The sequence below is a fragment of the Juglans microcarpa x Juglans regia genome, chromosome 3D, assembly GCF_004785595.1.
Source record: "Juglans microcarpa x Juglans regia isolate MS1-56 chromosome 3D, Jm3101_v1.0, whole genome shotgun sequence".
Taxonomy (NCBI): Eukaryota; Viridiplantae; Streptophyta; class Magnoliopsida; order Fagales; family Juglandaceae; genus Juglans; species Juglans microcarpa x Juglans regia.
The window spans coordinates 38,181,696-38,324,751 of NC_054598.1; the positions used below are offsets into that span (position 1 = coordinate 38,181,696).

At 35.2% G+C, this 143,056-nt stretch overlaps 14 protein-coding genes and 2 pseudogenes across 18 annotated transcripts; 9 read left to right on the forward strand and 7 right to left on the reverse strand.

Moving 5' to 3' along the window:
- Positions 1 to 3,441: 3,441 nt before the first annotated feature.
- On the reverse strand, positions 3,442 to 18,571 carry LOC121253815 (rust resistance kinase Lr10-like). Of its 2 annotated transcripts, XM_041153732.1 has the most exons (4): positions 18,565 to 18,571; positions 16,677 to 16,682; positions 5,167 to 5,210; positions 3,442 to 4,640 (listed from the first exon to the last, which is right to left on the reverse strand). In XM_041153732.1, the coding sequence occupies exons 3-4, from the start codon at positions 5,198 to 5,200 to the stop codon at positions 3,517 to 3,519; spliced, it is 1,158 nt and encodes a 385-aa protein (XP_041009666.1). In that variant the 5' UTR covers positions 5,201 to 5,210; positions 16,677 to 16,682; positions 18,565 to 18,571; the 3' UTR covers positions 3,442 to 3,516. The 2 variants fall into 2 exon arrangements, with proteins under 2 accessions (XP_041009666.1, XP_041009664.1); XM_041153730.1 differs by lacking the exon at positions 18,565 to 18,571 and having other exon boundaries at positions 16,677 to 16,709.
- LOC121255307 lies at positions 6,976 to 9,103 on the forward strand (annotated as a pseudogene).
- On the reverse strand, positions 13,204 to 16,909 carry LOC121253818 (GDSL esterase/lipase At4g10955-like). Of its 2 annotated transcripts, none has more exons than XM_041153736.1 (3): positions 16,805 to 16,909; positions 15,431 to 15,543; positions 13,204 to 14,326 (listed from the first exon to the last, which is right to left on the reverse strand). In XM_041153736.1, exons 2-3 carry the CDS (start codon positions 15,490 to 15,492, stop codon positions 13,342 to 13,344), a joined length of 1,047 nt encoding a protein of 348 aa, XP_041009670.1. In that variant the 5' UTR covers positions 15,493 to 15,543; positions 16,805 to 16,909; the 3' UTR covers positions 13,204 to 13,341. The 2 variants fall into 2 exon arrangements, with proteins under 2 accessions (XP_041009670.1, XP_041009671.1); XM_041153737.1 differs by having other exon boundaries at positions 15,431 to 15,531; positions 16,805 to 16,853.
- Positions 18,572 to 21,113: 2,542 nt separating the features above from the next.
- LOC121255308 (GDSL esterase/lipase At4g10955-like) lies at positions 21,114 to 22,406 on the reverse strand. Its single transcript, XM_041155569.1, has 2 exons — positions 22,173 to 22,406; positions 21,114 to 21,750 (listed from the first exon to the last, which is right to left on the reverse strand). Exons 1-2 carry the CDS (start codon positions 22,226 to 22,228, stop codon positions 21,114 to 21,116), a joined length of 693 nt encoding a protein of 230 aa, XP_041011503.1. The 5' UTR covers positions 22,229 to 22,406.
- A 3,358-nt stretch (positions 22,407 to 25,764) lies between these two features.
- On the forward strand, positions 25,765 to 26,442 carry LOC121255309. The gene has a single exon (XM_041155570.1). The coding sequence runs from the start codon at positions 25,765 to 25,767 to the stop codon at positions 26,440 to 26,442; it is 678 nt and encodes a 225-aa protein (XP_041011504.1).
- A 14,226-nt stretch (positions 26,443 to 40,668) lies between these two features.
- On the reverse strand, positions 40,669 to 69,012 carry LOC121253816 (rust resistance kinase Lr10-like). Its single transcript, XM_041153733.1, has 5 exons — positions 69,007 to 69,012; positions 59,366 to 59,375; positions 57,479 to 57,484; positions 42,393 to 42,436; positions 40,669 to 41,867 (listed from the first exon to the last, which is right to left on the reverse strand). The coding sequence occupies exons 4-5, from the start codon at positions 42,424 to 42,426 to the stop codon at positions 40,744 to 40,746; spliced, it is 1,158 nt and encodes a 385-aa protein (XP_041009667.1). The 5' UTR covers positions 42,427 to 42,436; positions 57,479 to 57,484; positions 59,366 to 59,375; positions 69,007 to 69,012; the 3' UTR covers positions 40,669 to 40,743.
- LOC121253821 (putative RING-H2 finger protein ATL21A) lies at positions 44,202 to 45,050 on the forward strand. The gene has a single exon (XM_041153740.1). It carries the CDS (start codon positions 44,277 to 44,279, stop codon positions 45,033 to 45,035), a length of 759 nt encoding a protein of 252 aa, XP_041009674.1. The 5' UTR covers positions 44,202 to 44,276; the 3' UTR covers positions 45,036 to 45,050.
- On the forward strand, positions 45,160 to 46,341 carry LOC121253819 (annotated as a pseudogene).
- On the reverse strand, positions 53,684 to 57,700 carry LOC121253817 (GDSL esterase/lipase At4g10955-like). Of its 2 annotated transcripts, none has more exons than XM_041153734.1 (3): positions 57,607 to 57,700; positions 55,863 to 55,975; positions 53,684 to 54,700 (listed from the first exon to the last, which is right to left on the reverse strand). In XM_041153734.1, exons 2-3 carry the CDS (start codon positions 55,922 to 55,924, stop codon positions 53,716 to 53,718), a joined length of 1,047 nt encoding a protein of 348 aa, XP_041009668.1. In that variant the 5' UTR covers positions 55,925 to 55,975; positions 57,607 to 57,700; the 3' UTR covers positions 53,684 to 53,715. The 2 variants fall into 2 exon arrangements, with proteins under 2 accessions (XP_041009668.1, XP_041009669.1); XM_041153735.1 differs by having other exon boundaries at positions 55,863 to 55,963; positions 57,607 to 57,655.
- LOC121253820 (protein BOBBER 1) lies at positions 61,967 to 65,508 on the forward strand. Its single transcript, XM_041153738.1, has 6 exons — positions 61,967 to 62,507; positions 62,929 to 63,101; positions 63,221 to 63,269; positions 63,551 to 63,717; positions 65,094 to 65,177; positions 65,272 to 65,508. Exons 1-6 carry the CDS (start codon positions 62,129 to 62,131, stop codon positions 65,308 to 65,310), a joined length of 891 nt encoding a protein of 296 aa, XP_041009672.1. The 5' UTR covers positions 61,967 to 62,128; the 3' UTR covers positions 65,311 to 65,508.
- A 13,327-nt stretch (positions 69,013 to 82,339) lies between the features above and the next one.
- Positions 82,340 to 86,190, forward strand: LOC121255764 (putative zinc finger protein CONSTANS-LIKE 11). The gene is made up of 4 exons (XM_041156259.1): positions 82,340 to 82,604; positions 84,174 to 84,677; positions 85,311 to 85,454; positions 85,670 to 86,190. Exons 1-4 carry the CDS (start codon positions 82,500 to 82,502, stop codon positions 85,778 to 85,780), a joined length of 864 nt encoding a protein of 287 aa, XP_041012193.1. The 5' UTR covers positions 82,340 to 82,499; the 3' UTR covers positions 85,781 to 86,190.
- A 2,869-nt stretch (positions 86,191 to 89,059) lies between these two features.
- Positions 89,060 to 101,639, forward strand: LOC121255699 (histone-lysine N-methyltransferase ATX4-like). 2 transcript variants are annotated; one of them, XM_041156185.1, is made up of 23 exons: positions 89,060 to 90,943; positions 91,057 to 91,112; positions 91,202 to 91,433; positions 91,882 to 92,010; positions 92,135 to 92,203; positions 92,313 to 92,381; positions 92,467 to 92,567; positions 92,900 to 92,992; positions 94,354 to 94,489; positions 95,578 to 95,680; positions 95,787 to 95,886; positions 97,011 to 97,135; positions 97,542 to 97,687; positions 98,102 to 98,206; positions 98,568 to 98,632; positions 98,804 to 99,017; positions 99,442 to 99,528; positions 99,642 to 99,698; positions 99,784 to 99,873; positions 100,586 to 100,672; positions 100,759 to 100,833; positions 101,064 to 101,164; positions 101,266 to 101,639. In XM_041156185.1, the coding sequence occupies exons 1-23, from the start codon at positions 89,975 to 89,977 to the stop codon at positions 101,354 to 101,356; spliced, it is 3,300 nt and encodes a 1,099-aa protein (XP_041012119.1). In that variant the 5' UTR covers positions 89,060 to 89,974; the 3' UTR covers positions 101,357 to 101,639. The 2 variants fall into 2 exon arrangements, with proteins under 2 accessions (XP_041012119.1, XP_041012120.1); XM_041156186.1 differs by having other exon boundaries at positions 89,062 to 90,943; positions 91,202 to 91,418.
- A 2,132-nt stretch (positions 101,640 to 103,771) lies between these two features.
- Positions 103,772 to 114,944, reverse strand: LOC121254293 (zinc finger CCCH domain-containing protein 13-like). The gene is made up of 5 exons (XM_041154276.1): positions 113,883 to 114,944; positions 107,656 to 108,604; positions 105,337 to 106,717; positions 105,161 to 105,244; positions 103,772 to 104,536 (listed from the first exon to the last, which is right to left on the reverse strand). Exons 1-5 carry the CDS (start codon positions 114,454 to 114,456, stop codon positions 103,826 to 103,828), a joined length of 3,699 nt encoding a protein of 1,232 aa, XP_041010210.1. The 5' UTR covers positions 114,457 to 114,944; the 3' UTR covers positions 103,772 to 103,825.
- Positions 114,945 to 119,604: 4,660 nt separating this feature from the next.
- Positions 119,605 to 127,320, forward strand: LOC121254161 (probable plastid-lipid-associated protein 14, chloroplastic). The gene is given in 15 exon segments (XM_041154116.1): positions 119,605 to 119,879; positions 120,669 to 121,061; positions 121,175 to 121,218; positions 121,296 to 121,374; positions 121,462 to 121,578; positions 121,891 to 122,073; positions 122,160 to 122,246; positions 123,003 to 123,109; positions 123,205 to 123,292; positions 124,393 to 124,419; positions 124,421 to 124,474; positions 124,570 to 124,646; positions 125,346 to 125,481; positions 125,955 to 126,017; positions 126,545 to 127,320. Coding segments are annotated over 14 exon segments (2,028 nt in total). The 5' UTR covers positions 119,605 to 119,879; positions 120,669 to 120,746; the 3' UTR covers positions 127,196 to 127,320.
- A 225-nt stretch (positions 127,321 to 127,545) lies between these two features.
- Positions 127,546 to 137,409, reverse strand: LOC121254162 (splicing factor SF3a60 homolog). The gene is made up of 12 exons (XM_041154117.1): positions 137,096 to 137,409; positions 134,964 to 135,077; positions 134,333 to 134,437; positions 133,649 to 133,794; positions 132,964 to 133,060; positions 132,114 to 132,278; positions 131,441 to 131,512; positions 130,611 to 130,769; positions 130,344 to 130,421; positions 129,237 to 129,365; positions 128,397 to 128,543; positions 127,546 to 127,897 (listed from the first exon to the last, which is right to left on the reverse strand). Exons 1-12 carry the CDS (start codon positions 137,267 to 137,269, stop codon positions 127,751 to 127,753), a joined length of 1,533 nt encoding a protein of 510 aa, XP_041010051.1. The 5' UTR covers positions 137,270 to 137,409; the 3' UTR covers positions 127,546 to 127,750.
- A 281-nt stretch (positions 137,410 to 137,690) lies between these two features.
- LOC121254163 (vesicle transport protein SFT2B) lies at positions 137,691 to 142,298 on the forward strand. Its single transcript, XM_041154118.1, has 6 exons — positions 137,691 to 137,890; positions 137,985 to 138,038; positions 140,683 to 140,756; positions 140,917 to 141,034; positions 141,746 to 141,804; positions 142,032 to 142,298. Exons 1-6 carry the CDS (start codon positions 137,789 to 137,791, stop codon positions 142,108 to 142,110), a joined length of 486 nt encoding a protein of 161 aa, XP_041010052.1. The 5' UTR covers positions 137,691 to 137,788; the 3' UTR covers positions 142,111 to 142,298.
- The last annotated feature ends 758 nt before the right edge of the window (positions 142,299 to 143,056 follow it).

Below are 143,056 nucleotides of genomic sequence, written 5' to 3' on the forward strand. Positions count from 1 at the left end.
CCTCAGGAGATCTCAAATAAGTTCCATCATGAAGCCTCATTTCCGTGACTCTTTTTTTCCTTTTAGAAGATAAATACGTATGAAAGAAAGATGAATTTTGATCCCCTTCCGCACGCCATTTAAGCTTAGCCATTTGAGCCAATCTAATTTCTTCCCGGCAGCGCCAACTAGCTAATTCCATATTTTTACTCACAAGATCCTGTTCAAGCCCCGGGTCCCAATGCTGTTGAAGATCGGATTCAAGCTCCTCAATTTTATTTTTAAACCCCTGAATATGAATTTCAGTTCTGCCAAATATACTTTTATTCCATTCACGTAAAGCACCTCTCAATCTTTTAAGCTTAAAAGCCAACTTCAGAAGTCCCATTCCACTCACCCCCTCTTGCCAAATTCTGCTCACAAATTGATGAAAATCTGGATGCTCAATCCACATTTGTTGAAACCGAAATGGAGAAGGCCCATACAAAAAAATATCAGACTGAAATTGAATAAATATAGGCGAATGATATCTCGATAAATAGCAATTAGTCACATTTGGAAATCTGGTCAAGCAACTGGCATTTAATAATCCTCTGTCCAATTTTGCCCAACTACGTGCTAACCCTCTTTGGCCATTACACCAAGAAAACCTTCTTCCCGACGATTTCATGTCCATTAAACCACAATTATCAATCCAATTATTAAATTCCTCCATTGCCATTCTCGGACGAGATCTACCACCTCGACGTTCCGAATCTTCCCTTATAATATTAAAATCCCCTACAACAATACAAGGTTCATTTCCTAGTATTTGACCATTAAGGGACTCCCACACTTCTCTCCTATTAACCATATTACATTTGGCGTACACAAAGCAACAAATGACAGTATTATCACCAACCCCAACACGAATTAAGATATATTGTTCTTTACAAAGAATCGGCTGAACTAAAATATCATCTTGCCAAAGCACCCAAATCTTACCAGACTCCCCATCATTAGTAATAACCTTATCCATATGTAAAAACCGAATGACATCCTGAACGTTATCCGATGAAGCAAAAGGTTCCATTAAAGCAACAATTTTCGGTTTTAATTTCCTAACCAAATTTTTTAATCGATCTCTAGAAGTTCCAATCCCTCTAATATTCCAAGATAAAATAGGGCCAATCATAGAGAAAATATATTAGGCCAAGAACTCACCCGATTCGAACATCTAACCTTTTGAAATATTTTCCGAGCTCCTTTTCGCTTAGCATCCGCACCCTCATTATCCGAGGCATAGTCTTTTTGTTTAGAAAAATGTTCCACATTTAAATCTGTATCTGGTTCAGAAACCGTATCCTCCATACATTCAGGATTCTCCTCTGGTATTCTTTCCAGCTCCGAGTCTGAAACTATCTGCTCTACTCCCTTGTCAAAATTCAAATTACTCTCCAAATTTTCTTTGTTGACAGCCCCAGCAAAACTCTCTACCAGCAAACCCTCCCCTGCCAAATTCTCCATATCATTTATTTGCATGCCCTCTATTTCATCTTCTTCTATCTCCTCTACATGATATTCCTTACCAGATGATACATTTTCTTTAATCAACCTAACTTCCATTTCTTGTCCCTCCAAATTTTCCAGAGGCTCTCCCTCCTTTTCACCCACGTCCTGATGTTGATCTTGTGCACCATAATCCCGTATCTTTTTTTCCGGATCGCCTTTTTCCATTCCTACTTCCGTCATCATCACTCACTTGCCTTTATCCAACTCAACATTTATTTCAGTTTGTGGCTCTGTTTTTTTTCTTCAGCATCTTTTACATTCTTTCGCATCCAAATCTTTTCTCCATCTTTACGATTCTTCAAATTACAGGTATGTGCATTATGCCCTTGAACTTTACAATTTATACAGAACGCTGGAAGTGTCTCATAAAGAATTTCCTGCTTACGTCTCGACCCTGGCATCCCAATCCAAAAATAAGAAATCGGTTTTTTTGAAGCATCCATCTCCAAGCATAAACGTGCTCCATCCGTGCGAGTTGCACATTTTTTTGGATTATCTCTTCTAATGTATCTACCAATCGGAGCAGTGAAAATCTTTAGAAAAGATTCATGATAAAAATTTTGTGGCAGACCCGGCAACACAATCCAAACTGGGACCAACGACGGCTCCTCATCTTCATTAAAATCTGGTTTCCAATGAAAAACTCAATACTGAACCCCATTCACCTCACAAGTTTCCCGAGAAATAGCTTTCAAGAAATCTTGCTCATTTGTCATTCGAATGAAAACATTTCTTGGTCTCCGCATAGCTGTAACCATCGGCATGCAAGATAATCCCCAGCGGATATGTATAAACGACCGAATCACATCCAACGAGGGTCTCTGTCTTAGGAATTTCAATACAATAGAAATACGAAAAGGTTCCGCAGATCGAGCAATTTCCTCAGTGAATTGAAAACATATTTCTCCATCCACGTACTTCGGACCACGATGAGGCACCAATAATTCTGGAAGTGGTTGCGGAACCACAGAGACCAGTTCTGCAAAGGAACGTCGACCTGCCTCGACATTCTTGGCCGCCATGGCCCCCTGAGAGGGCCCGATGCCAAACTCTTGTTTAACTTCCCAGATTCTTGGAGCTTTCTTGGAGCACTATTGTTACAAGCAAATTACTCGTCGCCGGCCAACAAATTCTCCTTTACTTCCATCTCTCCAACTTGCTCAAAATAAAATCTCAAAAAAAATGTTTGCATACAAATATTTTGGAAAAGGAAATGATAAGATATCAGTTTATTCAACTTTTACATGATGTTGTGTGGAAAGAGCTCTCTAATCTTCTAGAAATTGATAATTATAAAAATGATTTTTTCGCAACAAGGATGTATATGTGTTACATATACTAGAGGTAATAATGTTGTTGTGTAGGGTACAAAATTCGAATACAAAATATAATTAACATGGCCAAAAAGAATGAAGTTATATGTGCATCATGAAATTTTCATTAGTTGTAGTGGCTGAGGACAATTTTGAGAATTAATAGGGCATGCAACCTTCACAAAAATGGCTTAATCTTTTTTTTTTTTCCAAGAATTATGCAGAGGAGATTGTATAAAATAAAACTCTGTTTTTTCATTTCTTTTTCTTTTTCATTTTTACTTTTTTGGTAGTTTCAAACTCTTGGTTGTTGTTTTTATAAGGTTATGGAGAACTCTAGAATGTTATCCCCACGGTTTTCTTTTAGGGACTCCAAACAACATAGGGCCTTGCTACCAATACAACGGCCTCGTGACCTTCCGGGAGCTCTTAACAATGAGTTTTATATGTGAAATTCAAGAAGTGGAGATCATGATTACATTCAAATTGAATAATCACACGGTACCTTGCCAAATTGAAATCAAATTCGTCACTGAAGTATGAGAAAATAAAATTTCCAAGTAAAAGATGATGGGAATAAGGAAAGCAATCATATATAGCATGCCAAATATTACAAGATTTTCTTCTTGGTTAGGGCTAATAGGTTCCCCATGTAAAACCAACAATCAACATATCAATTACTTTGGATCGACGATTGAGTATATTGACTTGACAGGAAAGTTTGATTTGAATTGTCTTCAATATCTTCTGGTTGTCTCTCCAGTGATGATAGAAAAGGCTTGGGTGGTATTTGTAACCTTTCAATACCCCCTTCAAGCATTTCTCCAACTTTATTCATTGAAGGACGATTGTTTGGTTTCATCTGTATACACCATAACGCAACTATAATAATCTCTTTGGCTATTTTCTTTTCATGTTCTGTGGCATTTTCTATTTTTATGCCATTTTCATCTTGCACTTCCCCATAGACACAAGTGGGAAAGTATTCACTTGATTGGTCTGCAATTGCATTCATGTTCTTTTGCCTACCCATCATGTCAATCAATAACATTCCAAAACTATAAACATCAGCTTTGTATGAGATGCTTCCAATATCTTTGTAGCACAACTCAGGGGCCATGTATCCTAACGTTCCCCTTACAGCAGTTAAAGAAATAATATTGTCATCCATATGGTACAATTTTGCTAGACCAAAGTCAGAAATCTTAGGAGTAAAGTCTTCGTCGAGCATAATATTGTGAGGCTTGATATCAAAATGTAGAATCTGCATTTGACATCCTCGATGCAAATATTCAATACCATGAGCTACTCCCAAAACAATATCATGCATTTTCTCGTAGCTTAGAAGAATACTTCCTTCTTGTGAAAAAATGTATTTATTGAGAGATCCATTGGGCATGAACTCATATATAAGAGCACGTTTTGATCCCTCAACACATAAGCCAATTAGTTGCACTACATTAATGTGATGGATCCTTCCAATTGTTGCAACTTCACTGATAAACTCTTGTTCGTTAGCTTTAGACTTATCTAACATCTTTATAGCTACACGTCGGCCACTTCGAAGTGTTCCCTTAAAGACAGTGCCATAGCGACCTTCACCTAGTTTATCCTTCAAATTTTTTGTCATTTTTTTAACTTCTGAATATGAATACCTTATTGGTATGAGATTATTGTTATTTTGTAAAAATTCTTCAATAATGTCAAACGCTGATAAATGTCTCTTACGCCATTTATATATCAAGAATGCAAGCACAAATGCTGTCCCCATTATAATTTTTGCTCCATGGTATAGCCCTATGAAAAAGCATCATCAAATGAAATGGATTGTAAGAAAACGTATCTACTTAAGCAAAGTAGTTATTCTTTTTCAGTGTAAATTTCATCAAAATGAAAGGTACATATGATGAATTTCACATACAGCCTCCTAGATATTCGATACCACAAGCTACTATTCCTAGAGCAATAACATCATACACCTTCTCTTTATTTAGAAGGATCAATGCCTCCTTCGTGTGAATAAAAATGTATTTATTAAGAAGTTCTTCATATATAAGAGTACTATTTGATGTTTAAATGCAACAATCAATAACATGCATCGCATTAACATGTTGAATCCTTTCAACCCAGCGGTTGAAAAAAATATGTTGTTGCGCTACTTTCAAAATTCTACTAATTAAGCAAACTACATATGTAATTATTATTTTTTGTAAATTTTATTAATATTATCCATCTTCTTCTTGTTTGTATATCTTCTAAAAGGGGAAATAGAAAATGAAGAAGACAAAGACTGATATATATATATATATATATAGCTTCTTACCGAGGTCAATAATAATGATCATTAGTACTTGCATTAGGGATCCTACAAGAAAGAAATCATATTAATTAATTAATTAACCAAGAAAGTGATGTGAATGAATTAGAAAATTCATGGCCTTAGAAAATGGAATAAACAAGTTTCCAACCATATAAATAAGTTACCATGCTATGTAAAATGAAATGATTGAAATATCGAGTTTGCATTTGAAGTCTACTAAGTTACCATGTCAAAAAACCTAAACAATTAAGTGGTGTGAATTTGATCATATAATTTATATAATTATAACATTTATATCATAGAAACCTCGCCTTTATTATATCCATTTAAATAACCTTCAATACGAGAATCAACTCGACATCTTGCTTTGCAGAAGAAAAGAATAATATCATCATCAACATTTGGAAATTCATAATTAATTAATAAGTAATGCTAAATATAATTTTAAAGTGTGCAAGTCTTGCACATTCTTTTTGAAAAAAAATGGATCCGGCCAGTTAAAAAATAATTTTTTTATATAGGTCCTAGACTTACCCAATTTCTTCAAACGAGTGCACGAAACTTACACATTTTATGACTGCAAATATTATTTATCTTAATTAAAACTCAAAATTTTATCAAAACGAAAATATTATAGTTAATGCTTAGAGCAAATTGCCATCCTACCGATAGTAACAGTACTATTTGTTATATCGTTCAATTAGTAACTGTCCTTAAAGTTTCATCTTGTCCGAGTGCTGAAACTAGTAATTAATAATTTGATGCAATATCGATCAGAGACCAATGAATGATCAGGTAAAGCTGATTTTTATGTGTCACTGTATGCCGTATGGTGTTGCTTGACCTTTATGCCGTATGCCGTATGATTCTCTCTCTAAAAGTGCAGTCTAACGAGTATTGGCCAAGGATATGGAGTATTGGCCAAACTACCATAAAAATCAGGGATGTAGGAGTAATTACCATGGGGAATTCACTCGCTTTTCACAGTTCAACAACGTCATGGTTTCTTCGTACTGCCAAGGATATGGAGTATTGGCCAAACTACCATAAAAATCAGGGATGTAGGAGTAATTACCATTCTGAATACCTGAGTCTACAACTCTGATTGTTTGGAAAGTGTAATTGATTTCCTGTACGTAGTGTTCTACGGATAGCAAGTATAACACAGTTTGGTTGTCCTGATCACATGACAGGGCAAACCTTGGGTTGTCGCAGTTTGGAGGATCGTCTTCCAATCGAAATGGAGAGCTTATGTTGGAGATATTGCCGCAGGAAGAAGGAACACAGTCCTGATTTGAATCCTTAGCACTGCAAGTTTGATAAAAAAGTAGCACAACTAGAACGATAAGGGCCATGAGTTCTGCAGGAAGGGACAGTACACCTGTCTTCATTCTGAGAGAGAGAAAGAGAGAGAGAGTATAGCGCATAGCTTCCACAACTGTGAACAAACAATATTATAGAAGTTGTTTGTTTCAGAAATTAGTTTGGCGTAAGCAGCTACGTCACACGTTGCTAATTAATTATTATGCGTTATTTACACAGTGAGTTGATATGAAATAAAAATTAAATGTTGAAAAGAATATTATTATTATTTGAAAATTTAAAAAATATATTTATGTTTATTATATTTTATGTAAAAATTTAAAAAAATTATAATAATGATATAAAACATTTTTACTATCCTTAATTTTCATTTTTAGGCCAATTTTTATATTTTGAAATTAGTTGGATTACATTTATTTATATTTTGAAATTAGTTAGATTACATTTATTTATATTTTTTCGGATCATTGCGTCAATAAATTTGAGACTGTATGATAGTTTTCCTTTTCATCCCGAGAGGCTGAGAAAACAGATCAGACAAGTATTTGCTCGATCGTAATAAGAATGGCAAAGTCATATTTCTTCTTGTTTGTGGTTTTCATCTTACACCCCGTCCGAGCCCAAAATGATGATTGTGCTGATTCATTTCGGTGTGGCGGTCACGGCCCAGCCATCCGATTTTCTTTCCGACTCAAAGACCGCCACCCGGACTACTGTGGCTTTCCTGGGTTTAATTTGTCCTGCTCCGATACACACGATATAGTGCTCGAGCTGCCAATTTCAATCAAGCTTTTTGTCAAAAAGATTGACTACAAATCTCAGGAAATTCAAGTATATCATCCTGATCGTTGCTTTCAAAAAGGGATCCGGCGACTCAATTTATTTTCCTCACAGGAATATATCAATACCAGCTTGATGACTTTGCCTTTTTCAATTGTTCCCATAGTAGTAAAGGAGAAGAACAGAGTCATCCGCGTGCGATTTCTTGTCTTAATGACCCTAGCTATAGCCACCAAGTTTATGCCTTGCGTACTGATGCCGACATCAACCAGTTGCCCACACTACCTTGTAGAAAGACGTATAGTGTTAGATCAATTTCACATCCTATTGTATATTTTCCTGATCATATCCTTTATTTGAACTGGTCTAGACCAGCTTGCAGAAAATGTGAACTGGAAGGCATGAATTGTAGATCAATGAATATTAATAGCAGTAGTACCGAGTCAAAAACTCAGTGCTTCCCCAAACACAAAAAAGGTATCATCTTCTATACAATTACCACCAATTTCTTAACAATTTTGCAGGCTTAGCTTGTAATAGATGATCTTCTGATGATTATATATGTCAAATTAATATTTTACAAGTGCATCAACCAAATTAGTGACCACTGGTAAGTTAGTTATCCCTTGGCTTTTTATATTAGAAAGTTTTCCGACGTACGTACTAATTAATCGGGGAAGACGTGAGCTCTTGACTTGGTGAATATTTGATATATATGCAGGTGCCATTTTAGGTCCAACTCTTTTACTTATGCTTGCCTTCGCACTTTATCGCGTCTATAGTCATGACAAAGCAGAAAAAGAATATCAGAAGAAGATTGAAAATTTCTTGGACGATTATAGAAGCTACAAGCCCACGAGATACTTGTACGCTGATCTTAAAAGGATTACAAATCAGTTTACCGAGAAATTGGGCGAAGGAGCCTATGGAACAGTGTTCAGAGGAAAATTTTCTAATGAAATCCACGTTGACATGAAGATCTTGAACAGTTCCAAGGGAAATGGAGAAGAATTCATAAATGAAGTTGGAATAATGGGTAAAATCCATCATGTCAATGTGGTTCGCTTGGTTGGATTTTGTGCTGATGGATTTAGAGGAGCACTAGTTTATGAGTTCTTTTCAAATTATTCATTAGAAAAGTTCATATTTTCAGAGAATTCAAAGAGCCATTTTCTTGGTTGGGAGAGACTGCATGATATTTCTCTCGGTGTGGCAAAAGGAATCGAATATCTTCACCAAGGATGTGATCAAAGAATCCTCCATTTTGATATCAAACCTCATAACGTTTTGCTAGACCAAAACTTTATTCCAAAAATTTTTGATTTTGGTCTTGCAAAGTTGTGTTCCAAGGATCAAAGTGCAGTATCTATGACCACAGGCAGGGGGACCATGGGTTACATCGCACCTGAAGTATTCTCTAGAAACTTTGGGACTGTGTCTTATAAAGCAGATGTTTATAGTTTTGGAATGTTGCTGCTTGAAATTGTTGGAGGGAGGAGAAGTGTTGACATGACGGCGGAAAATGCTAGCCAAGTTTACTTTCCAGAATGGTTCTACAATCTCTTAGAACAAAAAGAAGAGTTGCGAGTTTTTATCGAGAATGATGGAGATATGAAAATTGCAAAAAAAACTTGCAATCGTGGGACTTCGGTGCATCCAATGGCACCCAATGGATCGTCCTTCTATGAAACTTGTGGTTCAAATGTTGGAAGAAGAATGAGATAAATTAATTATGCCCCCTAATCCTTTTGCCTCCCCAGGCCCTACGAGAATCCATGCACGGAAACCTATGACTCATTTAGGCCAAGAATTGGACGTTATCCAAGAATTAGATTAAGAATATTGATCAGGAAATTATAAAGTAATGTTTATTTCTATTTCAAGAAATGAATATTAATAGCATCATTGCTAAAAATATATAAATAAATCGATTGGCCAGGTTTAAAAAAATATATTATATGAGCATCATGAAATATTCATACGCAGCAGTGGCCGATGCGGATTTTGACAATTGATAGGATATGTAACCTACACAAAAATAACTTATTATATAGAGAAGATTGTATAAAGTAAAAATTCTTTTTTTTTTTTTTTTTTCTTTTTACTTTTTTGAGGATTTCAAACTCTTGGATGATGTTTTTAATTATAGGGTTATGAATGATATACAGCAGGGATAATGTTACCCCCACGTTACTTTTCTTTTAGGGATTGCAAACAACAAGAAATAATTAACAAAATATTTCTAAATATAAAATGTAACTCGATAGTAAACTCAAGTCGTGTTTGAATAAAATTAAATCATCCACCACTCTTTATAAAGTCTAACTATGTATGAATTCAATTTGTTTACACACCTCTATAAATCGCAACAGTTTTTAAGAGATTTCCTAGATATCGATGGGTCAAGTCAATAGACATCTTCTTCGTGTCTATCTTCTGCTTAATTAATCAGTGCATGACATTTCAAATTTAATGACTTGACCACAACATCATGACTTTTTTTTATAATCTCAATCTACATTATTGGCGAAGATCCTCTCGATCGTGGCGCATGAAATATATTTTTATTTTTTGTCAATAAAAAAAAATTATACGTAATAATGCAGAAATTTAATTGATATAATTGCAAGTGGTAGACATGTTGTAGTAATCCGAGTTGTAGATATTTTACTAATCGGAATATATTTTATATGTTTTCATTTAAATAAGAATCAAAGCAGTGTGAATTTTTTTTCATTTTTTTCTACCCCAATAACGTAGAAATCTGGTAGATAAAATAAATTGTAAGTGATAGACCGCACAATCAATGCCCCGTTGAAGACGGGCTAGACTACCATAAAAGACGGGCCCCTTGATATTGAAAAGACAGCGTCAAGAAAATAAAATTAAACAAATGAAAATTGATTTTCCACGAATTCAATTTACTCTTATAAATTCCTAACATTTTCCCAAGATATGGATGGTTCGTAGAAAACATGCTCTGCTGATTTTTCTAGTCATTGGCATCTTCTTCACGCCCACGGCCTTATAAATTCCTGTTAAGTCAATGCACGACTTGACCGTTGACCTCATGACTTTTATTCAAACTTTTATATATGGTTAATATTACAGAAAGTTCACCATAATTAAATCATAATTAGGAGAGTCTCACAAGGCTCATACACTCACCCACATGAAATCATGATAAAGCGTTTGTGTGCTGCATTAATTTGTATTTGGACTTCTAATTGGGTTTGATTATATAAATATTCTCATTTCCTTATTTTAAAAACTCATTTTTTTTTCTTTTTCTATTATTCTTGTTTTCATGCAAATTTCTAATATTTAGTTTTTTTATTTAAAAGAAATTCCTTTTTAGCGATCATATTTTAGAAAAAATATATATATTGTACTTTCCTAATTGGAGACAAGAAGAGAGGTGTTTGGGAGTAGAATGAATGACAAGACTATTACAAATAATTTTAATGGAAGATTAATATGTTTCATACATATTTTTAAATTTTTTATTTTATTATTCTTTGCTCAATATGGTAAACATATAAAACTGTATTTAAAAACTAAGGTCGGCGTCTATCAGAATTAGGTTTAATCCAAAAAATATTATTAAGTCTATTTAAATAATTAAAAGAGATAACGACAATCATACGGGATTCGGGCCCCTTAACTTTAATACTTTTAAGTAACTAAACCTATCAATTTTTTTCTATAAAGAGTAGTGAAGCCCATTATTGGGGGTTGGGCTTTGAGAGTGAGGGAGAAGCAACATGTTTTGAGGTTTTCCCCGCTCTTTAGGTGGGTGGTCTTAGGCTTGTGATGGGCCATCATCAACTGCTAAGGTACGATCATGGTCACAACTAATCTCTCCAACTTGTCCAAAATAAAATCTCAAAAGAGTAGTTTGCATATAAATATCTTGAAAAAGAAAAGATTAAGGTTTTAGTTCGTTCAATTTTACAGGATGTGTACAAAAAGCTCTCTATCTTTTCGAAATTGACATTTATAGAAAGGATTTGTTTTGCCAAATATAAATATATGTGTGTGTACGAGTTAGATATATATATTTTCCTAAAGTAATTCTACATACAATCGTGAAGTGCGTAAATACCACGTAATTGCTTTGAAAGAGTATGGGATCCATTATTAACAAATTAATTTTTTCATGTGGGAAACCTTATGTGCAGGATGGGAAACCTTATGTGCAGGAAAATCTTGTGGAGACTTGGGATTTAGAGACTTACACAATTTTAATATAGCCCTTTTAACAAAACAGACATAGAGATTGAGAATGTATCTTGATTCATTGCTTAGTAGAATACTTAAAAGTTAAATATTTCCCTCACACATCTCTCTCACATGCTAGGCTAGGTCCAAGGCTTTCGTATTTATGGAGAAGTCTTTTTCAATCTATTTCTCTGGTTGAGGAAGGCTTCATGTGAAAAATTGATGATGGTACCCAGGTCAACATTTGGAAGGACAAATGGTTGAATAGAGCCTTTACATGCTATCAACAAGGAACATAATTGATAAAATCTAAGATGAGGTGTTAATCTATATTGGGCCTTTAACATCTAATGAAATTTATTCTCAAGCTATTTTGACCAATTAAACATTGGGGTTGAAGATAATTATGAAACATTAAATTGTAGTTCTTTGAGTTTCTTTCCAGAGCCACCAACCTAAACTTCATGCAATCCAAAGTTGTTATTAAATTTTTAAAAATTCTATGTGCAATCACTCTTGCGTATTCTTTATGCACTCTACTAATTTAATTGGCTTATCACTTTTTTTTAATATAAAATAACTGATCTGACCAATTCTATTAGTAGAGTGCACAAAAAGTACGTAAAAGTGACTGTATATAGCAAAACTCTATTATTTTACTTCGACTAGGTTGATTCACAAAGTCTAGTAAACTTGTCATCTTTATAATGTTTGTTCCAATTTCGACTTAAACTTTACGGATCACATTTACAACTCAATGAACTAAGTTGTGTATACCAATACATTATTTTTACATTAGTATATGTGACATGTTGTATATTATATTATAGTGTTTTTTTTTTTTTTTATAACAACAAAGTAAGAATAGTACTCCAGGTTTAGCATGTTTGAAGTTATTGAGATAAATCTATCACTATCTCAGAGTTTTGTTTAAACTTATATCATGATCTTAATAATGCAGAAAACAGAAAAGAAAATTCATGACTATGGACTGAAGTTTGAGAGATACAGAGAGATCACTCACGTATGCAGGCTCCAATATTATTCAGATGCATAGGCTTTTTCTTGAAAAAAGAAGACAGACACCTGAGAAATAAACAAGTTTAGAGTGGCATGATTGAAGTTTTTGAAACCTAATGTGTTACCGAATTCCTTTGGATATGAAACAGGGGTCTAGTTGCCACAAGTAGCTGTTAAGCTTTTCTTTAGGTGTAAAGAGCTCTTAAGCTTTTCATAAGCAAGGAAATGGTTATTTTTCTTATTACGAAAGTTTCGTGATTTCCACACTTATGATAGTGGTAATCTTTTAGAGCAAGGGCGAGGCCAACCATTCAAACTCTCCCCAGAAAAGTATCAAAGAAAGCAGCTTTATGCAACAGCCCAACGAATGTAAAATATAAGCTTGTAAGCCACTTTATTATTACATTAGGACTGGGCATTTAAGCCCAGCCGAGATTCTCTCTAGTTTCTACATTTAGGTTGTGGAATATGTGTGTTGTCCTGATTTTTACCACAATATGGCATACTCCAATATCGTCAGGAAATATTTCGGGTCTGTTTACCCACTCGCCAATACAGGCGGCACTGATTGATGATCATGTTTGATTAAGAACTTCACCACCACTTTCCTCTCTGGGGAACCTTTTTCCAAGTCGGTTTTGTCAAAAATGGAGTTGGGAGAGAGAATGGAGAAACTGCCAACAGAGGAGAAAGAAATGGAAGAAAGGAATATCAGATGATATCATTCACTCGACTAGTACATCTATTTAGACAGGTGGTAGAGCTGTAGCAGCTCTTCGCTAACAAACTGACAAACTAACAGTAACAAAATCAGTCAACAATTGATAACACTCTCTAACGATATTGATCATACAGAGTTGATTGGCAACTAACATCAGGACGCCACCACTGGGAAATTTTATGAGCCTCAAGAAAATCTGAACAAGAAGAATTATCAGCAGCTTTTTTGTTTGGGTGACTCTTACTAACAATCAGATGTGCCGAAGGAAGGAGATGCGTTGCATCTTTTAAATCTTTCCGAAATACAACATGACTGACTAGATTCCTCGTACTGTTATTTTCTGCTAGTGTCATGGTTTCTCCGGCTCCAACTTTGCGTTCGAAGTAGGCAATATATTCTGCACAAACAATATCAGCTCGGTTCACAAACAGGTGAGGAGTCCAGCTGGATAACATAGCAAAATGGTCCTCCATTCGAAGCTTACTAGGTTCTGCAGCAAAGTAAGTGAGGCCTGCCTTGACCATACGGTGTACAGAGTGGATTCGTTTCTTCACTTTCTCGTCCTCTAGCAGCCCTATGGGGAAAGATAGGAATGGAGGATTAAAAAGATAAGCTTTAGGAAACCATTCCATCTTGAGAATCATCTTCTTTCCAACAAGCAATGCTATAGCTGACCCCGAAGAATGTCCAGCCAACCATACATTTCGAGCTCCATTCGCCTCAACAAAACGCTCAACATAATTCAGGGCAAGTTTAAAGCGACTGCTCTCTTCAAGTTTGTTAAGGAAGCATTTGACGTATAACGTGAGGTCGTTCATCACTGTCTTTCGCATGCAGAGTGTGCCCCGGAAGGCAATAACATATTCTGGGACGTCTGAATCAGCTGATGCGTATTTGCCATTGTATTTATAAATAGCACCGAATATGCGCTTGTCATCTATGAGAGGTTCATCTAGGTGGAAATTGAAGGAAGTCCACCAAGGTTCAGCATTATCTTCTCGATACCTGCCAGGGTTGTTCGTCTGGCGGTCCCTTTCTAAGGAGTATACTCCTTGAACTAAGCTGGCAACGACGGATCTCTGGTAATCTGTATTTTTCCTGCAACAAGATTAAAACTAGGCATGTTCATTTGAAATCTCCAGCAGTATTTTAAAATCTAGGTGATGCTAATCCTGTGGAAACAGCTGCGAAAGGTTTGCTCGATCGTTAATATTGTAGAATTTCAAGAAGCTACGTATCAACTTGTTGAAACAAGAAAATTACGTCAAAGACCGATAAGATTCATATGGTGGAACTGACCATTACTTACTTACTTTGATATGTTTGTAAAAGAGAGTGTAATCTGTTTTGATCAAGATGTGATTCAAGAGGTAGTGAGGTATAATGTTAAGCTCAAACCTGGCATAGACTTGCGGGTCTGGAAACACGCTATTGAGGGCAGTTTTACAAAAATCTGCTCAGGCCCCATTTTCCAGCTTTCCCTTTTTCCAAGTTTCTATTTGGAATCATACGCTTCCCAAAAAAATTCCTGTCTTTCTTTGGAAGCTATGGAATAATGGGGTAGCCAACTTTGATGAAAATGTTAAAAAAAAAAGTGGCATTCCATTGGCGTCTAAATGTAGGTGCTGCTCATAATTTGGGATTGATTCAGTATCTCATGTCTTTGACGAATGTCCTGCAGCTGTCTCAGTTTGGAGTTTCTTCTATAAGGCTTTTGGTGTCATGCCGATGTGGCACATGGTTGGAAGGAAGGATTGGTTTTTAGTTTTTTGGAGGACCCTCTTCCCTAACTCTGACAAGCTAAACTTATTGGGCATGTATAGAGTTCCAGCGCTTATTATATTGGAGGTGTGGCTCTCTCGCAATGCAGCTAGATATGATGGGGCCCTGCTAGATGTGGGGGAGCACTTGGAGACCAACTTGTCTTCATATTTAGCTTTTCCTAGGAATGGTTTGAGATTTTTGTAACACCAAATTCTTTTTTTTATTTTTTTTATATTAAAAAAATTAATAAAATAAGAATACCGTCTATTTTTATTAAAAATATATATAAATAAATGATATGTTTTTGCCGTAATTTCATAATAATTATAACTCATACTTTAGCCAATTCATACAATTAATCATTGCGATAAAGATAACCTCGAATCAATAGTCTCTAAAAAGATAAAAAGTACTCAAACTTTAAGGATATGGTCTTACCAGTCCATAGCTGTGAGATGTTTTGGTCCTGTCTCGTGGAAAATTTCATTATTAGAGAACATTGTTCCCAGCGTCCCTCAACTTCCTGTCTTTCTGATATCCTCTGAAATAACCTGCCTTGCCGGAGAATCAAAAGACGGATGTTCAACATAATTTAATAAAGAAAATGATACTAGATAGTTTGAGTTTATTCTTTTAATTTGATCGTTTATATATTAATTTTAATAGTTAAGAAAATAATTGTTATTGAATTAATATTTTTTTAAAATAATTAAAAATATTTGAAAAAAAAAGAAAAAAAATATAAATACACTAGAGAACACGGCCAAGTGGCCAACCATACACACTTCACTTGACGGCATATTAGCACCGTCCGTTTGATAAATATGATTGAGAAACTGGATAAAAATATATAAGCATTAATTAAGCAAGTACAAACCACTAGTCTCTAATATAAATCAATATCCTATTCAACCTTGTGATTATTATTTCTCAAAGGAAAAATCTATATTGATGCTCAATAAATAGCGTAGAACTCATTTGTTTACGCATATGTAACTCTGCTACTTAAAACCCTCTTCCTCTTTTGGATTTGTCGAGTTGTTTCCTTTTTTTTTTTTTTTTAAGAAAAATGTTATAGTTATGAAGAGATTTTATAAAAATAAATTTATAAATTAACGTAACTTCATATAATACGTTAGATCTATTTCATAGTAAAAATAATTTAATAATATGACCTATTATATAAAATTACTTCAATTTAAAAATTTACTTTTATAAAATTCATTCTTACCAAGTTATTTTTCTTTACTTCAATAGCGAAGAATGGCCCGAAAATAACGGGTAGAAGGAGGTGGCAATGAATATTTTCTCGTTACAGCCTCATAGAAATTTGAAAAAATTATAATAATATGATGAGATGAGAAGAGTTGTAAAAACAAATGAGGCAAAAGTTTTGTTTCAACTCTAAGACCTAGAACGAAAGAGATAGATTCATAAAATGAGTCTTACATTATTATTGAGCATATAATATTGTCTAAGAAGTTCATTTAAACAGTCATATATGTGGCACCCGAGAAATTCACTTAAACAGCTATAAAATCCGAACAAAAATTCTAGAGAAACTAGATCCCACAAAATACTATCAAGAAAAGGGAATTGCATTCTATAGAATATATGTGAATGAAGAGAACCATTTGGCAACAAAATTGCAGAGCATGATATATACGAGAATAATCAGAATTACTTATAACTTACTCGATACCAAGTATAAATATATGATAAGTAAGATCGAATAAAATCATACAAATAAACTCGAGGGAGCAACAGGAATTAGTCAAATCGGGCAGCAAAGCACTGAGTGACAAAAATTACCTATGTTATTGGATGTTTGGAATGAGCAGAAGAAGATGAAGATGAAGATAACACAAGTAATGCGAATAGTCTTCTTCTTATAAATAGGTACAAAACCATCAAACACGTACGTCGTACGCAACTCCGAGATGATAACGAAATTGCAAGTTGTTAGTTGACTGACCTCGTCAATGGAATATATTCCAATTAAGTTTGAAATTATACCATGAAAAAGAAATTAACAAATTGTTAGTTACTTGACTTATTAAGAAATATTAATTACCAAATTTTTACTAAAATTTGTTGACCAGCTAAAAAATAAAATTCATCCATCACAAAATAAAGATATGCGAATTGAAGACCAACTATTACTAGACTCCAAGCCTATTGACTCAAGACTAGTTGAAACGGTCCCTATTACGTACGAGTAGGAAATAGTGATCCTGTAAATCAAGTATTTGAATTTTTAAATGTTATAGTCATCTTGTGTAAATCAAGTATTTGAATTTTAAATACTTGATAAATAGTCTAACAACAACAGTGAGTTAGTTGTTCTATTTTTACCAGTGATGTATATAAATTCATCTGTGTATACGTTCAAAGCAGTGGAAATACACTTTAGTACAATCTCTCTCATTTTTCTACATGGTATCAGATTTAGCCAACTAACCTACATCTTTCCATGTTCTCTCTTTCCTCAACTATGTTAGACCACTCCTCTTCTGGTATACCCTCTCTTATCACCCCCACCAACTATTTAATGTCACTAAACTTTCCCGTGGCAATTACCATGTCTGGAAAGCTCAACTTATTCCTTTCTTCTGTGGCCATGGTCTCTTCGGATATCTTGATGGCACCACCACAGCCCCTCGTAAATACGTTGATTTTACTAACCCTGAATCTCATGTCAGTTCAATTATCCCGAACCCTCTCTATGAAAATTGGCTTCGACAAGATGCTATTATCCTTACTGTTCTCTTCTCTACCATTACTAAAATAACCTTGGTTCAGGTTGTCTCTCACACTACCTCTACTAGTGTCTGGCAAGCACTTGAAACATCTTTTTCCTCTCAATCACGAGCCCATGTACTTCAGTTATGCACTGATCTTGCTAATGCTTGCAAGGGTGCTCTTTCTGCTACTGACTATTTTATGCAGATTAAAAGATCCGCTGATGAACTCGCTGTTGCAGGGCACTCACTTACATGTGATGAGATCATCACATACCTTCTTACAACGTGTAACGCACCGAATAGCTCAATGGATAGCTTTTCAATAGTTGTAGGGAAGTATTCGACAGCGGGAATGAGGCCCCACAAGGTTTTTCTTTAGTAGAAAATAAGAATGGTTATCGATCTACATAGTTGAGACAACCACCTCCACAAATAATATGGATGTGTTTGGTTTTTTAACTCCTTGACTAATCCCACATCGTAGGAAATGAGAAAGGGCATGATTCAAGGCATATAAAAGGGCACCAAGTCATAAGCTTAGCTAGTGACTTATGACTCTAGTAAAATTATCTTGTTGACCTTTTTTTGTAAAAGGGGAAGAGGTGTGAGTTAAGACTTCGTTTGGTTCCCAAATTCAGCTCAGCTGAATTCAGTCTAATTTTAAACTGAGTCTAACATCTAAATACTCAACTCTCAAATTACTAAACTCATTCCAACTCAAAACTTTATTACACGTGGGACCCACAACCTTTTTCAATTTCCCATAAAAAGTATTAAATTCATCTTAACATCCAAACACACTTTAAACTCAGTTTAGATGGGTCACACATAACTCCATCTACTACTCAACTCACTACTATTCATATAAAACTCAACTCAGCTCAGACCAGCTCAACATCCAAATGCAACCTAAAGTTTGCTAGTAGGGAAGTTTTGTGGGTGTCCTTAGGGTAAGGAGAAAAATTGTGTGATTGTAATATTTTTTCACATAGTGAATTTTCTTCTCTTGGTCTTGTGGTTTTTCTTCTGTTTTGGGAGTTTACCACATAAATTCTTGTGTTGTTATTATTTCTCTGTTTTTCTTGATATTCCTTAAAAAGGTGAATCATGTGGGGTGAATTTGGGAGGTCCAAATTCTCAACAAGTGGTATTAGAGCCACTGGGTTCTTTTGGTGGGATGTAGCTTTGGTGTGGTAGTGTGGATACTTACGGTCTAAGGAGGTTCTATTTAGGAGATTGGAATTTAAGCAGACCATTGTGACCTTCCAATCTTTCCTGGGAACCTTGAAGTTATGTCTAGGAAAAGAGAATCTTTCTTGGGAACTTATTTATTGAGTACTGTTCATTTTTACGGTAAAATTCATCGAGACAATGTCAAAAAGTAGAAGTTCAAATCCGATCAGATTTAAGGTGAAGAAATTTGATGGGAGAATCAATTTTGGCTTGTGGCAAATTCAAGTCAATGATGTTTTGATTCAATCAGGATTGCACATAGGCATTGGTTTGGCATTGATGCAAGGTGTGTGATGGAAATTCATGTTGATGGCTGATGAACTTTCAGGAAAGCCAAACGTAGAAGTTACACCATAATTTTCAACAAAGTTATTTTCGACATGGGTCGAAGTGAAATGTTTGTAATTAGTTTATTCTGAGTGTGTATGCTTTTATGGTGGAGAATGATAATGGAAGTTGTGAAGATCTTTCGAGATGTAGCGTGGTTGTAGGACCAGCCAAAGTCATAAAGTAGAGATTGTTAGATTTTTTTTGCTCCTTGGCTAATCCCACATCGGAGGGAAATGAAAAAGGGACATGGTTCAAGGCTTATAAAAAGGAGGCTTAACCTTCTTGATTAAGTGCACCAAGTCATAAGTTTAGCTAGTAACTTGTAACTCTAGTAAAAATTTTGGCCTTTTTTAGTAAAAGGGGAAGAGGTGTGAGTTTAAGTTTGCTAGTGGGGAAGCTTTGTGAGTGTCCTTGGGGTGAGGAGAAAAATTGTGTAATTGTAATAATTTTCACATAGTAAATTTTCTTCTCTGCGTCTGGCGGTTTTTATTCTATTTTGGAAGTTTTCTACGTAAATTTTTGTGTTGTTATTATTTTTCTATTTTTCTTAATATTTCTCTAAAGGATGAATCCTATAGATGAATTTAAGAGGTCCAAATTCCCAACAGGATGACATACCATTAAAACTAACCATTTTATTATGGCATGACATAATTCATACTCTTGGTTTGATTGGTTTAAATATTCTTGATTTGTGACGATCGATACAAGAGAATTTCAAACTATTTCTAACCTTTAATTCTCTATTCAGCCATTTCTTTCTAAACAATTTGAGAGCCATCCATTCACCAAGTTCTCATTAATCACTGACCTATAAAGAGATGGGGCTTTACAAATTCTTCATAAGTAGTGTTACAATGATTGAAGAAAAAGGTTACCATTTTTTTTTATATATATATAAAGGGGTGGGAGGTTTCAAACCAAGTTTTTTATTTGAGTTTTGTTATGTACAAATAAGTTTGGATACCAATTTGTATATTAATATTGTTGCATTCATATTCTAAATTTAAATTAGCATTTTTATTAGTAAAATCTACTTTATGACCAATAATATTAAATGAGTGCACGTATTAGTGTGCAGAATTACTTATAATTAAATTTTTCCTTTCTTATTTAGATAATTGGGTCATATGCCATCAGGCATCAAGCTCTTGGCAAGAAGATTTTTAAAATATTCGACAATCTTCTTTTATTCAGACAATAATCTTTAGAACCAACTCATGTGAACAGAGATCAGAGAGCTCTATCAATATTATTTTTCATTTGTACACACTCGGGCCAAACACACTCGCCACTTATTTTGGGTAATCTTTTGGGTCCATTAACTGTACACACTCGGACCGCTTTATTCAATACAGGATTACAAAAGACGCTGGGGCATGCAACATGTTTGATTAAGAACTCCATCATCCCCATTACTTGGGATCCTTTGTGGTACGATACACATATCGAGTTGATTGGCAGCGAACTTCACGATCCCACCACTGGCAAAGTCTATGAGCGTTACGAAAAATATTTATTCAATCATTAGCAGTAGGTTCTTCGTGTGGGCGAGATTGATTGACAATTAGAACGGCAGAAGGAAGGAGATGCATTGCATCTTTTAAATCTCCCCGGCCCATTGCATGTTTGAATAGATCTCTCGTAGTACAGCTCTTTGCCAAGCTGGGCGTCTTCGTTTCTGGAGCTGTTTCACGCCTGTCTTTGAAGTGTGCAATATAATCTGAGCAAAAAAAAAAATCATCCGGGTGCACAAACAGGTGAGGAGTCCAGCGTGATAACAAATAAAAAGTCTCAGCCTTCTGCTCCTTCATTTAAGGATTAATTCGAGCTTCTACAGAAATGGCGAGGGCTTTCTTGATTATACCACGTACAGTGCGGACCAGGTGCTTCACGTCTTCATCCATACTAGTACAAAAATTCTCCATGTGGAGAGATGCGTATGGTGGATTAAAAAGATAGGCTTCAAGAGAACAATTCTTCTTTAACATCATGTTCCTTCCAACGATTAATGCTATTGCTGACCCCATAGAGTGTCCAGCCAACCATACATTTGAACTTCCATTCGAGTCAACAGAGTTTTCAACACACCGCATTGCAAGTTGAGAGCGATGGGACTCTTTAAGTTCGTTAATGAAGAATTTCAGGTTTAACTTGAGGTCCCTTAGCCTTAGGATTAATGTGCCCCGAAACGCAATAACATATCTTGGGACGTTTGAATCGGCTGGGGCTGGGCATTTGCCATTAATGTATTCGTAAATGGCACCGAATATGCACCCATCATCTTTTGTTAGATATTTATGTAATTGGAAATTGAAGGAGACCCACCAGGGTTGAGCATAATTTATGGGATTTTTGCTGATTGTCATTTTCCTTTGGCGGTCAGTTTCTAGGACGTATACTCCTTGAACCAAGCTGGCAGTGACAGATCTCCGGTGATCTGCATTTTTCCTACAAAAATGATATTTGGATTAATTAATATTCTACAGAATTCACCAACAGTAGTACTAGTACTGTTTTAAAATCTAGATCGATGATCCTAATCTTTTTGAATTCTCCAGCATGCATTATTGTTTCTACAATATACCGTGCTATCATTAATTTGTAAAATCACTCGATTTTACAATTAAATGATATAAATATATATACACACACACAAGCCTATTATGCACAAACTCTAGCAGTTCATTTCTCTTTGTGCGTTTCAACACAATTAATCATTGAGATAATAAAGATATTAACCATGAATCAGCAGACTCTGGGAAGGAAAAAAAAAAAATTGTACAAGAATTGCATGTTAAAAAAAAAATGGGATCATCGATAAGATCATAAACTATTTTGGAGTTCAGGTTTATAATTGGCTAATGTCTTACCAGTCAACAATACCCTCGAGAAGTTTAGGTCCTGAACTATCGAAAATGTCCTCCATTTTCAAAAGCACCTGAAATGGTATATATATGGAGCAATGATGTAAAACAATATTTGTCAGCAAGGTGATCTAAAACAATGATAGCAAGGAAACTTTCTTTTCTTAAACTTTCTTCACTAACACTAACAAGAAAAGAAGGGAATTCAATTCCATAGAATAGATGTGAAATACGTGCTATGATCTTAATTTGCTGCATGCACCCATTTGAAACTCGTTGTGTATTTATAGATCAGATCTAGAGAGAGATCCACGATGCGGTTTTGCATTGATTTTTGTTTGTGAAATTATCATTTGTTCCAAAAGTTTAAATTGATCAAAAAATCATGTATATTTAATAATTTGTATTGTATTCTTAATACTGATCCTCGCGTGCGGGCTACACTTCCTCTTAATGAGTGTGTCTATATAACACATACTATTTAACTAAATGGGATAAATTAGTGTAGATCATTCAGAATTTGAGCTTTAGACATCTACTTTGATACAATTTAGAGTCACATGCAGTTTATCCCAAAAAATTTAGTTCTTCAGACAAGTGGCGATTTCACAATTTGCATAACAATTATCCAAGATTTATCTTATATATATATATATATATATATATAATATTTATATAGTCTTTTTCCTTTGCGCGCGGTCATAAAGTTGAGGACGGAACTAGCCCCAGCTCCCTTCCCTCTCACCTTTTCATGTGTGCTTGTGAGGGGCCGGATTCGTACCTAATCCAGAATAATAAAATTCCTTAATTCTTTGCTTTCCAAAATCAAATTCCCATGGCTGGACTTTGTTTATAGCACGTGCATGGAGATTTATGGAGATGCTGCATGCACATGCATATCGTTATCATACTTTTCATTGTTTCCCTCAATGTTATTGTGGGTGCATGGTCCAAGCGCAGTCATAAGATCAGAGCCGAATTACCTTAGTTTAGGACGTCAAGCTTCCATCATCTTTCCTGAGCGGCAACGAGACAAAGGGGTGGCCGGCAGTTGCATGCATGCGGCATTGCTGAAGATCATGAGGTGGTATTTGCATCTTGTTGATGCGAATGGACGGGCCGAGAGACAGAGAAGAAATTGGGAGATCAGGGAGACTCTTCATACATGCATGGAATTTATTGACAGAGTTAAAAATTCATACAGTTCAATGAAAACGTCAAGCAAACACCAGAATAGTTTGCAAATAGCAATATATATCTGATCTCTCCCCCAGAAACATATCAGAGAAACATGTATTGTATTTCATGATCAATATGTACAGAGAATTAAAGACCTTAATCATTCGTTATCCACCTCATATATACATATATCAAGCTCACGGCGGCGCTTGATCCTCTCTGATCTTATAACTTCAACTGATCTCTTTATTAGGTTGAAGTAAGCTTTGGGTGATCTCTGGTTCATGTTAAAAAAAAAGAAGTATAAAAGAAAATACCATGATGTATTTGGCAAGCTAGATCGATGTATGTTTTATTGTTATTTGTATTTGGGCATTATTTGCAGGCCTCTTTGTATCTCTCTTTGATTGAGGAAGGGGATCAGGAGCGTGCAAATGGGGAGAATACAATTTTAGTTCTTTAATAATCTTGTCATCCACTTTTTTCCCCCTCAAAAAATAGGTACTTAATCAGTTATGAATATTAGAATTCTAGCCTCCATATTAAGATATAAAATAAAAGAATAAAAATACGATTCTTTCTATCTGTTTAACTTAATTGAAAAGTAATGACTTTGTATAATAGAGGTATTGAGTTTGAATCTAACTTTATAATACTCTACCACATTTAAACAACTTAAATTTTTTAGACAAATGATTTCAAACTCTCTAACCTCTAACAATAATCTTGTCTAGGGGTGTAAAAATTAACCAGGAAACTGGAAAACCGAACCAGTGGAACTAGCCTGGTCCGGGACCAGTTCTCTTAATTCCAAAACCGGCTTGTACCGGTCCGATTCTTGTTCTATGTTTTTTAGGACCGGACCAGACCAGACCAATTCACTATATATATTATATATTTTAAATTAATTTTTTTTAAATATTATATAAAATATATATATATAATATAATTATATAGATTATAATTATATATAAGATAATATTATTATAATTTATAACATAATATTTTAATCTTAAACATTAAAATTTATTTGATCATATGCTTTTAATATAAAATATATATATTAATAACATTTTATAGCAGTTTTTTTTTATTTGTTTTTATAGCAGTTTTTTATAGTAATTTTTTTTTACATAACATTTTTTTTTTATATAAAGTAGATTTTTGTAAATAGTAACAGTTTTTTAATAAAACAGATTTTTTTAAAGCAGTTTTTTTTTAAACGGATTTTTTACGACAAATTGGCACTTTATTAAAATCGGACCGAACCGGACTAGAAAGGGTAAAACCGGAAGTACCGGTTTATGAGGATAACTAATGTATAATCGGTTTTCAAAAATGTAAAACCGGTACATATCGATTCGGTTTTAAATTTTATCTAAAACTAGAACGGATCAAATCAGTTACACCCCTAAATTCTTGTCATCCACTTGGAGTCTTAGAGTAGAAGTAGAGTAATTTAAGCATCAAATTTGAATATAAACCAAACAAATTAGCCGCAACACATCAGAGGTTTGGGGTGAGAAAGACTGATGGCCCCCAAATAATTGTAATCACCCCTGAGCCCCTAAAAGTTTTCTAAACCCTCCCAAAAAATTGTAATTAATATAATCTGATCACTAACCTCCAAAAATCTTTCTTAAAAATGAAAATAGATACCAAAAAGCTGAAATATTTGTATCTCTAGCTTTTTGCTAAAATCCAAAATTTTACCACCCATATCTTTATAAAAATCTAGAATTAAAAATAAAAAAAGATTTGTATAACGAAGTATATAAAGGCCAAAACTCAAACATATATAGTTTTGGGAAATGATACACGCCTACAAAATATTTACAATTCATTCTAAATAATTAATGGTTCCATTTCTTTAAAAAATAATTACAATTTTACATGACTGCCTTTCATCTGGTTGAGGAAGGCCTCATGTGAAAAATTGGTGATGGTATCTAGGTCAGAATTTGGAAGGACAAATGGTTGAATAGAGCCTTTACATGCCAAGTTCAATCTCCTGTGTCCACTCTTCATGAGAATGCAGTGGTTACTGATCTTATTGATGCTCATACGAGATGGTGGAATATAGATCTTCTCTATACAGTTTTTCAAGAAGAAGATATTAAGGAAATACTTAAGTTGCCTGTCAGTTTCCTGCCTACAGTTGATAAACAGATATGGAATGGGACTGTTTCTGGGCATTTCTCAGTGAGAAGTGTTTACCACTTGCATAAACAACTCCAAGTAAGAAAGAATGGTGAATCTTCAACTAATGGAGAACAAGGGTTGTTGTGGAAGAGGATTTGGGCCTAACAACAACAATGATGTTAAACAGTTTATTTGGAGTGCTTGAACAGATTCACTGCCCACTTGAGTTAATTTATGCAAGAGGAAGGTGATTACTGACTCTTGTTGTCCTATTTCCATGCTTGAAGATGAAATACTAGCTCATATTTTATGGTCATGTTCCTCTGCCAAGGATGTATGGCTTCTGTGTTCCAAGTCTATTCAAAAGGCAAACATTCAAGTATCCAGTTTCTTATCTGTTTTTGAGTTCCTGATTGACCGATTATCAAGTCAGAAACTGGTGTTATTTGCCACCCTAACTCGACTAATCTGGTTTAGAAGAAACACTCTTATTCATGATGGCCCTTTTCAATCTCCTAATGTGCTCTTTGATAATGCTGTAAAGGTTGTAGAGGAGTATTGTAATGCAAGAGCCAAGTCAGCAAGGTTTGGAATTCAGAATCTGCTACCTACTACTCGATGGGAAACACCTCCATCATCTTGGGTGAAAGTGAATTGGGATGTGGCAGTAAGATATGATTTCAACAAGATTGGTGTTGGTGTAGTGATAAGAGAGGCTGATGGTTCTGTTTTGGCTAGTTTGATGCAACCAAGATTCTATTGCACTGATCTTGTGTTGGCTAAAGCAAGAGGTTTACTCTCTGCTGTGTTATTTTGCAATGAGTTGGGTCTCGACTCTTTAATCTTTGAAGGTGACTCTAGTCAAGTTGTCCATACAGTCAAGAATTTTGCTTTTTCTGCTGGGAAATTGCAGTGCACTATCTTAGACATCATTGAACTTCTGTGTGGTGCTTAGTGGAAAATATAGCATGTCAAAAGAGAACTGAATGGTGTTGCTCATTGTCTTGCTCAAATGGCAGTGAATTTAGAACATGAGCTAATTGATATTGATTGTATTGTTGAATGTATTAAACCTCTTGTAAGGGCTCAGTGCCATATTTCAGATCAATAAAATTATCTTCTATGTTGATTATCAAAGAAAATATCATGACCTAAAAATAAATGTTGCTTAGAATGAACGAATCGGTCATTTGTGAGTGCATACCACAAATTTGGGAACTATGGCATTGCACTACCAAAAGAGGTGATGTGGGAAGAGGAAAAAATAGATCTTGTTGATGTCGTGTTTCACATCCTGGGCAGCTCCTCCCTGCTAAGTTCAGTTTGGATCCTGTTGAGATAGAGAATGGGAGGCATGGGACGCCGTAATACCTCTGATGCCTAAGTCAGTTGTTGGGAAAGGGTGGCAAAGCGAGTGTAGGAGAAAAACCATTCAATCGAAGAGAGAGCCCCAAAGGGTGTGTGGGGGTATTTATATACCTGATCAATGTGATCTTCTAACGTAGGGATTCAAGAAGGTGTTGTCCATACTTGTCAACTTGGTCGTAGGGGTGTCGCCCACATCCCCTTCTGTCGCGTTCTGTGTAAGCCTTTCGTCAGGTGGCAGGGCCCCACACCTAATCGTGGCGACCAATGACACTTTAGTCCAGGTCGTGTTGTGCTTGGCTTTATCTTCCATTTAATGCAGTGTGGCCATGGTCAGGCGAGCTCGCCGTCAGTACTCGAGTGTAGGGGTTGTCTCTGACACCCTAATTCTGAGTTGTCAACACTTCCGTCTGCGCTGCTTTCAGCGCCTGGGTGTCAAGGTCCTTCCTGACACCTCGATTTGACCCTGGTTCCTTGATCGTGGGTGGTCAGGAGCAATACATACTTTTGACTGGGCCTCACGATCAAGGCACATTTTCTATCTTTTCACGCTATGGTTCTTCTGGGTCGGCCTGACCTTCCTTGGTCTAGTCTCGGCCCATGTTACTCAAGCGACCTGGGCCAAACCCATTCAGTTTAGCCCAGGTCTAGGGATTACTCCCCTCACAGTACCCCATGAATTTCTAGTATATTTGTAGGGTGGGAATTGAAAAGAAAAAGAAAAGTTATGGTTCTCTCATTCCCGCAACCGTTCTTTTACCCTATTAAAGTCTTGGTGGCATAACCATTGCTTCCCGTCCACGCATGGAGTCAGGGTGGAAGTGCGGCATCCACGTGCATGTGCCCCAGCTGTTTGATTTCTTGGGAGCATGTCGACGGTTTGGAGCACCCGAAACAACCTCACAATGTTTTGGTTGCCTTATACAAATTAGGGGTCCTCTTCGTCTCCCTTCTAGCTCTTCCCGCTTTGTTCCACTGAGCTCCTCTCGTGGGGCCCTGGCCAGTTCATCATGTTTGGCCCTGCGGGATCCCTATTTAGTGAATTCGATGTTGCTTCCCGACCAGCTCTGTCGGGCATCCCTTGTAGTACCTCTGGTAGCTCCCTTCGCCAGGTCCCGATAGGGTCCGCTCAGAGTACCTTTGGAAGTACTTCTTCCCCAGCTTCGTTGGGCACCTTCCATCGGGGCTCATCTAGCTCTTCTCGGCAAGTCCCAGTCACCGACACACCTCGACATTCATGCGCACAACCTGTGGTCCCGCCGTCGCTAGCTGCTTTTGGTAATGATGATGAGGAGGACGGTGACCTCACCCTCAATGCCGCCTTTCTCAATGCCTTCATGAATCCCTCTCCTCTCGGGAACTTCCTGGTGGCTGAGTCTTTGCCTTCGTTTGAAGATACACTTGTCGAAGAGAAAGTTGCTCAGGCCGAGCCCTCGGCCAGGGGGATGGCTCCCCCATCTCCCCCAACATCTCCGATCCCTGCTCACCACGTGGAGACTAAGCCAGGGTCCCCCAAGTACCGGAAAGCAGCGACGATCGGGTGTTCATCCCTTCGCCTGCACTGGAGCACTATCCTAAGCCCGACATCAAGTCTTACTTGGTCTCGGACAACTAAGTGCCATAGCCCCCGTACCAGGATCCGGCAAGCCCCCGGGTAGGAGGGGTTGATCCTCCAGTCGACGGAATGCCCATAGTTGTAGAGGTGACCTCCTCCTCGACGTCCGTTGTTCACACTCTATACAATAACCCCGAAGGTGAGGATCGCCATGGGTGGTTCAAAGGATGTCTTGATGGGGAAGTTCTCCCAAGGCGAGCTGGAGTCTGGGGCCTCGGGTCTCATGTTGGTGGAGTCTGGCATAACGTGAAATAGACATATATTTCATGACATGGCATAATGTGAAACAGATAGAAATTTTGTAATATGGCATAACGTGCAATAGATAAACATTATATGACATAATATAATATGAAACATTACATGACAGAATGTATTGTGTGACAAATAATTAATTCATGACAGAATATAATATGTAACAGGCATACACGTAGTGATGTGACATATCATGACATATATGATAACATAAGTAAATATCCACTGGTTTCCTTATCAACATACATACATAATAATTTGACTGTAAGTTAGAAGCTAAGCTACAATGATTGTCGCATTACAGAGTAAAATGCGCGAAACATGATAAATTGTAAGTAAAAATTTCTAAAAGTTAGGAATTTCATCACAAATAGTTTACAACCTGAAAATATTGTCTTAGAGTAAAATTACAATTTTACCCATCTACATGTGAGAAAATGACCATTTCACATCCTAACTCCAAAACTCATTAATAATTACATTTCTCTTGTAAATTTTGTCCTAAATCTAAATATCTAACTAAAAAAAATTAAAACACATCATTACCATATATAACAAACTCATCAAAGCCGAAACACACATAGGGCATTTTTCTTTATTTTTGTTGCAATTCTATAAGACTTCATTTCTCATGCTTAAACCAAAATATTGCAATATATAAAATCATATCCTACGTCCAAAAGTCATACTAAAACAACCAAAAAAAATTCACTCCACAAAATCACAATCTTTTTTTAATAAAAAGCTTCATGCTTTTTAACTTGAAATACAACATTTGATTCTCAAGGTTTTACCTCTTTCTAAAACGTCTCCAAGAACTTCAAAAGTTCAAAACCTTTCTTCCAATATGATCATAACACACTCCTAAGATCTAACATATTTTGAATCATCAAGTAAAAGTCACAAAAGGTACAAAAATCCATTTTGAAGTACTCGGCCTCAACACTTACACCAAAACCGATTTCCTCAAGGTTTGGTTTTTATTAAACAACTTGATCTAAAATATTTCATGAAAATAATCATAAACCAAAAACATCATACGGTTTAAAATCATGTCTTGGAGTAGATCCAAACATTAAACTCAAGATCACACGACCAAAAATTAACCCAAAACATAGATCAATCCAGAAACCTCAAATCTGTGACCCAACCGAACCTTTTCAAGTATAAAAAATCATATCTTCAAAACCAACACAAAGAACCTTAAAATAACAACCTAACATGTAAAACAAAGTCTCAGGAGCAGCATATAAAAACATCAAAGCCATTGGATCAAGTTTTCTCATCAAAGGACTCAAGCTTACATAAAACAGAAACTATTTTACTCCTTCTAGTTTTTAACTTCTTAGGTATAAGCAAAACTTTCATCAAAAGCTTATAACATGCAACAAATCCTCATCAGAATATCATATAAGCATTTTAGCTATACTTCATAAAAAAATAGACCAATAGCTTGCTAGTAACGTGGTCAAAATCATCAAAATATCATACACTATCCAGTTAAGCTTAAACCAACTTTTGACTAATCAAATGACCACGAGAATAAACATAAAATATCTCCACAGAAACTAGATGCAAATAGGAATAACTTTTGTGAAGGTGACTTTGTGAGAAAATGCATGCAACTACTTCAAAAGATCTCACAAATTGAGACAGAAACTCAGCCTAAGAGTCTATCTAGTTTGCTCTCTAAGAAAAGAGTTAGAAAGTGATCAAATGAAGTGGGAAGAGACTTAGACTCCTTTTGAAATTTTGAAGAGTGATGGGAGGTTATGAATGACACTTGGAATGATGGTTATGTCTGCTAAAACAAGGGGCAAAACCAACCCATAGTTTTATGCCTTGGACTGTCGAGTGAGAGAGAGGAGTGAGGTGGCCTTTTGTTTTTACATCATGTGCTATTTGGGGCTGATTTGGATAGTGTTTGGTCAGCCATGGCAGGGGGAAACCTCCTCGACAAGCCATGCCAATGTGGCTCAATTTTGTGGGCCTTAACTGAATGGGCTCCCATTTTGAGTTTCAATAGGGTTTGGTTTGGGTTTGGGTTGCTGTCAAGCCCAAATATAATTTTTCTTAGCCTAATAAAATTTTCTAGGTTTAAAAAAAATAATGATGTCATAACATAAATTTGAGTGGTTAATAGCACCTAAAAGTGATTTAATCAAGTGATTAAATACTAAATTGAAATCAGGTCCATTTAGGGTTTAGAGGCAAACTTTCGGGTTTGGAGAAACCGTTTAGGGTTTCGATTTCAACCAAGTTTTTGAGATTTCAAGTGGATTCTAAGTATTTAGAGTTTCTCTAGGGTTGAAACCCTATTGGGTTTGGCACAAGTTGGAAGGTTGGATTGAATAAGGTTTTGCTTAATTGGCATTATCACAAAACTTGATTTCCTTCACATTTTCATCTCATGGTTCTTTTTGGTGCCAAATGTCTAATAATATTCACCAAGTGTGGCTAAGATCTTGCCAAATGTCTAAATAAAAACTCTCTAGCCTAATTTAGACATTTCACATTGTGATTTTAAAAATAGTGCTCTACGTGCTACTATCGAGGTTACTATTCACTCCGAAAAAGTAAAAAAAGACATTGTACTATAAAATCCTAAATAATCATACTAACCTTAAAGTGCAAATAGTTTATTGAAATTTGACTCTGAAGTGCCTTGAAATAATCAAAACGCATTTTCGAATGAGTGTTTCGTCCAGAAATTGCAAATGATTTTATTGCGCTATAAAATCCTAAATATTTAAAAGAAACTCATGGCTCAGACCGTATCTCATTCGAACACTTCTAGGTACCTTGAATAAATAAAATTGTGCTCCTAACATCAAAGTAAGTGGTAATACTGACTATGTTGACAAACTAAAATCTATGCGATTAAGTCAATTCGTGAAAATTTTTGGATTTTCACGAGATTCTTAAAGCTAAAAAGAATCCATCTCTTGAATTTCTTATAGGTTGTTATAGATACTGCAATCAATTGTTCTAGTGCTTTTGTAGGAGAACTCAACTTCCATAACTTCCATGAACTCATTCCGGAAAAATTGGAACATAATGGGATAACTAGATACGAAAAGCCATGTTATCACTGGCAAAATCAAATGAGGATTCGCCACTATACCAACATGTGGCTATGCATGGCGATGGGAATAGGGTGGGGTCAAACACATTGTAAAAATTTAAGCCCAAGGACTCCACTAATGCTGCTCTGTAGTCATTGTAGTGTTCAAGTAGCGACGATGCATGGAGCTCATGTGCAACTTTTGTGCCGTGTGAGACTCATGTGCTAGTTCAACAGCACAATTTCTTGGCCCGTGTAGTAGATCATTGCCTGGGGAGTGCATTGTTTTGGAGCTTGTACAAATTTGGTGACCAAAAGGCATTATATGAGATATTTCTTGCCTTAGTAGAGAAAAAAGTACAAAAAATAATGAAGAAACACTATAAACATAGATTTTTAGAGAGGTATAGACTTTTCTTGCCAATTACAGCCTTAGTTTTCTTATATTATAGTTTAAAAAAAGCAAATGTTGTAAGAAAGAGAAATGATACTTGCAGTCATGAGTGTGCAAGCGCCGTACAATATTTTTGATAAAAATAAGTAAATAAAGGATCCACACAAAAAAAAAATCTAATTTTTTAATAGTGGACCTCACTCTTTTTTAAAATGATTGTACAGTGATTGCACACTCTACGACTATATCTAACATTATTCAGTAAGAAATCTTAGATTCCACAAATGAGAAAGTCGCCTAACGAAAACAAATCGTTAAGGGAGGCAACATTCCAGATAATGGATCGTCCAATATAATAGGGATAGAACCAATATATAACTGAGAAACAATTACATGATAAAATATTGAAAAATAGTTTATTTACAACTCTATATTAAGTGAGGGGTTAATGTTGAAAATTTAAATTTTACTGGAATGGTATACTAGTATTGATTGATTGTAAAATAATTATAAAAGAATTATAAGTGTATTATTACCCAAAAATATACATTCTAAATTTCTTTAATTTATGTTTTGATTTTAAAAGAATCAATATTGTATTATAGAGTTGTAAATAATTATGCCCATACCGATTCTCTATTTTTATTACGTGCTAAAGTTTAGAAAACTAAATTGCAGCTCAACCAGGCATGAAACTTGTTACTATACGATACACACACACACACACATAAATGAGCCTATGCTAGTGAGTCTTTTACAACGTGGCAATCGATCAGAGAGGCTGGTACCATGCCTGTTAAAATATGTAATATGTTCGGTCTTTTAAATGGAAGAAGTTTGCTTTCTTTCCTTGTTGTTGACGTTAACAATCTTCTCAAAAATTTCGTGAAAGTGAGCTTATTTTCTAGATTAAAAAATTATAAAATTGAAAAAAGGTAAATAAGTGCAAAACTATAAGTATGCATTGTTTTGTAAAGAATGATTTCCTCTCAAATTCATAGAGAGAGTCAGCATTTATTTATAAATGATCACACTCTAGTATTTGATTCTATCTCTAACTCTACAGGTTTATCAAGATTATATAGGGTTAGTTTGAAGGCTTATCACCTTGCTTGTTTCCTTCAATCTTAGCCTTATCACTTGCAAGTTGTTTGAGTTGTGAGTTATCTTCATCATGATCTGATCTATGAAGGAGAGAAAAAAAGTAAGATAATAAAGGTCCTCTCATAAAGCACAAATCACTCTAGAATCCCAAGGTGAGTGAAAGCTGCATTGTATATGTGGGTGTTTCCTCCTTCAAATTATTATTATTTGCTCAATGTAATATGCATATATGAATTTATTTAAAAATTAAGCTTGGCATCTATCAAATTTAGGTTTAAATTAATCAAGTCCATTTAAATAATTGAAAGAGATAACAAGTACTAATGTTTCTCCATCCAGATAACTATAATAATCTTGTTAGGGAAGTGTTGAGTGACTAAGACCAGATAACTTTAATAATCTTGTTAGGGTAGTGTTAAGTGACTAAGACCATCAATTTTCTTCAATAAAGAGTAGTGAAGCCCATGTTATGGGGGGGTGGGCTTTGAGAGAGAGAGAAGCATCAGGCTTTGAGATTTTTCCACTCTCTCGGAGATGGGCTTACTCTCTGTCCGTGAGACATGTTGACATGGGTCTAGGCTAGTGATGAGCAATCATCAATTACTAGGTATGACCATGATAACTCATCTCTCCAACTTTTTTTTTTTTTATAGAAGAGTCGGAAGCCACCTGTCCATTAGTGACCCCGTCCCAATTTTATTAAAAAAAACCTCACTTATGGCGGAGGAAAGCCGTGGTTACAAAATCGATACTCGGGAATTACAAACATCCCTTGTATCTAAACCAAAACCTAAAATCAAAATTACAAAACCACCTAAAACAGCAGACCCAACCTAATCTAACCCAAAAACCTGCTACTCAAAATAAACTGCATATTAATACAAAACAAGACATAAACCCGAACGCCTCCTCCACGAAACATAAATCTGCACGAACGAAAACCAGCAGCGATCGGCAACACGCACAGTTTAACTCAACTAGTTCTTCCGCCTAATAGAAGGGAGACCCCATTTATCAACTCTAATCAAGCCCCGTAACAGAGGAGAAACCTCCCCCATACTCTGTCATTCCACATCACCATCACTTGCTCCCCTTCTAGCTAACCAGTCCGCAACAGCATTTCCTTCCCTATGAATGTGCATAAACCGAATATCCATATTAATGAGCTGAAGTTGCAATTCCTCCAAAAATCCTCCAAATACCAGCTACCGCATCTGTTCTTATCTAACCATGCCAGAATCACTTTAGAATCCATTTCTATATCAACTGCATTGAAATTCATGTTCTTACAATATTTGACACCTTCCAAAAGCGTTCTTAACTCCGCATAAGTACTATTACCATACCCGATATTCTTAGCAAAAGCTAATAGCAACCTCCCATGCATATCCCGAATCACACCTCCTGCCCTTGACTCACTTGGATTCCCTAGACTACTACCATCCGTATTTAGCTTCACACAGCCTTGAGCTGGCTTAGACCATGCTATGTAATTAATCTGTTGTTGCTTGATTGGAACTTTCTGTATATTGAAACAATTAAGAATGTAAAAGTCAGTTTGAGTGAATTTCTTAGGCTTTGAAAACCCTTGACAGATAACGCCCACCCATTGTTTGATAGATTGCCACACAACTTGACCAGATTCCATCTTCCCTTCCATACGTGCCTTACATCTCCTATTCCATAGCCTCCATGAAATAACTGTAGGTAATACACCCAATATGACACCAGCTTGAGAGGCATTTGAAGCCCTCCGAAACCAACTAAGACAGGTTTCATACCAATTTCTTCCAATTGGAAGACCAAGCAAAACTCCAATTTTTTTCCAGACTTCAGCAGCCGCTTCACCAGCAAACAAAACATGATTTAAGTCTTCATATTTTCCTTGAATACAGCAATTGCATCTCGAGACTAAAGGGATACCAATTCTCCAAACTTTATCATCCACTACTAAAGCTCCATGCCAAGCCTTCCACATTAGAACAGAAAATTTTTTTGGAAGAATGTTACTCCAAATCCATTTATGCCCCTCTAAATTCTGTCCTCTAACACGAACACATTCCCAAGCTGATTTTGTTGAAAACTTACCATTTTCACTATTAGCCCAGATTAGCAAATCCCTTCCTTCCTTACAATTAGCAATAACCTCTAGAACCCTCTCTGCATTCTCAGTCCCCACAAGCCTCTCTAACCGAACCATATCCCATCCTCTATCCAAATTACAATCTTTAATCTTCAAAAGAGGCTGTTCACTCACAAAACAATTTTCTGCAAGAGGACCCTGCTCCAGCCAATTATCATACCAAAAAAATACATTACCTTCTCGAATTTTTCATTTAGAATTACTCAAAACTGTGGGAATACTTCTAACAATCATCCGCCAAAAACTTGTACCCTTTTGAGCATCCAGCAGCAACAAAGGTTTGTTCCCCACATATTTCGAACGAAAAAAATTTGTCCAAAGAGAATCCTCATTCATCAACTTCCAGGCAAGTTTTAAATGAAGGGCCTTTTGCATATCATCAAACGATCTAATACCCAAACCTCCTTCTTCTATTGGTTTACAAATAGACCTCCAAGCAACCCATTTTTTCTTACTCTTTCCATCCCTTTCTCCCCAAAAAAAGAGCTCATTAACCAATTTAATGAAGAAATAACTAACTTTGGAACCTTTAAAACTGCTAATTGATGTAAAGCCATACTAGCCAGAACATGCCTCAATAGAATCACTCTACCCCCTGCTGAGAGTAATTTCATTTTCCAGCCACTAATTTTTTTTTTTAACCTTGTTCTCCAACTCTTCCAAATCGCCAATTTTCATTCTACCCGAAACAATAGGCACCCCCAAATATTTAAAAGGAAACTGACCTTCCGAAAACCCCGTCAATCTTTTGAGATTCCTTCTTCTAGCCATCGGAAGTGTTTTAGAGAAATACATAGCAGTTTTCTCTTTATTAATCAATTGACCAGACCACTTTTCATAAGTATTCAAAATATCTAGAAGACACCGAATTGATCGACAACCACCATTAGTAAAAATGACCACATCATCCGCATACATTAGATGAGATACTAAAATCGTACCTCTAGGTTGAGAGAAGTGTCCAAAACTATTTTCTGCCACCTTTTGTTTTATTAGTCGAGAAATGACCTCTTGTAAGATAATAAACAAATAAGGTGACAAAGGATCACCTTGCCTCAATCCTCTACCACCTTTAAAAAAACCTTTCGTTCTACCATTCATTAAAATCGAATACCAAGGCGTAGTAATACACTCCCTAATTAATCCACAAACTGTAGGAGAAAGCCCAAAAGTTTGGAGCACCTTCAAGAGGAACTCCCACTCAACACGATCATATGCCTTGGCCATATCAAGCTTCAATACCACATTTCCCCATGAATTTTTTTATTTATAGAATGGACCATTTCTTGAGTTAGACTAATGTTTTCAAAAATACTTCTTCCAGGAATAAACGCACCTTGTTCAACGGAAATAATTTTTGGAAGCAGAATAGCCAAACGATTGACAATCACCTTTGAGCAAATTTTATAAAACACCGAACAAAGACTTATTGGTCTAAATTTCTCAAACCCTGTTGGCTTATCTACCTTAGGGATTAGGACTACATATGAAGACGTATAAAATCTCGACCATTTACCTCCTCTAAAAAATTCTTCCACCGCTTCCATCATATCCACCTTAATAATATCCCAGACACTTTTAAAAAAACCCGACCCAAAACCATCCGGCCCTGACGCACTATTAGAAGGAATGGAGTCTAAAGCATTTTTCACTTCATTAATCGAAGGAACTACACCAATAGCCTCATTTTCCTCCAATGAGATAACCGACGATATAATATGTGATAAATCCGGTATACTATCTTGACTTTCTGCTTGTAAAAAATTTGAGAAATAATGGACTGCACCTAAATGGATCTCCTCAGGAGATCTCAAATAAGTTCCATCATGAAGCCTCATTTCCGTGACTCTTTTTTTCCTTTTAGAAGATAAATACGTATGAAAGAAAGATGAATTTTGATCCCCTTCCGCACGCCATTTAAGCTTAGCCATTTGAGCCAATCTAATTTCTTCCCGGCAGCGCCAACTAGCTAATTCCATATTTTTACTCACAAGATCCTGTTCAAGCCCCGGGTCCCAATGCTGTTGAAGATCGGATTCAAGCTCCTCAATTTTATTTTTAAACCCCTGAATATGAATTTCAGTTCTGCCAAATATACTTTTATTCCATTCACGTAAAGCACCTCTCAATCTTTTAAGCTTAAAAGCCAACTTCAGAAGTCCCATTCCACTCACCCCCTCTTGCCAAATTCTGCTCACAAATTGATGAAAATCTGGATGCTCAATCCACATTTGTTGAAACCGAAATGGAGAAGGCCCATACAAAAAAATATCAGACTGAAATTGAATAAATATAGGCGAATGATATCTCGATAAATAGCAATTAGTCACATTTGGAAATCTGGTCAAGCAACTGGCATTTAATAATCCTCTGTCCAATTTTGCCCAACTACGTGCTAACCCTCTTTGGCCATTACACCAAGAAAACCTTCTTCCCGACGATTTCATGTCCATTAAACCACAATTATCAATCCAATTATTAAATTCCTCCATTGCCATTCTCGGACGAGATCTACCACCTCGACGTTCCGAATCTTCCCTTATAATATTAAAATCCCCTACAACAATACAAGGTTCATTTCCTAGTATTTGACCATTAAGGGACTCCCACACTTCTCTCCTATTAACCATATTACATTTGGCGTACACAAAGCAACAAATGACAGTATTATCACCAACCCCAACACGAATTAAGATATATTGTTCTTTACAAAGAATCGGCTGAACTAAAATATCATCTTGCCAAAGCACCCAAATCTTACCAGACTCCCCATCATTAGTAATAACCTTATCCATATGTAAAAACCGAATGACATCCTGAACGTTATCCGATGAAGCAAAAGGTTCCATTAAAGCAACAATTTTCGGTTTTAATTTCCTAACCAAATTTTTTAATCGATCTCTAGAAGTTCCAATCCCTCTAATATTCCAAGATAAAATAGGGCCAATCATAGAGAAAATATATTAGGCCAAGAACTCACCCGATTCGAACATCTAACCTTTTGAAATATTTTCCGAGCTCCTTTTCGCTTAGCATCCGCACCCTCATTATCCGAGGCATAGTCTTTTTGTTTAGAAAAAAGTTCCACATTTAAATCTGTATCTGGTTCAGAAACCGTATCCTCCATACATTCAGGATTCTCCTCTGGTATTCTTTCCAGCTCCGAGTCTGAAACTATCTGCTCTACTCCCTTGTCAAAATTCAAATTACTCTCCAAATTTTCTTTGTTGACAGCCCCAGCAAAACTCTCTACCAGCAAACCCTCCCCTGCCAAATTCTCCATATCATTTATTTGCATGCCCTCTATTTCATCTTCTTCTATCTCCTCTACATGATATTCCTTACCAGATGATACATTTTCTTTAATCAACCTAACTTCCATTTCTTGTCCCTCCAAATTTTCCAGAGGCTCTCCCTCCTTTTCACCCACGTCCTGATCTTGATCTTGTGCACCATAATCCCGTATCTTTTTTTTCCGGATCGCCTTTTTCCATTCCTACTTCCGTCATCATCACTCCCTTGCCTTTATCCAACTCAACATTTATTTCAGTTTGTGGCTCTGTTTTTTTTCTTCAGCATCTTTTACATTCTATCGCATCCAAATCTTTTCTCCATCTTTACGATTCTTCAAATTACAGGTATGTGCATTATGCCCTTGAACTTTACAATTTATACAGAACGCTGGAAGTGTCTCATAAAGAATTTCCTGCTTACGTCTCGACCCTGGCATCCCAATCCAAAAATAAGAAATCGGTTTTTTTGAAGCATCCATCTCCAAGCATAAACGTGCTCCATCCGTGCGAGTTGCACATTTTGTTGGATTATCTCTTTTAATGTATCTACCAATCGGAGCAGTGAAAATCTTTAGAAAAGATTCATGATAAAAATTTTGTGGCAGACCCGGCAACACAATCCAAACTGGGACCAACGACGGCTCCTCATCTTCATTAAAATCTGGTTTCTAATGAAAAACTCAATACTGAACCCCATTCACCTCACAAGTTTCCCGAGAAATAGCTTTCAAGAAATCTTGCTCATTTGTCATTCGAATGAAAACATTTCTTGGTCTCCGCATAGCTGTAACCATCGGCATGCAAGATAATCCCCAGCGGATATGTATAAACAACCGAATCACATCCAACGAGGGTCTCTGTCTTAGGAATTTCAATACAATAGAAATACGAAAAGGTTCCGCAGATCGAGCAATTTCCTCAGTGAATTGAAAACATATTTCTCCATCCACATACTTCGGACCACGATGAGGCACCAATAATTCTGGAAGTGGTTGCGGAACCACAGAGACCAGTTCTGCAAAGGAACGTCGACCTGCCTCGACATTCTTGGCCGCCATGGCCCCCTGAGAGGGCCCGATGCCAAACTCTTGTTTAACTTCCCAGATTCTTGGAGCTTTCTTGGAGCACTATTGTTACAAGCAAATTACTCGTCGCCGGCCAACAAATTCTCCTTTACTTCCATCTCTCCAACTTGCTCAAAATAAAATCTCAAAAAAAAATGTTTGCATACAAATATTTTGGAAAAGGAAATGATAAGATATCAGTTTATTCAACTTTTACATGATGTTGTGTGGAAAGAGCTCTCTAATCTTCTAGAAATTGATAATTATAAAAATGATTTTTTCGCAACAAGGATGTATATGTGTTACATATACTAGAGGTAATAATGTTGTTGTGTAGGGTACAAAATTCGAATACAAAATATAATTAACATGGCCAAAAAGAATGAAGTTATATGTGCATCATGAAATTTTCATTAGTTGTAGTGGCTGAGGACAATTTTGAGAATTAATAGGGCATGCAACCTTCACAAAAATGGCTTAATCTTTTTTTTTTTTCCAAGAATTATGCAGAGGAGATTGTATAAAATAAAACTCTGTTTTTTCATTTCTTTTTCTTTTTCATTTTTACTTTTTTGGTAGTTTCAAACTCTTGGTTGTTGTTTTTATAAGGTTATGGAGAACTCTAGAATGTTATCCCCACGGTTTTCTTTTAGGGACTCCAAACAACATAGGGCCTTGCTACCAATACAACGGCCTCGTGACCTTCCGGGAGCTCTTAACAATGAGTTTTATATGTGAAATTCAAGAAGTGGAGATCATGATTACATTCAAATTGAATAATCACACGGTATCTTGCCAAATTGAAATCAAATTCGTCACTGAAGTATGAGAAAATAAAATTTCCAAGTAAAAGATGATGGGAATAAGGAAAGCAATCATATATAGCATGCCAAATATTACAAGATTTTCTTCTTGGTTAGGGCTAATAGGTTCCCCATGTAAAACCAACAATCAACATATCAATTACTTTGGATCGACGATTGAGTATATTGACTTGACAGGAAAGTTTGATTTGAATTGTCTTCAATATCTTCTGGTTGTCTCTCCAGTGATGATAGAAAAGGCTTGGGTGGTATTTGTAACCTTTCAATACCCCCTTCAAGCATTTCTACAACTTTATTCATTGAAGGACGATTGTTTGGTTTCATCTGTATACACCATAACACAACTATAATAATCTCTTTGGCTATTTTCTTTTCATCTTCTGTGGCATTTTCTATTTTTATGCCATTTTCATCTTGCACTTCCCCATAGACACAAGTGGGAAAGTATTCACTTGATTGGTCTGCAATTGCATTCATGTTCTTTTGCCTACCCATCATGTCAATCAATAACATTCCAAAACTATAAACATCAGCTTTGTATGAGATGCTTCCAATATTTTTGTAGCACAACTCAGGGGCCATGTATCCTAACGTTCCCCTTACAGCAGTTAAAGAAATAATATTGTCATCCATATGGTACAATTTTGCTAGACCAAAGTCAGAAATCTTAGGAGTAAAGTCTTCGTCGAGCATAATATTGTGAGGCTTGATATCAAAATGTAGAATCTGCATTTGACATCCTCGATGCAAATATTCAATACCATGAGCTACTCCCAAAGCAATATCATGCATTTTCTCGTAGCTTAGAAGAATACTTCCTTCTTGTGAAAAAATGTATTTATTGAGAGATCCATTGGGCATGAACTCATATATAAGAGCACGTTTTGATCCCTCAACACATAAGCCAATTAGTTGCACTACATTAATGTGATGGATCCTTCCAATTGTTGCAACTTCACTGATAAACTCTTGTTCGTTAGCTTTAGACTTATCTAACATCTTTATAGCTACACGTCGGCCACTTCGAAGTGTTCCCTTAAAGACAGTGCCATAGCGACCTTCACCTAGTTTATCCTTCAAATTTTTTGTCATTTTTTTAACTTCTGAATATGAATACCTTATTGGTATGAGATTATTGTTATTTTGTAAAAATTCTTCAATAATGTCAAACGCTGATAAATGTCTCTTACGCCATTTATATATCAAGAATGCAAGCACAAATGCTGTCCCCATTATAATTTTTGCTCCATGGTATAGCCCTATGAAAAAGCATCATCAAATGAAATGGATTGTAAGAAAACGTATCTACTTAAGCAAAGTAGTTATTCTTTTTCAGTGTAAATTTCATCAAAATGAAAGGTACATATGATGAATTTCACATACAGCCTCCTAGATATTCGATACCACAAGCTACTATTCCTAGAGCAATAACATCATACACCTTCTCTTTATTTAGAAGGATCAATGCCTCCTTCGTGTGAATAAAAATGTATTTATTAAGAAGTTCTTCATATATAAGAGTACTATTTGATGTTTAAATGCAACAATCAATAACATGCATCGCATTAACACCTTTCAACCCAGCGGTTGAAAAAAATATGTTGTTGCGCTACTTTCAAAATTCTACTAATTAAGCAAACTACATATGTAATTATTATTTTTTGTAAATTTTATTAATATTATCCATCTTCTTCTTGTTTGTATATCTTCTAAAAGGGGAAATAGAAAATGAAGAAGACAAAAGACTGATATATATATATATATATATATATATAGCTTCTTACCGAGGTCAATAATAATGATCATTAGTACTTGCATTAGGGATCCTACAAGAAAGAAATCATATTAATTAATTAATTAACCAAGAAAGTGATGTGAATGAATTAGAAAATTCATGGCCTTAGAAAATGGAATAAACAAGTTTCCAACCATATAAATAAGTTACCATGCTATGTAAAATGAAATGATTGAAATATCGAGTTTGCATTTGAAGTCTACTAAGTTACCATGTCAAAAAACCTAAACGATTAAGTGGTGTGAATTTGATCATATAATTTATATAATTATAACATTTATATCATAGAAACCTCGCCTTTATTATATCCATTTAAATAACCTTCAATACGAGAATCAACTAGACATCCTGCTTTGCAGAAGAAAAGAATAATATCATCATCAACATTTGGAAATTCATAATTAATTAATAAGTAATGCTAAATATAATTTTAAAGTGTGCAAGTCTTGCACATTCTTTTTGAAAAAAAATGGATCCGGCCAGTTAAAAAATAATTTTTTTATATAGGTCCTAGACTTACCCAATTTCTTCAAACGAGTGCACGAAACTTACACATTTTATGACTGCAAATATTATTTATCTTAATTAAAACTCAAAATTTTATCAAAACGAAAATATTATAGTTAATGCTTAGAGCAAATTGCCATCCTACCGATAGTAACGGTACTATTTGTTATATCGTTCAATTAGTAACTGTCCTTAAAGTTTCATCTTGTCCGAGTGCTGAAACTAGTAATTAATAATTTGATGCAATATCGATCAGAGACCAATGAATGATCAGGTAAAGTTGATTTTTATGTGTCACTGTATGCCGTATGGTGTTGCTTGACCTTTATGCCGTATGCCGTATGATTCTCTCTCTAAAAGTGCAGTCTAACGAGTATTGGCCAAGGATATGGAGTATTGGCCAAACTACCATAAAAATCAGGGATGTAGGAGTAATTACCATGGGGAATTCACTCGCTTTTCACAGTTCAACAACGTCATGGTTTCTTCGTACTGCCAAGGATATGGAGTATTGGCCAAACTACCATAAAAATCAGGGATGTAGGAGTAATTACCATTCTGAATACCTGAGTCTACAACTCTGATTGTTTGGAAAGTGTAATTGATTTCCTGTACGTAGTGTTCTACGGATAGCAAGTATAACACAGTTTGGTTGTCCTGATCACATGACAGGGCAAACCTTGGGTTGTCGCAGTTTGGAGGATCGTCTTCCAATCGAAATGGAGAGCTTATGTTGGAGATATTGCCGCAGGAAGAAGGAACACAGTCCTGATTTGAATCCTTAGCACTGCAAGTTTGATAAAAAAGTAGCACAACTAGAACGATAAGGGCCATGAGTTCTGCAGGAAGGGACAGTACACCTGTCTTCATTCTGAGAGAGAGAAAGAGAGAGAGAGTATAGCGCATAGCTTCCACAACTGTGAACAAACAATATTATAGAAGTTGTTTGTTTCAGAAATTAGTTTGGCGTAAGCAGCTACGTCACACGTTGCTAATTAATTATTATGCGTTATTTACACAGTGAGTTGATATGAAATAAAAATTAAATGTTGAAAAGAATATTATTATTATTTGAAAATTTAAAAAATATATTTATGTTTATTATATTTTATGTAAAAATTTAAAAAAATTATAATAATGATATAAAACATTTTTACTATCCTTAATTTTCATTTTTAGGCCAATTTTTATATTTTGAAATTAGTTGGATTACATTTATTTATATTTTGAAATTAGTTAGATTACATTTATTTATATTTTTTCGGATCATTGCGTCAATAAATTTGAGACTGTATGATAGTTTTCCTTTTCATCCCGAGAGGCTGAGAAAACAGATCAGACAAGTATTTGCTCGATCGTAATAAGAATGGCAAAGTCATATTTCTTCTTGTTTGTGGTTTTCATCTTACACCCCGTCCGAGCCCAAAATGATGATTGTGCTGATTCATTTCGGTGTGGCGGTCACGGCCCAGCCATCCGATTTTCTTTCCGACTCAAAGACCGCCACCCGGACTACTGTGGCTTTCCTGGGTTTAATTTGTCCTGCTCCGATACACACGATATAGTGCTCGAGCTGCCAATTTCAATCAAGCTTTTTGTCAAAAAGATTGACTACAAATCTCAGGAAATTCAAGTATATCATCCTGATCGTTGCTTTCAAAAAGGGATCCGGCGACTCAATTTATTTTCCTCACCTTCCCAATTCACAGGAATATATCAATACCAGCTTGATGACTTTGCCTTTTTCAATTGTTCCCATAGTAGTAAAGGAGAAGAACAGAGTCATCCGCGTGCGATTTCTTGTCTTAATGACCCTAGCTATAGCCACCAAGTTTATGCCTTGCGTACTGATGCCGACATCAACCAGTTGCCCACACTACCTTGTAGAAAGACGTATAGTGTTAGATCAATTTCACATCCTATTGTATATTTTCCTGATCATATCCTTTATTTGAACTGGTCTAGACCAGCTTGCAGAAAATGTGAACTGGAAGGCATGAATTGTAGATCAATGAATATTAATAGCAGTAGTACCGAGTCAAAAACTCAGTGCTTCCCCAAACACAAAAAAGATATCATCTTCTATACAATTACCACCAATTTCTTAACAATTTTGCAGGCTTAGCTTGTAATAGATGATCTTCTGATGATTATATATGTCAAATTAATATTTTACAAGTGCATCAACCAAATTAGTGACCACTGGTAAGTTAGTTATCCCTTGGCTTTTTATATTAGAAAGTTTTCCGACGTACGTACTAATTAATCGGGGAAGACGTGAGCTCTTGACTTGGTGAATATTTGATATATATGCAGGTGCCATTTTAGGTCCAACTCTTTTACTTATGCTTGCCTTCGCACTTTATCGCGTCTATAGTCATGACAAAGCAGAAAAAGAATATCAGAAGAAGATTGAAAATTTCTTGGACGATTATAGAAGCTACAAGCCCACGAGATACTTGTACGCTGATCTTAAAAGGATTACAAATCAGTTTACCGAGAAATTGGGCGAAGGAGCCTATGGAACAGTGTTCAGAGGAAAATTTTCTAATGAAATCCACGTTGACATGAAGATCTTGAACAGTTCCAAAGGAAATGGAGAAGAATTCATAAATGAAGTTGGAATAATGGGTAAAATCCATCATGTCAATGTGGTTCGCTTGGTTGGATTTTGTGCTGATGGATTTAGAGGAGCACTAGTTTATGAGTTCTTTTCAAATTATTCATTAGAAAAGTTCATATTTTCAGAGAATTCAAAGAGCCATTTTCTTGGTTGGGAGAGACTGCATGATATTTCTCTCGGTGTGGCAAAAGGAATCGAATATCTTCACCAAGGATGTGATCAAAGAATCCTCCATTTTGATATCAAACCTCATAACGTTTTGCTAGACCAAAACTTTATTCCAAAAATTTTTGATTTTGGTCTTGCAAAGTTGTGTTCCAAGGATCAAAGTGCAGTATCTATGACCACAGGCAGGGGGACCATGGGTTACATCGCACCTGAAGTATTCTCTAGAAACTTTGGGACTGTGTCTTATAAAGCAGATGTTTATAGTTTTGGAATGTTGCTGCTTGAAATTGTTGGAGGGAGGAGAAGTGTTGACATGACGGCGGAAAATGCTAGCCAAGTTTACTTTCCAGAATGGTTCTACAATCTCTTAGAACAAAAAGAAGAGTTGCGAGTTTTTATCGAGAATGATGGAGATATGAAAATTGCAAAAAAAACTTGCAATCGTGGGACTTCGGTGCATCCAATGGCACCCAATGGATCGTCCTTCTATGAAACTTGTGGTTCAAATGTTGGAAGAAGAATGAGATAAATTAATTATGCCCCCTAATCCTTTTGCCTCCCCAGGCCCTACGAGAATCCATGCACGGAAACCTATGACTCATTTAGGCCAAGAATTGGACGTTATCCAAGAATTAGATTAAGAGTATGTTTGGATGTTAAAGTGAGTTGAGTTGAGTTGAGTTGAGTTGAGTTGAGATGATAAAATATTGTTAGAATATTATTTTTTAATATTATTATTATTTTAAATTTTAAAAAAGTTGAAATTTTTATTATATTTTATATTGAAATTTTAAAAAATTGTAATGATGAGTTGAGATTAGTTGAGAGTAGTTTAGTAACCAAACGTACCCTAAGTGTTAGGAGTTTGTTTTGAAGATTTTGAAATCATGTTGTAGTTGAACATTATTACTTTCGATGTTGGAATGATCAAAAAAGAATTCAGGGTTGCTTCTTATATATGAATTTGATATGATCATATTTGTTTCAAGAGTTTTGTTATGTACAAGAAAGTTTGCGTACCAATCTGCGTACTAATATTGTTGCCTTTATATTCTAAATTCAAATTAGTACTGTTTTTAATAAAATCTACTTTCTGACCAATCATAATGAATGAGTGTGCATATTAGTGTGCAAAATCGCTTACAATTAAATTTTTTCTTATTTCAAATAAAATTTGGTAATTCGGAATTAGGAGCTAATCAATATTGACTAGTACCCATATGGTAGACACACTGCCTTAGTGATGTCTACCAAGATTCCCATTTGTATTGTATAGTTATAATGCATAAGGCATGATCCATTAATCATTAATGGCGGTGACTCAATGATTCTAATTAGTTGTTTGCAAGTTCTGAGTTCGTATCCAATTATGAATTCACTTTTTAATTTATAGTACTATTATTATTAACCATCTAAGGATTCATTAATTAAATTATCAGGTGAAGATGGAGTTTAAGTTATGGCTCAAATCTGACTTGAGGGAACAAACGTCTACGATTTTCTATCTTCTAAATCCCTCATGTTTGATTCTTAACAGATACTTTTATGCGAGTATTAAAACTTCTCATAATGCATGCCATGTACTTGAATAAGCCTAGTTCAATTCATATTAATATTACGATAAGAATTTCAAGCTAGTTTTCACTTTGTTCAATTGTGAACTAATAAATCTTCAAGAGTAGAGCTCGCATCCTTCAAGGAATTAATCAAAACATAGAACGAATTGGTTAAAAGAATTAATCAAAAGTTGTGGACTAATTGTAAACCTTATCTATATCTTTCACTTTCTTTTTATAAAAAAGAAGAAAACGCACAAAGTTATTGTAATGCAAATGGTGAAAAAATATCCTTATGCTAAGAAAGCCTTCGCCACCTTGCCTCTGATTCCAACTCTTTAAAATCAAGTGTCATGTATTGCACTGCCACAACAAAGAGGATATCTCCAATCCATAGCCATGCCATCGTGAAATAAGATCTCCTACTTGGTGGCCTCCATGCATCACCCCAGTTGGAACCAGGGGGTTTACTTTACAATTTACATTTCTGTTCTCTTTTACAATTTATTTCATAATCAACCAATGTAAATATGTCACTGTATTAAAAATAAATTTTAATATTACAAGACTACGTGCAATTAAATTTAAAAGATAATCTATTATATATATGGAGTGAGTACTTCATTCATTTAGTATAACTCCAACCACAATAATACATGAAGGAAGGATCAAATTAATCACATGATAATTTAAAAGACTCTGAGTCAAATCATGTTAAACCATTCACATTGTTGTGCAAGTTGGAAGGTTCAGATCAGTCAAATCACGTGGCAACCATATATCATACTGTGCTTGGTAAGTTAATACTTATGTACGTAGTCCAGCTTATAATTGCAATCGATTTTCCATGAAGTTTCAGTGCTATTCACTTGCAACTTCCCTGGGCCATACGTAATATATATATATATATATATATATATATATATATATATATTAATTTCGTGCTCACGCAAAATACTAGTAGTTAGGTAATAATGTTGATACGTAAGCTGGTATAAAATTTGAAAACAAAATATAATTAATATGACATAATAAAATTATATGAGCATCATGAAACAACATTCATCCACGATAGTAGCAGAGAAGGATTTCGATTAGTCTTCACAAAAATGGCTTATTACGTAGAAAATATTATATAAAGTAAAAGATCTTTTTTTATTTTTTTTATTTTCTACTTTTTTTTTTTTATTTCAAACGCTTGAGTGATGTTTTTATAAGGTTATGAATGTTACCAAGTGGTACTTTTCTTTTAGGGACTCCAAACGTACAAGAAGAAATAAACAAATTATTCCTAAATATAAAATGTAACTCGATGGTAAAGTACTCAAGTCGTGTTTGAATAAAATTAGATCATGCTCCGGTCTTAAATTCTAACCATGTACATTCGAATTTAATATTTTTACACACCTTTATAAATCCCAACAGTTTCTAAATGATTTTCACGATCATATCGATTGGTCATAGAAAACATACTTCATTACTGATTTTTCAAGTTAATAGATATCTTTTTCACATCCACCGCCCGCTTAATTAATCAGTGCAAGATCTTGCAAATTTAATAACGTGACCATCAACGTACGTCATAACTTTTCTTTCATTTTGAATTAGATCAATAATCTTAATCTGTATTATTGACGGAGGTCCTCTCAATCGTAAAGCATGGAATATCTTTGTACTATCAATTAAAAAAAAATTATATGCAATAGTGCAAAAATTTGATTGATGTAATTGTAGACACGTTGTAGCAATCCGAGCAGTAGATATTGCAGTAATCAGGATATATTTTATATGTTTTCATTTAAATAGAAAGAAAAGCAGTGTGAATCTATTTTTTCATTTTTTTCATTTTTTCTACCCAATAACGTAAAAATCTGACAGATGTAATTAACTGTAAGTGGTAGACCGTATAATCAATATCTCATTAAAAAGGTTGGACCGCTATATAGAAGACGGGGTCCCTTGATATTGAAAAGACAGCGTCAAGAAAATAGAATTAAACAAATAATAATTGATTTCCACGAATTCATTCACCACCAACACTATTAATTACGTACCCAACACTTCATCAGTATTAATTGTATTCACGGTACGTAATTGGCCAATAGACATATATAGCAAATTAGTTTATTAGACCGGAATCGAGATTTATTTTATAAGTTCAATACAGTTCTATTTATATATATCGGATTCAACTTTCAATAATTATTTTGAGAATATTGATCAGGAAATTATAAAGTAATGTTTATTTCTGTTTCAAGAAATGAATATTAATAGCATCATTGCTAAAAATATATAAATAAATCGATTGGCCAGGTTTAAAAAAATATATTATATGAGCATCATGAAATATTCATACGCAGCAGTGGCCGATGCGGATTTTGACAATTGATAGGATATGTAACCTACACAAAAATAACTTATTATATAGAGAAGATTGTATAAAGTAAAAATTCTTTTTTTTTTTTTTTTTTCTTTTTACTTTTTTGAGGATTTCAAACTCTTGGATGATGTTTTTAATTATAGGGTTATGAATGATATACAGCAGGGATAATGTTACCCCCACGTTACTTTTCTTTTAGGGATTGCAAACAACAAGAAATAATTAACAAAATATTTCTAAATATAAAATGTAACTCGATAGTAAACTCAAGTCGTGTTTGAATAAAATTAAATCATCCACCACTCTTTATAAAGTCTAACTATGTATGAATTCAATTTGTTTACACACCTCTATAAATCGCAACAGTTTTTAAGAGATTTCCTAGATATCGATGGGTCAAGTCAATAGACATCTTCTTCGTGTCTATCTTCTGCTTAATTAATCAGTGCATGACATTTCAAATTTAATGACTTGACCACAACATCATGACTTTTTTTTATAATCTCAATCTACATTATTGGCGAAGATCCTCTCGATCGTGGCGCATGGAATATATTTTTATTTTTTGTCAATAAAAAAAAAATTATACGCAATAATGCAGAAATTTAATTGATATAATTACAAGTGGTAGACATGTTGTAGTAATCCGAGTTGTAGATATTTTAATAATCGGAATATATTTTATATGTTTTCATTTAAATAAGAATCAAAGCAGTGTGAATTTTTTTTTCATTTTTTTCTACCCCAATAACGTAGAAATCTGGTAGATAAAATAAATTGTAAGTGATAGACCGCACAATCAATGCCCCGTTGAAGACGGGCTAGACTACTATAAAAGACGGGGCCCTTGATATTGAAAAGACAGCGTAAGAAAATAAAATTAAACAAATAAAAATTGATTTTCCACGAATTCAATTTACTCTTATAAATTCCTAACATTTTCCCAAGATATGGATGGTTCGTAGAAAACATGCTCATTACTGGTGCTGATTTTTCTAGTCATTGGCATCTTCTTCACGCCCACGGCCTTATAAATTCCTGTTAAGTCAATGCACGACTTGACCGTTGACCTCATGACTTTTATTCAAACTTTTATATATGGTTAATATTACAGAAAGTTCACCATAATTAAATCATAATTAGGAGAGTCTCACAAGGCTCATACACTCACCCACATGAAATCATGATAAAGCGTTTGTGTGCTGCATTAATTTGTATTTGGACTTCTAATTGGGTTTGATTATATAAATATTCTCATTTCCTTATTTTAAAAACTCATTTTTTTTTCTTTTTCTATTATTCTTGTTTTCATGCAAATTTCTAATATTTAGTTTTTTTATTTAAAAGAAATTCCTTTTTAGCGATCATATTTTAGAAAAAATATATATATTGTACTTTCCTAATTGGAGACAAGAAGAGAGGTGTTTGGGAGTAGAATGAATGACAAGACTATTACAAATAATTTTAATGGAAGATTAATATGTTTCATACATATTTTTAAATTTTTTATTTTATTATTCTTTGCTCAATATGGTAAACATATAAAACTGTATTTAAAAACTAAGGTCGGCGTCTATCAGAATTAGGTTTAATCCAAAAAATATTAGTAAGTCTATTTAAATAATTGAAAGAGATAACGACAATCATACGGGATTCGGGCCCCTTAACTTTAATACTTTTAAGTAACTAAACCCATCAATTTTTTTCTATAAAGAGTAGTGAAGCCCATTATTGGGGGTTGGGCTTTGAGAGTGAGGGAGAAGCAACATGTTTTGAGGTTTTCCCCGCTCTTTAGGTGGGTGGTCTTAGGCTAGTGATGGGCCATCATCAACTGCTAAGGTACGATCATGGTCACAACTTATCTCTCCAACTTGTCCAAAATAAAATCTCAAAAGAGTAGTTTGCATATAAATATCTTGAAAAAGAAAAGATTAAGGTTTTAGTTCGTTCAATTTTACAGGATGTGTACAAAAAGCTCTCTATCTTTTCGAAATTGACACTTATAGAAAGGATTTGTTTTGCCAAATATAAATGTATGTGTGTGTACGAGTTAGATATATATATATTTTCCTAAAGTAATTCTACATACAACCGTGAAGTGTTTAAATACCACGTAATTGCTTTGAAAGAGTATGGGATCCATTATTAACAAATTAATTTTTTCATGTGGGAAACCTTATGTGCAGGATGGGAAACCTTATGTGCAGGAAAATCTTGTGGAGACTTGGGATTTAGAGACTTACACAATTTTAATATAGCCCTTTTAACAAAACAGACATAGAGATTGAGAATGTATCTTGATTCATTGCTTAGTAGAATACTTAAAAGTTAAATATTTCCCTCACACATCTCTCTCACATGCTAGGCTAGGTCCAAGGCTTTCGTATTTATGGAGAAGTCTTTTTCAATCTATTTCTCTGGTTGAGGAAGGCTTCATGTGAAAAATTGATGATGGTACCAGGTCAACATTTGGAAGGACAAATGGTTGAATAGAGCCTTTACATGCTATCAACAAGGAACAGAATTGATAAAATCTAAGATGAGGTGTTAATCTATATTGGGCCTTTAACATCTAATGAAATTTATTCTCAAGCTATTTTGACCAATTAAACATTGGGGTTGAAGATAATTATGAAACATTAAATTGTAGTTCTTTGAGTTTCTTTCCAGAGCCACCAAGCTAAACTTCATGCTATCCAAAGTTGTTATTAAATTTTTAAAAATTCTATGTGCAATCACTCTTGCGTATTCTTTATGTACTCTACTAATTTAATTGTCTTATCACTTTTTTTTAATATAAAATAACTGATCTGACCAATTATATTAGTAGAGTGCACAAAAAGTACGTAAAAGTGACTGTATATAGCAAAACTCTATTATTTTACTTCGACTAGGTTGATTCACAAAGTCTAGTAAACTTGTCATCTTTATAATGTTTGTTCCAATTTCGACTTAAACTTTACGGATCACATTTACAACTCAATGAACTAAGTTGTGTATACCAATACATTATTTTTACATTAGTATATGTGACATGTTGTATATTATATTATAGTGTTTTTTTTTTTTTTATAACAACAAAGTAAGAATAGTACTCCAGGTTTAGCATGTTTGAAGTTATTGAGATAAATCTATCACTATCTCAGAGTTTTGTTTAAACTTATATCATGATCTTAATAATGCAGAAAACAGAAAAGAAAATTCATGACTATGGACTGAAGTTTGAGAGATACAGAGAGATCACTCACGTATGCAGGCTCCAATATTATTCAGATGCATGGGCTTTTTCTTGAAAAAAGAAGACAGACACCTGGGAAATAAACAAGTTTAGAGCGGCATGATTGAAGTTTTTGAAACCTAATGTGTTACCGAATTCCTATGGATATGAAACAGGGGTCTAGTTGCCACAAGTAGCTGTTAAGCTTTTCTTTAGGTGTAAAGAGCTCTTAAGCTTTTCATAAGAAAGGAAATGGTTATATTTCTTATTACAAAAGTTTCGTGATTTCCACACTTATGATAGTGGTAATCTTTTAGAGCAAGGGCGAGGCCAACCATTCAAACTCTCCCCAGAAAAGTATCAAAGAAAGCAGCTTTATGCAACAGCCCAACGAATGTAAAGTATAAGCTTGTAAGCCACTTTATTATTACATTGGGACTGGGCATTTAAGCCCAGCCGAGATTCTCTCTAGTTTCAACATTTAGGTTGTGGAATATGTGTGTTGTCCTGATTTTTACCACAATATGGCATACTCCAATATCGTCAGGAAATATTTCGGGTCTGTTTACACACTCGCCAATACAGGCGGCACTGATTGATGATCATGTTTGATTAAGAACTTCACCACCACTTTCCTCTCTGGTGAACCTTTTTCCAAGTCGGTTTTGTCAAAAATGGAGTTGGGAGAGAGAATGGAGAAACCGCCAACAGAGGAGAAAGAAATGGAAGAAAGGAATATCAGATGATATCATTCATTCGACTAGTACATCTATTTAGACAGGTGGTAGAGCTGTAGCAGCTCTTCGCTAACAAACTGACAAACTGACAGTAACAAAATCAGTCAACAATTGATAACACTCTCTAACGATATTGATCATACAGAGTTGATTGGCAACTAACATCAGGACGCCACCACTGGGAAATTTTATGAGCCTCAAGAAAATCTGAACAAGAAGAATTATCAGCAGCTTTTTTGTTTGGGTGACTCTCATTAACAATTAGATGTGCCGAAGGAAGGAGATGCGTTGCATCTTTTAAATCTGTCCGAAATACAACATGACTGACTAGATTCCTCATACTGTTATTTTCTGCTAGTGTCATGGTTTCTCCGGCTCCAACTTTGCGTTCGAAGTAGGCAATATATGCTGCACAAAAAATATCAGCTGGGTTCACAAACAGGTGAGGAGTCCAGCTGGATAACAAAGCAAAATGGTCCTCCATTCGAGGCTTACTAAGTTCTGCAGCAAGGGAAATGAGGCCTGCCTTGACCATACGGTGTACACAGCGGATTCCTTTCTTCACTTTCTCGTCCTCTAGCAGCTCTATGGGGAAAGATAGGAATGGAGGATTAAAAAGATAAGCTTTAGGAAACCATTCCATCGTGAGAATCATCTTCTTTCCAACAAGCAATGCTATAGCTGACCCCAAAGAATGTCCAGCCAACCATACATTTCGAGCTCCATTCGCCTCAACAAAACGCTTAACATAATACAGGGCACGTTTAAAGCGAGGGCTCTCTTCAAGTTTGTTAAGGAAGCATTTGAAGTCTAACGTGATGTCGTTAATCACTGTCTCTGGCATGAGGAGTGTGCCCCGGAAGGCAATAACATATTCTGGGACGTCTGAATCAGCTGATGCGTATTTCCCATTGTATTTATAAATAGCACCGAATATGCACTTGCCATCTATGAGAGGTTCATCTAGGTGGAAATTGAAGGAAGTCCACCAAGGTTCAGCATTACCTTCTCGATACCTGCCAAGGTTCTTCCTCTGGCGGTCCCTTTCTAAGGAGTATACTCCTTGAACTAAGCTGGCAACGACGGATCTCTGGTAATCTGTATTTTTCCTGCAACAAGATTAAAACTAGGCATGTTCATTTGAAATCTCCAGCAGTATTTTAAAATCTAGGTGATGCTAATCCTGTGGAAAAAGCTGCGAAAGGTTTGCTCGATCGTTAATATTGTAGAATTTCAAGAAGCTACGTATCAACTTGTTGAAACAAGAAAATTACGTCAAAGACCGATAAGATTCATATGGTGGAACTGACCATTACTTACTTACTTTGATATGTTTGTAAAAGAGAGTGTAATCTGTTTTGATCAAGATGTGATTCAAGAGGTAGTGAGGTATAATGTTAAGCTCAAACCTGGCATAGACTTGCGGGTCTGGAAACACGCTATTGAGGGCAGTTTTACAAAAATCTGCTCAGGCCCCATTTTCCAGCTTTCCCTTTTTCCAAGTTTCTATTTGGAATCATACGCTTCCCAAAAAAATTCCTGTCTTTCTTTGGAAGCTATGGAATAATGGGGTAGCCAACTTTGATGAAAATGTTAAAAAAAAATGTGGCATTCCATTGGCGTCTAAATGTAGGTGCTGCTCATAATTTGGGATTGATTCAGTATCTCATGTCTTTGACGAATGTCCTGCAGCTGTCTCAGTTTGGAGTTTCTTCTATAAGGCTTTTGGTGTCATGCCGATGTGGCACATGGTTGGAAGGAAGGATTGGTTTTTAGTTTTTTGGAGGACCCTCTTCCCTAACTCTGACAAGCTAAACTTATTGGGCATGTATAGAGTTCCAGCGCTTATTATATTGGTGGTGTGGCTCTCTCGCAATGCAGCTAGATATGATGGGGCCCTGCTAGATGTGGGGGAGCACTTGGAGACCAACTTGTCTTCATATTTAGCTTTTCCTAGGAATGGTTTGAGATTTTTGTAACACCAAATTCTTTTTTTTTTTTTTTATATTAAAAAAATTAATAAAATTAGAATACCGTCTATTTTTATTAAAAATATATATAAATAAATGATATGTTTTTGCCGTAATTTCATAATAATTATAACTCATACTTTAGCCAATTCATACCATTAATCATTGCGATAAAGATAACCTCGAATCAATAGTCTCTAAAAAGATAAAAAGTACTCAAACTTTAAAAAAAAAAAAAAAAAAAAAAAAGTAATTTAGTGGCAAATTCAGTTATCAGTTTTCTTTGAGGATATGGTCTTACCAGTCCATAGCTGTGAGATGTTTAGGTCCTGTCTCGTGGAAAATTTCATTATTAGAAAACATTGTTCCCAGCGTCCCTCAACTTCCTCTCTTTCTGATATCCTCTGAAATAATCTGCCTTGCCGGAGAATCAAAAGACGGATGTTCAACATAATTTAATAAAGAAAATGATACTAGATAGTTTGAGTTTATTCTTTTAATTTGATCGTTTATATATTTATTTTTTAAAATTTATTTTAATAGTTAAGAAAATAATTGTTATTGAATTAATATTTTTTTAAAATAATTAAAAATATTTGAAAAAAGAAAAAGAAAAAAAATATAAATACACTAGAGAACACGGCAAAGTGGCCAACCATACACACTTGACTTGACGGCATATTAGCACCGTCCGTTTGATAAATATGATTGAGAAACTGGATAAAAATATATAAGCATTAATTAAGCAAGTACAAACCACTAGTCTCTAATATAAATCAATATCCTATTCAACCTTTTGATTATTATTTCTCAAAGGAAAAATCTATATTGATGCTCAATAAATAGCGTAGAACTCATTTGTTTACGCACATGTAACTCTGCTACTTAAAACCCTCTTCCTCTTTTGGATTTGTCGAGTTGTTTCCTTTTTTTTTTTTTTTTTTTAAGAGAAATGTTATAGTTATGAAGAGATTTTATAAAAATAAATTTATAAATTTAAGTAACTTCATATAATACGTTAGATCTATTTCATAGTAAAAATAATTTAATAATATGACCTATTATATAAAATTACTTCAATTTGAAAATTTACTTTTATAAAATTCATTCTTACCAAGTTATTTTTCTTTACTTCAATAGCCAAGAATGGCCCGAAAATAACGGGTAGAAGGAGGTGGCAATGAATATTTTCTCGTTACAGCCTCATAGACGATTAATGTGTAGCTGAAATTCAAGAAAAAATATTTTTCAAGCCAGACCAGTACTGCATGTAACAAGAGAAGTTGAGTAAACTCTTTAAAAAGGTATATAGCAAGAAAACTCTTTTTTGAGAAGTGAACATTTTTGTGTTTCACTAATAGGATCTGTCTCATTTATTTTTATTCAAGAGATGAAATGAGATGAGATGAGTTGAAATTAAAGTTAAAAATTGAATAAAATATTATTAAAATATATTTTTTTAATATTATTTTTATTTTAGAGTTTGAAAAAGTTAAATTGTTTATTTGATCTTGTTTTAGAATTTGAAAAAGTTAAATTGTTTATTTTATTTTGTGTAGAAATTTAAAAAAATTGTAATAATATGATGAGATGAGAAGAGTTGTGAAAACAAAAGAGGCAGAAGTTTCGTTTCAACTCTAAGACCTAGAACGAAAGAGATAGATTCATAAAATGAGTCTTACATGATTATTGAGCATATAATATTGTCTAAGAAGTTCATTTAAACAGTCATATATGTGGCACCCGAGAAATTCACTTAAACAGCTATAAAATCCGAACAAAAATTCTAGAGAAACTAGATCCCACAAAATACTATCAAGAAAAGGGAATTGCATTCTATAGAATATATGTGAATGAAGAGAACCATTTCGCAACAAAATTGCAGAGCATGATATATACGAGAATAATCAGAATTACTTATAACTTACTCGATACCAAGTATAAATATATGATCAGTAAGATCGAATAAAATCATACAAATAAACTCGAGGGAGCAACAGGAATTAGTCAAATCGGGCAGCAAAGCACTGAGTGACAAAAATTACCTATGTTATTGGATGTTTGGAATGAGCAGAAGAAGATGAAGATGAAGATGACACAAGTAATGCGAATAGTCTTCTTCTTATAAATAGGTACAAAACCATCAAACACGTACGTCGTACGCAACTCCGAGATGATAAAGAAATTGCAAGTTGTTAGTTGACTGACCTCGTCAATGGAATATATTCCAATTAAGTTTGAAATTATACCATGAAAAAGAAATTAACAAATTGTTGGTTACTTGACTTATTAAGAAATATTAATTACCAATTTTTTACTAAAATTTGTTGACCAGCTAAAAAATAAAATTCATCGATCACAAAATAAAGATATGCGAATTGAAGACCAACTATTACTAGACTCCAAGCCTATTGACTCAAGACTAGTTGAAACGGTCCCTATTACGTACGAGTAGGATATAGTGATCCTGTAAATCAAGTATTTGAATTTTTAAATGTTATAGTCATATTGTGTAAATCAAGTATTTGAATTTTAAATACTTGATAAATAGTCTAACAACAACAGTGAGTTAGTTGTTCTATTTTTACCAGTGATGTATATAAATTCATCTGTGTATACGTTCAAAGCAGTGGAAATACACTTTAGTACAATCTCTCTCATTTTTCTACATGGTATCAGATTTAGCCAACTAACCTACATCTTTCCATGTTCTCTCTTTCCTCAACTATTTTAGACCACTCCTCTTCTGGTATACCCTCTCTTATCACCCCACCAACTATTTAATGTCACTAAACTTTCCCATGGCAATTACCATGTCTGGAAAGCTCAACTTATTCCTTTCTTCTGTGGCCATGGTCTCTTCGGATATCTTGATGGCACCACCACAGCCCCTCGTAAATACGTTGATTTTACTAACCCTGAATCTCATGTCAGTTCAATTATCCCGAACCCTCTCTATGAAAATTGGCTTCGACAAGATACTATTATCCTTACTGTTCTCTTCTCTACCATTACTAAAATAACCTTGGTTCAGGTTGTCTCTCACACTATCTCTACTAGTGTCTGGCAAGCACTTGAAACATCTTTTTCCTCTCAATCACGAGCCCATGTACTTTAGTTATGCACTGATCTTGCTAATGCTTGCAAGGGTGCTCTTTCTGCTACTGACTATTTTATGCAGATTAAAAGATCCGCTGATGAACTCGCTGTTGCAGGGCAGTCACTTACATGTGATGAGATCGTCACATACCTTCTTACAACGTGTAACGCACCGAATAGCTCAATGGATAGCTTTACAATAGTTGTAGGGAAGTATTCGACAGCGGGAATGAGGCCCCACAAGGTTTTTCTTTAGTAGAAAATAAGAATGGTTATCGATCTACCTAGTTGAGACAACCACCTCCACAAATAATATGGATGTGTATGGTTTTTTAACTCCTTGACTAATCCCACATCGTAGGAAATGAGAAAGGGCATGATTCAAGACATATAAAAGGGCACCAAGTCATAAGCTTAGCTAGTGACTTATGACTCTAGTAAAATTATCTTGTTGACCTTTTTTTGTAAAAGGGGAAGAGGTGTGAGTTAAGACTTCGTTTGGTTCCCAAATTCAGCTCAGCTGAATTCAGTCTAATTTTAAACTGAGTCTAACATCTAAATACTCAACTCTCAAATTACTAAACTCATTCCAACTCAAAACTTTATTACACGTGGGACCCACAACCTTTTTCAATTTCCCATAAAAAGTATTAAATTCATCTTAACATCCAAACACACTTTAAACTCAGTTTAGATGGGTCACACATAACTCCATCTACTACTCAACTCACTACTATTCATATAAAACTCAACTCAGCTCAGACCAGCTCAACATCCAAATGTAACCTAAAGTTTGCTAGTAGGGGAGTTTTGTGGGTGTCCTTAGGGTAAGGAGAAAAATTGTGTGATTGTAATATTTTTTCACATAGTGGATTTTCTTCTCTTGGTCTTGTGGTTTTTCTTCTGTTTTGGGAGTTTACAATGTAAATTCTTGTGTTGTTATTATTTCTCTATTTTTCTTGATATTCCTAAAAAATGTGAATCATGTGGGGTGAATTTGGGAGGTCCAAATTCTCAACAAGTGGTATTAGAGCCACTAGGTTCTTTTGGTGGGATGTAGCTTTGGTGTGGTAGTGTGGATACTTACGGTCTAAGGAGGTTCTATCTAGGAGATTGGAATTTAAGCAGACCATTGTGACCTTTCAATCTTTCCTGGGAACCTTGAAGTTATGTCTAGGAAAAGAGAATCTTTCTTGGGAACTTACTTATTGAGTACTGTTCATTTTTACGGTAAAATTCATCGAGACAATGTCAAAAAGTAGAAGTTCAAATCCGATCAGATTTAAGGTGAATAAATTTGATGGGGAATCAATTTTGGCTTGTGGCAAATTCAAGTCAATGATGTTTTGATTCAATCAGGATTGCACATAGGCATTGGTTTGGCATTGATGCAAGGTGTGTGATGGAAATTCATGTTGATGGCTGATGAACTTTCAGGAAAGCCAAACGTAGAAGTTACACCATAATTTTCAGCAAAGTTATTTTCGACATGGGTCGAAGTGAAATGTTTGTAATTAGTTTATTCTGAGTGTGTATGCTTTTATGGTGGAGAATGATAATGGAAGCTGTGAAGATCTTTCAAGATGTAGCGTGGTTGTAGGACCAGCCAAAGTCATAAAGTAGAGATTGTTAGATTTTTTTTGCTCCTTGGCTAATCTCACATCGGAGGGAAATGAAAAAGGGACATGGTTCAAGGCTTATAAAAAGGAGGCTTAACCTTCTTGATTAAGTGCACCAAGTCATAAGCTTAGCTAGTAACTTGTAACTCTAGTAAAAATTTTCTGTTGGCCTTTTTTAGTAAAAGGGGAAGAGGTGTGAGTTTAAGTTTGCTAGTGGGGAAGCTTTGTGAGTGTCCTTGGGGTGAGGAGAAAAATTGTGTAATTGTAATAATTTTCACATAGTAAATTTTCTTCTTTGCGTCTGGCGGTTTTTATTCTATTTTGGAAGTTTTCTATGTAAATTTTTGTGTTGTTATTATTTCTCTATTTTTCTTGATATTTCTCTAAAGGATGAATCCTATAGATGAATTTAAGAGGTCCAAATTTCCAAGAGGATAACATACCATTAAAACTAACCATTTTATTATGGCATGACATAATTCATACTCTTGGTTTGATTGGTTTAAATATTCTTGATTTGTGACGATCGATACAAGAGAATTTCAAACTATTTCTAACCTTTAATTCTCTATTCAGCCATTTCTTTCTAAACAATTTGAGAGCCATCCATTCACCAAGTTCTCATTAATCACTGACCCATAAAGAGATGGGGTTTTACAAATTCTTCATAAGTAGTGTTACAATGATTGAAGAAAAAGGTTACTATTTATATATATATATATATATATATATAAAGGTGTGGGAGGTTTCAAACCAAGTTTTTTATTTGAGTTTTGTTACGTACAAATAAGTTTGGATACCAATTTGTATATTAATATTGTTGCATTCATATTCTAAATTTAAATTAGTATTGTTTTTAATAAAATCTACTTTCTGATCAATCATATTAAATGAGTGCATGTATTAGTGCGCAGAATTGCTTATAATTAAATTTTTCCTTTCTTATTTAGATAATTGGGTCATATGCCATCAGGCATCAAGCTCTTGGCAAGAAGATTTTTACTATTGTTAACTAGCCATCGAAAGGTATTAAAGGGACTATTTTCCGGCTTACCTTGCATCAAGTATTCATGACAAATCACAAGTAACCCACGTCTAAAGGTTACGATGCAGTCTATAAAACTTATTAAGTATAATCAATAAGGTGACATAATTGAGTTGTTAACGCGTCTCTAAAAGCACGTGATTATACTCAATCATGATCATTAAATTGATATAAATTAAATTTATGTGCAAAGACCCATTTAGAATTTACGTAATTCTATTATTTTACAACATTGAAATTTAAATACTATATAAATGTTTATAGTCTCCACATCCGATACACTCTTGACTCATATTTATCACATTGCAATGAGATATTATGGAAAGAGGGAATATTAGATATAAAAGACCAAAATGTCGCACTCTTCTTTTTCCAATAGCTGCAAATGCACTCTCTATCAAGTTTTTACAACGCTTGACATGTAGTTTCAGCCTATTAGAATACTTCAAATCCAACACATGATGAAATGTATAACTAAAAAATAATGATTATAGGCATAATAATAATCCATTATTATGTCTTCAATTTTATTTTTTTTAAAAAAGATTTATTTATTTTGGACTTATTTAAAGTTAAAGTTAAAATGTAATGTTTTTTAAAAGAAATAAATAAGAAAGAAAAACAAATGGTAAGGCATTGAAATTTTTATAAACGTATGAGGGAGTTTTCAGCAAAATTGGTAAAGTTTCTGGAACCATCTGCTAAGGTTAAACCCTCGTCACGAAGCAAAGACTAACTTCGAACTTCTGAGCGATTCAACTCATTCGAGTTCTTTCGCTAGCTTGCACTCGTACAGTCTTGAGTATGGCAATAATTTCCGATTTCCAAGATGAGCAAGAGAACGCCAAACCTTCCTCGTCGGCGGCCAGAACGATATCGTTTAGTGCGACCTTGGATCCGTCAAGCCCACTAGGTTTTGTGGAGAAATTTTTCGACTTTCTCGCCGAAGAAAGCGACTTTCTTGATAGGGGCTCGGCAGCGGCGGAGATCGAATCGGCGGTAAGGGCGGCTAAGGAGAAGAGGAGGAGGAAGAAGAAGGCGGAGGCAGAGGCGGAGGAGAGGAGGAGAAAAGAGGAGAAGGCGGCGATGGAAGTGGAGAGGGAGGGAGAGAAGAAGGTAGTGAAGGAAGAGAAGGTAGAGGCGATGGAGGTGGAGAAGACGGAGGAGAAGACCGGTGTAAGAGGTACGGTTGTTCCTGAAAACAAGATTTAACAATTAAGTAAAGGACAATTCCCAGGGAAAAAAAAGTAATGCTAGCTGAAAGCATGTGGCATTCTTGCACTCGTCTAATCCCATATAACAAATTCTCGCAACTATTAGGAATGCGTGTCTTACTAATTGCAGGGATTTCCCTTTATAATGGTTTTTCCTATTATTTACATTATAAATTGTTTGTCCTTGCCATGGGAGTGTCACAAAATGAAGTATTTTAAGTGATTGAAAGTGGTTTGTCTCTTTTGCAAGGTTGATTTAGTGGTGTTCATTCCAGATTCGGATTATCCACGATGAATAATCTCTTCTTCATATCGTCCCTATAATCATGAAAAATGTTTTATGGGTGCATCCAACTTTTTTTAATTTATTTCATGTTTGAAATGCGTCAGTTCCAAATAGTGGCAATGGCCTTGATCTGGAGAAATACTCCTGGACACAAACCCTGCAGGAGGTCACCGTAAATATTCCAGTGCCTACTGGAACTAAATCAAGATTTATTGTGTGCGATATAAAGAAGAACCATCTGAAAGTTGGACTCAAGGGCCAGCCTCCTATAATTGATGTAAGTCTGCTTGCAGGCTTGTCTCTCATGTGCTAGCATTTGTCGGATACGCTGTTTCTTTCTAATATGCTGCATTCAGCTTATTTTTGCTTTGGCTCATCTACTTGGAATGCTTGCAGGGGGAGCTTTATCAGCCTATCAAGCCTGATGATTGCTATTGGAGCATAGGTACCGTATATTATCATTCACATACGTGCATGAACGAGTTGAGAATTTTAATTTGATTAGTCTACGTAGAATAATTGCAAGTTGAGTAAATGCACGAATGCAAGATACTGGTGGGAATTTCTTGGTATAAGCACAAAAAATATGACAATTAATGGTTTAAAAAGATAATATCATTTGCATGCATGGGGGTGTTTTGACAGAGTTTAGTCCTACCTTTTTTACTGTTGCTTAACATACGTGAAATAAATTTCCAAGTAGCTCAATAAATTCCCGTGTTACAGAGGATCAGAATGCCATATCTATCCTTTTGACCAAGCACAACCAAATGGAGTGGTGGAAATCTGTGGTGAAAGGTGATCCTGAAGTCGATACTCAGAAAGTTGAACCTGAGTCCAGCAAGTTATCTGACCTGGATCCAGAGACACGGCAGACTGTCGAAAAGATGATGGTAAATCATTAATGCTTTATTACTTCTTTAGCCATTGGCTGTCATTTCCTTATTACTTATTTTTGCAAGTGTGTTGGCATGTTTGTTGTCGGTCATTCAAACGATGGTTACTAAAAGGAGTTTTAAATGAAGTCATTTTGGTTTTTCAATACCTATATAAGTATTTTTATTGAATTTGCAATAAAAAAAAAATTGTGAAAAACACACTTAACCCCCTCAAAACAACACTACCACTTTTGACATAAATCACAAAACTGTTAAAAGTTGTCACTTTATTCGCAGACTTTGCAATTTACCCCCTTTGTTAAGATCTTAGTGTTATGAATAATGAAAAATAAACTCTTTATTAAGATCTTAATGTTAATGATTGATGGATCTACCCACCCGTGGGTAGCCCAAGTGGTAAGGGCAAACTTGTATGCATGAGCCCCATATCACAGGTTTGATTCCCCTTGGGATCAAATCGCGATTTAAGTGGGAGGCTATGAAGGTGGGTTGTTGTGCTAGTCTCCCCAAGGGTTTAGGCTCCATGGGTGAGTCTTAAGGGCTCTGCCATGGGGTAGGCCCCCACACCCCCCCCCCCCCCCACCCAACGCGCGCGCGCATGTCCCATCATAAAAAAAAATGAATTATGGATCCAACTCTTACTATTGTGCCACGTCCCCTATTTTTCATCAATCATAATGCTAAGATCTTAACAAGGGGGTAAATTGCAAAGTTTGGGAATAAAGTGACAACTTTGATAGTTTGGTAAGCATATGGCAAAAGTAGTAGTAGTTTGAGGGAGTAATGTGTAATCTATAAAAACTTAATTTTTTCCAATTTCGATTTGTGGTATTTGAAAAAATTTCGATTTGTGGTATTTCGTTTGGACAGAGTAATGATTTAGGTATCAAATTAATTGGTGGTACCTTGGGTAGGGAAATTCAATGTGTTCAGTGTATCTTCTGGCCTAGCCTCGGTTGTTTACAGGTAATAGTGGGTATGGTTTTTTATGTAAAGATTCCGGTTTTTTTATCGAGGGTATCAGATTATTGTTGGTGCATTGAGTTGAGGAATGTAGAATATCATATAAAATATGTTCCGATGAAAACCTAGGTGCTCAAGTTATTATCTGGCTTTTTATAGAGTTTCTGGAACTATTTCTTGGGGAAGCAAATTATAGGGTGGCATATAATCTAGCTCTAGCTGCCCTTGCTTGAGGTAAAGACTTGGAATTTTCTGGTGCTCCAGAAGTTGGGCGCTCTGTTTGCTCTTGCATTGAGACACTTTTATCTTCATGCTCTGCCCCTCATTTGCAAAATCTGGTTGGCGTCCATGTTTTGCTCTTGATGATTGGTTTGTGATCCTGGAATTTTCTTGTGCTTTTTGTCCAGTTCGATCAGAGGCAGAAGTCTATGGGCCTCCCAACTAGTGATGAAATGCAGAAACAGGAGATTCTGAAGAAATTCATGGCTGAGGTAAATACTTCAAGCTAGCATATACTCAGTTATGTTAAATTCCTCTCAATAGTAACTTTGTTGAGGCGCTGATAACTAATCTGATGTGCTGCAGCATCCAGAGATGGACTTCTCAAGGGCAAAGATAGCATAAATGGGGTTGTTTCGGTTACTGATCCCTTTTTTTGTTGAACTGTAATTTACTTTTGCTCTTCTCAGTTATATGTTGGTGCTTTTTTGGTTAAGTCATGGAGTCGGATAGTTTCTTACAAGATGTAAAGGAATTTGATCTCTCTTTGCTCTATTGGTACAGAGTGAATTATGGGATAATTTATCGGTTTCTCATTTGGCACGTCCCACCGTTCTTGGCATATGCCGCCTTGGATGTCCCTTTTTTTTAATTGTACCGAGCAACCTAGGATGTCCTTTCTGTTTGTGGAGTCATTGGAGGTATTGGAAGTTTAGAACTGGTACGGCCTTGCTTTGGAGTTTGTGATTCTGAGCCTCATGGTCGTGGATTGAAAACAGGAAAAAAGAGGGCCAATTATTCAGACCTACTAACATTTGTCATCACATGAATCAATTTACTTGAAAAGAGAGGGCCAAGTTTAGATGTTGATCGGACAGTAGAAGTGTTCGAGTTCATGTTTAGACCTTAAGATTTTTAAGACACGAAAGTAGAGATGCTTGCTACTAAGATGGGATCCGTAAAGATGGCGGTTCAGCCTGTGGATAGCCTAGAAGATTAGGCTTGTAAGATTGGGCACAGGGTTCATTTCCAAACTTTGGACAAGCTCGGGCCTGATTTTTAGTGGCCCGGTCTTGCCTCCGGATACCAGTCTTCTCTAGCAATTTTAATTAGCTTTTAAGAGGGGAAGAATCGTGTAATTAGAGCTACGAGTAAGATGGATGTTGCCAAAATCTGGCCTGAGCTATGTACTAATATGATACTACAGATTCATTATTAGGACAACTCTACACTTATTATAAGATAACAAATAAATATAAAACATTTTACATTTTGGACCCAAAAGTATAAGAGTAGTACTATATGTACTTACAATTGTATTTTTATTTTTACTTACAAGATGTATTTTATTAGTTTTTGTTTTAAATTCAAATTTTGAATTTTAAATTTTAAGATTTTTAATGTATTAATAACTAATATGTGGAGAAGAAGAAGTAAGTTCTTTAACATGTACATTTTTTTTTCCATTTTGGTCTTATTTCCTTTTCTGTTTCTTGAAAAGAAGGTTTATAACATTCAAGAACGTGGGGGTAGTTGTTCGAGTTTGGCATTGAAAAATCCCGGTCCTTAGTGCGTTTTTGTGCAGAAGATCATAATATCATCATATTCTTTGGCAATGCCCTGAAGTTAGGGTGCTGCTGAAAGACAGTGCACTTTGTTCATTTGCAGGTGACCAAATAAAATATTATAGGCCATTTACCCATCATGTTACTATGCAAAATCATTTCCCCATATTGTCTCCGAAAATGGTCCATTGTGTGGCACTGTAGCATGGGTGTCTGTCTCTGAAGTAGGTATCCCAATGACAAGATTGCAATCGACAAAAACACCTTTCACTTCTAATCTGCATAATGGAACCAATCTCTGACACGTGCCTACAAATGACAATTGAGTCACTCTCACTCACACTCTTCTCCATAAAAAGGTGGTGGGTTCAGCTGGGGCACACCCCAATTGTCTTGTTCTGGTGCAGGTCTATACCATTTAGCTCAAAGCCAAGAAAATGACTCCGGTTTTGCATCAGCCTTATTCTAGAGCCTACGTATATTTTCTTTAGCCTTCGAAGAGATGGACTTAAAATAGGGGATGACCTAACTCACAACTTGTACTGTAGTCTGCACTTACTTAAACGTCTGATGTTGCATTTTGAGATTTCTGTACATAACACTGCTTTTGGAGGTCTATAAGATAACTATTTAAACAAGCTGGCCGGGTGTTGATGACATGGTTTTTGTTTTCATATATTGAAAATGCCATCCTTTTCTTGTTAACGACAAGCTGGCATAGACGACAATTCATATCAATGTAGCCTCACTTGAATGAAACCAGTAAGACAATGGGGGAAAGACAGACACAGACTAAGCAAAAGTAAGAAAGAAAGAAAGTGGAAGATACAGGAATTAAACATACAAGAAAGATCATGTACAGCAGAAAGCCTGCAAGGACCCAACACTTATCCTATACAGAACGAGACCTCCAACAAACTTACACTTGATTGATTGTTTCAAATATTTTAATATGATCATATATCCAAGTTTGTCCATTATTTCACGCGATAAGTTTCCATGCACATACATTATAATTATTAATGTATTTTGCGTTTCAATAAATACATGACTTGCAAATATCATATAATGTGATGCCGGACTTTGAATATGCTATATATGAAATTCTTATTATATGATTATATTTTGCAATATATTGCTAGCTCTAGCTAGAGCTCTTTCTTTCTGGTCCCATACAAGATTTTTTACATTGACCGCGAAAAGAGTACTGATGATCTTGCAGATCAGCACTAGCAATTCTAGCAAAGGATTGCTCATTATAATTGATATATATAGAAGAAAATAGTTATAGAATTTGAAGCAAGTTTTATGATCATTATAATTAAGAAGGTGATATAATAGGGGGGGAAAAGCTAATCTGGATAGGTATCCCATCCCACAATCATCATCATCTTAGTCGTGACCTGAAATCATTGATCTGCTATATACATACATATATATATATATATATATATACATACATATATATGATAGGGAACGTGCTGGGCATATTCTAGGATTTTTCTGGGGCAGATTTTGGATTAGAAGCTGTGTGCATAATGAATAGCCTTATGCGCACTAAGATCTTATTTTATTGGGGTAACATGATTTTTGTTGTTTTCAACTAACTTTATTCGTCATCTCCACATCACACGTCATATATAATTTTTTATTTTTTTCTCTTATCAAATATATTGTGTATGAATAATTAATAGAGAACTCGATTAGTTTCAGAAGAATAAAATTAAAATAAATTTAAAATAAATAAAAATAAATATGATGTGCGAGAATGATAATAATGATGAGTACCAAACCTACAATTTCAGCCACTGGTGCATTAGAATTCATTTAGTGTCGCATTCGGCTCTATCTGTGAAAATGAAACAAGCAGAAGAAAAAGAAAACAGTCTTTAGATTACCAAGAGCAAGCACTTTTTTTACCAAATACGACTGATACACTTTTTAGATTTTATTCATAGGGATCTGCTCTGAGATATCAGACTGCACATCTCATGGGTTGATACTTCTTAGAAGATAATTAAGTCAATATTATAATTAAAGAGGATAAAGATCATTTCTTCCTCTCAAACAGTGCTACTTTAGATCTTATGTATAAATTTACCGCTCCGTCTTTAAGCTTTTAACAAAACGCAGTTCTTAACAGTGCGCATGCACCTTCCTTCTTTTCTGTTATGCAGCAATTTTTCTATAGAGGCCAACTTTTATATCCGACGAGATGTTTATGTAAAATAAAAAAAATATTATAAAATTATATAGTACAAAAATATATATTTTTAAAGCCAATATATATTGACTTGTTTAGAAAATAAAAAGAAAATTACTTATATATAATAAAAAAAATACTGACTTACACGTAAGAAAGGATGTTGAAAAATAATTTCATATTGCTTGTGGATAAGTTATTGGACATATTTATAAGGAATGAACAATATTCTCTTATAAAATCGATTTTATGAGATGAATTAAGTCGTGAATTTTTTCAATTTTTAAAACCAATATATATATTGGCTTGCTTAGAAAATAAAAAGAAAACTACTTATATAATATATATATATATATATATATATATATAAGTAGCATGCAGTAGTACCATATATTGCGAATCACTTGTATGCGAAGATTAATTAGTAACTAGTCATAAGGGACCCTAACCTAACCTAATTTCCAAAGTTCTTTCCCTTTTTTTTCCTAAGAAAGTTTTATGACAAAATTAATTAATTAATAGCAAAATATAGATGATCAACTGTTCTTATATATAATTATGAGAAGCGAGTTAAACATGAAATTTGTAACCTTCAAAACGTCCAAAAGACAATTGTGTGAAATGATATCTTATCCCACGCTTGGTCCGGTACTGATCAATGCATATAATAAGGACAACACCATATGTTGACAATTAATAAGATTTTGGCTAATGATGTACATTTCCAAACAAGGTCTATCTTAATTTAGAGCATGAAACATATAATAAATATATAATTCAATTCATCATCTGGTAATTAGTCATGTTAAACCAAATTAAAGCAGGTCCATCCATGAATGTGACATTAATAAGAGTAATTTTACGTACAATCGTGAAGTATATAAACAGTGCGTAATTGTTTTGAAAAAAAAATAAAATCTACTATTAAAAAAATAATTTTTTTATATGAGTCTCATATTTTATTTATTTTTTTCAAAACGATTATACAACGGTTGCATAATTCATAATTTCAAATATCTTTACTGTATTAATAAATATTGCCAATTAATTCAGGTGGACATGATGCATGCATGCATCAGATCTGATATATATGCCATGCATGTATATATGCATCCGGCCCACTTGACCCCTTAATCTTCGTATATATCTGTAATTAAGTAATAGTGGATGATGATCTACACCGACCCGCTAATATAAGAAAATTATTTATTTATGACTAGTTATTTTTAATAAAATAATTATTTACAATTAAAATGAGTATTTTCGTCGCAAATAATTTTTTTTTATTACAAAAAATGTCATAAATATCTGTTTTTCTTGTAATGCATATTAGACCAGTCCTAATACCTCCATATATATATAGTGCATGCAGTTGTTTATATATAATTTTCTTCCATATATCACGTCTGAGATAGAGTTAGATCGAGTCATGTACTAATCAAAGCGATCGATCGAGATAATATGTAGTAAAATTATTCACAAGATATTCTTGTAATCAAGAACGGGATATAATTAGGGATCTTCTGGGGGCCAAATTAACTAGCCGCCCGGCCCCTAGCTAATTAATTTAAGACAATTAAGGGGTGCTCGTGATCCAGATCTGGGTCTGTTTTTGGGATCCGTCTCTGAAAGCAAGTGATCTTCCATAAATAAATATTAATAACACTCTCGAGTACTGATCCACACATATGATATTATATAGCTAGATAGATATAATTAGGCTGATCATCACTAGCCAGATAGCTAAAAACAATCTTATTGATCATATGATTATTTTATATTTTTAAATGGATCGATGGATTTGAAATAGATAACGCATGCAGTATACTATACATGAAAACTTTGTCATGTTTTGACGAACTTGAAGGGAAGGGATGGGATGGGATTGGATTTGACCTGACCTGACCTCACCTGACTCAAATGTGGCTGGAAAACGATTTATCCTTCAATATAAACCAAGGATCAGCTAGCTAGCTCTAGTACGTAAAACTAGAAACAATGGGTTTGGTGTGAAAGTGGCTCATGGACCATGCATAACACCAAAAAAAGCTCTTCTAGCAGCTGGAAAAGCTAGCTAGCGATACCCTGAAATGAAAGATAGAGAATTTTATGCCGAGAAAAGTAATACTAATGTGTCTATTTCTGAATATAATTTATAATTTATTTTACTAATAAATCATTGATAAAAAAATTAATTAATTAATATGATTAGACATGATTAAATGTTTGTAGGAGCATGATATGTCAAATCACCATACCTTTGTTTTCTCCACTAAGCCACTCAACATTCTATTGGATAGTGATTCCATCACGAGTACTACTACCTGTCCATTTTACGAATTTTTCCATTGCATCCATATATGTCAAGTGCGATCGATGTGAACATTTTTCCCCGAAAAAATGAAAACTTATTTAGCGAAAATTCTCGGCTGTCCAGTTTTTATGTCAGTGCTACTCAATCCTGGCCGCATGCAAAATGCCAAAACTGGTAATTCATTGGTTGCCAATTTTTTGATCTGTCATATAAACCGCATGTCAATATAATTAGATAATAAGATGAGATGATTTTAAATAAATTAAATAAAATATTATTAAAATATTATTTTTTTAATATTATTATTATTTTAAAATTTAAAAAAATTAAACTGCTTATTATATTTTATGTCGAAATTTAAAAAAATTATAATAATAAAATGACGTGAAATGTTTTCTATTCCAAACGAGTCCTCAGACTCATCCTCATTTCAAAGTGACCCTTTTATTCGCATGCTGCATGCAGCCTTTGCTTGTTGTAAAAGGATTAGTTAAATATACTCATGCACATGAATCAACCATTGTTCGATCGCATGTTAATAATTTCTATACATATGATCCATGAGAAACTGCATATATAATCTCGTTCCTGTTGCAGACTTAGATCAGGAAAATACAGGTAGGAGCTAGAGATCATATTCTAGCTAGCTACGTACCACCTCAGTTTCAAACCATTAAAAAAACACCAAGTTTGAATGACAAAAGACAAAAGGAGTAGGAGTAGGGCTTAAGAGGTACTACTTTCTCCATTAATTTCGCTGGAGCTAGTACTTTTCTAAGTTCGTACGTAGTTGCAAATTCAATTAACTAGGCTTTCAAATTACTTTCTCCCTTGCTTTTTGCTCACTACGAGCAATAAAGGAAAGTGGGAAAAGGTTTGGAATATTGATTATGACATGCATACGTAAAGTAAGCATCAAAAAATTTATTCAAAACTACTAATATATATATATAGGGCGGCTACTATACCGCTCCATTTTGACTGCTGAGCATACCGCCCAGCATAACATTTTTTTTTTTTTTTACATTTTTTTAACATATTTAAATATATTTAAAAAAATAAAAAAAATACACTAATATACTTAAAATCACTTTTTTAACTATTAAGTAAAAATAAAATAAAATAAAAAAATAAATTTTAATTAAGAGTCAAATAAAGGTATCAAATTAAAGAGGTAAAATAGACTTTTTCATATATATATATATATATATATATATTAAAGCTAATTAATTGGTATTATGGAAGGATCCATCGCTTTGAGATTTACTGTTTACATGATAGAGCTGCAGGAGAAGATTATGAGTGGCAGCCCTTGCTTTTGTCAATGTCAACTCTGGTTAAAAAACTTAAAACGCCACTCTCAAAACCCTCCTCTCTCACACATCATTTCGAGTTTACCTCCAAAAGAATCCAAAAAGAGACCTCAAGTTTGGGCCAAATAAGGGGGTGCAAGGGGGACCCATTTACCAAAGCAATTCCAATCAGAATTCATCTAAGAAGACAAACACTATGAGACAATCCACTCCAGCTGTTTTTTTTTTTTTTTTTTTTTCTTTTCTTTGTATTTTAGCACATCACTTTCCCAGTTGTTTTTCTTCTTCTCTTCTCCTCCTCTTCTTCTTCTTTTTTTTTTTTTTTTTTTTTTTTTTTTATTTTGGGTTGATCTCTTCGATCCTGGCCAAAAGTGCCTTGAATCCATTGAAAGAGAATCTTTCGAAACCTAATTAAATTGGAAATTAACTGCTGGTTTGGTTCTTTAATTGCACTCAATTCAATTAAGTTCAATTTAGATTTAGATTTTTTTTAATATCCAGACACATAACTCTCAAATCACTAAATTCATTTTAATTTAAAACATTTTTACACGTGAGACTCATAATATTTTTTAACACAACACCTCTTTACATGTAGAACTCATAACTTTTTTTTAACTTTTTATAGATACATATAAACTTATTTTAACATCCAAACACATCTAAACTTATCTTAGGTGAATCTAACAGAACTCATTCTATCATCTCAACTCACTACAATTCATAAAAAAACTCAACTCAACTCAATTTAACTCAATATCAAAACGCAACCTAAGAATTAACATATATCAATATTCATGTTCAAAAGTTCTCTTTTTTAAAAAAAAATAATAATAATAATTTAAATTAGAACCTAAATTAATGGACAAAGTCGATTGGGTGGGGGAAGTACATGCATGCTTTTTCTTTGTAAGAAAATAAAGGAATGGGGACATAGAATTAATTGTCATTTAGATGCAAAGCTTGTAAATCAAGGAATGACTAAATTCACTTAATCTCCTCCATTAACAAAATAATTTCCTTTTATATATATATATATATAGTCAACTTATAATTTATAAGTGCGAATTAAGTTGGGTTCTCAAATTCGAGTTGTTCTTTTTCATTTGATTCATTACAAGTTATACATAGTACGTGAATGAATATGAGAGCCTGGTCATAATACTTAGATAATTAGTGCAAAATCAAACACTTTAAATGATTCACATGATGATATTCCTGATCACTAGCTATGTGCATGGCGCGCAGCCTCAATGATTTTCCATGATACTCTGCAAAAACTAAATTAAAGATTGTCTTTTTCCCCTTCCTTGTCTGCTAAATTCTACTACATAAATTCGGCCGCCAAGTGTTGCGGTTGTAATCCACCACGTGTAGGCAACTTATAATGGGGGATCTGTCTATTTCCTATCGACAATCGACATCAAAAATGAATTTAATTAATGTATATATATAAATATGGAAGTTCTTGGGAGCTTCCCTTTTACAATTTCTTTTCTTTTCTTTTTACCAAATGTGGGAATTTAAGGTTTTTGTATAGTACGTCTTCACGAGACTAAGCCTGGTACTCTACACACCAGCTAACTCCTCATTTGCTCAAAAGGAAAGTGAGCGGGGCAGCACATACATATATATATATATATATATATATAAAAGAAAAGATATTTATAATTGTAAATGTACAACTGCTATATAATTATTTTAAAAAAATTAAATAAAATATAAGATTTACATAAAAAAAATTAATTTTTTAATAGTAAATTCCTACTCTTTTACATGGAGTTTACGTATTTTACAGTTGTATGTAGAATTACTCTTTATATACACATATTTTATGTATTAATGTTAAATACAATCATAAATTATATAAATACCGTACATTTATTTTAAAAATATTATGAGAAAATTAATTTTTTATGTAAGTCTTATATTTATTTAATTTTTTTAAGTGTATATTTACCTATTTTATGATTATAAAAATAATTTATTTATATTTTTTTTTTCTTATTTATATATATACTTTCTTATTTGAGGTCTTAATGGTTAAAATTCTGTCAGCCTTTTTTGCTTGCTTTACAGCCCAACTCCATGTATATATATATATAAATATTCTTCTGCATGGTGAGTATTTTCTTTCAATCTTGAAAGCTATCTGTCCTCAACAATAATTAAAATATACTGCTGCTCGTGAAAAGGAAACCTTTAGTGGGTTTTTCCTATTGGGTTTTTCGTTCACATTCCTCTCAAGATGTCGTTATTTACCAAGTCCCCCAATCCCCATTCCGGACCACTCCGCCCTCCACCCCCTTTTTTTTCATAAAAAAAATAAAAAGAAGAAGAAGAAACAAATAGTGTTTCTAAGAAACTTTTTAAACCGATTATTATATGAAAAATTTTATTTATAAGATGATGTAGATAATATATCTAATAAAATGCTTACATGGTATAATTTAATTTATAAGAAAAATTTTAAAATTTAAATTTTACAATTAATCAAATCTTACTATCTAAATGACGTGAATGTTGTGCTATACACAATGACTAGAAACTAGAATAACTTCTATCGTGTGTGTATATAGGAGGAGGAGGAGGAGGAGGAGGAGGAGGATATACATGGAAAACTAAATATTCATTTTCACCTTTATATATATATATATATATATATATATATATATATATATATAAAAGGAATGTGTGAATAAAAAGATTGGATCTCTTGGACCGAATTAATAGAAATTCGTCTTTCTAGGTTGCACTTATAAGTGCCTAGCTCGTAATGCTTACGAAAGGGTTTACTTCAACTTCTTCTCCTTCTTCTCCTCTTCCACTACTTCATTTGATGGAAAAAAATTGAATCTTTCCTTTATGCTTTGAGTTTGAGAAAGGGACAAAAGTTATAGGTAGGTTGACACTTGAAAATATATATTGTTTCTTAAAATCCAATTGCAATGTGGAGGAATAGCCCTCTCCACATTGACAGAGAATTTGAATAATTTGATCATCATATTGGTGGACAGAATCTATATCTTTCTTTCTTCCTTTTACAGCTAATACGTACGTACTACTAATTTATCTTCTGTATTTTATTTTTTTTATTCATGCATATATGTCGTTCTTTATAACAAAGATAAACCCATGCAACCCATTGGCGTACACCTCCATCGATCTGTTGAGTCGTGATGGTTCTACTCGTCACTATCCGCATGCATGCTAGCTAGAGTTAACTTGAAAGGAGATCGAGAGGCCAAATTGGGAGCTCTCGTATTAATATTCTTTCATTGAAATACATGCATATATACATACATGTGTCGTGTGTGTATATATACACGTGTGTGTATATATATATATATATCATGGCAAATTAATTAAGGTTGATTTTGGGCGCGAACAAATTAGATATGATCTTTATCATAGAGTTATTGTTGGGAATATTTTGAATAATAAATTATCTATGTGCAAACACTTTGTAAACTAGATGATATGTAAAATAATAAGAAAAAATTAGAAAGAGAGAACCTAATGTTGAGACAAGTTGTGATAGATGCTTTCCTTAGAGTAGATTTCGTTGCCTCTAAATTTAAACATATATTAGGTTTTTTGACAATTTATTCCAAAGATACAAAAACATCAGTTCCGTTACTCTCCTTGCTAGTATGCATGCATACAAAATGAGATTCTTGAACCCGATATAAAATACTAAAAGCTAAAAAAAAAAAAAAAAAAAAAGGATAAAAAAAAAGAAGAAGAAATGTTTTTCTAATTTTGTAGAGAATTTTGAGTGAGTAAATTAATGGGTGGGATTTCCTATTTATAGAGAATGAAATGAAACTTGTGAAAAGTCATAACTAGAATGAAATGACACTTGTGAAAAATCACAACTTATATAAATAAAATTGTACTTGCGAAAAGTCACAACATATGAATGAAATGATACTTGTGAAAAATCATAACTTCTCAAATATTAAAGAATACATTGAAAATGTTTCTAATTCACCAAAAGACACAACCCTTTGTTTGGTTGGCAAGCGGTTAAGGCTCATATTCTCAAGAGGTATGCATTGATTCAAGTCACCATGGCATGCACTGATTCATTTAAATCTAGAGAACCAGACCGATACATTGAACAATGGTAATAGTTCACATTATTTTTTACTTAACATTAAATCTCTTAATCATTTTTAAGTCTAAAAACCAACAATCTCCCACTTTATTAAAATATTTTAAAAGACAAAATAAAACAAAATTTTCTTTGAGCTAAGTATTATGCATCAATAGAGGTAATTTGCGACTTTGAACGTTTACCTAATGTTAGTGTTTTCCATCTAAAAGATCCATGATGAACCAAGTCTTGAACCAAAATATTTTAACTTAGGTTTCTCTACAGCACACACATAATACGGCATATATCAGGTTCCTTTCAAGGTGGTACATAAAGGTCGTGCACCTTATCTTGGATTCATGAGCGCTATAGGGAATAGCCCAATTACCATAAACTGCGGCCCCATAGTCATACTCACATAGGGAATCCTCCAAGGGTACCTGCAATTCAATACCCCACCTTAATCTTAGACTCATTCAAAGCATTTTGTTTTTCCTTTATCATTGCATTTGTATTACTTACACCCTAGGGATGAACCTATAATAATATTTTAATAGTATGATCTAGTCACTTAAATAACTTGTTCTTCCCATTGAATATTCTTCTTGGGATCCCCAGTCAGGAATGTTGGATTACCACTACCGATGACCTAATTAATGGGTTTCAATCTCATTCCCCTTAATGTATGTATAACCTTCGACTTTTATCAGTCATTTCGTCTAAAGATCCGCTAAGTTATCTTATGAATTTACATATTCCAAAGTCAGGTATCCATTCTTTATCAGATATCTTGTCGTAGAATGCTTGATATTCAAATGTTTCCTCTTATGATTAAAGTGTTTATTATTATCAACATTGATCACAACCTAATTGCCACAAAGAACAAAAATAGTTGGCATTGATTTTTTGACTCGTGGATTTCTAATAATAAATTCTTAAATCACTCTACCTCATGTCTGGTAGTATCTAAGGCTATTAATTCGGTTTTCATAGTAGATTGTGAAATCACAATTTTCTTAGGAGATCTCCAAGTCACAACTGCTCCATCAAGAGTAAAAATATATCCACTCGTTCCCTTACGATCTACGGTGTCAGTTATGCAACTAGCATCATTGTATGCTTCTAATACAGTGGGATATCTAAAATATTGGATACTCTCAAATATTTAAGAATTATGTCCAATGCCTTCCAATGAGAATCATCAGGCCTACTAGTATATCTGTTAAGTACACTTACAACATATGAAATATCAAGTTTAGTAGAATTAGCAATATACAGTAACGTACCAATAATCTGGGAATATCTCGGTTGTGATATAGGATCTTCAAGATTCTTACTTAAATGCAAACAAGGATCAAAAGGAGTACTAATAGGTTTGCATTCAAATCTCTCAAACTTTTTAATAATCTTTTCAATATAATGAGATTAATTTATGCTAATACCATCACGATATCTCATTAATTTAATACCAAGAATTATATATGCCTCTCTCATGTCTTTCATATCAAAATTCTTATATAGAAAGTTTTTAATATCAAAAACAATATCTATATTGGTGCCAAAGATGAGAATAATATCAACATAAAGACATAGCATTACGCATCCACCATCAACTATTTTAGTATATAAATACTTATCAGATTCATTTATTTTGAAATTATAAGATACAATTATTTCATCAGATTTTTAGTGCCATTGTTTAGGAGCTTGCTCTAAACTATAGAGAGATTTAATAAGTTTACAAACTTTTCTTTCCAATCCTAGAACCACAAACCCCTCTGAATGATCCATGTATATCTCTTATTCTAGATCACCATTAAGAAATGCGATCATTACATCCATTTCTTGGACTTTAAGTTTATGGATCGCTGCTAGAGCAATTAGAACACGAATTGTGGTTATTCTAGTAACAGGAGAATATGTATCAAAATAATCAATACCCTCTCTTTGTGTAAAACCCTTTACAACCAGCATAACTTTAAATTTACAATAGTACCATCAGGTCTCAATTTCTTTTTAAAATCCACTTACATCCAATGGTTTTACATCCAGGAAGAATATCACATAAGTTCCAGGTGCCATTAGTCTTAAAAGATTCCATCTCATTAATTACTGATTCTTTCTAGAAAGCAAAATCAATGGAAAATATGACATCCTTGAAAGTCAACAGGTCTTCCTCCATAAAATAAGTATAAAAATCATGTCCAAAATTATTTTCTTTTCTCACTCGTTTTTTTCTTTTAAGTTCATTTTCTAATCCAGATACACTGTCAGGATTAGATATAATAGTAGGTTGACTATTGATGGAAGGAAAACATAATGTAGGTAAAAGGTCTTTCTAATTTATTTCTAATGTAGGGATATCCCTAGACTCCATGATGGTGTTGGGATCAATATCTTAGATTCTATAATGGTAATAGTTCACATTATTTTTTTTATAATATTAAATATTTTAAAAAATTTTGTAAGTCTAAAAACCAACCGTGATATAATATTTTTGAATCAAACCGATGAAGTAAGATATATGTATACACTAATTACATGCATGCTTTTGAGTAGAAACCAGCAAAGCTGATTAGGCCTTTGAATAGACGTCCATTGTTTTTTTTTCAATAACTTTGATCGATCGACCTTTAAATTCGGCTTATAATTATGATGGTTAACAGTACTAAACGCAATTAATGCTTTAGGGGATCAGATTAATCCGGTGCTCTCGATCGTTCGAAGTTCTTTTCAACTGTTTAATCATGATCACTATATTATATATATATATATATATATATATATATATAAAAGTTTTCCAGAGTGATCAAGACACCGGCCAGTACTAGATTTTTTCAAAAAATAATCATCTAAAAAATTGTATGTATGATCATTATATATATCATGACCTATATATGGAATAAGCTGTTCCTAATCTCGATTGTATTGAAAATTGATGGATCTATAGTATATATTTATCCACATAGTACAAAATATAATATATATATATATATAATATAGTTTGATCATTACATTTTAATTAATGTGGATTAGAATAACAAATGAAATGACTAAAACACCCGCGCGTCGGCAAGTTTTATTAATTCATTAATATGGATTATATCCTCTTTTTCTTTTATTTTCTTATTTAGTCCGCAAAGATCTAATAGGAAGTTTTGGTTATCATTTCCTATTATTTTTCAAGCGGTTGTTGTATTATTAATATTAATAATAGGAAAAATCTAATTATAAACGATTCTGCATATTAATATGCGCACTCATTCAATATGATTAGTCAGAAAGTAGATTTTATTGAAAATAGTTCTAATTTAAATTTAGAATATGAAGACAACAACATTAGTATACAGATTAATATGCAAACTTGTTTATACATAATAAAACTCTTAATAATATTGCATGATAATTTTAATTAATTAATTGGGAATTTGGGAAGAAATTAGTATTCTATTCTATTTTGGTCCCTTCGGAAACAAGATTCAAATGCCAACAATTCTAGACGCAACTTGTGGAATATTGGACGCCACCTGATGAAGACCTTACCTGCACGTTTATAAGTAATTAATGGCCGGATATTAAAGTACTATATATATATATATATATATTAATTTTATATAAAATTCGTAAACATTACATAATCATTTAAAAATGAGTGAGGTCTATTATTAAAAAATTAATTTTTTTATTTAAATTTCATATTTTATTTATTTTTTTTAAAAATAATTACGCGACGATTGTATAATTTACAATTATAAATATCTTTTTTCACACAAATATATAAATTGCAACCCTAGCCTGTTGGTGGATGTACTTTCTTTCAACTCTCAATATTCATTTGACCATCTGATGATAAGGATGGTTATATAATATATATATATATATATATATATATATATATATATATGCTTATGGTTGGAAATATAAAAAGCAAAATTCTTAAATATCTTTTATTGGATTATCAAATTTCTTTTTTTTTCTTCATGTTTTTTATTGTATTTGATCCATGTCATGTTATAGAAAAAAATAATACCAAAACTTTTAACTAAGCTCTTAAGAATGTAACACAAATAATTAAATATATCTCTTCTCATCAGTTAATTAATTTGATACAAGTGGTAATTTCAAACGTATAAACCCTTTTCTTTTAACCACGTAAGTTTTTTTTTTTCAATTTTATATATAGGTGAAAATATAATTTCTTTTGGCATACATCTATATATAGATGCGTTTTTATAATAATAAAGTAATTATATATATATATATACAATTATGAAGTGTGTAAACACCGTATAATTGTTTTGAAAAAGAGTAAGATTCATTATTAAAAAATTAATTTTTTTTACATAAGTCTTATATTCTATTCACTTTTTTTAAATCGATTACACGGATGTTACATAATTCGTGATTACAAATATCTTTTCTCAATAATTAATAATATTTTAATGCAGTGCATGTAGTTATAAATAATCCTCATAGCTCAATTAGGATCAAGAATCAACTAAAACTGTGTAACTTGTCTAGATATGTGATCTCAATTTAGTACATAAACTCGTACGAACGTAAAATTAATTAAGTCCTTCTAAGGCGGTCAATTTGCTAGGGTTTACATGGGAACTAGAAAGAGAGGCCAGTAGAGATTTAAAAAATAATAATAAAAGACGTCAAAGGCATTAGAGAAGGATTGAGAAACCCAAGAAAGAAAAATAAAATAAGTACATATGATGCTTATGTCCTAATCGATTAGTCATGCTGATACCATCGGGCAACACTCTGAATTCGTAGATAATTTGGTTTGGATGCAAAAAATATTTTATCTCATTTTAATATTATAATTTTTTTAAATTATTATATAAAATATAATAAATAATTTAATTTTTTAAATTTTAAAATAATAATAATATTAAAAAATAATATTCTAATAATATTTTATTCACCTTTTAACTTTTAACTTTTATCTCAACTCATCTAATCTTAACTCACTATCTAAATCTATAAATTATTGAAAACCAATTGATCATACCAATCAGGAGTAATCATATATATTCAGTACCCATAAAAATTAAGGACTCTGCTACACCCACATAGGATTGTTCTCATTCAAAGGGAATTTCTTTTTTGTTGTTGAATAGTAGTGAAATGAATTATGAATAGTAATGAGATTTGTAAGTTAAAGTTGATGAATAATAATGAAATAAGTTGTGAATCCAAACCGGGCCTAAATATTTTTTAAAAATATTAAAAAATTATGAAATTCATTTAAAAAAGCTTGCTTAATAATTAAGTAAAAAAATTTAAAAAAAAATTGCAATTCGTTAGAAATTTTCGGTAGGGAATAGTATTTTCCAAAAATTAATTTCATACATTTGACTTTACTTCAATGAAAACTTTCAAAATATTTTAACTTTTATCAAAGAAAAGTCCAAGTTTAGAAAAAAAATATCAATTAAAATAAATTTTTCATTAAAATTTGAAAAAAAAGGCACGAACAAAAGTTGTATTTTTAATTTTATTTTTTCTAAAAAAAGAGAGAGATTAATTACTGGATTATTTATTTGATGTTTAAGATACGTGGGAAAAAGAAAAAAAAAAAAAAAAAACTGTAATAGTGTCCAACGCGCCTCCAACCAAGCAGTGATGACTGTTGTCACTGGTGATGAGTGTGCAGTACCGACCACGGACATCTTCACAGATTTTGGTTTGGTGCAATGAAATCCATCTGTTACAAATAGCAAGATAATAGAAGTATACATCTTTGGAATACCAAAAATAAAAAAGACCAATAAATAGTATTTTAAAATAATTAAAAAAAATGATAAAAGACAGACACTGCAGTGGGCAGTGCATTATGATAATGATTGTCCTTTTTCCTAGTTTGTCCTTACTCGATTTTCTTACCTCATCACCTCCCATTTATCATATATATAAATTGAAAGCCACCCATTGAACAAAGCAAGCAAGTACCCAAGCATTTTGGCAGCTCTTTGTTAGTGTGTTCCCTTCTTTGGTGTTACTCTGTTTATGCTCTGATTTCTTGGGGAGAGTAACAAGCTTCTTCTCTGTAAAAGCTCTGTTTCTGTTTGAAGCTTCGACTCTTGGAGAAATGTATGCAGACACTGAGATTTTGTTCCCTTACTTCCAGAATTTCTCTCAGGAAGCTCAACAACTTGAAGAGTACTGCAAAACCCACAAGTCCTGCGCTTCAATGGTACTCTTTTCTTCTATTTCTCTCTAGCTTGGCTTCCTACTCTTTCTGGGTTTGGTTGATCTGCATTTGTTTGTTGGTTTTGAACTTAATCTGAGCTAATTTATTGGAAGGGTCTTTTCTTACTATCAATGTGTACTTTTATGAGTGGTTTTTGTTTTGTACTCTGAGGTATCCGCTGTTTGCTTGCTGAGTAAATGAGGCAAAAGAAAGTCCTTGTTTCAGTGAATTTAAAAGTTCTGATTTTCTATCTAACATTCAAAGTTAAAAAGAATTTCGGGATTTTGATCATTTTTCTTGATCTTTTCTTGCTTACTCCAATGTTTGGTCGCTGAGAAAATAGGGGGAAATAGAAAATTATTATATTAGTGATCGAAGTATGGCATCTTTATGTTTTGTGCTGTTGGATTTTCCACAAAAGTGGTAACAAATAATTAACTGCTTCTATTTTTACCGAAAATTTTTCGGAACATAAATGGAAACAGCTGTGGGTTTGCTTTTACATGCTGGATCTGGAAAAGGATAGGAAAAGGACAGGAAAGGAATATGAATGCATTGAACGGAGAACGTTTTCTTGGTCATAGCTCCGTGTACTATACTCTTTCTTCCATATTCTCTTTGAATTTTCCATGTGAACTCTTTGATAAGAGTAACTGTATTTTTATCAAAACTATATAAAAAATTTCCCCCTTTTATCTTTGGGTTGTTGAAGAGAGGGGACGGGTGATGTTAAGAAAAAAAAAAAAAAAAGTGGGGGAAGAAAAAGTAAACTTTAGTTTAGCTTCATTTTACTCAAAAAGAAAATTAAATTAGGGAGAAGGGAGGAAACGAAGAGTTGCTTTTTAATTTTTTTTTTTTTTTTTTTTTCTGCTTTTTAAAGTAGGTATGGATCTTTGCTTTTGCTAAAAGTAGGTGGAAGATGTAGATCTTTGCTTAGCCATTTAAAGATGTTAAAGGCAACTTGATCAGTTTCTTATTAAGGAAAGTACTTCGAAAGCAGTGAACTTCAGTTATGCGTGGAGATAGTGCTTGTGATTGTGGGGTTTTCTATATAGATGCTCATTTACAGCTAAATTTAGCATGAAGGAATTTGGAATGAAATTTCAGTAAATATCAAATCAACTTCAGCAGAAGGAATTTGTCCATCCGTTTATACCCAGACAAAATGCAAAGTTCAAAACCATGCTTGTTTCTTAAAGCCTGCGTTCTGTTTCCAAACTGATTTGAAGTTATCATTTAAGTAAACTTTATTCAGTAAGCCGTGCTAGTCCAAATCCAAATCTGGCAGAATTGTATGATAAACACCTTTTAAAAGCCTTAACTCTTCTTGTCTAAGCATTCTGTCAGATGGTAGAAAATGGCAATAAGAGATGATTCCAATCAGCTTCTATGCTACTCTTTGTCAAGTGAATCTGGACAGATTTTAATAATTTAATGTAGCATTTATATTCACTTATCATTAGTTCATCTCTCTGTCCAATATTAGTGTCAATAGCAAGGTATTTCAGTCAACAGTTTCTTTTTTGTTACTACTAGATATTTGTTGATTTCCTTTTCCCTTGTGTACTGCAGGGTCACCTGGCTCAGGCCTCCATATTAGAATATGACCTGGGAGGAGAGGGGGATCTATTCAAAGCTCCGGAACCCATCATTGAAGAACAATTCGTGAGCCTTGATCCCATGACAGCAGCCATTTCAATGATATCTTGTGGGCAAGATGTTATCTCCACCCAAGGACTCAAGGTTGCAGACATTGAATCGCTTCAAAATGAGCAGCTTTTGAGTGAGGTCTTTTATGAGTGCAGGAAGGATCTATTGGAAAAGGCAGCAATAGAGGCACCACCCTTTGAAGTTCTGGATATCAAGATTCCTCTCTCAAGTATAGATGAAAACAAAATTCAGGAAAACAGACAACTTCCTGCTGTACCATTCCAGAAAAGTGTCAGCTCGGAATGTTTAAGTTCAATGGAGTGGATGCATGGAGCTGCAGTGAAACCGAGTTTCCTTGATTTTCCTGGGATGGATTTGGGTACAGTTTATGGAATGCGAAGGGCATTTAGCGATGGAGACATTAAGGTCAGCCTTAGTTAATTCACATGATTTGCTGACATGTTTATATTTTGAGGTTGAGATTGTCACACAGCTTTTGTTCTCTTCCAATAATGAAATCATGCCTAATCTATCTGCAGAGATCAGGTTCTGAAAGAGGTTGCACATGGCATTAAAAATGTAATTATAATTAATAGAGGCAAAGAGCAAAAGAAGGAAAACATGGCATATGACAAAAAGTATAGGAAGCATTTTCAACCCTTTGCTATGGAGTCAACGGGTTAACTCTTCTATGTGTATTTTTAAGACCTTATGTGGTTGGGATTAAGGCTTAGTTGAGTTTAATATGTTGGGTTTTAATTTAGTAAAGACCACATTTATATCATTAGTATTTTTTAAAAGTGGTCGTAAAATAAGTCTGGTTTTTGGATGATGTCTAAAAATCACAACCAATCGATTGATTTTTACCATCTCTCTCTCTCTCTTCTTTTTTTTCCTTTTGGTATAAAACCACCAGATTTTGGAGATTCATGTACTTGCAATTGAACATCAAACATTCATTCATTTTGTAAAAAAGTCTATGCACTGAGAAATGTTTAGATGTTTCTGGCCATTTCAACAGGATGGGGTTGGGTCATTGATACTGAGTTTTTATGACAGACTCTTGGTAATGGCATGAGCCTCATCCATTCTCCCCTTGAGCGGCCATTAATTGTCAGCAACTGTACTACCGAAGAGCGCCGGGAAAAGCTCTCCAGATACAGGAATAAGAAGACAAAGAGGAACTTCGGCAGGAAAATCAAGGTAATTTAATTGCTCACAAGTGTCCTTTAGTTATGTCTTACCAAATAATTTTTCTTCAGAATTATAAGAACAAAGTTATGTTCATAGAATCGGAGTTCCCATCTATACAAACCGTTCAGAGTGTCCAAACTTTCACTTTTGGACAGATATTCTTCATCTTACACTGAATTCTGCCCAAGTTGATTGCTGAAACTAATAATTTGGCTTTGTTTCAGTACGCTTGCAGGAAGGCTCTCGCTGACAGTCAACCAAGGGTTCGCGGAAGGTTTGCAAAAACTGATGAATCTGATGCCAAGAGGCAAGAGCTGTTAACTAATTCAGTATGAGGAGGTTTAGAAAATAAGCAGCAGGATTCAATGAAATAATCAAACATAAAGCGGGAACCCCCCCCCCCCCCCCTCGAGAATAGAGCTGGACTCAATGGAGAGAGTTTGAATAGGTATCCCTTAATAAATCCAGACACCCCGAACTCTTGTAGCCTTGATCTCTTTATTTGTAGTGACAAACCACCTATGTAGACTGAAATTCTCTTAGTAGAGTTGTACAAAAGGTTTGCTAAATAATCGGGGAAGCAGGAAAAAAAAAAAAAAAAAAAAATTGTACTTGGTTCATGTATATGATATGTAATGGCAATGATGTAATCTTTCTAGTCTGGCTTCCACTTCACGAATGGAATGATCATTAATGATGTTGCTCATACACCATTGTCATAATAAAACCTTCTAAACTGGAGTTTCTGCAAATCCTATTTTTTTTTTTCATACATATTCCTTAGGGTCGGAAGAAGGAGATAACCCAAAGTAAAAGCAGGAACTTTGCTAATGTTTCTACTATTCTATATTCTTAGTACAATTGCTTTGTGTGGTTGTCGTGGCTTCCACAAAATTTGCAGATCCCAGGCTTATATGACGAATATGGGGATTTTTTTTTTTTGGGTCCGGATGAAAGTTTTGCTTTCATAAATTCAAAAAATATCTCTCTTGAAAAATCTTCTCAAATATTTTAGAAACTTTCAGGAAAGAAAAAGTCTTCAATCCAATTTCACTCAAATCAATAGTTAGAAACTAGGCTTAGTTTGGATTGGGAAATATTCTCAATCCATCTTATCATTTCATTATTATAATTTTTTACAAATTTTTATATAAAATATAATAAATAATTTAATTTTTTTAAATTTTAATATTTTAATAATATTTTATTCAACTTTTAACTTTTATCTTAACTTGTTATTTAAACCTCATCTTAGACCTGCTATCAGCACAGCTTTAGGTTGGGCCCACTAGATCTTGGGTTTTGAAAAACCTCTTATGGGAACCGATCTCTTTTGCACTTTTGAGCTGGGTTTGGATTATAGTGATGATAATGGTTACTGCGTCCAGCCCAACGAAGATTATTTGGTCTCACTCATTGTCAATGGGTTCAGGGTCAGGGATACTACTAGTTAGAAAAATACCGAAGTGTTGGGTGCTAAACCCATTTAAAAATGTGTCTGAAATTCACACGAAAAGTGTAGAATAGAAGACAAGTAGCTAGGGAGAAGACGAGAAGTTAAATGGAGCTATGGTGGCCTCGTGCAGGCCAGGTCATCTTTTGACAACACAGGAATCTTCAGACAGACCCAATCAAAAGATTCAAAATGAAAGCGTGGCTCTTTTTACCAATTAATTTACACAAATTCGTAGAGATATATGCTGAGAATCAAAGGTCTAAAAGGCAGCTTACCCTTTAACCATAAACACAGAATTTTCTTTACTCTTAAATATGCCACAAAGAACAAAAGGAAAAGTTGGATGAATAAGTTCATATATTGGAACATCTCTCCTAGCAACAGTAGCTTCGAAGCAAACCCAAAAACGGACCCATCTGCCAGACAGACTGCATCACAGACAGCTGCCCAAAATACCATCCCAAAAAAGGGGTCGTGACTCGTGGGTGAGTTTTTAAAGTCAATTTTGATGCCATCATTGTTCAGACGCCATGGCTCAAATCCAACACGACACAAAAAAAATCGACAACAGCACCCACAACAAGCAGAGACTGACACCATGCGTTCCCCGACCTTATTGGCTTGTTATCTTAAGCACGTTGTGGTGGCAAGTTAAGAAAGATAACATATATTATTAAAATAAAACACCAAAGCTAGATGGTTCCATGGACATGCCCACCCAGTTTAGGCCTCGCCATTAACACCACATACCAGAACTGGAACGAGAAAAACAAAACAAAAAAAAAAAAACAAAAGTTGTGACGTTCTTATCATCTAACTCCGGACTCATGGTACTTTTATCATTGACCAAGACTTTTAATGCTCTTTGAATTTCAGCCGTCTATTTGCGCCTCTCCTTTTCTTTGCTGCATTCACAAAGTTTCAGGTACAAAGACATGGGGCATCTGTTACAGAGCATGCCCGATCTTGGGGCAATGGTCAACCCCTTCAGATCATGAGGAGAATCTTTGCAAAAATAGAAAAAGCCATTAATGAACTCGCATACTAAAAAGCTAGCCATGCCCCATGGTACAGCATCTTCTTGAAGAGCTCTTTCTATTTAAAACCATCACCCAGATCAATTAACAAACCCAACTACCGACTACTTCAATTCACCTACCATTCCTCTGATTTGGATGGAGTCCGAGTGGTGCAACCCTCAGATCAGCCTCTTATCATCCCCCCTCTTTTATCACCAACACTGCCAAAATCTTACCCAAAACCTGAATGAAAAGTAAAAAAAAATATGGAAGGTACAAATGATCGGTGGCTCTGAAATCCCGTTAATATCTCAACAGCTACCAATTACAGTTCCATCCACCAAAAAAACAAATCAGGACACCCAACATGACATTTTTTCCATTTAGGATAAATAAAAAAAGCTTCGAACCCATTTGCTTAACCTAAATTTACAGAAATTATTCGATAAAATTGTCGAGAAAACATCACCAACCGAGAAAACAATGGATTTATTAGACGGATGCAGGATGTGATGTTCCCTACAAAGCTCAAATCTACAACAGTTTTGGTCCGACAACAAAACGAAAAACATAGTACCCAACCCAATAGAAAATGTTGAAGAACTGAAAATTAAAGCAAAAAAAATGTATAAAAGCCCGAACGTATCAACAGGGTCACTGAGTTCTAACTTCTAAACCGTTGACAAACTTTTATTGGCCACAAGAAAATGCCCAAAATACCCTTCCAAGAAATTGGTGGGAAAACCGAAAACCCACACAACTTCCATTGGCGAAGCCAATAGTTCAAACACAAGAAAAAAACCCAACACGAACAACACCATGGCCATTTCGAGTTTACAGAAATCTTAATGCTACAAAATCATCAGCACCATGCAACATTTTCTGAAACTAAAACCCATTTACAATCAGTTCCAAGTGGGCAAGATAACACCTACCAGAAACAGAGAAGTCCCATGAAAAAAATCCACCGTGTTTCTTCACCACCACCGCCACAATTTGAACTACCAGCGCTCTAAATTAAACAGGCCCATGAGTCATGACAGAAATGAACAAACAGGCAAGGAAACGAAGCATGGTTATCAAATTTAACATATTATAAAGTGAGTCAATCCACAAAACTCACATCATACACAAGACAAAGTCTTTGTGTGTTTCTTTTTCGTGGTACGTTAGAGTTCCAAGTTTCTTGGAACGAATATGTTGGCTAAAAAGGCAAAAATAAACACCAATAGAAACCCAGCCCAAGTAGCTTCACCGGCCATGAACTTTCTCTGTAACGACAATAGAAAGAAGAAATTGAGATCCAAACACGCGAGTAGCAAGTTTAGTGTTAACCTTCCCCCCAATTCCCCCTTCTCTCTCTCTCTCTCTCTCGCATTTTAGTACTAACACTTGCACAAGATAACGCCGAGACCCTCTCTCTCTCGACTCTGTCACCCTCTTTCTCTCTCTTGCAATATTTCCCATTTTTTTTTACACGTTTTGATTATTCCATATTTCTGTTCTGTGTAATCCAAGATTACGATTTTGTATATAAGGTATTGTATATTAATTAAATTCTCGTTCTTTTACTCTCTCTCTCGCCCCGACTCTGTCACCTTCTCTCTTTTGGAAAATTTCCCAACTTTGTGACCCAAAAAAAAATCATTTTAACTTCATATTTCCACTTTCCGTAATCAAAGATCACAATTTTTTGTGCAGAATTGTATCATGTATTGTTTTCTCCTGTATCTGTCTCTGTCTATCTCTCTGCGTTCTGAAGCAGTAAGAGAAAGAGCGAGCAGATCCATGTTCTAAGAGAGTCCACTGATTCAATCTTCTACGATTGATTTCTTCAACATTCTCTTTCACAGTTGTCGAATTCGGGTTTCCATTAGTGTGCCTATCGGGAAAAAAGAGTTGTTCAGACCGTATTCTTGCGATGGCTCTGTTTCTTGCAAAATTAGGGTTTATGCGTGTTCTTGGGTCTGGCGTTTGATGTGAAATTCAAAGGTTTTTGGTGTATCCCAATTCGAATTCGAAGTGGATTTTTGTTTCTTTATTCGTTAGAGACAATGATAATCAAGCGGAATTTGAAATCCCAAATGCCGAGTCTGAAAAGGAGCAAACTCGGTGACTCGGCGGGTGAGGAGGAGGAGAACTCGGCAGTGACTCGGAAGAAGAGGAAGACTAAGGACAGCAACAACAAGAATGGGTATTACCCTCTCAATCTTCTTGGCGATATTGCCGCTGGTATAATCCCCGTGGGCTTTGAAGGGATTATCAGCACGGAGAAGGGCTTCGCTGCTTCGTGGTGCACCGAATTGTCGTGCTCACCTGGGGAAGTCGAGTCGAAAACGCGGGTCCGGGATTTGACAAGAGCGACGGTGAAAAGTAATCCTACAGTTGTGGCTGAGGTTTCACGGCCGCCACTGGTGAAAACATCTCGAGGCCGGGTTCAGGTACTTCCTTCACGGTTTAATGATTCGGTTATCGAGAATTGGAGGAAAGACAGCAAGACTAGCTTGCGTGATTATAGTTTTGATGAAGATTCTGAATGCAAAAAGGATAAATTTAGCTTTAAAAGGCCGAAAATCAGTAGTCAGGAGACGAAAAGATCTGGTCACCTTGAGAAAAACGGGTTCAAGAGTAGGGAATATGCAACATTGTGTGACGAAGAGGAGGGGGCGGAAGAAGGGCATGTCGGGTTTAAGATTTTCAATGATATTAGGAAGTATTCGAGTTCGCGGAGTACCCTGACATCGGTAAACGAACAGTTCGGGGAAGATGAGAAGGACCTGGTAGAGCAAATTGAGGAGCAGGTTGAGTTTTTGGAGAATGGTGGGAGGAAAAACGGGTTGTATGGACCGGAGGACTTCTATTCAGGTGACATAGTGTGGGCAAAGCCGGGAAAGAAAGAGCCCTATTGGCCTGCCATTGTGATTGATCCAATGACGCAAGCGCCTGAATTGGTTTTGAGGTCTTGTATAGCAGATGCGGCTTGTGTGATGTTTTTTGGGTACACTGGAAACGAGAATCAAAGGGTATGAAATACTTTTTACGCAGAGCTCTGTTCGTTATTTTTTTGAACTGGTGTTTTTTATTGGGTCCTGAAGAATGTGGGTATTGAATGGGATACTTTAATGATCTTAACCAGGATTATGCATGGGTCAAGCGCGGGATGATTTTTCCCTTTACGGATTATGTAGACAGGTACGTTATTGTTGGTTCTTTGGAATTTGGATTTGATTCGTGTAATATAAAGTGACCTTTGTGCTTACGAGAGTTTATGCTTGGTCTAGGTTTCAGGAGCAGTCTGAATTGATTCGCTGCAAGCCATGTGAATTTCCGATGGCTATGGAAGAGGCATTTTTGGCAGAAAATGGTTTTACAGAGAAGTTGATAGCAGATATAAACATCGCAGCTGGGAACACAATCTGTGATGATACTATTCAGCTTAGGGGGATTCAAGAAGCTACTGGTTCAAACCAGGATCTGGACTGTCACAATGCCAACCAGGCAAGTTGCATTCCGGTACTTCTTTCTGCATTCATCCTTGTGTAACTGCATAGAGTTGCTCAAAATTCCTTTGGCTGAGTATAATAAAAATAAAAATCAGCAGAACCTGGTTTGCTTTAGAATTTCTGCATGACTTTTTGATTGGAATATGTAATTGTGAGGGTAACTCATACTGCTCTTCTTGTTCAAGAATGTAAAGAGCGTAAAGAAAACAAGACTTCAAGTCTTATAGATATCAAATTTGTCTGACACAAGGGGAAAAAAACCTTGGCCAACTGAGTCTCTTTGTCCTAATTATTGGAAGTTTTGTTTTGCTAAGGAACCCTGTATGAGATAAGTCTTCGGCGCAAATTACATTTTCTTTTCGTCTGCTCTCTTTTCTACACAGCCAACTGGAGACTAGAAGTTTTTTCTTTAATGTCCTTGCAATTTCCATGATATGGTATTTCTTTCCTCTATGCAGAATGTAATTGGGAAGAAGAAAGCCACACGTCCTTGTGAAGGCTGTGGTACGACCCTTCCTTTCAAAATGACAAAGAAATTTAAGACTGCAACTCCTGGAGGACAGTTTCTATGTAAAACGTGTGCTAGGGTTCGTATGACCTGTCTTCTTGTATGGTGCTTTTTATACTAGTTTTCTAAACCAACTTCTCAAATAGATTTTTGCCTGTGGTACGTTGTGTTATCATATCTGCTTACACTAGTTCTTATCCCAGTTAACAAAATCAAATCATTATTGTGGCATATGCAAGAAGATTTGGAATCATCCGGACAGTGGAAGTTGGGTGAGGCCACCTACTAACTATTCCAGAGTTAAGATAATTTTTTCTTTTTTCTTTTGGAAAATAAGAAGTCTATTACATAAAATTGTGTTTGGGTGTCCTGCTAAACTAGGTACGCTGTGATGGTTGTAAAGTTTGGGTGCATGCTGAGTGCGACAAAATTTCCAGCAACCTTTTTAAGGTTTCTCCCTCACTTGATATCTGCATAATTAGATAATAAAAGACATTTTGGACTTCCCTGACTATAATTTATTTGTGCTTCATAGAATCTGGGGGGTACCGATTATTATTGCCCAACTTGCAAAGCAAAGTTTGATTTTGAGTTATCGGATTCTGAAAAGTCAGAAAAGTCAGAGCTAAAAGTCAAGTAAGTCTGTTTTTTAGTTTTTAGTTTGGTGAGTTCATGCAAGTCTATTCTACCTTTTTTGTAGTCTTTTTTTTTTTTCAAATTTTACAATGGTAATGAACATGGCTATGAACATGGCTGTAACCGTGAAGAGGATGATGATGGAATGACAATGAGTAGCAGTAGCTGTTGTATTATTCTTGTTCCATTCTTTGTTGTTGTTGTCTATGTTGTCATCTTAATAATTATAGTTAATTCTTGTTTTCAAGCCATTTCACATCTGACATTCAGGTTGGTATTGAATTTGTCTCTTCACCCCTGTATGTCTAATTATTTGAGAGTTTTCGTTGCAGATGGAACATAAATGATGGTCAATTGGTGCTACCTAACAAGGTTACTGTGTTTTGCAATGACATAGAAGGCATATATTTTCCAAGTCTTCACTTGTAAGCGTATATAGCTTCATAAATGCATACTTTTTTTCCGTTTTATGATTGTATTTCCATAACATAATCCTATAAGCCTTACTTATAAAAATAAAAAAACATAATCCTATAAGCCTTTGTCAGCAAAGTAAACTCAAGGAGAGATGGTGGATTAAACCCTAGTGATTTTTTCATTATAAAAATATTTCATTTAGATTTTTTTTTTTAATTTTATTAATGGAAGAAAAAATACTGTCCAAGTACACAAGATGTATACATCAGATATAACCTAATTAGAGAAAGTAAAGAGGTCCAGAAAAATTTGGAAACTAAAGCTAGAGAAAGTGTGCATCCATCCAATAGTAGAGTATATCAAACGACAAAGCTTTGGGTTCCTCCATTGTCGCTATAATATCTTTGAAGTTTTGATTGTTTCTTTCCCACATTTTGCACTACATTACATTGATCGGATTTATTCTCAGCAAGAGTCTGCTGTGATAACTCTTAAATCCTACTTTCTAACATGCTAATAGATCTGTCACCCGTCTAGGCATCACCCACTCTCTTACCACAAAGTGGTAACAATCTCACAATGGAGTAAGAGGTAATCCACTGTTTTCTCCATTCCTTTTACGTATGCATTACCTCCTTAGGTTCTTCGAGGTTAGGATCTTCCCTATTGCTACTGTCCAAACAAAAAAATGCACTCTTGGGGGCTTACTCTCCAGAGGGACTTCCATGGAAAGCTGTGTATTACCTGGGCTAGAATGAAATAAAGAGGCCCATGTCCCAATCTATTGCTCCTGATACAGTCGACCTCCCATGGAGGGGATCCATTTAAAAGCTGTTAATGATCTGCCACCTATGAATCCTTAGTCTGAGCAATACGGAATAGATCTGGAAAGGTCCCTTTGAGAGGCTGATCTCCACACCACACATCAGTAACACTGTTACTGCAAATGTTCAGATGTTGACGAAGACCATTAGTGTCATGCTTCACTCTGTGGTTTATTACTTACACCCTTAACTTGTGTGCTGTTTTTATGGTGAGAGGCAATGAAGAAATCTTGAAATTTAAACTCTTGTATACTTTCTGTGTAATGGTGTAATACTGAACTAGTGCAACACCTTCTCTTGAATTTTAATAAAAGTTCACTTGTTAAAAGAAAAAAAGAAATTTACAATAAGCTGTAATGCTTTCGGATCACTGGATGATGATTGTTACTTAGGGTTAAATTTTCTATAATTATTTCTTTTCCCTGTGGCATGCATATTGGAACAAAAATAGATTTTGTTAGCTTATCATTACCTTCAATTCTGTTATGTGTTTTTAAATCTGAAAATGTTTTCCTTAATTTCTTTTTTTTCCCCTTCTGTTTCAGAGTCATCTGCAATTGTGGGTTTTGTGGGACAGAAAAGCAAGCACTTAGTGACTGGGTAAAACATACAGGTTCCAAATTAAAAAATTGGAGGACTAGTGTTAGGGTGAAAGGCTCCATGCTGCCATTGGAACAATGGGTTTGTATTGTGCTTCATTTTTACATTTTTCCGTATTGTATATCTCATCCCTCGAGACATCTTGGCATGTTTAGATGGATTCATTTTATGGGAATAATGTATTTGTAGTTGTTGTTGGATTGATACTAGGGTTTTATCTGCATAGGGAAAACTCCAACTAATTATAAAATTAGTTTTTCATCCATCTTCTGCATAGGCTTAGAACCAATTGTTTTAATCTGCGATTTATACAGTCCACAGTCTTCAAAATATTTTGTAATATACACAATAAAGTGTGTAACTGATCATATTCATTTTGTTAACATAGATATTGATTTGTTGTGAAACTTGGAAAAGCATAAATTGCTTCTCTCTGTATTTTATTTTATTTACCTTTGGAAACAATAGAATTTGAGCCATGATGCGGGTGTTTGGCATGGAGTATGAATCTGATAACATAATATAGTTGCAGCTGGTGGCTAGCTCCAACTTAAATTTACAAATGCAGGAGTGTTCAAACATGGCCAGCTAGATGACTTAATCCTTGTCTACATCATAGTTTCTTGAGTTTTGCTACTCATCATCCCCACACACCACTCTTTTTTTTTTTTTTTTTTTTTTTCTCTTACCAAATGTGTGGTATATGGATGATGAGTAAAAGAATTCAATAAGTTTAAGAAGAATAAAACCATAGGCATCCTCTTTTGCTGTATATTCTTATGCTTGACATCGTCAATAGAGGCTTTTTCATTAATATCTGCAAAATCATTGCTTGTCTAATGGCTTTCCCCACCTCAAATCTAAGCTTATATGATCAGCTCCTTTTCTGGGGATTGCTCTCTGCTAATTCCATGTTTCATAAGTTCTTTTAAGAGGCTTCATATTGCAATTCCAGTTTTGAAGTTTAATGCGTGTTCTAGATTCTAGAACCTTTGAATAAACTATATCATTCTTTTCCTTTTCTCACTTTATTCTGCTGAGACAATCTTCTTAGTTATAAGAACAATGCTTGTGTGCACTGTCCTTTGTTTTCATCTCATGGGCCCTTACAAATTTGTGAACCTATAATATATTTATCTATTTTAATGCATTCTCCTTTGACTTTGCAGATGCTGCAGTTAGCAGATTATCATGAGAATGCTATTGTTTCTGTAAGAACTAAGAAACCTTCCATAAAAGAACGAAAGCGGAAGTTGCTAACATTTTTGCAAGGTATATAGTTTCCTCCAACTATAGAATTTTACACTTTGATGAGTTGCACCAACTGTTCTGCTGATAATTGTACCAATGGGCTGCTTTCTCAATTTTACTATGACAGAGAAGTACGAACCTGTTTGTGCTAAGTGGACAACGGAGCGGTGTGCTGTTTGTAGATGGGTTGAAGATTGGGATTATAACAAGATTATCATATGTAACCGGTAAGGTCAATATGTCTTCTCATATTTGTGTGATAATTAATCGTCAAGTCTTAAAATGATTCAAGAAAAACCTTTACATACATACATATTATGTGCGTGCACACACACACACACACACACATACCCATATATTATATATATATATATATATATGTAAGTTTGTTAAAGCATGCTTGATTAGGGAATAGAAGGACCATTGTCTGGTGTAAGTACATATTCAAGCCTTGAGAGGAGACACATCATGCCAAAAATGACCATATTCAAACTACTCCTCATGGACCTCCCTTAAGGGGGACTCGCACTGGTTGATAAATCCTTATGTTTAATTCTTGAGGACTGGAAACTTTTATAGTTCTGTTTGAATATCATTAAATTCTACACAAACGCACACACAGAGATAAACCCTTTCTGTGATTGTTTTCAATCATACAAAGTTTTCTGGGACAAGTTTGATTGATAGCAACTTGTCAACAACTTCAAAGCTGAACCATTCCTTTTCTTCCAAATGACCCATATAAGACCAGTTGAATTGAATTGTTGAATGACAACATTCACCTATGAACATGCATTGCGAAAAAGAAACAGTCATAGATTTGAAGACAGCACATGGACAACGAAGGAGCTTCAAGCTTTCTTTTTTAATACACTATTATTGGATAGCTACCCATTTATGTTTCCCTAGCTTCAGCCTCCAGAATTTTCTTTTATTTTTTTTAATTTTTCAAGTTAGTTGCATCTAATATATATCCCATGTGTATTTGGATAATGCCTTTTTGATTGTTAATAAGATTATCTTGCTTACAAAAAAACCATTATATCGATATATATATATATATATTATTTTGCTCTTGCTCTGAGTTGAGGAGGTAAATCTTTTTGGTGTAACCCGTGAAATATTTCACATGCACCTAAAGTTTGCTCTCGGTTGTGCAAGTTAGTCTGCTTATCTCCCATTCATTATTGGTAAGTCCAATTATACATGCTAACTGAAAATAGAATTTTTTTTCTCGGTTCCTCAAAAGAAATGATACTCTTTATGGGAGCTGTTACTATATTTACTGGAGGTTCTGCCTTATTAGATGATTGTACTGAATCTCACTGTTGATTCATTTTGTTCGTTTCAGATGTCAAATAGCTGTTCATCAAGAGTGCTATGGAGCAAGAAATGTCCGGGATCTCACTTCATGGCTTTGCAAAGCATGTGAAAAACCTGAAATCAAGCGGGAGTGCTGCCTTTGCCCTGTAAAAGGCATGTTTATTTACATAGAATTAGCTTTCACGAGTGTCAAGCTGGTCAGTTGGGAATTTAAAGTTCGACTTGGTTTCGTTATACTTGTTTTTTGGAATTTATTCTGCAAAATTATGAGCTATATTCGTCTATTTTCTATAGCAAAACAAGCCTTTCATCCTTTTTGAGTTTAGGCACTTAATAAGGTGGATGTGACTTAAAAAATAAAGTTGCATTTATGATGGTAGCTTTCCTCAGCTAAAGATGGTTATTTTACTTCTGGCCTGAGGTTGCCATTTTCATCTCAAATAACTTCTTTACATACATGTGAATCATTACTCATCAAGCATTGGTAAAGTTGGCTTCAACATGCTATCATGATTTGATATCTTATTTGTATTTGGGTTATATTTTTTGTGCCCCTCAGGAGGTGCTCTAAAGCCAACCGATGTCGACACATTGTGGGTTCATGTCACATGTGCTTGGTTTAGACCTGAAGTTTCTTTTGCTAGTGATGAAGTGATGGAGCCGGCTCTGGGGATCTTGAGTATACCATCCAATTCATTTGTAAAGGTGGAATATCTGAAGTAAACGTGACTTCTTTTTAGTCGTTCCAACGAAAGTCCTCCATTCACCCATACATCTCATCATTTAGAATAAAGTTTCATATTGAAAAATTTGAATATCTCTTGAGGGATCACAGTTCTTAAATCTAAATGGTATTTTAATGTGTCCCCTGCTCAATCTTTTTTCCCTCTTTTTGGGCAAAAAAAAAGGTCCTATTCACACCATTGAAAATAATGAGGAATGATTCATTCAATATCATCATAGTTATATGTGACCTTGGTAAATTGTTGAATGATTTAAGTCTTGTTTAATTATCTGATTTTGGTCTTAATGAATACATGCTGATTTTAAATGGGTTAATTGGTTATTGAAAGTTTTAGGCATAACAATCTAATTGCATCCTGTTTTCTTGAAATTCAGATTTGTGTAATTTGCAAGCAAATTCATGGTTCATGCACACAATGTTGCAAGTGCTCCACTTATTTCCATGCCATGTGTGCATCAAGGGCAGGGTATCGCATGGAGGTACGTTTGAATAATAACCAAACAAAGGAAACTTGGAATTACAGAAAATACCTTTGTGACCAAAAATAAAATTGATTATGTAATGTCTAAAATATTGATGAACTGGTGAAAATGGTGTGGGTTGAATATGCCAATGAGTCCCTGCATACAGAATATATACATTATGTAATTGTATTCATACCATCAGGCTACGAGATAATATACTTAGTCTAACTTTATCAAAACCCACCTTTTTTCTCTTTTAGCCTTTTGATTCTTCCTATATTGGTTTAAATGACACTTAATAATGTGCTTTTCTTTTGGATTAGACTTATGAGTATTCTGTCAATACAGTGTTACATTTCTCCCTGGTAAATTTCAGTTGCACTGCTTGGAGAAAAATGGTAGACAGATCACGAAGATGGTTTCTTATTGCGCCTATCACAGGTATAGAATCCTCATGTCTGAAATATCCCTCCTTTTATCTTTCTTTTTTCTCAATCACTTGTGCTTAGAATTATCGATTTGAATTACCTTGTTATCATACCTTGAAAGCAATTACTCCTGTGCTCTCTACAGTTTCAGCCTTTTGTCTTTATGGTATCATCTTCATTGCAGGGCTCCAAATCCGGATACTGTTTTGATTATCCAATCTCCTCTTGGAGTATTTTCTGCCAAAAGCCTGCTCCAAAATAAAAAGAAGGCTGGGTCTAGGCTAATTTCATCCAACAGAAAAAAGATCAAAGAGATACCCAGAGAAGAAACTACTGAGCTTGAGCCATTTTCAGCTGCTAGGTGTCGGATCTTTAAAAGATTAAACAATCACAAAAAGGTACTTTGCATGAGATTCTTTGATCTTCATGCCCGATATATTTGCCCTAGAATTAAATTTTCAGAACACTTCTGCCGCTTCTTAATCGGAATATAAGGTTGCAGGCAGGGACACTTTTTCCCCTTTTTTCGGCTTTCTTGGAGACAGGTTGCCCATCAGAAAGAGTTCACAAAGAGTGTTGGGCTAAATTGTGATAATAGATAGTTTATATTACTGAAAGTGGCGGAGAAGTAGACTTGTTAATACTTTCTGGCTAAATTAATTATATTTTTAATGGCTCAAACATATACACCTGGCTGGTTCCAAGGTTCCAATTAGTTATACACGTTTGGGATTCTGGAAGTTTTTTTTCCTTATAATAATGTTGAACTCGCTATTGTTCTCACTTTTCTTCTTTTTTTATTTTATTTTCAATCCTCTCTAGAGAACAAAAGACGAAGCGATTGCCCACCAAGTGATGGGTCCCTGTCACCATCCTTTAGGAGAAATACAACGTCTGAACACTGGCAGAGTAAGTTTCTTCTCTTTTCTAGATAAGAAGCAACTGTAAACATATGTTCCTTGTGATTTTGAGGGATTCAACATATCGATCTAGAGGTCACATGCTTTTTTTTTTCTTAGCAGGTATTAGAGGAGCCTAAAACGTTTTCTTCTTTCAGGGAACGGCTTTACCACTTACAGGCAGATTTTCATCCTCTGTTATATACTAATCTACTTTATGGGCTGGGTTCCTGACTATTTTTTGGGTGTACATATGTGATTGCAGAGAACTGAAAATGATAGGGTTTGCTGTGGTAGATCTGGTATACATGGATGGGGGCTTTTTGCACGCAGAAACATTCAAGAAGGAGAAATGGTATGCTGGTTAAAGCTATGGTTAAAGCTAGAATATTGATAAATGGCTGAAGCATGCTTTTTTATCTGTCTACTTCCCCTTTAATATTACCTATATAGAGAAATTATGTAGGAATATGGTTTGTGATTGATTCCTAGGCATCTGGATAATGACTTCTTTGTGAGTTTCATACCGATGGAACACCCCCCCCCCCCCCCCCCAAAAAAAAAAAAAAAAAAAAAGAAGAAAAAGTGGTCAACTTAGCTCTAATGATATTTAAGTCCCATGTTCTAATAATGTGAAATATATAGGTGTACCTTGCTCATGGAATTGCGCACTCATTTCAAGAGCTATGTAAGCAGTATTAACTAATTTAAAATACAGTTGTCCTGTGTCTATTTCTAATGCAATTTAGAACACGAGATCGATTCAACCCAGTGTAAGATTCTTATGAACCTGATTCTTGAAGGATATGCGCCATTTTAGTATACATTTGTTTGTCTGTGGCAATGACCCGTGCATGTCTGTCTGGGGTGATGAAGCAGTTTTTGTTTTTGATATGATTGCTGTATGGAAAGCCTGAACTTTTGAAGTTTCCGTAGCATCTTCTACCCTTCTTTTATATTTATTATTTCCTTCCCTTTTGTTGTTCCACGCCCTGAGGATTCTGCAGTGCATTTGGCTTTCCTCATGACATATTATCACAGTCTTTCATGTGGAATATTGTCTGTAGGTTCTTGAATATCGGGGCGAACAAGTCAGGCGCAGTATTGCAGACCTGAGGGAGGCACGCTACAGATTTGAAGGCAAAGACTGCTATGTGAGTTGTTAAAGAATAGATTGCTTTTGTTATTTCTTTTCTTTTTCTCCTTTGCGCAGGTACGATTTTGATACATTATCTTGCAGCTTTTTAAGATCAGCGAAGAGGTTGTGGTGGATGCCACAGATAAAGGAAACATAGCACGTCTAATTAACCATTCGGTGAGTTGTTTTTGTTAAAGGATGGGGTGTATTACTTTAGGATGCTGCTTCTCTTGCAGTTCTTCCTCATTTCCTCATCAACTTAAAAAAAAGAAAGAAAAAGAAATTGCTTGACAGGCTCATCTTATATGAGCTGGTGGGCAGCCTTTTGGTTCATTTCTTCACCTAATAATGCAACTATGGTTGTCATTTATACTTACTGTGCTGCCCTGGATCAAACTTTTATCCAGTGTATGCCCAATTGCTATGCGAGAATTATGAGTGTGGGTGACGATGAAAGCCGCATAGTACTTATTGCCAAGACTAATGTATCTACTGGTGACGAGTTAACGTAAACACTCATTCCTCTCTCTTTTTTTTAACCGTCTCTCTTGCTCTTTATCTCTTTCTTCGCTTTTGCTAATGCATTATCGTTGGTTGCATCTTTTGCAGGTATGACTACCTGTTTGATCCTGATGAGCCTGATGAATTTAAAGTCCCTTGTTTATGTAATGCTCCAAACTGCCGGAAGTTCATGAATTAGAACACAGCATAGGCCATTGTTTCTCCGCAAGGAACACTAACCCATCTCCCTCTCTCGTGGGATCTTACAGTTATACAAAAATTTGTAAGCTTTGTTGATGAAAAAAAAAAGAAGAAAATCATAATGTATTTTTCTTGCTTTCTTTTTACTTTGTCTTCTTTTGACAATCTTAATGCATATAAAAGCTTTAGATAGGCTGGCTAGCCTTTGTGTATATATATTCCTATTCACATTTCATCTTTCTAGTTAAAGGCTAATCCATTTTTATAATTTATTACTTCAATCCAGAGCTTTAGAGGTGGCTTTTATATTTGTTGGGTAAGCATCCATTTCATAGTTGGATATGTGGATATGGGGAAAAATTTTTCTCATCAACTACTATTTTCTACCTCACATCCTATTAAAAAAAAAATTATAGATGTGAAGTGTAAAAGTGAATAGTAATTGATGCATAGAATTCCTCGGGTATGGGGTCTCTCTTTAATTGATCAAAAGCTAACAAGCTTTTTGTTCTTCTCACCAATCTCAAATTATTTTAGGTCCGTGTATTTGGTCCAGTTGGAACTGAACCCCCTGTCCCACATCCAAAGGGTTCATTTCTTGTTAGAACTAATGTTTTAAATTTCATACTGTATCGGTTGGTATTTACCGTACCGTGGTAGTTACTAGTATAGTAAACGTATCTGTTTCGTACCAGGTCAAATATCAGTTGTACCGGTGCATTTCAATTAATACTAGCCCATTTTCAATGTACCGGCCAATTTCTGTGTATCGGTTGAAGTTTTTTTTGTAATTAATGTAAAAATTCTAATGCTTTCATAATTTCCACTTCAATTCTCACATCTAAAGACTATTTTTTTAAACTTTTTTAATCTCCTTTTCTTGAGGATTAAAAATCAAATCCCTACCTCTCTTTTCGTGATGATGAATAATTATTTTTTAAAAGAGCAATACTACTCATAAGCCTTATACCCTACACACTCATCTAAAAATGTCATTTTATATTTTTATCATATTTTACTTACAAACATGTCTAGAATTATTTTCATTTCGTGGTTAAAAAAGTAAAATAACATATTTTAAGTGGATGTATAGAATATAAAGCTTATGTCTAGAATTTTTCTTTTTAAAATAGTTGGATTGAGAACGTAAAAATATTATTGAGTTTTATAAATATGTGTTTTAACTTTTTAAGTCTTTCATTAATGTTATTTTAAAATATAATTTATACATATATAATTAATTTATTATATATAAATTATTCTGAAACGATACCGGTACCGAAATATTTCATTTCAATGCCTTAACTGAAATGGCTACCAAAAGGTATTCAAAACTTTGGTCGGAACTGGAACCAAGCCTGATCCTAAACAAGGACAAGTTATTACATCTTCGAATAAAATGATAACATATAACTTTTTTTGAATTTATTGAAAGATATAAATATCTTCAACCATTAAAGAAAACTGAAAACTATATTAAATAGTGTGGAAATCCACCCACAAGGTGTGGTTCATCCACCCCAAGCGGGGTTCAATCACACTGGCTGCCACCACAAGGAAGGCCGACCACCCCCAGCAGCCACCTCAACACCAGGGTGATCAGCAGCCACTCCAATGGCCAGGGTTGCAAGATCCCCCAAGGTGGCTTAAACCACTCCTCTAGTAAAGATCATATTTTTTTCTCAAAAGAGGAAAAAATAAATAAATAAAAATAAACGAGAAAATCTTGTAAATAATATTTAAAACTTTTTTTTAAAAGAATATCTTTTTAAAAACTTTTAGAGAATTTTATTTTGGAAGGAAGAAAATAGGAAATATCATAATTTGTGATTGTCCAAGAAAATTTGTATAATTTCCCAAATTTTTTTCCTAGCTTCTTTGCAGACGACTCGCTGTATTAGTCCTCTGAAGTAAAGGATGAGGAGATAAATAAGTGGGTCGAGTTTCGAACATCCGACCCAGGTGTCTGCTCTATATATAGAAGAAAATAGCCCGTACGATTTTTTAAATATTATTTTGAGAGCATTCACTATTTCAATAGAAAGCTCAGTTAAAAAACATTAAAGAGCAAATAAGAACTAGTAGTGGAATGGAAATGCAGGTGTGTGGCGGAGTGGTGCACTAGAGTGGATGCTATCCACCATTCAACCTAATAACTCGAGAACAACACACAAAGGCAACAGAATATGCAGGTATTAGGACAAACACGGATATACCTGATCTTCTCGGGGACGAGCATCATTGGAGGGCCACCCAGCACAAAAATTAAAAGTCCAGCAGTACGGCAACCACGGACTAGAGAATAATAAACGGAACAAAATGATGTTGGTCCTGACCCCTTGTCAAAAGGAGATTTTCCCTTTTTTATTTCCTCACTGAAGAAGAGAGGCAACAAAGATATGAAAGAGCAAAATTACCATAAACCCAAAAATGCAATTTAGAAAAATCTAGAGTTATTGAAATTGTCTCAATGTGTACTTTCAGGAGAATGATGTATCCGACTTAAAATTACCGACTCTGACTCATTTGTCCCAGGCATCATAGCCTCACATGCCCTGGGAGAACCCACCGGATAACATTTAGGCCCATTTATTGCATCACCTGAAAGCCCCTCCTCTACACTACATGCCGATTTTTCACAAATGATCTTGGTCTTGCCAATCCTCTCGATGTTCTCGCCATCCATCGGAATGGTGGTAGTGGTGGTGGTGGTCTGCGATTCATTATTACCTTTCAAAATACAATCCCCATCTGCAACCTCCAAATTCACCTGATCAGAAGGCATCCTATCCTTTTTCTCGCCACTGGAAACTGCCAGCGACTCTCCTTGGTTCTCACCACCATAGGCCTGAACCAGCACTTCCCTCTGCGGTGGAGTACCAACATGATTCTGGAACTCCTGAGTAGGGGATGAAACTGGCTCCTCCATATTTTCCTGCATTACAACAGTTGAGACAGCTTCAACTCCCTTCTCATCTACAGCCGACTTGCGAGCACTTGGCATTTCTAAGTCCAATGTTCGGACTGGCTCCTCTGCTTTCACCGCATCGCAGATGGGACCTTGCTCTACTTCCTCTGTCTCCTGGTTTGATGGTGAGATAATGCCTAATGTTCCCACAGCAACTGGCGGCCGTCCTACTACTTCCACCCTCTGCTTCTTGTAGAGGTCCATGGCTCTCTGCAAACCAGAAAGCATATAAACTAATAAGAGGCTAGAATCAATATTCATATATTTAGTCTCATAAATCATGTTTGGGAGAGATTCTTAAAACCATATTGCCCATACAGCCCAATTATAGCAAACCAATGTTGGTCTAAGAATGACAGTAAAAATGAATTCGTCTAAACAGAAGTATACGTGACCGTTACTTTGTACTTCAGAAGACAGGTATACTGCTCAAAAAATGGCACTCCAAATCTGGTTAATTTATTTCCCCAGATCAAACCACTTGCAAATAGGAAATAAAAGTACATTTATACGCGACTACTGGAGAAACCCAGTACTTTTATTGAGATCATAGGCTGACAAGAGAAAACTGCCATGCTTAGTTTGCAATTATGCCACATACATTTTGTACTTTGCAATTATGCTACATACATACCAGGCAACTACAGTTGTATTGCTTTGCAATCATGTACGAGGAAAGAGAAAAGTAAATTGAGGGTCAAAGAACTTGTTAAATTATATTTGACTACAGATAGATACACGCATTATTTGAATACAGCACGTGACAACCAAGCCACCTAAAAAAAAAATCCAGTAGTTACAATTTTAACTCTCTTTCAACCATCTAAAATTTACCTCAAGAACAGAATCCTTTACGGCAGGAAAAGGTGAATGATTCAATAAGTTATTGGAAAATTTCAGACCCGTTCTTCCAACATCCTGTCACATTACAAAACAAAAATAATGCAACAGCTATTGATAAGACTAAAAATTTTGCAAAGCAGTGACAGATTTCTGTCAAGATTGAATACCTCCAAAAATACATCCATAGTGGTGTCATCGTCTGTAGTTTCCCTCTGTTCAATATCCAGTAAGTTTATACACTGACTATACAACTCTGGACGTGCAAGTTCTGCTGAAATATCGAGCTTAGAAAGATAAAAAATGTTGAAATGAGAAACATCATCACTTGATAATTTAGAATGATCAGCTGCCTTCTCATGGGCAGGTTTAGGCAGAGTTTCAGAAGTTTCTTGTGCTGGAGAAGTGCCCGTGGAACTTATTTCAGTGGTTTTTGCCTGAACCTCCTGATAATTATCTTCATGATGAGACCTCTGACCTGCCTTCACAGCCAAAGCATCGTCTATTGTGGCCTGCACTGGATAATCATCTTTATGGGATGGGGAAGCCAAGTCCCTTTTCATATCAGCATCTTGTCCTTTCCACAAGTCTGCATTGGATTCCCATCCCCTACCATTCATCGAATGCCTCTTCTGGTCCCATTCAGGCCCCCCATACAGGCGAGGAGGGCCTGAACCATTATTTCCATCCCATCCATGCAAGTGAGGAGGGCCTGAACCATCCATCATGTTCTGCCAGCCAACTGGGCGCAAGTGACCAGAAAACCTGTCAGCTTCGGGGATATGATAATGAATCCCAGAGTGGTTAATTTCCACAGCAGGTCTAACACCAAACAAAGGTTGAGAAGGAAACTGCGGGATCATTGCCTGAAAACCTCCATGAGGAGGTCCGTGTTGGAAAGGAATGAAGCCATTTGGCACGGATGATGGCCAACTTGGGACACCCCTCCAAGCATTTCCATGCCCTCTACCCATGCCAGAATCACTACCCCTCTTATAACGGGCAGTGGAGTTTAGTCTACCATCTTCTTCCAATGAACCCACAAAAGAAGGGCTATCAACTCCAGCTCTAAAGGCAGATGGCGGGGGAATCAGAGAAGATGCATTGCTCAGACTAGTTCTATTGTAATATGGCGAATCTGCCTGAGAAGAATCATCCAATGGAGGCTTTTCTAGTGGGAAGTCTCGATACAGCCTGTCCTCAGTTGTAGAGAAATCTCTTGCATCAATCGAAGCAATGCTTCTCCGTCCCATTTCATCGATATCAAGACTCCGCCTAACACCAGTTCTATTCATATACCTTCGGTCAAGACTTGAAGACGAAGGAGATCTTTCAACCAAGCCCTTGGGTGATGCCTTGGAACTTGAAGACCTTTCAGTTGACAGCTCCCCTAAATGACTGTCATCCATTTTGGCAATTCTGTCCATGGATCTGTACTTGGCACCTTTCTCTGGCACTCCAGAGAAAGCACTTACCTCTCTTGAAGAAATTGCTTTGGACCTCTGTTGAGATTTATTATCCCCATACTTCACATCTTCCAGATTTAAATGCCTGAAACAAGGAGGGAAAAAATAAAAAAAATAAAAAAGAACATCCTCACCATCAACTCCACATATGCTTCAACAGAATATAAGGTTTAAATCAAAAACCAATAAAACTCTCTTTCACCTTTGAAAAATTGCGTGTGAATTCAAGTTCCATATATTTGATATCAAATGAAACTTGCAGATATATTCGAACAGCAAAATAAGAATTTAAACAAATGCCATTGTTGAACCCATTTCATGTTTCAGTCGTCATCATTCCAGTTGTAGGCTTAAATTCTACCCAATTGATGCCACTTCTAATCATTATACTCCAAGTTTGATTGCATCAAGCAGTTGTATAAAATGAATTACAACACGTGAAAAGATGGCATCGCGTTGGTGAAACTTTAATATATAAATTTATATTGCTACTTTCTCATCATAATCACTACTTTTAACCATCCACCCACACACAATCAAGATTTCTCAAATACGATACCACTGATGGTTTGCTAGGGCAGCAAATGATTAAACCAAAAAGATGAACAAACAATTTCGGACCATGTAACACAGACTTAAAGGTATTACCCATATTCTGCAGGAATCTCAGCAGTTACAATACGTCACCGAAACCCCACCCCCACCCCCCCCCCCCCCCAAAAAAAAAAAAAAAAAAAACTAAAGCTTATAAAAAAGGAAAATAAAAATAAAACAAAACAAAACAAGGAGGTTGCCATAGTGCATTGCTAAGCCTACGAAGCTACTGCAGTTGCAGTTTTAACAAGTACAACAATACGCTTCAAAAATTATAAACCAGAATAGCCTAATTTTGAGAAAAAACACACAAAGAAAATCATCATACACAACACCCAAGCAAATACAATTCCGAAGGTAAGTTACATAAGTAACTACGCTAACTCCAACTAGATTACCAATTAAATGGAGCGCAAGTAAGATAACTACCTGTACTCATCCATACCAACATATGAACTGGAGCTGGGTGAAGTTCTCCGTCTGTTGCTACTAATTGGAGTGTCTACATGAGATTGGCGTGATTGAGATCTCCCCATATCAGCATCCGATTCAACTTTACTACCACTCAAAGATTTGTTTTCTACATCAGGATAATTAGCTCTGACAACTCTAGTTTTATTATCATTAGAATCATCACGATCATCTGGGGATCTTTTCTTTCCCCTGCTATCTTTGTATCCGACACTTCGGTCATCAAAATGCGACCCATCACGATCACGATGACGATCACGGTCAGAATCTTGGTCACGACGACGATCACGGTCACGGTCTTGGTCTCGATGACGATCACGGTCTTGGTCTCGCTCTCGGTCACGATCATATTCACGGTCATGGTCACGCCCACGATCACGAATGCGATCTAGACCACGATCTCGGTCACGGTCCCAATCCAAGTCATAGTCACGATCACGGTGACGACCATGCCCATGGTCCCCATCACGTTCACGGTCATCGTCATGGCCACGATCACGATCCCGGTCCCTCTCACGACCGGGATCCCTATCACGCTCTCGCTCACGATCAATGTCCTTGATTTTCTTCTGTCGTATTTCTACAGCATCTTTTTCATCCCTTGGATGCTTATCATCAGATTTGATGCTATTCTGATCTTTGGCAGGGCGGTCATCACTTTGCTTGTCATCACGGTGCTTGTTATCTCTATCTATGTACTTGTCTTTACCCCTCTCATCCTTGCGCTTTTCATCCTTTTGCCGTCCATCCTTGCCAATATCATCCCTAGATGAAAATCTTCTATCACTAATCTCTACAATATCATCTTGATGCTTTTCCCAATCACCAGAACCATCTCTTCTTTTCCTCACTCGTTTCTCAAGCTGATTTTCTTCAAGACTTCGCAGTTCATCCTGTGCATTCAAATCTGCAAAAAGACACAAATGAAAATGTTAATTGGAGTTTCAAGAAGAGCAGTTTTTCATACAACAGTTCTTTTCTATTGGTAAAAAAATTAATGGTAAATTAATGGTTTTACCAAAACAGTTTTAGCAGTCTTTATATATCATCATTTATGAAATCTGTCGATACTTCTCAAAAAGGAAGAAAAAGAACATAAGAAAGGGCAGGGAACTAGATCACAAGTCAGATCAATACTCGGTTTGTTTGGTGCATCAGTTAGAATCAAGATGAAACTTTTTTTTGTTTGGCAAGTAGAATCAAGAAGAAACTTAGTTGATCTAACAGGTTAACATTATAATTCATGCAGTATATGTACAATTTCTAAATAAAACTCTCTTCCCAAATAAAACTTATTAGTGGAATCTTGACTGTTCAACTCTCTCATAGCACTAGTACTTCCGATAACCCATAATATTAGTCTGACAATTTTTTTTATTGGCACCGGGGTTCTAAACGATTCCCGGCTAATTATGGGTGTGCACCAGCCCTCGGTAAGAAGTTCAGCACAAGTGCACCTCAAGTTATTCAAGGAAAAATTCACTCAATCCGATGGCCCCTAGAAATTGTTTGCACCCACTATTTGAATCTTAGACCAGAAAGAAGCATACCACCAAGACCAACCCCTTAAGGTTTTAGTCCAACAATTACACTGAAAAACTCTCGGTTCATATTCCAATATTAAATCCAAGATATTAAGGGTCATTCAAAACTATATTTTAAGAAGAAGAGTCATCAGTTGTCACACACTTGTGCGATAAGAGGATGTCTTAGCCAACTAGATATAGCCTCCAAAACATTTGTGCACAAGGCCTTATTGCAGCGCAAAAGAGACCATTTACTTATATGTCTCCCTCAAGCGTGATTCTTATCCAAATGCCATAGGAATACCTTTTTTTTTTTTTTTTGGAATTTTATTAAATATAGGCAAAGCCAAGTACACGGGACATAAACAAGAACCACACCTATGCATGACTGTCTAAAGATTATACTAGACTGCTAAAAGTCACAATAGCAAGCATTATTGCTAAACGATTGTATATAATTCTCATTAACCCTTATATCTTCAAAAAAGGGGAAAATGGGTAATCAAGCCATGAAGAACCAAAGACTATGACCAAGCATGAACTTAGGAGTTCATGGTTTGATTTTATTATAAGTGAATTTGAAGCATGCTGCAGGAAATAAGTAAATCCTATAAAATGATTATAGAATTAAGGATGTTCTAGAAAATACGTTGCCACTAAAATGAAGAAATGTAGCTAGTAAGCATAACTGGACTCCAAAAATCACTATTTACAAAAAGGCTACATATTTATTATAATCTATAGATGGTAAAAAGATTACATGCATGAGTTATCTAACAAGAACAAACATCCTTTTTGTGGTGGTATAAAGCCGTGCCCAGCGCATCGGTGATCCCACAAATATACATTCCCAAAATGATTGTTGATGGATTTGCATCCACATGAAAGATATCTGGTCTCACCAGTCTCACCAACTATAGTGAAGCTACCACATCAAAGGAACTGATGAATATTTGACATATTCGGAAAAGGCTTGGAAAATAAATAATGGTTATTTGGGCATTGCCTAGTTTCACTCTCTTCTATAAAGATTATTACTTATCAAAAAAAAAAAAAAATGGTTATTTGATGTGGGAGCCTTCACCTGAAGTATTCCCAATCTGCTTCATGTAAGTGAGCGATAATTTCAAATCAGGCAAAGGTTTCAAAGTAGCAACACATCTTATGACATGGCACTTTTGTCACTTTACCCTAAAACTATAGTCGATATTTAATGGCATCTGCATCTGTTGTGGAGTTGCCCTGCAAAGAAATCTACAACATCTTCAACATCCAGAAAGGCCACACGACTGAACTTCACCAATCATAGATGGATCAGGCATTTATTATTATTACTTGGCAATCAGTGGAAAGGGGTGCAACCCAAGTACACAAGGTGTATACAAGAGAAAGCCCCTAATTAGGAAGAAGAGAGAAGACAACAAGACATAGAAATCAATATAATTAAAAACCTGGACTAATCTATTCAAACAGAGGTTTTAGCAATATGGTTCTAAGCTCATCCACCGTGTTCCCGCAGTCCTCAAAGTTCCAAGCATTATGTTTATTCACACGCACCAGCCAAACTAAAACATTGCAATGACCTACATTCTAACTTCTCCAACAAGCCAGCAACTCTACAATCCTTTGGCGCATCACCCCCAACACCCAAAATTGGAAGATAGAGACCATGCTTCTCTAGCAACTTTACAATGCAGCAATAAATTATCAATTGTTTCTTTGATACTCTTGCACTTTTTTTTTGGATCAGTGCTCCGCTATTCTTGCACATACATCATCCTTATCACTAAAATTCTCCTCCTCAAATAATATATAACCTAGGATCTTTCCGAATACAATTTTCACAGAAAGAATGTCACCCGCAATGGGGCTTCGTTCTGCCAAATGCCTCTCCAGAGTAAAGAGAGTACCAACAGAATGCAACGCTTGATGAAAAGTTTTGACCTCAAACTTCCTTCTTGTGGACAATTCCACCAGATCTTATCCTCAACCACCGACTCTCAACCTAGTAGAGTATAAAAGCTTGAAGAATGAGGAAAGCAACTCCAATTCCCAATCTTGTGCTTATGAAAGATGGACTTCTATAGTTATAAAAGAAAGCATTTGCCTAATCAGCACTCCACTTAATACATAAATGAATTTTATGACAACAAGCAACAAAGAATTCCATTTTTGAGGCACATTTACTGCAGTATGATTCTCTAACAATAAATTTTTAGATTAACAGCTTGCATTCTTGTTAACTTTATCCTTGATCTTCCTTTTCACTAGCAAAACAGGTATTTACTTGAATTTAAATGAACATGAACATTACTTGATGTATTATCAACTAGACGTTTCCGGTCAAGAATCGTTCAGATATTTTTATAAGTAATCAAATATATTATTAGAGAATGCAAAAGGCATAGGAATTGTCAAATTTCACCTCAAGGGATGGATTCGACCTCTTCTTTAATGCTCACAGTTTTTTTTTTTTTTATAAGTTTCTTCAATGCTCATAGTTGGGACACGCTTATCATATTCACTATAATTTCTACGCTTTTCAAAGACCTTAAGATCCATCTAAGTTTTCCAGTAATCTCCAAAGGTACATTCATTTCATGTAAAGTAAATTAAACATTCCAAGTAATCCAAAATTAGTTTTTCAGCATGTAGTTGCTTCTTCTACTATTACTTTTGTGAAATCCAAGGTACCAATGGAAGCAGAGGAATACCCAAAAAGATGCATGCAGAGACAAGGAAAAAAGACATCATTGCCAAAGACTTGACAAAAACTTTTGACCTAAAAACTAAAAAATACACAAAGGATTCGTGAAGCCAATCCTACCAAGTTGGATTTAAAACCTTCTTCACCATGGTAAAGACTTATTTACCCCTTAAAAAAACCAAGCACTGGGGAGATATTTACAGAATCTAAGACATTTTTCTTCTTAATCCCTAGAGTGGAATTGAGCACGGTTTGTTTTACACAATTCCATGAATTGGACTAGCATATCAACTCCTACAACAACTATAATAAATTAATAGCATCATATATTATTTTTTATAAGTCAGCATCATATATATATTTTTTATAAGTCAGCATCATATATATTTTGGAGCTTATAAGATACGTTATGCAGCAAAGCTACAATGCATACAAGGCACTCAGTAAAACGTGATTTTAATTGGAAAATGTAATGGATCTGTCAGACTAATAAATCATTTTAGGTTAAAGAGCAGTTCTTGGATAACTATGAGAAAAATGGCTGGATATGTAGAAGGGCCATCGCACAGCAATGTACAAATGCCCATTTGTGACAACCAGATAGAGCTTTCAACAAGAAAATATAAATTCATTGAAAATAAATGTGGATGTAACTAAAATATTTTTGATAACTAAATAAAAATTATTTTAGATATATCCCCATTTATTATTCAATGAATTTATGAAATGTACCAAAGAATCTAGTATAATTAAGCTTATCAACCACTGACTGAATATGGGGCCTAAAATTGGATTAAAATCAAATAATGATTCCAAGGTCTTCCCTAAGAACTAAAATAGCCTTACTATCAAACTCTAATGGCATCTACTTTGTACGCTAGCAACAACCTGACGTTCTAACACTCTAAACACCCCGCATCGGTCATAACAACCGAAGAGGTAGCACCGGCCCAAGCTTCTTAGAGAGAGAGACTACTCCTCTCTAGAAATCCCCAAGATCAGAAACAGTGGAAGGGGAGGAGCAGGCTCCTCCCTCCCTCATCTCTCCTTCATCTCATCTCTAGTTTTCTCCTTTTCTTTTTCATTTTTGGGTTTTTTTCAGGGCTAAGTATGGAGGAAGGCCGTATGCTGCTCTCCGGCGTCCGGCAATCACCACTCGCCCCACCGCAAGCTTCCCAAGGCGCCGATCCTTCAGACGGGCGAAGAAGTCTGCCGAACAAAGTGGCGCGTAAGCCACGCGCGGCCCAAAGAGAGCGCATGTATTCCATGCGTCACCACTCAGGGAGCCTTTCCGCCACCCAGCCTTTCTAGGTCCAGGACCACTGGTTATTTCAGACCTGACCGTCCGCCATACCCCCAGGGTGGCGCATCGCTCTCACGCGCCATCAAAGTAGTTGTTTGTGTTATTTTTTTCCTCCAAGGTTGAAAATGCGGATCTATATCTTTCCAATAAGTAGTATGTTATTTTTCCATTTTTTAAATTTCTATAATGTCTTTTGTTTTTAGAAAAATCAAAATAAAAAACGGCAATCTCTTGGACTTTCGTCCGTAGAGTGTGTCCTCAACTCTGTCTTAGACAGAATGTAGGGTTTGGTTTATTCTACTCTGTCTTAGACGGAGTATAGGATTTGATTAACTCTATTTTGGGCAAAGTTGTCTGTCTCTCAGACTTTAGCTCTGTAAAGGTTTGCAGCATTGGACTAGACAATGTCAATAAGGGTGTGTACTATGAAGCTATTAATGTTGTAGTTGGTTACTTATAAAAAAAAAAAAAAAAAATTAATGTTGTAGTTGGCTTGTAATGTATGTTTCAGGTCCAGTTTGTAATATCCGTCATTAACAAATGCAATATTCTTTTTTTTCTCAAAAAAAAACAACCGAAGAGAATATTCAAATTTCATTAAAATCACAAAACAAATCATATATACCAACAAACCAACCAGTTACCTTACCAGTTTTTTCTACCGCCTTCTTGGCCTCACGTTGTTCCTCATTCTCAACGACCAACCTATCAGTTTTCGCTTCTTTAATCCTCTTCTCTCTTTCAATGCCGCCTTCCCTACTCTCTTTTCGACCCGAATCCCTATGCTTCCCGCTACTCTTCTTTGCCTCCGCACCCTCACCATACACTCCCACACCCTCCTCTCTCCTCTTACTGCTACCACTACTCTTCGGTTCACCCAAAGCCTTTGACTCCTTGGACCTCTTTGACACCTCATTCCGATCTTCCTCGCCTCCATTCCACCGATCGCTCACTCCGTCGCCTGCCCGCTCCCTCCGTCGCTTGGAAGGGCCATGCTCTTCGGAATAGTCCCCATTTCCAGACCCGTACAAGTCTTTCGCCTCCTTCAGAGAATCGACTTTCCGCTTCTCACTCGAACCCGAATCCTTCGGAACCCTAGTGACACCGCCACTCTCTTCCTTGCCCTTCCGATCCTTCAAGTTCGAGTCTTTCTCCGAGTCCGAATGCTCCCTCGCTTCCCTCGAACTGTGTTTGCTCGATTTGTGCCGCGAACTCCTCGGCATCACTGAAACGATCTCAAATTCGAGACAGAAACCTCCCGAACAGAAGCTCAAGCCCTAATTTCCCGCAAACAAAAACTAGCACTCAGATCGAAACTCAAAACCCTAGTCCCGAGTCCCCGAACATTTTCACCGACAAAACCAGAGATCAGAACCGCAATCGTGAGCTTGTTAACAAAATCAAGCACTCACTCAGACTCAGAAACCGGAACCCTAATTTCGAAACTTTCAGGGGTTGAACCGCACGCACTTAGGAAACAAAAACCCTAACAGTGGACGGTGGTCGGATAACCGGACGGAGAGTTACCTGAATGAAAGGATCGCGGGGATCGGAGCAGGAGGTTAAAAGATTAGGACCGAAATTTGTGTGTAGCACGAGAGAGCCACCGAGAGAGAACCGGAGGGGGGAATAAATGCGGAAGGAAATGGTGCATGTGCTGTTTGAAGTAAGAAAAGGAGGTTCTCAAATCTCAGCCCTCGGGTTGTCTTTGGTTTTGTTTACGAGACTCCGAGAAGACTTGGGACTTAGGAGGATAATTTGAGGCTGTATGACGATATTACCCTTCCACTGTCCAATGAAAATGTGACACGTTAGCATAAACTGTGAAGGGACAAGCGCAGAGTAATCAAATGCACTCGACAAAGGCATAGGTGGATCCCTTATCTTTACGGATCTGATCGGTGGAATATTTGGTCTAGTGAAATTAGGAGACGCACACGTTTGCATATTTCACTTCATTTTAATTTATCTCAAATTAATTATTAATAAAATTTATTATTTTTTTAATTTCTTATAAAATATTAAAATCATCTCAATTTATTTTATATATTTAAATATATATATATATATCAATTTGTTTACATTCAAACATATCGTAATAGGACTTACAAGATATTACTATTTACATATCAATTCAAATCATCTAAAATTACGTTGAAATTCAAATATAGCCTAAAAACCTCAATTCTCACTCTAGCTCGACTTTCAAAAACCATACGAGTGTCACACTACAGTTTTATAAAGTTACAAACTTGATCTCTAATATAATGTTCGAGAAAAATTATATTCTTAAGTTAGTGTGTAGAATAAATTTAGTAAAATACTTATATAACATAATTTTAAAATTTGAATCTTACTTATCAAAGTTTAAAATTTGAACCTTATAGTTTTTTCTTGGAGTTAATATTTAGAGTTTAATCCAAGCATTAGTTGGTTAAGAAATTTGGATTAATATATGCTGTAAATTGGCACCTTTTTTTTACTTGTCTAAAATAGCTGTCCATGTAATAAGTGCTTTAGACATGTTACAATACATCCCCAACCAACTAATCTACAGAGCAGCTTTAATGAATAAGCTTGAATTGACGAAACACCAAATTAAAGAACCCCTTTGGCAGCAATCTCTTTCCAAAACCCCTATTTCTACTGTGATCTTTTTGGTTTCTGTCTAGGTAATATTACATAAAGTCGTGAAATTCATAAATACTGCACAATCGTTTTAAAAAATAATAGAATCTATTATTAAAAAATTAATTTTTTTCGATATAGATCATATATTTACTCATTTTTTTAAAGAGATTGCGCGACGTTTACGCATTCCATAATTACAAATATTATTTCTCAAACTAAACTAATATGCAGGGAATACTTTGGTTAGAACTCTTTCCCAATCAATAAAAACTTGAGCTTTTTGTGTAGTAGGATCCCACTCCCAGTGTAGGAGAACTGCATCCATAGCAATCAAATCTAGAAACTACTGTCATATATCACATATAACAAAGACTTTTACTTGGAAGTGTATAAATTAACTGTACTTTACACATTATTCAATGTCAAGCGGGGCTTAAAAGTTAAATCTTAAATCTTACAAAATCAAATTATATAACGAGATTGATGTGTGGTGTAAAGAATTTTAAATAGCACTATTTATTTATGAATAATTTTACACTTTATACAATTTTATACACTTGTGTGTTAAATCACCACTATTTATACAAATTTATATACTTAAAATGATGTCAAATTTGCAATCTTTATCCACTTATCTGTATAAATCTTAAATCATTATTGTGCTTAATTTCTATGTTGAAGTTGTTACCAGTCTCATTCAATACCCGTTAGATTCAATTGATAAAGTTCATCAGAGAACCGATTGAATGAAGGTCAATTTCAGGTGATTGTGAATCCCTTTGAATGAGCGATATGTTGTTGAAATAAACTCTTGATGTCATTGATTTTGACCGAAGGGTAGGGTTGAAAATCAGTTTCTCAATTTCGTTGACATATCAAAATTGTAATGCTTCAATAAAAATTTCAAACTACATATTGTGAATCATTCCAAGAAAAAATGGGTTGTTTGGAATTGCATTTGCTAGCCTCTCGGAAGGTAGTTTGGGTAACAAAAACCTGTTTGATGTCATTAAAGCACTCCATTGTAAATTGCCTTGGGAGATTTACGTGTTCTAAGTCTCTTTGGGCCCAAATCCTACATCAAAAGTACATGACTAACGTCATCCCCTTGAACCTTCTTGTGGCCTAAACTTTTCTTTCTAGCTCTTGGGGAATCATTTGTAGTTTTCTCCCTATCATCCTTATGAAAGTCTATGAGGGTGATTTAAACTTTTGGCATGACAATTAGGTCGGTAACATCTCTTTAGTCCAAAAAGTTTCATGGTTTCCAACCCTACCTCATCTCTTGAAGATGTCTGTTCTACCTCTAGTTGGATCATTAATAATCTCTTTTGCAATAATGACAAATCTTTACTATGAAAGTTAGTAACTTCCCAGTAACCCTTAAATCGGGTTTTGAAACTAGAGCTTGGAAGCTTACTCAAGATGGTAATATAACCTCTAAATCTGCTTGGAACCTTTTTAGAGACTAATCTCATGTTTTCCCTTTTGCGTCTTTTATTTGGTGTCATGGGATTCTCACGAAAATCTGTCTTCATTTGGAAATTGTGGCATTGTGGTGTCGCCCTCAACGACAAGGCAACAATGTGGTATTCTCTCTAATTGTTTTCCATGCTTTGATGGCGTTGTGGAGACTGCCAACCAGTCTTCATTGATTGTTCCCTTTTTATGAGAGTGTGGCTTCATTTTGCTTCTATCTTTGGTTATATGCATATAGCATTTAGTAGGTGGAAGACTAACACTATTCAATGGTGGTCCTCATTCCGCTGACCAATTCCACTTTCTCGCCTGCTTGTTGCCTTTTCTAATTCTTTAGGAGGTTTGGTTAATTAGAAACAATGCTAAATTTGAAGATATCCATACTAGTGTTAGTACCATCATTTACAAGAGCAGCAAATGGTTGCGTGATCTCAACCCCTTGCTTAAGCCTAAGTTCTTATTATCTTGTTTCAATGCTTTAGTCATCGAGTCTCTTTATATTTCAAGTACCACAATTAGAACTAAGAGGCCTTTCATTGTAAAGTGAATCCCTCTCCCGTGGGAACTCTCAAGCTGTGGTGCTTTCAAAGGTAACCATGGTACGTTGGTTGTGGGGGCCTTTAATAACTCTATTATTGATGGATTTTCTTGTTTTTTAGGCACAGTAACATTGTTTATTTTTGCAGATGAGATAAAATGAAATGAGTTTAGATTAAAATTAAAAAGTTGAATAAAATATTATTTTTATTTTAAATTTTGAAAAAGTTGAATTGTTTATTTTATTTTGTATTGAAATTTGAGAAAATTATAATAATTAAATAAAATAAGATGAGATGAGTTGAGAAGTTTCTTAAAAACAAATGAGGCTGACTCTCAATTGGTGTTTAATTAGTTTAATTCAAATTCTCAACCCCATTGACAATTTCTTAATATTTGGGATGATATTTTGAATCTTAAATACTAATTTGATTTTAGAATCTATCATGTTTTACAAGGAGGACAATGCTTTAAGACAGGTTTGGAGGGTGGGATGAGACACAAAATTCTCATCTCATCTCATCATTACACATTTTTCAAATTTTCATACAAAATATAATAAACAATTCAACTTTTTCAAATCTCAATTCAACTTTTTCAAATTTCAATACAATAATAATACTAAAACATAATATTTTAAACACTAAAACAAAACATAAAATTCTCATCTCACCTCCCAAACCTACCCGAACCTACCCGTACTTAGTGTGCATGGTAATACGGTAACCTTCTATTCCCTTTTACAACTTCCTAAAATATAGTTGACCTTATTGCTTTGGATCGTGAAGGTGTTCCCAACCTAAGGCATTAATTTTTTTTTTTTTTTTTTAACATTTGATTTTTAATAACTTCCGCGTAATTTCTAAGAGGTTGGTTTTGGGATACTGAATGTAACCCTTAAGCTCTTTTTTGTATAAGAACTTTTCTCCGTTATAAGTAAGAATTATTAATAAAATTAGAATCTTGTCATCGTCTTAAAAAATAATATTATAAAATCTCACGTTGTTTAGACTACTGTTGAAGATTTTGTTCTTTATGATATTCCAATAAAACTTCATCAATACTATTGGTTGTTTTTTTTTTCCATTTGCCTTGAGTAAAAGGTAGCCGACTGGTAACGGAGTTATGAGTTCTATTTGCGCGTTGCCCTTCATTGGAGGGATGAAGACATAAAATTAATGTATCTAAAATTAATTTAGGTCTTTAGGCTTTAGGAAAATGCTACATATATTTAAGAAAAATTTATAAAAAAAACTTACTTTTTCATATGTCAGTTATTGATATGTTGAAAATTATGAAATTTGAAATTTAAATTTAAATTTTCAAAAAAAAAAAAAACTGACAAATCAATTTTATAAAAATTATAAGTAAAACTGTAAATACATATAATATTACTCTTTTCTTTTTTTTTAAATAATCTAGCACTACTCTTAGACTTTAATGTTAAGAGTAAAAAAATCTGGTGAAATTATTTATTGAGTGGTTTAGGGCCACATAAATTTCTACACATTTTTTCTATTAAATAGTTTAAAATTATTTTTCTATTTTTTAAACATTTTTTAAAACTATTTAAAAAATTTTAAAAATTAAAAATTAAACAATTATTAAAAAATACTAAAAAAAATAGAGACAAAATAAATGGACACTTTTCGGATGCCCTAGCATTTCTCAATATTAATATCGATTATAGAAATTGAATTTTAGCAAAATTTTTAACTAAAAAAGAAGGCGTGACATGGCGGAATGGGAGGAATCACTGTAGGATACCGGCGAAATCTCACAGGAGAGAATGTGATCGGTGAAAGAAGACGAAAATAGAGATATTTTGCAGAGGGGAAGGCGGATACGGACGTGCGGAAAGCCCATGGCTAAACGTTTCCACCATTTTCTCCCACGCAACTCTCGCACGCTTCCCACAATTCATACTCGCTATTTATAGAAATACCTCTCTCTCCTCATTATTTAGCTTTCTCGTCTCCAACCTCTCTTTCCTTTTTCGGTAAGTTCAAGAATTTTTTTCTCCATCTTTCCGTTACATCTGTTTGCCTGCCCAGGAAAAGAAAACACAACTTAGCTTGAAAACTTGAATAAGAAATTTGTACATTATTATTGTTGTTATTATTATTATTAAGATTGCTATACTTGTGAGTTCCACTCAACTTCTGACTCAACTGCATCTAACTCCGTTGTTCCGTTCACCTAAAAGTTTCTCAATTATGATTAGTTTCTATTTGGGGTAGCTGAAACAATAACAAAAAGCAAAGTTTTGATCCTTTTTCCTTTCTCCATCCAGCGGAGTTTTAATCCAAAACCTTGGCTTTGTTCTTAACTCGGAACTGAAGCAACGGGGTGCCTGAAGATTCAGTATATCGTCTATTTTTTTTTTTTTTTGTCCTTTCCCTTTTTAAGAGAAACATTTCCTACTCGATTTCTCAGTAAGCAAACGGAGGGTAATTGCCTGTTTGGGCCTTGTTGGCTGTGGGATTAGAGAGAAGAATGAAAAAGTTTAAATTTTGTGTGAGCTTGGGTTGAATTTGTTTCTGGAGGCAGCCAAATGGAGCACAATATGCTATGGTTGCGTGCCTAGAAAACTGACGAAAAGAGTGGGAAACTGATTACCACGAGTCTTTTATTTTGTATTGTTCCTAGAAAATAAAAAACTGCGTCCAGCTCGATTAATCTATAGTACAGTATGTAAGTGAGTGGATTCATATGTTTTTTTGGTACCAAAACAATTCAAAAAGGAGGATTTCTTCTTTTCTTCATCGCATTGTTTTTTCTTTTTCAGTAAACAATGGAGCTTGAATGAAAGGTCACGGAAAACTTAGATTTTGTTAGTATTTTCTTATGATCAGAGCTCTTTTCAATGGCGCTATGTGGAATTGGTTGGGTTCCAAGGGTGGAACGTGTTGAAATAGTGTATTTTAGTGGGAATTTGTCAAAAAGACTGATCAGATCCAGTCCCATACGTTTGATTGGGAAGTCCTCTAGCTCGAATCAGAGACAATTTTTGGGTGTACGGTGCTCATCAGCAAGAAGAGCTGTATCATCAATGGAATCCGAAGAAAATGCTCGGAGTGCTCTATTGGATTCTGTGGAGGAAGAATTGGAGCATGTTACGAGGTTCAAGATATCCGATTTTAAGATTCTTGATCATGTTAGCATTGGCCTTGGTGGACGGGTATGAAAGTTAGAATGAGTTATTTGTTTCTGTATGCTTGTGTTAGTCTAGTAATGAGTGCTGCTAGGCCATATGAACTTAATAGTGGGAAACTTGATTGAGCTTTTCTGTAGGCTGATGAGATAATTTTTGAAGCCTCAGTGAAGAATGCTAAAAGGTCAGTTTGTTTTTGGTTGAGTGATGTCATATTGCAAAGAGTTGATTCTCATATAAGGCATGTTGTGAAATTTGCAGCCCTCTGTATGATTCAAGAGTTGTTCTTCGACGGCTTACTACTGTTCAAGCCCAGCGCAGAGGAAAAAGAGCTATTCAGGTTTGTAGATTGTCCATCATAATCTTTGAGCCATTTGCGAAGGTTTTGTATTGGTTTGATTATTTATACTTTTTGGAATATCTCTAGGTGTTGAAGAAGCTAATTCGTCGGAGACTTATGTACCATTCTTACTCAGTACAAGTTCATGGTTACATTTCTTCACCTACAAGTAGTGGTCGAGGTTCGTTTACCCTGGTCCATGGGGTAGGTCCTTCCTCATATTGCATGGATTCTTCTACTACCGCTCAATTTGTCACATGATTGCGACAAGCCTCACCATGAGCTTTATGGTCTGAGAAAGAGTCTAATTGTATCAAACATATCTGTCCTCAAAGGAAAAGCCATGTTCACTGCATGCTATAGACAGATTGTCCTCTGCCTTTCTTCCCTTAGTACTTCTACGTTCCATTAAAATTCATCTGTTCCTGCAGGCTGCTTAATATCATATGAAAATTTTGCAATAAGAAAAGAATATTCACCCTTATTCTTTTTGACAATTGTAAACTTCTACTGTAGTATCATGGCAGTTTCTCCTTAAGACATTGGCTTCAACAGTCAGATTGGCTTCCGACCCTTGAAGCTACTCTTGTATTGGATGAAGAGTCTGTTAGGAGGGTGGGAGATGACACAGTAGGAGGGCCTGCAGTTAGTCGGCAATTGCGCCTTATTCGAATATTGATGAGGGATCTTTTGATTGGAGTATGTTTTATTTTTGCAGTGATTAATGCACAGTTTGAATTTGACAATTGGAGGATTTGTAATGTTATGTCGTTTATAAAATTCAGGTGAATTACTTGCACAGCCATGGACTTGCCCATACAGAGTTGAGGCTGGAGAATGTGCACATAAGCCCAGTGGATAGGCATATTAAAGTAAGCACCAGATTTCCATGTATGATGTTGGAAAATAATTTTTTCCTTTCTCTCAGTTTTGCATTGGTGATTTTGTTCAAAATGTCTATCAATTATGACTTAACAAAATCATATGAAGTGCATGTGCATCCCCATACCTTTTTTTGTACTTTGTGGACAATTATTTTTGCGGTACTATTAGAGATGGTTAAAAGGGTTATTTGAATAATAATTGATCGGGTGTTTCCTATTATATACTTCTTGTGTGCTTGGTTTACATCCCTTTGCGCTTTGAAATATTTATCTTACTTTTAAAAAGAGAATTGTTATTGTTTGGATAATTTGAAATAATAAGTTATGCTTATTTTTTCCCTGTAATAACAAATGCTAGCTCATGAAATGTATAATGAACGATGTTACACATATGTTATAAATAAAAATTGAAGTATTTTATGGCGGGAAGTTTTTGTGTTGTAGTAACTTATAGCTTATTGATCGGTTAATTAAGCTGTAGTTTGTTTAGCCACCATGTAGATGCTCAACTATTTCAAATATATACTGGAATAAGCCTCCATTGAGTTATTGCATTCATGGGGGATGTTGTAGTTGATCACAGATCTTGATAGATTTACCTAATGCAAGAGATATCTCAATCTAAACTACAACAAGAAGGTGGAATTCTGGTGTTACTTCATTTAGGATTGGCTAGTTTAGTTTCCTTCTTCCATCTATGGCCTACTCTTGTATGTATGTAGCTTCTAAAATTTTCCTTGTCAGGTAGGAATATTGGGAAATGCTGCTGACTTTTATGAGAACAGTTCAAATTCTAGTGCTCTGGACAACAACTTGGATAGGCGACAAATGATGATTGCATTTGACATGAGGTATGGTGTGGAGAAAGTTAACTAAGAAATTGATTATGTTTCATGTCCCCAGATGATCTTCTTGATGCTTATTTTGTTTTGTATGTGATGCAAAGATGTGTTGGATTTATGATGGCAAAAATGGTGTTGCGGGAACTCATGGATCCCTTAATCTTTACGAGGTTCAAATCATTTCTCATGAAGGTATAAGATGCGAAATTTTCCATTTTAAATTCAAAAATTTTAATCATATAATCGAGAAGAGAATTTGCTTCGAGGACCTATGTTATATACATGTTTCCTGTCAAAAAGTTTTTCATGCTTCAGTGATAGCAGCTCATATCTAGTATGTGGGGAGACATCGGGACATCGTATATAATGATGTGTGTGTGTGTGTGTGTGTGTGTGCAAGATTCTTGATGCAACTAGTGCTCATGATTTTCTTGTTTCTTTTTCTGGTTCTTAGAATGTAGTAGGTGTTTTCTTTTGTATAGACTCTGTGTACTTTGGCAATGCCTATTTCATTCTCATTAATAAAGTCATCATAAAAAATAAATAAATGTGCAAGATGAGCAACATTGCATGGATGCTATCAATCGTTCATTAGATGCCATAACTTTCTCATCACTTGTCCAAAAAAAATCATCTCATCACACTATATAGACATAATTTTGTTTATAGACTGCTGTTCTTATGGAGTTACAGAAAAAAATTCATATGAGTTAGATATTCAAACAAGTATATGGGTATCATTTATTATCGTCTTCTCCTCGCACGGGAGAAACTGGTAGCTTGTCTTCCTTCTCCTGTGGTGTGTAAATGAACTAGGTCTCTCATCCCTGATCGGTTACTTACCATCCGGCCTTTACATATATGTTTGTAATTGGGCACTCTATCTTAAAGTTAGTTCCTTCCGATTTGTTTCTGGCCCTAATACATGGGCACTATCATTTCGAGTCCCTTTCTCAAATATGTCCTCCATGGAATATTTTGGTAAATATATATGTGCATTTTTATTTTATGAAACATTTCAACAAATATCTCGATGATATTCAATTTTTTTGGCATGTACTCTCTCTCTCTCTCTCTCTCCCCCTCTCCCCCTCTCTCTTGAAGCTGTTGACTCAGAGTCACTTTTTCCTTAACCATGATTATATTTGAAACTAACCTCATTCATATTGCAATATTAATCTCAATTAGTCAGCTCTCAAAACATCAATCGGATTATGAAATGGGTGCTTTAGATAATGTGAAATGGTGCAAAAGTATGGTAATCTAGATATTTCATCTCAATGCATTTGCAGGGAAAGGATCCTTCATGCTTGCGTGAATTTCTTCTAAAAAATCCTTGGTAGGAATTCCCCATTGGGAAATACTGGACTCCAAGTAAGTTTTTATTCCTTCCACGTGAATTATTTCGCTTTCAATGCTCCTTTCCCTTGTTCATATGAGGATCTTTTGATTGGTTATCATCCTTGCAGATACTGGATAGGAATTGGGGTGCAGGTTGGAACCTTTTGTCCTCATTGCTTGCAACCAAACCTTCCAAACGAATAAGGTATATTTGTTGTATATGTGATAAAAATATCATATTGAAAGGAAGGATCAGGGTTTTCTTTCCATCATGTCTTCTGAATTGAAAATGGCCCAAGCATGATATGCATGCCGTGTTCCATGATGAAACTGTTGGACATCTCACATATGACAATTATAGTCATATATCAGGGTCTGTTCTGTTACACGAGTAATTAGATTAAAAGCACAAATAGAAATGCGATCCTTTTTTTTCATACATGTTTTTTACTTATAAAAAACGAAATGTGATATTTTTGAGCTGATATTTTGTTGTGTGCCTAACACGAATAGATTAATATGATGTTCACTTGATGCAAATGGAAACCTCATGAATGTTTAAGGCAGATAAGTTCATAAGGTCATATATGTTGAAACATGAAATATTAAATTGATCTACCTTTTTAGGAATAATAAGCAAACGGAAATTTAAACAAAGATGTACTTTGGTATCTGCTGGAAGTAGTTATGGGTTTTTCTTCTTTAGAGGAGACATATATAGTTACTCATAGAAAAAAAGGAGATGGATATAGTTGCATGAACTACTAAATTGAGATTTGAAAATTTAGAGCGAAAAACAATGGCTACACGATTATGTGCCTTTTAAAGCACATTTGTTTGGAGATTGAATCGTTATTGAGAGTAATAATGCCATTTGTAATGATCCTTCATAGCTGCTTTGCAGTTGTTTAGATGCTCTTAGACACCCTTTTCTTTGTGGTCCAAGATGGCGGGTAGTCCCATCCATGGATATCATCAGATGGGGTCTTGGTTCTACTGCTGTAAGAATTACGGAGGAATACATTTATGGCCAACATCAGGTTATGGTTACTTTCTGAATCAAGTTTCTTAATTTTATTCTTTTTCGGTGCCTCGCAGTGAATATATAGGCATTGTTATCCTTTAATGAATTGTATGGAGCCCATGACTCAAATATATTTAAGGAAACTATGTCATAGTTCCTACTTTAAACAATCTAAACTGTGTTTTCCAGGGGCATGCTCATCAAGTTGGCTTCTGACTGCTAATGATTTTCTCTTTTTGTTCTGGTTGGAGGAATACCAACACTCAAAATAATAATGTTTTCTTTCTATTTATTTTAATTTATTGAAAGAAATATGAATGAGATACTACTTGATTCTCCTGTCAGAACCACAGGAGTTACCAAGAACATCTGCTTTGATAAAAAATTCTAGTATTGTTTTTGTATGCCATGCCCAAAAACGTATATCTTATAAATGCAGAACTTGAGAATGTTGAAGTTGCGCTGAACTTCTTATATTTAATGTTTCAGCGTAGTAGGCTTTCCTACTTCATCGAGTTGATGGAAATGCTGAATCCTAACTCAAAGCCAAAGGTAATATCTGCATTCTCTTATATTACTCAACAACTTTTCATTAATTAGTTCAATAGTTTGATAATCGCACTGTTGGAGTACATTGACTGTTTCCTTTATTAATGATGTGCTGCTTGACTAGCTTAACTTTTTGGTTTGTAGTTGGAGCCCTAAAAACATTCTGATCTTATGTGTGTAATATTAGCATATGGAAGCAGTCAATTAGAGTAGTAAAATCAAGACACCCTTTTTCTGTATGTGGAAGATTCCCGTGCTCCTTGAATTGGACAGTCCATATCATTGGGAAAATTTTTTGTCTAATGTACTCTATATTATTAATTATTTGTTGCTCTAGCTCAAACTTATACTATTTCTAAATGGTCAAGGAAGCTTTTCTGATGGTATGCCTCCAGGAAGTTCGCGTACTTTCAAGTTCATGATTGTATTCCAGGCTGAGCAGAACATCTTTTGCACCCATTTCACATGTTAGGTGTAGCTGGTGTATTCAGTGGGTCCCTCTTCAGTTTTGTGTAATTTTGGTCATGCAGAACTGGCTGGACTTGCTCCCTGGAAAATGGCGGTTAGTGTACTGTACTGGGAGGCACATAGGCTTGACACTCCGCCAGCCACCTGCCCGAGTCCTCATTGGTGACGTGCACCTGAGTGTGTCAAGAGCATCAAAGTTGAACACCAATCTGTCATTCACCTCAGACATTGGATTCACAGTCATGATTGGTCGGGTTTGGCCCCATGACAAGACTGGCATAATTGGGAAATTGCAAGTAGACTCGTTATTCGGATTAACTGCCGGAAGACGGCTGTATCTTAAGGAAGAAAAGACCAAAGGAAACTTCACCATGGGTCCATCAAATGTTCAAGATTCTCTGGCTAAGAAATTATCAGGTAGAAAATGGAGGAAAGCAATCCCTTTTAAGGAGTTTCCATCAAGCCTTCCAGTGGCCAAACTTGCTTCAGGAGACGTCGAGGTGATAATGAATCTTGGTGATCCATTGAATCAAGATGTCGATACTGCAAGAAAGATAGTGCAGGAAGTTCGGACACTACTCCCACCTGAAATGTTTGATTTGTCAAAGCTTGTATGTGGAACATATGTGGACTCCAGGCTGCTAGTCCTGCGTGGGGTGAATGGATCAGCCCTCCTATTCACAAGGTCTTGTGTCGATGAAAGCAGTAGATAACACTATTGTTGTTCAAGTGTAAATATCTGTTGTCTCATTTGATTATCTTATTCTGTAATTAATTCTTTTTTTCACTGCTAAAAGAAAGGGAATGACTGAGAGCTACTCTCAATTGCCACTGTCAATTGCCCCTCTCCCATTATCTCCTTGTTTAATCAATCAAATCACCCGAGTTCATCAAATCGGCGCAGCCATTATCTCCTCATTTGCAAAGAGATTGATAAAAGGCTTATAAATATTATTTTCAAGAAACTGACTATATTGGCCTCAAAAAATACGTTCTCTAAAGTGTTTTCGGATTAGAAAATAATAATAAATTACCTACGTAGGGATACAAAAAAAAAAGATATAGGACAGATTTTGATTGCATTAAGGTTTGATCTCTCGTGTACAGATTTTTCGACAAGTGTCTTTGGTGTACCAATAAATAATGACCTAAGTGAAGAGGTCATCATGAAGCTTAAAACACAGTAAAACCCCAAGGTAAGAGTCCAAACTTCCTAGAAACAAAAGTACAGACATTTTTTAATTAGTAACTGCGATTTTTTTTCCCCCTCAAATCAATCCCTGCCGCTGCAGATCAGCATATGTCTTCTTGTTGTAGATATTGCCCTCTCTGTCTTCATATTCTTCTTCAAGATCCGGGCGCCACTTGTTCACACCTTGCCGTTCTTGTATCTTCTTCCACAGATCTTTTGCTTCCTGCATTATAACGTTTAAACACACTTTGTGATTGTTAATATAAAAACATAATATTATCAGTACCCAAACAGAATACATATATAGCACATGCATCTATATGCATGCTCTCATCGTTGATCTAGTGAAAGACACTACAGCATACAGCCATATATGTCAATATGCGTGCAGTCCTTGTTTTGGCCAGAATGCAGTCTTAAGTCTATATATAATGGCAAACTTAAAGTAAGTGGCTGTACAAGATTTTTGTGTGTTTTGAAGATGAGCTCTGGTAGCGCCCCCCTCCCCCCCCCCCCCCCCCCCCCCCCCCCCCCCCCCCCCCCCCCCCCCCCCCCCCCCCCCCCCCCCCCCCCAAAAAAAAAAGGGATCGGGCAAGAAACCAAAAAGCAGTATGTGATGCCAGCTTGAGAGAAAAACAGCAGGAGACTTCATTGAGTAGATCGACTCATGATCAGCAATACAGAGAAAGATCCAATGGACAAAGGAGCTTGCAAAAGCATACCTCAATTGATGTGATCTCATTGAAGTTCTTGGTGTTTGGAATACCAAGGCAGCGCATCCCATGTTGATGGCGCCATTCCTTGAAATGCCGTTCAAAAGCCCTACGGCCCCAGTAACTGTAGTTCCCACATATCTCACACTTGAATTCCTGAGATGCATTAAAAAAGCAATCATGAGGGCCATAAAGAACCCCGTAAAAGATGCTGCCCATAACGGGACACCAGTGTCTGACGAGAGAACTCATCCCCCAAAAAAACACTGACATAAAAAATTAAAAAAAATATATGGAAAGAAGTAACTGCTTCCCAATAAGCTGAAGTGTATCACATTTTTGACGTCCTATCCACCATGATGCTGGTTAAAAAGCACATGGCAGTAGTAGTAATCTCTTATTTTTCCAGCCCTCATGGTTTGACTATCAACAATGCACCATATCACTTTTTTTTTTTTTTTTTTTCATGCAGTTGACCCAAGTTAAATAAAGAGTTTTCAAGTTGATTTCAAGATAAAATTGAAGAGAAAATACAGATGATATGATATACATCTGAAATGATTTCAACAGGAACTACAAATTTACAGTGCATACAATTTAATTAATGAGTAATGCTAGGTAGAAACTCCAAATAGACAAGCCCCGCACAGGCTCTTTGTAAAAAAAAGTGGATCCCACTAATTAAGAATTGGTTTTTATACACTTTTTCATGGTGGGATTCACTTTGTTACAAAGGGACTGCGCGGGGCTGGTCTATTTGAGATTTGTATAAATCATTACTCTTAATGAGTTAATTAATATAGGAGGAAATATAGCTCAAAGGCTCTTACAATTAAAAGGGGAAACTACCTGACCAAGACCGTGAAGCTTATACAGCCAATACGGTATTGGCTTCCCATCCCAACCCATTGGCAACTTGAGGGGATTATAAATCTGCTGCTCATCATCATCACTTTCAGTATCAGCTTGTGTTTCTTCCTGCATGGATAATAAAAAATCAGAACAATTATTTATTGCGAGAACCAACACAGACTAGAAGATCGTCATGACAGTATTCCAAGCAATTTCATAAAGAAGCATGAAGTATAAATCTAGGGAAAACACAATTTGGACAGGGGCCAGGACTATAAAAGGTCAGGCATCTTTTCAACACATGCATTAGACAATTGAATCTACATGCATAATCAACAAGCAGGTACAAACGTTGAGATCAAGGGGGAAATCCCCATGAAAATATATCACAGCTCCTATATGTTTACCTGGTACTAGGTGGGTGGGTGGGTGGGTTTGGGAAATAGAAACAACGTTTTTTTTTTATAAGTAAATAAATTTTTTTTAAAAAGTAAGTACATTTACTTATATTATGTATTTACTTACTTTTATAAGTAAATACATAATGTGAGCAAGAAAGAAACAACTTATATATTAAGCGTTTCCAAAGTGATGGGCAGCATGTGTTTGTTCAGTTCAGTGCCAAACTATGTGCTGAAGAGGAACCAACTCATATTGTGATGAATTTGAAATTCAAGTTTTCACCTTACTCTAAGGCATTTCACATCCAACTTAAAGTTTTTGCTCGGACCAGGGTAGGGCAACTTCACTAGTCTTCATTGATATAAAGGCACTTTTAACTACAAGATTGAGGGGAAAAAAAAAAAACTAAGAGATTAAGCTGTATCTAAGAGATACATGATGGTTCAGGACCATGTTGTGGTGGTTCAAACAAGAAACAAAATTGACAATGTATAAGGTATGGAGAGGTTACCCATCTGCACCCCAAATGTCACCATCATGGGTGGATAATACTTGCTCGACATAATTGTAGCAAGTTAAACTTTCAAATTATTGGTACAAAATACCACAGAACAAACACCTTAAAGGTTTTAACAAAGTCCTATAATAAGTAGATGCGAACTTATACCTTCAACTCTTGATAATAAGAGTCTAGATACTCACCTCCTCACGTTCTGCTTCAATTTCCTCATATGTCAAAGCCTGCTTCTTCACAACATTGTCTTTTGTTCGTGCAACTGTCTGTGAAAGGTCACAGAAAATTAAAACATGTAGTTGCCAAAAGAGTATATTTGTAATGGTTAACATATATACAAGAACATTCGCAAATATTGAATAGTGCAGCAATATCTCAATGCTCTATCCTAAAAGAGAATCAAATACATACTACAGATCGAGACAATAAGCTAAAACTACGGAACAAAGGCTAACCTCGTCCAATAAGTCACACAGTTTTTTCAACTTGGTCTCCAATAGGGCTATTTCTTTTACATTGTCATCTTGTTCTGGAACTGCAGCAGCCTGGTTTTGTTGTGATGCACGTGCACCTTTGGCAAAATGTTTCTTGTCCAACTTCTCAAGAGGTGTATGCTGCACAAAAGGAACAAGGGCAATGAGGAAAAAAACTCAAATTAAACCCCTGGCATAGATATACAAACTTCAGAAGAAAGTGACCTGAACCTTTTTTTTTTGTAAGTATGTGAGCTGAACATTATATGAAACTGGAATTCAGGAACTAATGCCACACCCAACCAAACAAGAGCTTGCGTCAAGATGGCTTTAGAGCATGTCAAGAATATACCATATATGAAGGCTACAGAATAATGATTACTTATTGAAGCTCCTAACACTTGAACATTGAACAATATTCTATTACCTTCCACGGCCTCTCAACCCATGGGATAAGCAAGCATTCACCCTATTCTGCTAGCCAAATTCATTGAATACCATCCCTATCAGAAAGAGCATACAATTACAGGATATCTAGCAGTTCCAACACACAACTGTCGCATATTCCAATTTAAAGCATGTTTACCATTAACAATAATCTGAAAAATATTTGAAGAGAGTTTTCTCTCTAGCCAGCAGCAAATTAATTAGTAATCACTAAAATTAAACTCACTAAATAATACAGCAGATAACAGAAAAACTAATTTATAAAGTAGAGCACAGACAGTAAATATATTCACATTTTAAAACTTTTTTCCACAAACTTACCACCTTATATCTTTTGCTAGGTAAAAAATCTGGTTCACAATTACCTTTGTAAGGAAAAGCCTTTCAGCACGCTGCTGAACAGTACCGCCAGTCTTAAGCCCTAATGCAGCCAATGCCTGCCAGGCAACAACACAGTGGTCAATTAAGGAAAATGAATCTAAAGCAAATGCCTGGAAACGTGTATTTTGAACTTCTAAACGGACATGCAAATAGAAACATGTTTTTATTTTTTGATAAGTAAGAGGTGAAAATAGAAACATGTTAGAACAAAGAAAGCTTAGATGGAAACATTTCAAAGCAAGGAACATATAATCTTACCCAAATCCAGCTAAATAAGCATTACCTCATAATCTGAAATTTATTAATGCTCATAAATTTGGAGTTTGCTTTTTTTTTTTTTTTTTTTGTTCCATTTTCTTTCAGTTGTGTCCCCAGTATATTTCCCATGTAATCATTGATTAATCCCTTCCCTAGCACTGCCCCATCCCACAGTGCCAAGGGTCCTTGCATTGATAAATTTTATTGTCCATCATAGGAAAACGAAAATAGATAATATCAAGAAAAGCAACAATATATTCTAAAGTTTGGATCTTCAAAGCAACTTAAATATATGCTCAGGAATTAGGTCTCTACAACTAAAGGTTCGTAAATGAGAAAAAGATGTATTCATGCAATGAAAAGTCGCGGAAAATACTGATATAACCATAGGCCACTTACCTCTTTTAACTTTTCTGGACCGAATTCCATCAGCTCTTCAACTGTACTGTAATAATCAAGGTCAATAACAGTATGCTGAGCAGGAACATGTCCATTTTCTTGACCCTCATTCTCCCATCCTTGTATATTTCCATTCGCCCATTGCTCTTCAAATTCAGCCCCAACCTACCACAACCAATCATATATTACTTCCTATTGAAAACAAAAATATGTATAGAAGGTTTCGAAATCTAAAAGACAAGGGTCCATGGCTGTTCTGATGCAATCTTGTTCACATTCCACATACATTCTTCTTGCTAGATGGGTGCATATTTTAGTATACTTAATGTATATTAGGGTTGCATCCTTCATGTTTCAAACAAAGTACTTATAACAAGAAGAGAACTGCTGTTTCCCTTCACATTATTTTTACAGACCAAAAAAAAAAAAAAACAAGAGAACTGCTAGGCCTACAAATAGATCTTACAAAGGTAAGTTTACAAACTGATGTGGCTTAATGTAATAGCACTTTCAAATCCTACTACGTTATCAATTTATAATAGATCCAATTATGACAGGCCTTCCAACCTTCAATTGCCACAGCTTTAAAATTGTATCAATAAAGCTTTTTTATGGGAAAATAGAACTCACACCCAAATGGGATTAAACCCATGAACTCACCGTCCACCTTTTGTTTATAGAGCCAGGCAATGCCACTTAGTCTAAGGACCACAGACAGTGATGAATTATTTTAATGCAAAATTCTACCATAGTATTATTGCATGCATTATAGATCGTAAATTTAGTACTCGGTGCCTAAATTAAACCTTTAAGAAATATTCAACGAAAAAGATCATAAGTGGGTGAGTACCTTCAAGAATATTCTATCAAGATCTTGCAAGGGCTCTGTCCGCTGAAAAAAATATACAAGGTATTCCAACAGATTCTCCATATATTCCCTGTATTGCCTGCAGAAAATAACATTTCCAACAGATTCTCAAAGCACACAACATTACACTGACAATCATTTTCAACATACAAATACACATATACACATAAAGGGATCTCCTATCATTCCCACCTTCAAGTCGAGCAACTTTCCCACTTTTATTTGATAATCAACTTTTCCACTTTTATTGACCCAAGTTTTTTTTTTACAAGTAAGAAAAATAAAAAGCCACACCCAAGTCCCACCATGTCCAATTGGATCCAACCATGTCTCCCTGTTTTTCCCTTCATCTCTCTCTGTACCTCACAATGTGTAATGCTAAACTGCCAAAAGAGATCCTTGATCAGATACCTCGTCTTGCTCAGATACCTCGTCTTGCTTCTGATCTCACTTAGCTCCCTCTGTCTCTCTCTAGGCCATCCATTTTTACCATTCAGTCTTCTATGATTTGATCCTCACTGAACTTGAGGTCCAAACATGTAAACACCCCAAACCAGATTTTTTCTTTCTTTTTTTTTTTTTTTTTTGGAGGGGGGGGGGGGGGGGGGGGGGGGGGGCTGGCAGCAAACCATTATATAAATATAGATATAGTCAGAAAGTATTATACCTTGTTAACTTTAGTTTGCGTGGAATCTTATGTGGTTGTGAAAAAATATCAAGGTAAGCAGAGTACTCGGTAGAAGGCTCCCCAAATTTAGAATTAATGTACAGGTTAAATAATTCATGCATGTCTAGGTATCGCCCAAGAGCTTCCTGAAATTAAAAACTTGAGTTATTATAAAAAAGATGATTGAAAGGCTGTAAACTATACTAAATCAACATACCATTTACACAAATGCCACAATGTTTTGATTTTCACAGATAATCTCCACTATCAAAAAATCATTTTTTTATCGGTAAATAAGATTTTATTGATCGCAAGAAGAAAAAATGATTTTTAAAACATTATCACATGCTTATTCAAATTATACCCACATGCCTTTTTTTTTATATAAGTAATTATACCCACATGCTTAAACCACCCCTCTTTGGATAGCACTATATCTTTCATTTCACTTTGGTCTCATGTTTAAATTGAACTATAAAATTCTAGAAGGCAAAAACAGAAGTGTAAGAGCATTGATTACAATAACCATGACGGTTACCGTTAAGAAATGCTCTTGTACTTCTGTGCTTACCTCCAAGAATTTTATAGTTATATTCAAAAGTGAGGGCAATAAAATGGTTGACCTGAAATTAAACTTTTGGTTAAATATGCTGTGCAGAGAAAGAAACAAAGATAGACAGGGACCTCTCCACTAAACTCAATGATAGGTTCTTCTTTAAGTAGTGCCTCGTACTCCTCAGTAGCATCAACAACACGAGCAGCTGGATGCCTTCTATGGTATTCACGAATCTGTATAGATGATAAACGTTAAAAATCTCAATGTATAAGCAGTCCAACAAGTCAATTCTAAGAACATAGTTTCAAGACCAATGCGCAACAAACATACAGATATTACATTTCTTCTAATACACATGTTCTATGATCCTTTCAAGTTTTCTCATGCATGTTAACTTACATATATGTTCTTTTTTTTTTTTAGGATGCTTGCATATATGTTAAGAAAACAGACGCAGGACCAAAGTTAAACCTTCTCCTTACAAATACATAGATATAAAATGAAGAATAAATTATTGAAACCATATCTAGAGATAAAATATCCACTTCAAATATGAATTTCATAATGTTTCTAATGCTTCAAAGAGAAAAACTCCAGCACAACATCAGAATGCTCAATGAAAAAGTACAGAGCCTTTATGCTCCTAGTTACATATCACTAGAACTTAGAGATGTAGAATACAAGGATGGCTGTGATCTGAATAAAATTTTGAGGCAATGGAGACTTTTGATCAGCAAAAATAATTGGTTCTGCAGTTACCTCTTTCAATCTATCATAAAATGCACTAAACACATTCGTTCCAGTTGCAGTTTGGCCTCCAAGAGCCGCAATCTCATCCTTCCTGGCATTATCGTTATCATCATAAATCTCTACCTGGAAATTACAATAACAAACAGCAAAATAACCTTAATCCTTATGAGAGAAGAGACATATAATCAAAGCATAACAGACTATCTCCAACAATGATTTTTTTTTTTTATAGGTAATCGAAGATTTTATTTTATTTTTTGATTGACACCAAGTGTCCGAAAACAAAGTCTTGGGGGTGGACAGACGGGGGGCAAGGAGTTTCCCACAAGTACACATTGAAGGGGAAGTTCCCCCAGTCCGATGATCCCTAGAAATTGTTTGCACCCAAGAGGACTCGAACCTTAGAGACCTAGAGGGAGCATACCAAATCATGTATGCAAGAGAAACACCAAGCTATAATCTACAACAATTATGAGGTTAGTTAATCAATGGCTTTGTTATATAGGTTAGTTAATCAATGCTACAAACAACCACAAAGAAAATGTCGTAAAGTACAAACACCTTCAAGGTACATTAACACCTTCAATGCTACAAACAACCACAAAACCAACCCCAAGGGGGTTGGCCCAAGTGGTGAAGGCCTTGGTCTTGGGTTATCACTCCCTTCAAGGTCCAAGGTTCAACACCTCCTGGTGAAAAGTCAACAATTTAACCAGTTCCGTGTAAGGAAACTTCCGAAGATGCGGTGCACAGGACCGGGGTTTACTCTGCAGGAGTGGGTCCGAAGGGTCCTGCCTTGGAGAGGTTCCCCAACATAAAAAAAAAATTGTCGTAAAGTACACAAACACCTAATGCCAAATCATTTTATTTTTCAAAAAACTGCCAGCCACAAAGAAAAAACAACTATTCTTCCTCATCAGATTTCTCCAAGATTGCAACAGTGTGGATGTAACGCCCCAATGGAAGGCCCAAACCAATACTCCAAAAGGACCAGTCAATGATACAATTGGAACCCTATTGGAACATTATAAAGATCAAGACTTCTCATTCCCAAGCAATGTGGGATCTATACAACATCTACCCTTATTCTTATCATATGGGGTATTACAGTGGAAGATGGTCCCGATATGTCTATGGTGGTGTATTTGAGGGAGAGGAATGCATGAAGCTTTGAAGATTGAGTGCGGTCAATGGATGAGTCTATTTTTCAATGCTTTACTTCATTGGTCGATTGTAATTGACTTTAATGGCATGTATTTTCATGATTTACTTGTATCGCTAAACTAGCACGCATAGGTGACGCTCTTGTATATGTCTTGTATACTCAAACTTTTATCTACTTCATGATCAATAAAATTTTTGTTTATCGATAAAAAGAAATGATTTCTCCAAGTATTTAAAAACCAAAAAAGGATTAACAAATTCTCGAGCAACACGGGAAATGACCATTATGCAAGATTCAAATATTGGTCGATTGTAATTAATTTTCATGGGGGACTTGTCATGAATTCCTTGTATCACTAACTAGCACACTTAGTATTGCTCTTCTTGTATATGTCTCGTATACTTGGACACTTGCATATTCTTATGATCAATAAAATTTTGTTTACCGATTAAAAAAAAAAATTCTATGCCACCAAACAGTATCAATATTTTGAGTCAGTCATATTTAGTACTGACAATAATCAATCAATATCTGTTAGATATCCGAAGGTGCAATCATGCTCATTTAGAAAATAAACTCAAATAAAATTATCTTCCAAAACTGTACGAGAACTTCAAGGAAATGTCATCTAGACTACCCCTCGGAAGCGCAAACGTCTGCGTGCCCAAAGAAACCTTTCCTAGGGATAACGACGCAACACAAAATTCAAATTTCCAATATTTTCCCCCTATTTTCCAAGCACCCAAACACTTCACAAAATTACAGAAAGGTTTGTTTTCAAAATGCTAACCTAACTGTGCGTCATGTTTCATGTGGATTGGAACAGGAAAAAATATAGCAACCATTCATATATATAGAAAACAGGATTCGAGGAATATTTTCTATTTCCATTTTTATTGCTCGATTTCTCAGCAAGAAAAAAGAAAGAAGGTAAGAAATTGGAGATGAAGTTGAAGAGACAAGAAGAAGAGTATACGAGTTTTTCAGTGGTGGAAATGATAGTGTCGATCATGTTGCGGACGCGGTGGCTCTGAAAGAGGCGGTCCTTGCTAGTAGCCGGCTCATTCTGGAGGTCCTTCACTATCAGCCTCTCCAGCCGCTCCACGTCCTCATGTGCTGCCCTCGTCACCTCCAGCAACGTCGATGACATTTTCTTCTTCTTCTCTCTCTCGCCCACGTCCTAGGGTTTTTCTGTGCGTCTCTCTGGTCCTTGGAAGGAAAAGGAGGAGATAAAACCTGAGATTAGCACTGAACCTGATAGCGTCAAATGAAACGGCGTTCTCAGCTTGGATTTTGTTGATAGCTTCTTTTTCCTTTTTAACGGTGGTCACTATGAAAACGGGAACTGTTTCAGGGTTTTTACCTCGTCTGATCGTACGTATCTCGCAGTGGCATCCACAGAAGAATCACCGAATAGGCGATCGCCACATAAACTAATTGGTTGCCGAAATATTCACGTGCAAATCATGTGATACTTTATTGTCGATGTGTCGGTCCGATATTGGCTTTCACAATGCAAAAGTATAGTCCGTAGTCCATATGCGGAGCAGCTAAATGTTCCCCGTCCGGTATCCATATTCCATTGCACTCGGCTTCGGTTTACCCTCTCTTTTTAGCGCTCCTTCAAAGGCAAAGCCATTGAAGAGGTAGAGAACTTGATTTTTCGCCAATGTGGAAGCTCAACGAATCTATGTTAGAAGGAAATGAAGAACGAGGAGATGGATTCTTGGATGACGAATCAGACGGCTTTTGTTCTCTCTCTCCCATGCAGGTACTGCGTGAATCGCCTAAGTTTCGAGGTCAAACATTTGTGCTCGTGTTTAGATTTTCTGAAATTATGGTGCTTTTCGGTTTTGATTATACAGAGAGTTTATGGGTTTGCTGCCTGTTTGGTCGCTGGTTTGGTTTGTATGATCCTGGTATGAGCATTCACTCACCTTTCCTTTTATTATTTTCCTGCATTGTTGTCTTGAATTTTCATGGCTAGTTGGATTTCTCGTGATTCCAGCTATGATTAATAAGCATTGGAATGTAAGCTTGTGTGTGTTGGATTAGTGTTTTGAGACGTATGAGGCTTTATACAGGACCGAACGGCGGAAGAGGGATTTACGCAGCGTAGCAGAGCCTTAAGTAGTTGGGATTTGGGATTGAGGTTTTGCTGAGTTTTCTAGTTTATAAAGCAATTGTCGCAGTGATCTTAGGTTATTAGGAGATGTCATGTTAGTTAATTAGTCACCATGACGAGGTACCTATACTGGTGTCGGATTTGCTTATGGACCTCTTTTAGTGGTCAGTGTTAACCATTCTGTACTTGTATGCAAATTTTCGAGGATGGAAAAATCAGTACTCAGATCCCATACTCGGTACTTGTCTGAGACTTGTAACAAACGATGATCTATTAAGTGCACAAGAAGCCTTTCGAAAACGTGTGGTGAATGGAAAAGAACACCAAATAACACATTGAATATGATACTTATCTCGAACGGCAATTCAAGTGTGTAGGAAGCCTCAGGAAGCCTCTGGAGGACATGTGGTGAACGAAAAGAACACCAAAAGACATGTTGAATATAAGACTTATCATGAATGACGATCCGTTAAGTGCATAGGAAGCCTCTAGAGAACGTGTGGTAAATGGAAAAGAACACCAAATAACTCGTTGAATATGAGACTTATCGCAAACAATGATCCATTAAGTGCGTAGGAAGCCTCTGGAGAACGTGTGGTGAATGGGAAAGAACACCAAATAACACATTGATATGAGACTTATCACGAACAGAAAAATCGAGAGACACTAGGAAATCAGTGGCTCTCATGCCAAAATGTCAATGAAAACTCATACAATCGATTGGTGGTCTGATATGAGAAAAACCATATTGAAAAATGGACGCAATTGGCATGTAAAGAACCGCACCTGTCAAGTGCTAAAAGACTGTTAAACTGGACATCGTGTGCTATGTAAATAGCAAAGTAAAGGAACATGCCTGCTAACAAAAAGATGAAGCACAGACACAAACAATTCTTTGAAAGATACCAGGATTGGGTATGCTCTGATGCCAAGTAGAAAATATAATATAATAGAAAAGGGAGATGGAGAGGAGAGGAGGAGAAAGACTTTAGAGGATACATCTTTGCTATTCTTTACTGTCAAGTGTTATTGAATACATAACATCTGTCCCCATTTATAGATGAATGAGACTAGAGAAATAATGGAAATACAATAAATCAATTATACCAATTGATTTGCACAATAAACTAATTATGGTAAAGAATAAATCATATTACCATACATACTAGAATATTATGAATATATTCTAAGTATGATAATATTCTAACATAATATTCTAATAATGGTTATTTCATGATCAATAAAATTTTTGTTTGTCGATCAAAAAAATATTCTAACAGTGGTTAGTTATCCGATATCAGTTTTACTAAGAATTTACCAGTAGCTCAATTGGCACCTCTCTCTCACTCTCTCGCTCTCTCAAAATATATGGCACCAATCTCTGATGTTTGTGCTTAGAAAACCCATGTCTGAGTCTGGAAGTTAGAAATTTGAGTTGTAGGTTGATTTTATCTTCTCTAGAGGACTAGCCATATTGTTGCATTCCTTTGTTATTGGCAATCAACTAAATTACTTCCGCACGGTTGTCACATTGTACTTATCAAATGAAAAAAGTTGTCATATTGTGATTTTTAGGTGGTCGTAGATCCCTTCTGCCCTGATGTTGTCTCTATGAGAGACAGTGTCAGTGTACCCAATGCCATGAGGGGAAATCAAATTGGCATAAGAGTGTGAAGCTACAGACCAAATTTGACTTCAGTTGTTTTTTCATATCCTGTAGATAGAATGCCATTAGAAAATCTTGTGCCCCACTTAACACCTTAACACTTGGTGGGCTTATTTCAGAATCATGGGTGATAGGTTGATGATGGTTGTGATATGGCCTGCAAGCTTCTTATTGGAAGTGATAGGAAAGCACCACCAAACCTGCCGTATGAAGATTGAGAACTTCCTTCCATGCCTGAGAAGGCCATTGATTGTTGCACCACCCATGACAGCTATATACTTATGTGGACTGTCCACAACAAAGCTCAGATTGGCTGTAGCACTCTCCCAAGTGTCCTAGACCTTCTATAGACTCGTCCTTGATTTTTCTGCATCTGGGTCACTGTGATCTATACTTCCTTTCCCCCCACCCCATTTTTGTGGTTGTTTGTTGTTTACCGTTGTGCCCTCTCTTTGTGGTAGTGAATAATTCTAATTAATGATCCTTACCGATAAAAAAATATCTCTAATTAAGTAAAAACTAGTTACCAAAAAACTTCATGGAAGATGGGGAGTGTCCCTTTAATGCTTTTCTTTAATAAAAATAAGTTCACTTGAAGGCAAAACTTATCAAACATGATTTTGGGAAATTTCACAATTTGTTCTAGAAACTTAATTTTTTTATTTTATGGATGCAGACAGAAAAATTTATAGCTCAGTTACTGAAAGACAACATAAAATTGATACCGTTAGAGCCCTCACAGCATTTGTTTATTCTTCTCCTTCTTTTGCAGTCATTGATTGTTTTTGCCAAACCCATCAAGTTTGCAGCACTGTTTACGTTTGGCAATGTGTTGGCAGTTGGAAGGTAGGTTAACTGGTAATGGAGCCGAGCAATGAGATAAACATATATGTAGTTTAGTAGTTTCTATTCCAAAGTTGTATCTGATTCAATTAAACTGAATTTCTTTTTCTTTTTCATTCTTGAGGGATTTTTCAAGTTCTAAACTTGTGGTCCTGTTTGGCAGCACAGCCTTCCTCATTGGACCTAGGCAACAAATCGGAATGATGTTTGATTCTGTTCGTGTCTATGCAACTTCCATTTACCTTGGATGTGTTGTTATTGCTCTCATTTGTGCTCTTTGGGTAAGTTTTCCATCTTGATCGTACAAGTATAAAATGGAGGGAAAAAAAAAAAAATCTGAATGCCTTAAGAATTGACGGACTGGTCTTTAATTAGCATTGGGAACTAGATCTGGTAACATGAGGGATTCCTATTTTTAGATAGTACCAATTTTTGGACCAAATTGTTCTAATAGGATACTTGTTTTTATTTTATTTTCTTTCTTTTTTGATAAGTGGGATACTTGTTTTCCTGGAATGATTACCGTTCTTTGCCTCTGTTTAACTGGTGGGCTAAAATAGGAAGGCTGGGGTGACTTTACAAGAATATTATCTTCTGATGATAATCTGATGGTGTACCCTGGTCATTTTCCTTGAAGATGTATCGTGTAACTTGTTTGCATTAATGTTCTTGTCACATCCCCTCAGTCAGCTCGTTCCCTTTGTGCACTGTGCACCACACATCAATAATTCTTTTTTCTTTTACTCGCAAATTTATTAAGACACTAGAGACATGGTCAAGAGTTGGAAGTCTCAGATTTGAATAAATGGCAGAACGAAAAGCCCCTAGTTTCGTGTCATCCCCGAAATTAATATCTGTACCCCTGCTGCGTCCTATGCAACAAATTTCATGTTCAAGCATGAAAAACCATTTGCCATTAGCTTCATTTTCTTGTTCGATTTATTATGTTATGATAGTCACTGTTCCTGTTCCTGGCTATTTTCATCTTGCAGATCCATAACAAGATTTTAACAATACTTGCAATAATATGTGAGTTCTGCGCCCTTATATGGTGAGTTTGCCTTCCTCTCCCACCTAAATTTTCTGGCATAGGAGAGGGAGATCAGACACTTCCTCTCAACCTTATCAATTTGTGTTTATATTTTACATGGTTGTTCTACCAACTACCAATGGCAAGATCTTCATCTAGCTTCTCTAATTCTAACTTTGAAAAGACCTAGTTATGCATTTATAATGGTTTGTGTCACCACTTGATATATTAGTGACGAGCTGTTTCAGGTACAGTTTGAGTTACATCCCTTTTGCTCGGAGAATGGTTTCTGGACTGATGGTGCGTTTGTGGGACACAGAACTTTAGGAGATTCCATCTGAACAAATGACTGTTTGAGGGTTGAAATTTTTCGAATGCGGTTTTTAATTGTTTTCTTGTTTTTAGTGTTTGAGTTGGGACTACAGGTTTTATGTTGGTCCTTTTATGTTTGTCACAATTGTATATTTCTTGGCTACTTATTCTCATTATCGATTTCTGACATTTGTTTGGCTTCACTCTTTTGGCTCAAAGTCTATAGAGTTATCCTCTTGCATTTCTTTGACTTGGTTAATATTTTTCTTTTCAAGGAACTCTATACCAAATCCTAGACCAGAGGCCCATTGAGCAAAATGTTTCTGTGCACCTCTATCCATCAACTTAAGGGCTTAAGTGCCAAATGTTTGTGGTCTGATTAGCATAAATCCCTAATCTTCAAAATGGAGGTCTCGGGTTCAAGGGCCCTCTCCAAATGTATCAAAAAAAAAAAAAAAACCTAAGGGCCTAAGTTTGTATTTGGGAGCTTAGACTATCTTAGACTTCTTCATTTTTTTTTTTTTTTTTACAATAGACTACTTCATTACTATTCACAAATAGTTCGTTATTATTTACAAATAATTCACTACAATTCAAAAACTATTTACTATTATTTCATTTTTTTTGTATAAGTACTATCATTTCATTATTATTTATGAACTATTTCATTACTATTTACAGATAATTTGAAATGTTCTTAACATTCAAATGTAACCTAGTAAAAGAGAGATATAGAGTTGAGTAGAGAGGGTTGGGAGATGGTTATTTCCCATAACAAGGCTTATCATTAAGCGAACCCATGTTTCTCAGCAATAAGCTTGTGGATCAAAATAGTTGGAGGCAGCCCATCAGAGTTTAGCCGAATAATTAATTCAAGCAACGGGGCAATGGGTAACCCTTAAGACTTATCCTTTCTGTAGCCAAATTAGGGTAGAGGAGCGCCCAAAGTGGATCAAGTTTA

Coding starts and splice junctions, on each gene's coding strand:
- LOC121253815 (XM_041153732.1), bottom strand. CDS start 5,200: ATGCAAGTACTAATGATCATTATTATTGACCTCG. Junction 4,641..5,166: donor GATCATTATTATTGACCTCG/GTAAGAAGCTAT, acceptor GCTTTTTCATAG/GGCTATACCATGGAGCAAAA.
- LOC121253818 (XM_041153736.1), bottom strand. CDS start 15,492: ATGTTCTCTAATAATGAAATTTTCCACGAGACAGGACCAAAACATCTC. Junction 14,327..15,430: donor CATCTCACAGCTATGGACTG/GTAAGACCATAT, acceptor ATCTTGTTGCAG/GAAAAATACAGATTACCAGA.
- LOC121255308 (XM_041155569.1), bottom strand. CDS start 22,228: ATGGAGGACATTTTCGATAGTTCAGGACCTAAACTTCTCGAGGGTATT. Junction 21,751..22,172: donor CTCGAGGGTATTGTTGACTG/GTAAGACATTAG, acceptor TCATTTTTGTAG/GAAAAATGCAGATCACCGGA.
- LOC121255309 (XM_041155570.1), top strand. CDS start 25,765: ATGCTTGAAGATGAAATACTAGCTCATATTTTATGGTCATGTTCCTCT.
- LOC121253816 (XM_041153733.1), bottom strand. CDS start 42,426: ATGCAAGTACTAATGATCATTATTATTGACCTCG. Junction 41,868..42,392: donor GATCATTATTATTGACCTCG/GTAAGAAGCTAT, acceptor GCTTTTTCATAG/GGCTATACCATGGAGCAAAA.
- LOC121253821 (XM_041153740.1), top strand. CDS start 44,277: ATGGCAAAGTCATATTTCTTCTTGTTTGTGGTTTTCATCTTACACCCC.
- LOC121253817 (XM_041153734.1), bottom strand. CDS start 55,924: ATGTTTTCTAATAATGAAATTTTCCACGAGACAGGACCTAAACATCTC. Junction 54,701..55,862: donor CATCTCACAGCTATGGACTG/GTAAGACCATAT, acceptor ATCTTGTTGCAG/GAAAAATACAGATTACCAGA.
- LOC121253820 (XM_041153738.1), top strand. CDS start 62,129: ATGGCAATAATTTCCGATTTCCAAGATGAGCAAGAGAACGCCAAACCT. Junction 63,102..63,220: donor GCCAGCCTCCTATAATTGAT/GTAAGTCTGCTT, acceptor GAATGCTTGCAG/GGGGAGCTTTATCAGCCTAT. Junction 65,178..65,271: donor TGAAGAAATTCATGGCTGAG/GTAAATACTTCA, acceptor GATGTGCTGCAG/CATCCAGAGATGGACTTCTC.
- LOC121255764 (XM_041156259.1), top strand. CDS start 82,500: ATGTATGCAGACACTGAGATTTTGTTCCCTTACTTCCAGAATTTCTCT. Junction 82,605..84,173: donor ACAAGTCCTGCGCTTCAATG/GTACTCTTTTCT, acceptor TGTGTACTGCAG/GGTCACCTGGCTCAGGCCTC. Junction 85,455..85,669: donor ACTTCGGCAGGAAAATCAAG/GTAATTTAATTG, acceptor GCTTTGTTTCAG/TACGCTTGCAGGAAGGCTCT.
- LOC121255699 (XM_041156185.1), top strand. CDS start 89,975: ATGATAATCAAGCGGAATTTGAAATCCCAAATGCCGAGTCTGAAAAGG. Junction 97,688..98,101: donor CATCCAATTCATTTGTAAAG/GTGGAATATCTG, acceptor CTTGAAATTCAG/ATTTGTGTAATTTGCAAGCA. Junction 101,165..101,265: donor TCTACTGGTGACGAGTTAAC/GTAAACACTCAT, acceptor CATCTTTTGCAG/GTATGACTACCTGTTTGATC.
- LOC121254293 (XM_041154276.1), bottom strand. CDS start 114,456: ATGCCGAGGAGTTCGCGGCACAAATCGAGCAAACACAGTTCGAGGGAA. Junction 106,718..107,655: donor GTTGGTATGGATGAGTACAG/GTAGTTATCTTA, acceptor TCCTTGTTTCAG/GCATTTAAATCTGGAAGATG. Junction 105,245..105,336: donor CTATGGATGTATTTTTGGAG/GTATTCAATCTT, acceptor GTAATGTGACAG/GATGTTGGAAGAACGGGTCT.
- LOC121254162 (XM_041154117.1), bottom strand. CDS start 137,269: ATGTCATCGACGTTGCTGGAGGTGACGAGGGCAGCACATGAGGACGTG. Junction 135,078..137,095: donor TTTCCACCACTGAAAAACTC/GTATACTCTTCT, acceptor TGTAATTTCCAG/GTAGAGATTTATGATGATAA. Junction 129,366..130,343: donor TTGAAGCAGAACGTGAGGAG/GTGAGTATCTAG, acceptor TTATCCATGCAG/GAAGAAACACAAGCTGATAC.
- LOC121254163 (XM_041154118.1), top strand. CDS start 137,789: ATGTGGAAGCTCAACGAATCTATGTTAGAAGGAAATGAAGAACGAGGA. Junction 137,891..137,984: donor GTTCTCTCTCTCCCATGCAG/GTACTGCGTGAA, acceptor TTGATTATACAG/AGAGTTTATGGGTTTGCTGC. Junction 140,757..140,916: donor AATGTGTTGGCAGTTGGAAG/GTAGGTTAACTG, acceptor CCTGTTTGGCAG/CACAGCCTTCCTCATTGGAC.